This window comes from Ictidomys tridecemlineatus, chromosome 7, assembly GCF_052094955.1.
Source record: "Ictidomys tridecemlineatus isolate mIctTri1 chromosome 7, mIctTri1.hap1, whole genome shotgun sequence".
Taxonomy (NCBI): domain Eukaryota; kingdom Metazoa; phylum Chordata; class Mammalia; order Rodentia; family Sciuridae; genus Ictidomys; species Ictidomys tridecemlineatus.
In genome coordinates this window covers 142,121,092-142,265,270 of record NC_135483.1, presented here as the reverse complement: position 1 = coordinate 142,265,270, position 144,179 = coordinate 142,121,092, and the positions used below count along the sequence as shown (strand labels likewise).

The 144,179-nt window shown below is 39.0% G+C and overlaps 1 protein-coding gene and 1 long non-coding RNA gene across 4 annotated transcripts; both read left to right on the top strand.

Moving 5' to 3' along the window:
* Positions 1 to 37,215: 37,215 nt before the first annotated feature.
* On the top strand, positions 37,216 to 90,001 carry Sp3 (Sp3 transcription factor). 2 transcript variants are annotated; one of them, XM_078017619.1, is made up of 7 exons: positions 37,216 to 37,914; positions 38,529 to 38,668; positions 39,098 to 39,223; positions 48,186 to 49,545; positions 78,527 to 78,719; positions 84,550 to 84,746; positions 88,235 to 90,001. In XM_078017619.1, the coding sequence occupies exons 1-7, from the start codon at positions 37,908 to 37,910 to the stop codon at positions 88,549 to 88,551; spliced, it is 2,340 nt and encodes a 779-aa protein (XP_077873745.1). In that variant the 5' UTR covers positions 37,216 to 37,907; the 3' UTR covers positions 88,552 to 90,001. The 2 variants fall into 2 exon arrangements, with proteins under 2 accessions (XP_077873745.1, XP_077873746.1); XM_078017620.1 differs by lacking the exon at positions 39,098 to 39,223.
* A 1,492-nt stretch (positions 90,002 to 91,493) lies between these two features.
* Positions 91,494 to 123,958, top strand: LOC120892777 (uncharacterized). 2 transcript variants are annotated; one of them, XR_013424149.1, is made up of 9 exons: positions 91,494 to 95,676; positions 114,202 to 114,488; positions 114,587 to 116,508; positions 117,624 to 117,725; positions 117,834 to 117,903; positions 120,728 to 120,900; positions 121,027 to 121,141; positions 121,858 to 121,984; positions 122,611 to 123,958. It is a non-coding gene; the product is annotated as an uncharacterized LOC120892777 (long non-coding RNA). The 2 variants fall into 2 exon arrangements; XR_013424148.1 differs by lacking the exon at positions 120,728 to 120,900 and having other exon boundaries at positions 91,498 to 95,676; positions 114,587 to 117,725.
* The last annotated feature ends 20,221 nt before the right edge of the window (positions 123,959 to 144,179 follow it).

Genomic DNA, 144,179 nt, shown 5'->3' with positions numbered 1-144,179 from the left:
CTCCATATCTTCACCAGCATTTAATGTATTAGTGCTTTGGATTTGGGCCATTTAAATAAATGTGTAGTAGTATCTCTATTTGAATTTGCATTTCCCTTATGACATATGTGAAACACCTTTTCGTATGTTTATTTTCTATCTGCATATTTTCTTTGGTAGATGTCAAGGTCTTTGGCTGATTTTTAGAAGGGGTTGTTTGTTTTCTTATTGTTAAGCTTCAAGAGTTCTTTGTATATTTTGGTTAAGAGTCTTTTACTAGTTGTCTTTTGCAAATATTTCCTCCCAATCTGTGGCTTATTTTCTCATTCTCTGGACAGTCTTTTGCAGAGCAGACATTTTAAATTTTAGTGAAATACAATTTATCAATTCTTTCAATCATGGAACATGCCTATGGTGTTAAATCTTAAAAAAAAAAAAAAATCACTAACCCAAAGCCCATCCGGGTTTTCTCCTTCCAAAAATTGTATAGTTTTACATTTTACATTTAGGTCTGTGGTCCATATTGAGTTAATTTGGGGGAAGGGTGCAAGATCTGTGTCTAGATTTTTTTTTTTTTTGCAGGTGGATGTCCAGTTGTTCCATATACACCTGAAAAAATTATTCATAGTTTCACCAAAGCTGGTCTTCAGACTTCAGGGACAGTTGTCCCAAAACATCCTTTTTCATGCTTCTCCGATCTCATTGAATTGGTCTTGCAAATTGTGAATTCCTTACAGCACTGTCAAAAGCAGGGCCAGACCTACTCAGTGTGGCAGAAAGCCTGCAATTACTAGTACAACATCCGCCACTTAATAGGTAGTTTACTACCTGTGTTCTGCAAAGTAGAGAGCAGATATTAAGGGACTTACCCAGGATCAGAAAGTCTCTATAAGATTAGTACGTCTGGTGAACTGATTATAATACACCTGTCACATAGAAGCAAGTAGAGCATTTCAGGAGGAGACCATCTGGCTGGCTGCTTTACTGATTGGTAATATATTGGTATAGATAAAAGAGTTCTGAACTTTAGCTTTATGGATCCAATAAATTCAAGGTGATCAAGCCAAGAAAGATCAGTTCATCCTGGTCAAACCTGTAAGAGACAGATATGTAAAACAGCTTGTCAGATTATTTATAATTGAAGGTGTTTCTCACAGTTGAGAACCTGTAGACTCTTTTTTTGGGGGGATACTGAGGATTGAATGAACCCAGGGGGCTTAACCATGAAGCTGCACCCCAGCCCTTTTTATTTTTTTGAGAAAGGGTCTTGCTAAGTTGCTTAGGGTCTCACTAAGTTGCTGAGGCTGGCTTTGAACTCAAGATCTTCCTGCCTCAACCTTCCGAGTCGCTGGGATTACAGGTGTAATCTGCACCTGGCTTAGACTCTTGAATATATCCCAGTTTGAGACACATTTCATTCAACCTTGCATTATGAGGCGATCCCTTGACCAAAACAGTCATAAATACAAATCCAGTCTGGCCATTGATACTACATAACTGTACTCTGCAAAAAAGTGTGGAGGCAGGTGATGCTCATGTTAAAATTTTTAAATTATCTTTAAAGTGAAAACAATTTAAAAAAATTAGTTTCTCCTAAAGAATTCATGGACTTCTGAGAATATGATTTAAAACTCCTATCTGAAAAACAATGTAATAGGAGGAGGGCTTTGTTTGAAAACTCGGGCTGTTATGTACACAGGATGCTCTAAAGCAAGTTCACTCAGGAAACTGGTTTGCAGATTAGAAGGCAGATTGGTGAGTGTAGAAAAAGAACGGAGGGAGGTGGCTGTTCTCAGGGAATATGTATTACCTAAGAGTAGTTATCCTGTCTGCATTTTTGCTGCACAAATATTTCTGTTTAAGTCTCTACCTATCATGGAGAATTGAGCTAGGTAGAGAAGCACTGCACACGAACTAACTTCCCTTTTCCTAGACGTCATATTGAATCCACAAATCCTCATTGCCAGTGAAATCACTTTAGGTAAATAGAAATTTACCTAGATTCCTAAAATAGGAATTACCTAAAATAGGATTTTACCATTCCTGTTTAGGTAAAGTGCTTTCTTCTTAAAGGAAGAGACTTGACTCAGGTCAGAGGAACTCCACAGCCCACATCTTTCTATGTTGCTAGTTTCCATCCTTGAACTCAACTTACGAGGGGCCCCTTCTGTACTACTGGGAGCAGTAAAAGCAACTTTTAAACTCCCGATTTTGTCTCCCACTGAGTAAGCCTCACTCTTGCTCTCAGATCTTTCCCACTTCCAGACTCAACTGAGTCCGCACTGGGAAGCGGGGACACCCACAGCCCATTGCCTGATACTCCCTCCTCGCTCGGGAGCCAGATTGGACTAAAGCCAGGCTGGGCCTGGGCTGCCTCCCAGCAGCTGAGAGAACCCCTGCTGCGCCCAGGCAGAGATGGGGGGGGGCAGGGCGTGCGGGTATTCAATCCTCCTATTCCTCCCCGCCCCTCAGATCCCAGAAAGGGCATGTCATTCTTGGTAAATGCCTCCGTGCTCTTTAGGAAGGTTAGAACTGGGAAAGAGGGTGCCTGGACTTTCTTAGAAATGAGAGGGTCCCCACGAGCAGGTCTTGAACAGCGATGATCGCCAACCCCTCCTTTACCTGTCGACCCCCTCCACACACACACACACCAGGTGCTGTTGCCTGCGCATGCGCCCCAGGGACCTCAAACGCCCTTCAGGCCACCCCTGAGGCTAGCTAGCATTCCCTACCTCTGCCTCTCACTCCTGTCCGCGGTTCCTCACCAGATCTTCGGCACCCCCCACCCCTTCAATAACCAGCTGGAGAGAGCTCCCCAGGAAGCTTCTAGGATTTACCTTAGAATAAAATAGGGTTTACAATCCTTTTATAAGAAAGGATGGCATTTTTTTTCCCCCAAAAGCCATACCCATTTTCCTGAACTCATCTTCAAACAAAACTTTCTGGTTTCTATTAGAGCTATTGATGTACATTTCTTATTGATTCTACCAGAAAATTGTTGAAAGGGCTGGGATTGTGGCTCAGTGGCAGAGTGCTTGCCTAGCACGTGTGAGGCACCAGGTTCAAGCCTCAGCACCACATAACAAATAAAGGTATTCTGTCCATCTACAACTACAAAAAAAAAAAAAAAATTAAAAAAAGAAAATTGTTGAGACATAAGGACAAACCTGATTAAATTGGGGATGGGATTGTGGCTCAGAGGGACAGCGCTTGCCTTGCACGTGTGAGGCACTGGGTTGGATCCTCAGCACCACATAAAAATAGAGCAAAGATATTGTGTCCACCTATAACTAAAAAATAAATATTTTTAAAAAAATCTGATTAATTTTGTTTTTCCCATAAGGTTCCATATATTGGAGGTACTTAGGTTGTGGAGTAAATAGTAAATCAGAGGTGTTGTACACGTGATACACACAGAAGAGTGGACCTTTCACAGGCTTCCCTCCATAAGCTGCCTCTAAGGAGAGCTTCCCTGGGATGCCTCTGTCCCCTCCACTCATCTGGAGCTGAGGTGCCATGTTTCCGAGAAGGAGCCTCCAGGTCCTCGAATCTGCTGTAATCCAGTTCTGATTGGTCAGTGCTTAGACCAAAGCAATCAAACGTCTTTAATGTCAACCCTGCATGGAAGCAGTCAGGATGACAGAGAAGAGACCCTGGACAATACTTGTTGTAGCAGTAAGTCACCTGCCCAGGTTACACAGGTGAGTTAAATGCTAGGTATGTTGAATGAGAGAAGTTGGGGAAGCCAGGTATTGTTAGAAACTGAAAAAAGAGGGGCGATCTATTCACCTTTCATTAATTACTTGTGTAACGTGGGCAAAGAGCTGTAGCTTGGAGTCAAGGGACCTGAATTCTAGTTCTAGTCTGGACGCCTGCCCTTGGAACAGGGCAAATCAGTTCATCTTGTAACAGTTAATTCATCTTCACAGTAAGAGGGCATGGTTGAGGCTTTAGTGAGATATTGTAGATGTAGAAAGTCATGAATGAAGCCTGAGAGTGAAGGGGTCAAAGAGAAAATGTTTATATGTTGAATCTTTCTGTGGAAGAAAGCTTCCATTTTCTTCCTGTGTTTTTAACAGGATATGTTGATTCTAGATTAAACCTTGGGATTGAGCATCAGACAAAAGATGGGAAAAAATAATTAGGAGTGTGCAATGTTAACATGGTATTGCAATGCCTGATGTGCACAGTTGTATTTTTACTTTAACAGAAGTGTTTCTTGTTAGTTAGATCACGATTGAATCATGCTTCTTTTTCTTTATAAAGACAGTTTGGTTTCATTTCTTCCAAAGGGACTCACAACACATTGCCAGTAGGTTATCTCAAAGTTTGGCAGTTTAATTTATCATCCTTGTTTCTGTGATTTGGTTTTAAAAATCGCTTGCTTATGTTTTTCTGTGCAAATAGAATTACTTAATAGGAGAAAAGGAAATAAGGCAACGGTTAGAAAATAACCCAAAAGCAGAAGTTGTGTTCCTTTCACATGAGTTTTCAAGTGTGTGAGCCACACTTTCAGGTGTTGGCAGCTCATGGTTGGAAAAGGCCAGAGCTCTGTTGGGCAAAGTTTGAAGAGAAGATTTATGAGGAGCCTGGGAAATGCAGGGGAGACAGACTTGTGAAGGGGGTGCTGGGGATACAACTTTGAGGAGAGCCCCTTAGTAGCAATGAACATCACTCACAAAACCAGTTATCATCTATGTAACAGAAATATGTTGTGGACTTTCTAACTTCTCAGACATGTGCTATATTTTAGGAATCTCGAAAGCTCCCCATGGGAACTTTCTCTAAACTGGTTCTGTTTAAGATCAAACCCCTGACCCACTGACCAGTAAGATAATTTTCTACATTTCATAGACATTTGGGATTTGAAAGTTTTGAAAATAAGTATAATAGCTTGGAATTTGGAACAGAGATTTATAATTTTCACAATATGTACTTAAACTTGAATTGCTATCATTGGTTAGATATCAGATTTGTCCAACTCATAATTCCCTCTCTTTTTTTCCAGATAAAGGCCATAAATATAGTACCAGGCAGAAAATAAAAGCTGATGGGTAGCATGGAACAGCTGGTTGTTTTACTGGCAAAGGGAGTTTTCATAACTCATTCATATACTAATTATTATTATTATTGTTATTATTATTATTATTATTTTGGTACTGGGGTTTTAACCCAGGGATGCTTTACTACTAAGCACATCCCAGATCTTTTCATTTTTTTTATTTTGATAGGGTCTCAATAAATTGTTTAGAACCTCACTAACTTGTTAAGGCTGGCTTTGAACTCATGATCCTCCTGCCTCAGCCTCCCTACTGCTGGAATTACAGGTGTGCGCCACTGTGCCTGACAATTTTTTTAATTTAAAAGAATGAGGGCTGGGGATGTGGCTCAAGCGGCAGCGCGCTCGCCTGGCATGCGTGCAGCCCTGGTTCGATCCTCAGCACCACATACAAAGATGTTGTGTCTGCCGAAAGCTAAAAAATAAATATTAAAAAATTTAAAAAATAAGTAAATAAATAAGAAATTTAAAAATGAGCTTTTAAAAAAATTTTTCATGTGAGTATCAAACCTCGTCATGTAGGAGGTGCAATGCTAAGCAAGTGCTCTTAAGCTACGCCCCCAGCCCTTCCCTTCTATTCCCTACTGAATTAATGCCAAGACTTGCTTTTGGCTGTTAATAATTCACTATGAATGTTTGGTTTCTGCTTTTAATCTTGATAAGACAGCACTGATTATTGTAGTTTTCAGAGAAAGAATGGTACCTGGGAAAGTAACTCCAACAAGAGTTTTAAGGAGGGATCTTTGTTATACAAAAAAGGATGTTATTGTTGTTTTAACACATTTTGCATTGGAAAAAATTGTTTTATAATTGCTTTTGTTGTTAAAAACAAAGTAAAATTCAAATGTATAAAATCTGTCTGACTAGTTTTGTGATGAGACAGCACATTCCCAATTCTATTTGTACCAAGTATAAGGTGATGAATTATTTTTACCTTAAGTTTTATGTTTTAAGAAATACTTTATTTTTTTATTTTTTATTTTATTTTTTTAAAATTTTTAATTGGTACATTATGATCATACATAATAGTGGGATTCATTGTAACATATATACATGAACATAACATAATTTTGTCAATTTCATTCCCAGTACCTCCTCTCCCAATCTCCCTTTACATGTTCCCTTTCCTCTACTCTACTAGATCTCCCTTCTAATTTCATGAGATAACCCTATGAGAATATAAGAATCATATACAAAGTAACTGAGGTAAAGATGGTGGACGAGGGGGCAAAATGAATAGAAATAAATTAACTTTATTTATTTTTTTTTTATTGTTGGTTGTTCAAAACATTACATAGTTCTTGACATATCATATTTCACACTTTGATTCAAGTGGGTTATGAACTCCCGTTTTTACCCCGTATACAGATTGCAGAATCACATCAGTTACACTTCCATTGATTTACATATTGCCATACTAGTGTCTGTTGTATTTAAGAAAGACTTTAAATGTAAGTACTACAACTAAGGGGCAGCACCGAAGATTATCTCCTTGAGCTCTCTGATTAGTGTCACCATCTCAACAAGGCCTATTTTGACTACCTTATTTAAAATTGTGATACTGCCCTTCCCACACTTGATCGCATTTTCAACAGCACATACCATTTTAAGACCTACTAGCTTACTTATTATTATGTTTATTATCTTTCTTCTTCTCCTAGAAGGAAGCCACAGGGGGGCAAGATTGTTGTGTTGCAATTTTTAGTGCTAAGAACATGGTCTGGTTCATAGTAGGCACATTAGTAAATATTTGTTGAATGGACTAGATGTCTATGTGTCTGCCCTTTTTTTTTTTTTTTTTTTAGTTGTAGGTGGACGCCATGTGTCTGCACTTTCAAATCCTTTTCTGTTCATAGAATAACACCAAGCTCTAAGAACCCTAAAGTGCATTTCTTAAAAGCAGCCCTCCCCAGATGTAAATAATCAAAGTATTGTCACAGTACTAATTTTGAGTCAGAAATGTTTAGAGTTCCAAGTGCCAACTTTTTACAGGTCATAATGTGAAAGCTCTCTGGGTTTCTAGGTCAAGTCAATGTATATTTATGATGCATTCATGTCCGTGTACTTGGTACTGAACCCTCCATGGGATGCCCTAAAAAGGAAAAGGCCCTGCTATTGTTCTCACCAAGTTTGCCATCTGACTGGGAAAGTTAGTGATGGCTACCTGCTGGATCATGACTGTTAGTGAAAAGAGGACCCACCTATGTCTGAAAAAGATCTGCTCTGAGTTTTAGGCCAATGAATATCATTAAAAGCACTTGCAGCTACTTGCTCAGACCAGTAGCCAATCCCTTTGGCCAGATGACCAAAGATTTTTAGAGATTATTTGTGCAGTGACACTGAGTTGAATGTTTTCAAAGCATCTCCATATTTGAGCAGTCTTGAGAGGATGACAGAGGAACCTGCTGTCCTCTGCTTGCTTTGTGTGGTTCAGTCCTGAGAGGATGCCCAACTCTCTGGTCTCTTTAGCCAAGGCCCAAGTCTATGCTGGAGCTAGCTTCCCAGTCAGAGCCACCAGGCCCTCCCTAGCAAGTTCCTCTGGGTTTTCATCTGATTTCTACAGAACTGTCTTCTCATTTTCTGGTCCTTCCACCAGTTACCCCTCCTACACATCAAAAACAGATTCATGTCTCTCTATCATAGCTTTTTGTCTTATCAGATCCTTCTTTAAGAATCAGCTTTATAATAGTTTATAGAACTGAATTCAAACTCCTCATCCTAGAATTTTAAGCCCTCCATCAAATGATTTCCTCTGGTTTAGAAGACCTTGGCTCCTACTTGACCAGATGAGCATTGTGCTGCTGGCTGGCTGGTCCAGGGTGCTCATCTGGGTACTCATCCCATGCCTCCATTTAAGCTGTTTATTATCCATCCACCTATCTATCCACTCATTGAAAAGATACTGAGCTTCTACCATATGTTAGGCAGTGTTTTGGCCCCTGGGGATATGAATTTGGCAATATGAATGACATTCTCCCCTCTCTTCCTCAATCCAAGGCAATAGGAATAAACCAATTCAGACCCCACTTTCTCAAAGGTTTCCAGACTCTGAGAATCAGATGAGTATAATGGATAAGAGCAAACAGGAATCATGTAAATCTAGGTTGGAAATTTGCTCTGCCACTAAACCCACGGTGGGAGGTTGGGGCTGTAGCTCAGTGATAGAGCACTTGCCTAGCATGTGTGAGGCACTGGGTTCAATCTCCAGCATCACATAAAACTAAATAAACAAAGGTATTATGTCCACATACAGCTAAAAATATTTAAAATAAATTAATAATACTCTAGGATACTGAGCAGGTTACCCAATCTTCCTATGCCTCCTTGTCTATAAAATGGGAAGCATAGGTACACATGGGTTTGTTGTGAGAATAGAGATAATAGTTAATAGTGATGTTGTCTTTCCTTTGTCTGAAAACATACAGCAGAATAAATGGTAAATATACATAAGTAAATTTATTTATATATAAGTATAATGATGCCCAGTCATTTAAGAATGAGTGACTATTGCTTGTAATATTTTTATAATATCTTTATTTTTATTTATTTATTTTTATGGGGTGCTGAGGATCAAACCGAGTGCCTCATGCTTGCGAGGCAAATGCTCTACCACTGAGCTACAACCCCAGCCCACTTGTAATATTTTTTATTTTTATTTTTTATGTGTTTTTTATTGGTGCATTAGAGTTGTCCATAATGGTGGGATTTGTTGTTATGCATTTGCATGCAATAGAACAATATATTTGGCCAATATCATTCCCCAGTTTTTCCCCTTCCTCTCCCCTCTCCCGTCCCAGGTCCCTTTCTCTACTATACTCATCTTCCTTTCATTTTTATGAGCCATACCCCACCTCTTCTTTTTCCTCTCTAGCTTCCACATATGAGAGAAAACATGTGACCATTGACCTTCTGAGTTTGGCTTTTTCATTTACCATAAAGTTCCATCCACCTTCCTGTACATGACATAATGCTGCATAAGGTTTTTATGTGTCATAAAACGCCCTCTTCGATCAGCTGTCCTTAACAAATGCATGATGGCAAGCTTGGTGGTGCACACCTTAATCCCAGTGGCTCTTGAGGCTGAGGCAGGAAGATCGCGAGTTCAAAGCCAGCCTCAGCAACTCAGTGAGACCCTGTCTAAATAAAAAATTTAAAAAGGGCTAGGGATGTAGGTCAGTGGTAAAGTGTCCCTAGGTTCAATCCCTGGTACCCGCCTCCCCCCAAAAAAAGTATGGTGAATACAGGTACAGTAAGAGGAGACTTGGCCATCTCATCTCTCTCCTGTTGGATCCCCAGTTCCTCAGGGACACTAGCTTCTGCCTGTCCTGTCTATACCCTCTCCTAGTAACAAGGAACCTTTTCCGTGGGCTGAAAGCCATCAGGATTGAAATGGAGCTGCCTCTCTCTGATCCGAGGCTAATGGGATAGGGAAACTTTTACAAACTGGAGGGTGCCTGAATTTCCAGCTAGTGTTAAGTGGCCATGGCAAAGCATAACCCATGGCTTCAATTTGGTCTGTCAAAGATGGAATTAAAAGTAAATTTGAAGTTTCACAACATAGTTCTCTCTATTACCGGTGCTGCTGTGCATTAAAATGGTCTGTGAGGCTCATTGGGATGGGCAGAGATTCAATCACTGCTAATGGCTTAAGGAAATGGGGTGGTGAGAATTAGGGTCATCCATCCCAATTGGGGCAAGGAGGAGAACCAGGAAAAAGTGTTTTTCAGTCTTGACATCCTGCCAGCTGGAGCTGGAGGGAAATGTTTTTCTGAACTCATTGAGCAGCCTACTCACAAATCATAGAGATAGCTGCGTTCAGTGAGAATAGACATAATTTTTATGTATTCTACTTAAAGACTTGTACCACCCACTCAGAGTTGTGCAGAGCACCCCCTAGGGACGCTTTAAATCTACCATATCGCTAGGTAGAAGTGCACTTTAGCAAATGCCATGATAACTGGTTTTATATAATGAGGCTATTTATATATCCCCAGTAGCAATTTGGAATATTACATGACAAATATGATTTGGCAGATAAATTCATCAAATCTTGCATATTTAATCATTAATAGATAATTAAGATACTCTCTACTAGTTATAATATTTAAGTGTGGTATCTGTTTTGGAATACTTATTTGGTGTTAAGTAGTCTCAATAAGAATGAAGACTCTAGGCCAGGTGAAGTGGCACATGTTTGTAAACCCAGTGGCATGGGAGGCTGAGGCAGGAGGATCATGACTTCAAAGCCAGCCTCAGCAAAACTGAGGTGCTAAGCAACTCAGTGAGACCTTGTTTCTAAATAAAATACAAAATAGGACTGGGGATGTAGCTCAGTGGTCAAGTGCCCCTGAATTCAATCCCCAGTACCAAAAAAATTTTTAAAAAAGAATGGAGAGTCTAATTAGACTACAGCTCAACTTTACATTTTCAAAAAAAACACCCCCGTTTTGTAGGTTCTCATCTGGTTCTTAGACATGACTGAGCCAAGGGCAGAGTTCACAATGATCATCATTTTATAGCTGAAGAAAGAAAGAGAGGGGTTAAATGACTTGCCAAAGTCACAAGTCTGTAAATAGCAGAAGTAAAATAAGAATCCTAGCGGCCATTATTATCATCATGATGATTATTACATTGGCTCTTGGCATACATCTCTGATTTGTCTGGTGTGCTGTGCTACACAAAAGGTCTTCAGGAATGCACATGTCCCAGAGCTGCCTCAGTCCACCCAGAACTGGGCAGAAGGCTCCTTGACTTTCACTGGACAGGTCAGGCCTGGAAGCCTGGCTCACCCTCCTGGCCCATTTCCTGGTTTTCTGGGGCCCAGCCTGGGTGGGATGGTTAGAACTGGAGCCTTTTTTACATTACATGTTTTTCTGGTTTCTAAAAATGAGCATGACTAGAAACCCCTGCAGCAGGAGCATTTGTTCCAGGCAGGGTGTTTCCTGCCTGTTCCTCCAGTGGGAGGATTTGCCTTTAGGGTATTCTTACTCCCAACCACAGCATGTGATCACTCTGACAAGTTTTAAAGCTGTACCACACTCAACGTGTATCTTGGTGTGACTATTGGATCAGAATGCAGATACAATAGATTGCACGGATGCATTTCATTTAATGGCTATTCTTAAAGTTGGGAGGTGCACACATTTGCTTCTAGGGAGTTGCATTATTGGCTTGAGAGCAGGTGACCATCAGGTCCAGACCGGTTTGGGTGCTGCAGATTCATTATCTGATATCACTCTCTCCCATTGGGGTCTTTGCTTGAATTTCTTTGGGGGAAAGAGAGAGAGAGAGAGGAAGAGAGAAAAGGAGAAGAAGGGAGGAGGAGGGGGAAAGGGAGAAAGAAGGAAAGAGGAAAGGAAAGGAGAGGAGGAGAAGGGGGAGGGAGAAACATCCAAAATTCTAGCTAATGGAATTTCATTAAGTTGGAGGCACTGAGGTTGTGTGAATGGGGAGGATTTCCATTGCTTAAGAAAATGTAATCCCCATCCATATCACACAAGAGTGCATTCATCCTCCTGTGGATGGTTGTTCTGAGGGCAAGAAGCTGAGTTTTGGATACTCATGAACCAGAACAGTGCCAGGGGAAACCCAGAACCATTTAGTTACTCTACCCAGAGAATGCAAACCAGTTACACTGTCCTGTTCAAGCCTTTTCACACACTGCCTAGACATGGCGGACTCCCAAGGCTGCGGGGGAAGGCCTGACTTTGAAAAACTCTAATAGGCTGTAAGAACATGCTTTCCCACATAAACTCAGACATCTGGGGAGAGAGACTGCTAACTGGGTGGAGGCAGGGAGACCTCTGTATAGAATAAGCCAAGAGCGCAACAGCAGCATAAACGTGCCAAAGGAAGGCAGGCAGATGGCCAAGAAGCTCTGAGCAAAAGCTCAGCAGCAGGGCAGGCCCCCTCCTAGCAGAGCCACTGGCCTAGAAGTGTCACAGGGGGTCCACCAGTTGCCTAAGCAACCTGGGGGGTGTCTATATCCCAGGAAGGTGGAGAGAAGGGTTCTTCTGAGCTCTGGGCTGCAAATAAGGAGTTTGCTTAGGAAAGACTAATTGTGTGCTGAATAGTCAGAGGATCTGAAAGGACCCTAGTGGTTTGGGGAGCATGTGTGTGCGTGTCACACACACACACACACACACACACCCCACACACACCCTCCAGCAGAGTCCCTGGCCTTCCTGTGACTAGGGATGGACTGTGTCATGTGCGCCAGCAGCTGTGTGCCTCTCAAGCTCCCTTGCATGTAAAATCATATTTGTTATTGTATCCTACCCCTTTCAGCATAGATGTGACTTAATTTTAAAATTGTCTTTCCCTGGCTGGGGATCGTGTTCTCCCTTGAGTCTCTACATTGTAGTCCCTGAGCCTCCAGGGTTCTCCAGTTCTTGTTTTCCCTTCTCCCAGCCCAGCAGGAAAGAAACCCAGCATGGGGGACACTTAAAGTATCTTATCCCCCCCAGTCCTAGGAGGGTCAGGCTCTTGGGAGAGGAAGCGGCCTTCTGTCCACCAGCTGCATGCAGCACACATCCAGAGAGAGGGGAGGGGGAGCCATGAGCAGAGCATCCGCCCATCCTGGTACCACCTTCCTTTCCAACCCTCTTCCTTTCTAAGCCTAACAGTGTTCCCTAGGCTGCCTGACTTTATTTCCTGGCTCCCAGAAATCTTTGGTGTGAGAACAGGCAGAGGAATCTCCTGGGGTGTATTTGGAAGGAAGGGAGAGTAAGCTTGGGGTTGGATCACTTCCATGAGCGGAATCTACATCGTGGTTCTTAACCCTGCTGCACAATAGAATCATCTGGGAGCTGTTAAAAAAAAAAAAATTGCACCGCCCAGGCGCAGGCCCAGAGATTCAGTTCAACAGTCCTGAACAAAGGTTTTTTTGTTTTTGTTTGAAAACAGTTCTTTTTTGACAAAGGTATTTTTTTTTTTTAAAAAACAATTCCCAGGTGACTCTGAGATGAGAACCACTGACCTCTAGGTGAGTAGCTTGGGCACAAGCACAGAAAAGGCCCCTGGGTCTGAGCGTTGTTTATCTGCAAGAAGCTTCTCAGTTTGGGCCAGGCAAGCAGCTGTGCTTGTTGGTGGAGACTGCTCTCTTCCTCTACCAGATGTCCCCTGTAACTTGCTCTCAACTTGGGGAAGGTGGTCCTGGGGAACAAGAACCTAGATCTTCAGGTCTTGGCAACCTCATAGGAAGGGAGCTTTTGGGCAAGTCAGCAGGGCAGCATTCAGGGACCTGGGGAGAGGGGGCTGGTTGACTTTTCTGCACACTTAAAACCCAGAGGAGGGGTGGAGCAGAGACAAAAGGAGGGGAGAAACGGAAGTGAAACAGCAGATAGAATTGTAAACGAAAATGAAAACGAGAGGATCCACAAAGATTGGAAAAAAAAAAAAAGCCCAAAGCCCCGCCCCACACCTGTTCTTTGAACATCTTAGAAGGTTGGGCTTTTGACTCAATTAGAATTACAAGTGGCCTTCCTTGGAAATTTGTCCCCAATCTCTGAATAGCTATGGCTCTGGCAGCTGCTTTGGGACTGTTATTTCAGTGTCCCAGAGGAAAGATATTTTGGGGTTTAGTCCTTGCCAGAAATAAGAAGCTCAGGGAAAAGGAGAAACATTACAGAATTTCCAAAAATATTTTGATAGCAATGCAAAACTTTGTAGAGACTTAAAGAAAAATTAGAGTACTCTCTTATTTTAAGGAAATCAAGTGGACTGGCTCTGTATTTTGGATTGTAGATTAATTTCTCTGTGTTGTCAGATCTGTGGTAGGGCCTGTAAGTTCATACACACGATGTAGGTATAGATTGTGTGTGGATTTGTATGTATGTGTGCTTTTGTTTATAGTATGTATTTGTAGATAGTTTTATGATTTGTATATATGGATTAGATAGGTTCTATTTAGGTTTTAAAATAATAAAGAAGTAAAAAAAAAAAAAAAAGGATGGGGGGCTCAGGGTGTAGCTTAGTAGTAGAATACTTGCTTAGCAGGCACTAGGCCCTGGGTTCAATCCCCAGCATTGAAAAACAAACCTTATATATGTTGCTTTTCCCATTTGGGAAAATGAGGAAGATAATATCAGTAAGACTCATAGGAAAGTTAAACAAGGATTTCAGTTAGCAATTTCAAGTTGGGCTATACAGCTCACGAATCAGATATGACGACCATGCTCAGCTGTGGTCATCAGGACCCTACTGACTCATTACTTTACTCAGGGAACTTTTGTGGACCTGACTGGGAAGTAATTCCCTCCTACTAAAGCTTGCTGTTACCAGCGGCTCTGGAGGGTAAAGCAGGAGGATCATAAGTTTGAGGCCAGCCTCAACAACTTAGGGAGACCTGGTCTCAAAATAAAAAATAAAAAGGGCTGGGGATGTGGCTCAGTGATTAAGCGCTCCTGGGTTCAATCCCCAGCACCAAAAAAAAAAAAAAAAAAAAAAAAAAAAGCAAGCTTGCTGTTCTCCAGGCCTTCTTGCTCCTAACAATGCCTGTCTCTTTGAGTTGCTAGGAAAAATCTCTTCTTTCTAACGTGTTCCAGTGGTTAAAGAATTTTGCTGCTTCCCCGCGGTTTGGCAATAGGACTATTTTATGAGTTCTCATTTTTAATTAGCGTGAGCTATTAGTTGTTGTTCTGTAATATTTTATTTGTTATAATGTGCTCATTTTCTCTACGAACACCCAAGGGCGGTGTTGCACAGGGTGCAATTTTATAAATAAAATAAAATAATGCTAATTATGCCCTGGAGGTTGGCAGATGTGAATTTAAGAATTATTTCACTTAAGGATATCCCTTGGTCCTGTGCATATAAATAAATATCTATCCGTCAGTCAGCTTGTCTAGGCAGCTAAATCTATAGAAATGGTTTTGGATCAAAGCAACTGAAAGTGGCAAATCTTTGCTTGTCTCAGCAAAGAAGGTTTTCATGCATTTTGGGACCAAGAAATGAATGTTTCCATGGTGGAAAATTAGTTGAGGTTGTGGCTCAGTGGTACAGCGCTTGCCTAACATGCATGAGGCACTGGGTTCGATCCCAATTACCACATAAAAATAAACAAATAAAATAAAGGTACTGTATCCATGGTGGAAAATTAAAGTACAGTCTGAGTGCAGTTATGCAAATCCTGTAATTCCAGCAATGAAGGAGCCTGAGGAAGGACGATCACAAGTTCAAGGCCAGCCTCAGCAATTTAGCAAGACTCCCAATTTAATGAGACCCTGTCTCAAAAATTAAAAAGGGCTGGAGATGAAGCACAGTGGTAATGTGTCCCTGAGTTTCAATCCCTAGTACCTAATAATAATAATAATAATAATGTATAGAATCTGAAGAAATAAGATTTTCCTGGTCATCAAAGTGTGAGCCCTTTGAAGGTTGGGCAGTTGATACTGAGAAGAATTCAGATTGGAGTTCTGTTCCAGAACTCAATTGAGTAAATAGTACCTTATTCTGCTTCATGAGTGTGTAAAAAACTCATCCCAGTAGCTCATTTTGTAGCTTTCTCTGTGATAAGAAAAATAAATTCTACATTTTTTTAAAAAGAAAGAATATTTTCATTCACATGATCATGACTACAAGCCCATTGCGGTGGCACATGCCTGTAATCCCAGTATCTCGGGAGGCTGAGGCAGGAGGATCTTGAGTTCAAAGCCAGCCTCAGCAAAAGTGAGGTGATAAGCATCTCAGTGAGACCCTGTCTCTAAATAAAATACACAATAGGGATGAGGATGTGGCTCAGTGGTGGAGTGCCCCTGAGTTCAATCGCTAGTACTTGCCCACCCCCCAAGATTATAATTACAAGAATTTGTTTTCCTTGAATTCTAAAATACTGACATCAGTAACATGTAACCTGCCCCCAGCCCTGGCGAGAACAGAGTTAGAAGTTCATATTGTTACTAAATTTAAGGTTGAGTTTTATTAAGAAAGTTTTTAAGTTGAATGCTAATTGATAATGATATTTAATTTTTTACAGTACCTTACAGCTTTTTATAAACTGTAAAAATGCTTGTTCATTTAATTTTCACAACCTAGAGAAGTAGATCAGGCAGTTTATTATCTCCACTTTATGAGTGGAGAGAGCAAGGCTCAAAGAAGTTAAAGATCTTGCCCCAACTAATAAAACTGGTATGTGAAGAAATTAAATCTAACACCAAACCCTACTCTTGTTTAACTGCTAACTGATTAGTTGGTAAGGACTATTAAAAGCTAATGAATTGTGGATAGGTATCTTGAATCATGTGGTTTCTTATTAAATTTTTAAATTTTGTTAGGGTTCTTTCTTAGGAGAAAAATCTCAAATGGGAAGTGAGGGTTTCAGTTCTCTCTGTCCCATGTTTAGCAGCACTGTTGCCCAGGTGGCCAGCCTTCCTGGTCCCAATAGTGAATAAGATCTAGAAAAATTCTTTCCTCTTGGTTTAGCCCAGCCCAGCTGTGACAAACTCTGGGCCCTCTCAAGATGGCTCATCCCAGTCAACTGAGAAAACAATGATAAAATGTATAAATTGGATTCACTTGTAGAAATAGAGATTTTTAAAAATTCTAACTTAACTGTAGGCTGACCCATGGTTACTGTGGCTTTCAGGAGACCTCACCCAGTACCATAATTTGCTTCAATCCTGTTTGGGGTGATAAGGAGGATGTAATACCAAGGTGCTCAACTATATAGCCTAGGGTGGATTTCTGGTCTAACCGGAAATTCAGTCTATTGTTCTCCCCAGATGTGAGATCCCTCCTAATGGTGCCTCCCTCCCCCATACATACACCTCTAACTCTCTTGGTCCTTGAGTCCCAGAGGCTGTATCACTTGTTTTTGTGGTGGTGGTGGTAGGGGGTGTAATATGATAGAAAGGCAGGATCTTGGGAGGAAAGAGCCAAGGGTCACATCCAGGAGGTCCCCTGAGTGACACTGACAAATCCCTTTTCTTTTCTGGTCTCATCTGGGAACTAAGTGAATTTAACTGGACCCTTAAGTACTTTCCTAGCTTCTGTCTCAGAGCCTTTCCCAGTAGACAGAGATTTCCAATGGCCAGAAAAATCCTAGGAAGTGCAGGCTGAGGTCCTGAGCAAAGTGTCCTCTTTAGTAAGTCCATGTCACATGGGAGAGGCCTGAGTGGACCTGGGGCTCAGAAATGAAGAGATTCTCCAAAGAAGGGGGTGGCGGAGGTGGCTCGAAAAAACAAGTCGTTTGGGGCCTAAAGATGCAAATACCATGGGCAAGTATGATAGTAACCTCCAAGAATGAGAAGATGTAAAACTATCACCAGGATTGTCACCCAGGTGGAACTCTTTTCTGTTTTTTTGTTGGAATGTAAACTTACCAGGGTGTTGATTTTTGTTCTTTTAAATAATGGATCCCACAGACGGGCACTCAGGAAGACCTTGTGGAATGATAAATGACTACTTTAAACTTATTATAAGGTAAATGAGCAATGTGAAATTTATTTATGAATTACATTCACCCAGTTGTTATACTTGGGTCTTAGGGCTGCTTTCTGGAGCTATCCGAGTAGTCACCAAATGGCTTGGCATTAACTTTAACTGTCAGGCTCCCTGGATTGAGTCTTGCCTGTGGAGTGGTTGGTCTGACACTGGTGACTCTCCCATTATCAGTTAATCAACATCCCCAGAATAATCATTCTGTAACACAATTCAGTCATTAAGCTGAAATGGTCAGCAAGATCACACAATTGCTGGAGACTTTGATTGTATGGAACTAAGGGTGTGTTATCATGTGGGTGGATGTGTAAACAAGTAAATACAGTATTAAACAGAAAAGAAAATGAGAGAAAGAGGAGAAAGTCGCCAAGTCTCCATGGGAGCCTCTCTCTGATAATCAGGAATGTGGTCAGATCAGTTTACAAATACTCTGCTTGTGTTCTACTTTGAGAACAGACTACATAAATCAATTTCATTAACATCATTTTACATATAATAATTGCAGTCAGAAATTTTTGAACACAAGAAAAGCCTGTCACAAATATGGAACAAAACAAATAGGGTTTTTTTTAAAAAAAAAATAACTAAAAAACAAAACAAAAAAATCTGGCGGCTTTTGCATAGTCTGCATGGAGCCCTTTCCAAGGCTCTGAACTGTTGTCAAGCCACACCCATCTCTGAGCCTGGGCTGCCTTCTTGTTGCTTTATCCTTCCACAGACAGGTTCAGGCTTCTCTCTGACTTATCTCCTCTTCAGAATACAATTCCATAACCTGATGATTTGGATCTTCTGCTTGATTTCTATATCTGTAGTTGCTTCCTCACCCCACCACCATTTCTAGCAACCTCTGTTCTGTCTATATCTGCATGAAACATTTCCCCATAGTGTGTCTGTGCTGTGAAACACATACTGGACACTGGACATGTTGGCTATCTCTGTGTGTTCTTCCCGAGAGGCATGTCGGTTTACATAGTTTGGATTTATATGCAATCCTTACCCTCCAGGCAGATCACAACCAAGTAAACAGATAAGACAGGCAAACACTGAATGGTAACTAAATAGGCAAATCAATTGCCTAGGACAATATAAGTTATAAGGAATATATTTAAAATGCATAATGCACAAGGAAATAGGGTTAGTTGTTTTTAGTTGAAAGAATCAAAAGGCCTGGCTGATATAAAGGATTTATGATTTGTTCATTCACCCAATGATAACTAAGTCAATGTGCTGTGTGGGATATCCTAAGATAGGAAGATGATGGATGAGGCATGATTCTTACTCCCAAAGGTCATAGTTTATAGAAGAGATGTGATGTGTCCATTCATATCTAAAATACTCAGCAAAAAGTTAGGCGTTACAAAAGAGGTACATGAGGCTCAGGCAAGGGAGCTGAAAGTCTTTGCTGGGAAAGAGTGGAAGCATTTAAAGTAGACTCGAAACATGGGTGGGATTTCATATTTTTCACATCCTCAGTGTTTTGCCAGGATACTGATGCCTTGAGGTCAAAATAAGTCCTATTTAACTAAAAAAAAAAAAAAAAAAAGGCCAATATTTCCCTTGTAGTATTTTCAGATCTTACAAAATCTGCACACCCCAGTATTTTTTTGGCAGTTGCCAGGGCAGTAGCTCTTAACCTTTTGAAGATCACATCCTCTTTTGAGAATCTGATGAAACTTTCACAAAACCGTTTTTCAGAGAAATAATCACATCCACTTAGTAAATTGTGGCAGTTTTCAGGAGTCTGTTGACTCTTGCACCTATTCCTGCTTTCCCAGGGGTCCATGGGCTCCAGGTTAAGAATTCCTGATGCAGGCAGTCCCGGAAGTAATGAAGCAATTGGTGTTCACCCTGTCAGAGCTCTGGGAACTCTCTGTGGCAGGTACAGAAGCCACATTGTTTTCTCTGAAGCCTTTAGCACCACTGGTGTGGGCTGATCTGCATAATTCTAGGGGCCAACTTTGGTACTAAAGTAGTGCTCCTGGCTATGTGCACGTCATAAACACACACAAACACACACATAGCCAGAATAAAGGATGCATTTGTACAGGGAATCCATATTTTGAAAAGTTTGTCTGGTGATTCTGATACCTTTGATGTGTCCCCCGCACCCATTGCCTTAGGATGTTATTTTCTGTGAGCCTCCTCAACCCCTTGTGCAGAGACTCCTGGCAAGCCCATTAGACATGCCCAGACGAAACTGTATCATGGCCTGGAGCCCAGCTTCAGCTCAGGCTAGGACAGCCCTCCCACTCCCCTTCCATGCTGCATTAATATGAAAGCTGGATGGCAAAATAAGGTCACCAACAAGGAAACTCTAGAAAGCAGGCAATTTACTAGTGCTAAGGAAAACATTTCTATACCACAGCTTCATTGAGCGGGAGCTCCACTGGAATTTTTTGGAATCAGGGGTGTGACATGACCTGGGTTGCTGGCTGAATATTGAGTTGTTTGGATTCGCAGATTTAGAATTAGGCCAGCTTTTTTTTTTTTTTTTTGGTACGGGGACTTGAACTCAGGAACACTCGACCACTGAGCCACATCCCCAGACCTATTTTGTATTTTATTTAGATACAGGGTCTCACTGAGTTGCTTAATGCCTCACCATTGCACAGGCTGGCTTTGAACTTGCAATTCTCCTGTCTCAGCCTCCTGAGCCTCTGGGATTACATGCGTGTACCATTGCTCCCAGCTAGATTTAGGCCAGCTTTTTTTTTTTTTTTTTTTTTTAATGGTGCTGGGGATTGAACCAGGGCCTTGTGCATGAGAGGCAAGCACTGTATCAACCGAGCTATGTCCCCAGCTCTTATGAGTAGTGACGGTTGGGGTGAAAACCATGTCTCCTTTATCATTTTTATACCATGTAACACCAGAGAGGTTTCTCCTTCAGAATCAAAGCTGGATTACCCAGTAGACAGTGGACACTTAAGGCACAGACAGAACCCCCCTCCCCTTATCTGCTCCTACCTTAATCAAGGTCATGTGGGAACTTTTCTCCATCAAGACCAGGCTCTCTAGGGCAATAGGACAGAACTGAAGGTAACCCTGTGTTTTAAGAGGTAATCTTCTTGTCTGAAGACTTGAATACAAACATCTACTTCATAGACCTCTGTACTTGCTGAGAATTATTCCACTTCTGACAGTTTCTTATAAATATCTGCCCTATCTGGGTACAGTGGCCAGGCACTTCAGAACAAACCATGAATGTTGAGTTTGTGGCAGGGAGAAATTCTGGAAAATAGGTGAGGAGGGGACCTTCCCGAGATCCCTTGATTCACTGGACAAAAGCAAATTAAGTGTTGAGGAATCTGTGAATACAGAACCCTGATCACTGTTAGTGGGAAACTAAGTTAGTACAGCTGTTATCATCAGTGTCCAGTTGGGGTCCAGGGCCTTGGTGTCCTTGGTGTCCTGAACAAAGAATTGAGCAAGACACACAGAAGTAACAGGCAAAGTACAGATTTATTGAAGGTGGAGGTGAAAACAGCTTTGGAAGGTAGAGCAGAGTGGGCGGAGCAAGGGGTTAGATGGCTGAGCTGTGAGGCATTCTCTTCCCTGTAAGGCCTGGTTTGAAGACCTTACCCGGTTTGCTCCATTGGTTACCTTATGATACTTGATCAGAATATTTTCCAATCTTTCCTCCCATTGGTTACTTTAGAAACCTAATTAGAATACTATCCACTATATCCGCATTGGTCATTTTAAAATATCGACCCTGTGGCAGAAGTTGTTATGGTGGGAATTGTCATGGTAGTGGGACTCTCTGTAAACAGGGACACGATTCATCTCCTTGTCTTGTCCTCCAGCTACTTCTTTCTTAAACCTTATCTCTGCCATCTTAGTGTCCCTAAACTCCACCCAATGTAGCCATTATGGAAAACAGTATGGAGGACCCTCAAATTTAAAAAATAGAACTACCATCTTATCTTTGTCCATTTTCTGCTGCTGTCCCAGGATACTACAGGCCAGATAACTTATGAACAAACAAACAAACAAAATTTGTTGGGCTCACAGTTCCGTCTGGGAAGTTCAAGAGCTACAAGAAATTGGACTAAACTCATTTGGACTAAACTCATTATCTTTATCAAAAACTCACTTTTAGAGCTGGGCGCAGTGTCACATGCCTGTAATCCCAGTGGCTTGAGAGCTGAGGCAGGAGGATTGATAGTTCAAAGGCAGCCTCAGCAATTTAGCAAGACCCTAAGCAACTCAGTGAGTGAGACACTGTGTCTAAATAAAAATATAAAAAAGAGCTGGGGAAGTGGCTCAATGGTTAAGCACCTCTGGGTTCAATCCCTGGTGTGTGTGTGTGTATATATATCTACTTTTGCAATATTTACTTCACTCTTACAATAATAGCATGCATTCATTCATTCACAGAGTCTTCAAATCTAATCTCTCTTAAAGGTCCCACTGTGGGGTCTGGGGATGTGGCTCAAGCGGTAGCGCGCTCGCCTGGCATGCGTGCAGCCCGGGTTCGATCCTCAGCACCACATACAAACAAAGATGTTGTGTCCGCCGAAAACTAAAAAAAAAAAGAACAACTAAACTAAAAAAAAAAAAAAAAAAAGGTCCCACTGTGTGTGTGTGTGTGTGTGTGTGTGTGTGTGTGGTGTGTGTGTGTGTGTGTGTGTGTGTGGTGTGTGTGTGTGTGTGTGTGTGTGTGTGTGTCTGGGTTTTAACCTAGGGCCTTGGAGTTGCTAGGCAGGTGCTCTGCCACTGAGCCACATCCTCAGCAATGTCCCATCTCTTAATACTCTTACATGGCAATAAACTTTCAACATGAGTTTTGGAGGGGACATTCAAAACCTAGCACATGTGATCCTATAATTACACTACTAGGAACATTCCCAAAGGAAATGAAATCAGCATGTTGAAGACGCATCTGCATTACCATATCCACTGCAACACTATTCACAATAGCCAAGACTTGAAATCAAGTATCCATCAACAGATAAATGAAAAAAGAAAATATGATACATATATACAATGGAATTCTATTTAGCCTTCAAAAAAGAAGGAAATCCTGTCATTTGTAACAAAATGAATGAAGCTGGAGGACATATGCTAAGTGAAATAAGCCAAGCACAGAAAGACAAATACTGTATAATCTCATTTATATGTGGAATTAAAAAAGTTGATCTCAGGAACAGAGAGAATGGAGGCTGCCAAGGGGCTGGGGCAGGAGGGAGTGAGGAGATGCAAGCCAAGAATACAAAATTTCAGTTGGAAGGAATAAATTTAAGAGATCTATTGTACAACATGATGAATATAGTTAAATGTAATTTATCATATACTTGAAAATTGCTAAAACAGTAGATGTTAAGTGTCCTTAACCAAATATATATATATATATATATGATAATACATATGTTAATTAGCTCAATTTAGCCATTCTGCGATATAGACACATTCTGAAACATCCTGTTGTACATCATAATATATACAGTTTTGGCCAATTTACAAAAAGAAGGGCTGGGATTGTGGCTCAGCAATAGCGCGCTTGCTTAGCACGGGTTGGATTCTCAGTGCCACATAAAAATAAAGGCATTGTGTTGTGTCCATCTACAAAAAAAAAAAAAAAAAAAAAAAAAAGATTCTCTCTCTCTTTAAAAAAAAAAAGAAGAAGCAAGGAGCTGAGGTTGTGGCTCAGTGGTAGAGCACTTGCCTACCACGTGTGAGGCACTGGGTTCAATCCTCAGCACCACATAAAAATAAATAAATAAAATAAAAGTACATTGACAACTAAAAAAAAAAAAAGAAGCAAACTATGTTTACCATCTATGAACTAGGGCTTCTTCTTGCCTCAAGTTTTTCCCTTTTTATTTTTTTCTTTAATGTAAAGCTTTTGTTATTTTAAAACATTTTCATTTATTAAAAAAAAAAAAAAAGATGCCTAGGGTTGTGTCTCAGAGGTAGAGCACTTGCCTAGCATGAGTGAGGCACTGGGTTCAATCCCTGGAACCACATAAAGATAAAAACAAATAAAATAAAAGCATTGTGTCCATCTACAATTAAAAAAAATTTTTTTTAAAGAGAGAGAGAGAGAGAGGGGAAGACATTTTTTGTTTGTTTGTTTTCCAGGGGTTGAACTCAAGAGCACTTGACACTGAGTCACATCCCCAGCCCTAGGATCTCACTGAGTTGCTTAGCGCCTCAGTTTTGCTGAGGCTGGCTGGCTTTGATCTCATGATCTTCTGTCTCAGCCTCCCAAGCCGCTGGGGAAGAAGACTTTTAAATATTTCTGGTTCTTTCTAATAACTTTCAGTCCTGACCCATCTCCCATCCCCCAAGATGTGGGAGCCCAGGATCCTATTCCTTGCTGGAGGGAGCCTGAGCCCAGGCGGACTTGATGGTAGGGATGCTCACAGTGGGCTAGCACTCCCTATTCTGTACCGCACTAAGCCATTAAAAGAGAGGATTTGGAGGTTTTGGAGCCAAGTTGTATTAAAAGATATATACTTTTTTAATGATGGCTATTAATATCTTTGGAATTTTTTTTCTTGGAGCTTGATGGCAAACTGAATTTGGCAGCTTTCAGGGCAGTGTGCTTTTGAACTTGTCTTCAATTCTTTTTTTTTTTTTTTTTTAATCTGCTAAAGCTTGGGACTGTGAAGACTCAGGGGTATTTCCTCATTAGAAAGAGAGGATTGTGGATCCATGATGGGATCGCAGTGCTATAGGACTTGGAAGACTCACGCAGGGCTGCTGTGAGCAGGAACATGCAGTGGTCACAGCTGAGCTCCACCAAACCAAACATGAAAACAACATTCTTAAGGCAGAAACACATGAGAACGATTCACATCCCTGAATATGAAGACGTCATTAAAAGACAAATGAAAAAGTGGGAAAAATATTTGAAACACATTGAGAGATAAAATTTAATGTCACTTCAATAAGAAAATAATGAATGCCTCAATAGAAGTCTAGATAAAGGGTACCGAAGAGTTATTCACAGTATGATACAAATGGAACTAACCATATAAAAATGTTCAGTCTTGGCTGGGGATATAGCTCAGTTAGTAGAGTGCCTAGCGTGCACAAGGCCCTGGGTTCAATCCCCAGCACCACCAAAAAAAAACAAGTCCACTCTAACTAGAAATCAAAGAAATGTAACATAAAACCAACTCAAAAACATTTTGATGGTCAAACTGGCAGACTAAAAATAAAAATAAAGTTGGTGAATAGGTGGAGAAATGAGTACTTGTATAAATTGCTTGAGTGTATTGAACTGGTGACTTTGGAAAGCAAGTTGGCAATGCATATCAGAAACCTTAAAATTAGCCAAGAAAGATGGTGTATACCTGTAATCCCAGCAACTCAGGAGGCTGAGGCAGGAGGATGGAAAGTTCCAAGACAGCCTCAGCAATACAGGGAGACCCTCTCGGAGCGCAGTAGTGCACACCTGTAATCCCAGCAGTTTGGGAGGTTGAGACAGAAGGACTGAGGGTTCAAAGTCAGCCTCAGCAACTGTGAGGGCCTAAGCAACTCAGTGAGACCCTGTCTCTAAATAAAATACAAAATAGGGCTGGGGATATGGCTCAGTGGCCTCGTGCCCCTGAGTTTAATACCAGGTGGTAATACCCCGCCCCCCAAGTATATATATTGAGATCCTACCAAAAAAAAAAAAAATTAAAAAAGTGTTGGGGCTGGGGATGTGGCTCAAGCGGTAGCGCGCTCGCCTGGCACGCGTGCGGCCCGGGTTCGAGCCTCAGCACCACATACAGACAAAGATGTTGTGTCCGCCGAAAACTAAAAAATAAATGTCAAAAAAAAAAAACCACTCTCTCTCTCTCTCAAAAAAAAAAAAAAAAAAAGATTAAAAAAAAAAAAAAGAGTTGGAAATGTCAGTGGTAAAATATCCCTGGGTTCAATCCCCAATGCCACAAAAAATTAATGAATTAAAAAAACAGAGTTATTTTATTATAATTGTGTGTCCCCTTTGATATAGCAATTCCATTTAAAGGAATTTAATCTTGAGAGATTATCATGAATCTATGCAAATATTCATCTACAAAGATGTTAAGTAATACACCTATACTATGAAATTTTTTAAAGCATTTTCTTTTTTTTAATATTTTTTTAGATGTTGATGGACATTTATTTTATACATTTATTTTATTCATTTATTTTTATGTGGGGCTGAGGATCCAACCCCGTGCCTCACATATGCTAAGTAAGTGCTCTACCACTGAGCCACAACTCCAGCCCCCATACTATGAAATTTTATACAAATATTAAAAGTGATGTCAGAGATGTTTAATTATGTGAAAGGATATCCATGATATATATTTTAAAGTTAATTAAAATGAGCACATACATTTTATAATACAACCTTTTCAAAAGAAAATATTATGGGACTGAGGCTGTGGCTCAGCAGTAGGGCGATTGCCTAGCATGTTTGAGGCCCTGGGTTTTATCTTCAGCAACACATAAAAAAAGTAAATAAATAAAATAAAAGTACTGTGTCCAACTACAAGTAAAAATTAAGTATTTTTTTTAATGTTATGTATAGAAAAAAGACTAAAGTCTCATGGCTTCAAAAGTAAATTGGAAAACAAGCTCTGTCATTTTCAAAGTTTAAATAACACTTTTTAAAACTTGAAGCAATTTTTTCCTGTCATTCCAGCTACTTGGGAGACTGAAGCAGGAGGATCATAAGTTCAAAGTTAGCCTGGCCAACTTAGTAAAAACCTGACTCAAAATAAAATAAAAAGGGCTAGGGCTGTAGTTCAGCGGTAGAGCTTCCCTAGGTTCAGTCCCCAGAACTATAAGAAAAAAAAATAATTAAAAAAAATTTGGTGCAATTTTGATTATGCCCGTTTTGGAACAGTAATGTGGAAACTGTATCTAGAATCAGAAAAAAGACATTAATGGAAAAAACTGGTAAAATCCAAAGTGTGCAGTTTAGTAGTAAAGCCCCAATGTGGATTTCTTGGTTCTGACCAATGTACCATGGTGATGTACACAGTGGAGGCAACTAACTACATGGGTTTGCCTGGTAAAGGGCTTTCTCAGGATGTGGGGCTTTGAGTGCTAAAACCAGGACGGTCTAGGCAAACTGGGACAATTGGTCAGTCTATGCTGAGGGAATCTGGGTTAGAGATACACAGACACTCTATTTCTATTACCTTTGGAATTTTTTTTAATCTAATACATTTCAAGATAAAAAGTTTATTAAAAATAAATAAATTAGGGCTGGGGCTGTGGTTCAGCAGAAGCACCTTTACCTGGCATGAGTGAGGCACTGGGTTCGATTCTCAGCATTGCATGTAAATAAATAAAATAAAGGTCTATCAACAGCTAAAAAAAATACTATAAATAAATAAAACAAGTTAGGAACAGCGACTAATAATAAGTAACAGGGCTAAAAAAGTTAAATATCCATCTATTAAAATTTATAGATTGATAAAATTCAAATTTATTGACATCCAACTATGTGAAAAATTTTCTGCTGATCCCTGCCTCATGTGAACCACCCAGATGCAAGCAAATATACGCTGCTCTTCTCTTTTCTGTTACATTTTCAGAGATATACATGCATATTTGTGGGGCACTCTCTGGTTTTGTTCATTTGACCTTTTATGCATTAGCTTTTAGCATATATTAAACAAGCTTTTTTTTTTTTTTAAAGTTTTTGCTTCTGTCCATTCCACTTCTTTACTTACTTTCAAAACATTCATTTCTAAGCCTGTTTGTATGCTTTTATCTCCTCAAAAAAGTTTCTACAAGTAAACAGCCAGTGTTAAACTTTCTGGGGAGAAAACCTGCACCCACCCTACCTAGGCTGTTCTCACAGAGCCTTTTCCTTTAAGTCCTCTACTAGGGTTTTGTTTTTTTTTTTTGTATCAGGAACTCAGGGACACTCCGTTTTTTAAAATTTTCAGATAGGATCTTGCTAAGTTGCTGAGGCTAGCTTTGAACTTGCGATCCCTCTACCTCAGCCTTCCGAGTACCTGGGATTACAGGGATTACTGATGCCAGGGATTTCCACCATCCCAGCACATGATTTAGTTTAAAAGGAGTCACACAGATTCTCATACCTATTTGACTGATGTGAAATAACTTCTGGGTCTCATAATAAGTGTCAGCTAGGGGAAGACATGAACCAATTCCTTGGGCTTTGAAATAAAATTCTATGAAAAGATATTACTCAAGCAACTAATCTAGAAGTTAGGTAAGTATGGCATAGGGATGAACTACTTAAGTCGAATAAACATTGATTTTCATATCAAAGTGTGGAATAGTTTGGAATGGATGGGTTACAAAGCTCCAGAGATCAATATTAGGACCAATTTTATTCATTTTATGTGTCAATGACTTGGAAGAAGAAACATGCGGTAAGCTTGTTGTACAAAACAAGAGGGAGGGTCAGTCAATACAAAGAAGAAATGAAATGACTTGTAGACGAGGAACATAAGCAGATAAGTGGATTATTCAGTCCAGTGTGGAGGAAATATGAAGTAGAAAGATTATCTCAGGAATGTGAAGTCAGAATGTTTAAAATAGTAAAAAAGGAAAAACTTATGAGATGAGTAAATAGTATGCTGTAAATAAAATAATTTAAATGCTATGAGTAGGGCAAAAATATTGACTATAGAATTTAAAGAAATATATCTTTGGTAAACTATACTAAGAAAACAGCTCAGAGGAATACATATATAATTAGAGCAAAAATGAAGACATGTTCTGCCAAAGATGATCAAACCCTTAAATTATGAGGAGCCTACTACTACCAGAAATCTCTTAAGTGATGGAGTCACCTAATTTATTATGTTTTGTAACTTAGATATGTATTATATTTATTTTATATATATCAAATGGTACCTAATAAGAACATTTAAACATTTCCTTATAAATTTTAAATAATTTGTTCAATTTTTTTAAATATTTATTTTTAGTTTTAGGAAGACACAATATCTTTATTTTATTTTTATGTGGTACTGAGTATGGAACCCAGTGCCTCACACATGCTAGGCAAGTGCTCTACCACTGAGCTATACTCCCAGACCAATTTGTTCAATTTTGTCACTAGATTTGTGTCCCCTTTACAATCAACAGGTCATATAGCTGTTTCTCTATTAACATAAAAAGTCTGAAACATGAGTCCTGAAAGAACAAATCCATGGCTTTTTGAAATTGATGAGTTGTTCAATAGGCTTTTGTTGATTATCTTCTATTTGCTCAACAATGTAGAAATGTTTCTTGATCTCCTTCATTAAATAATATGACTTTTTTTTTTGGGGGGGGAACAGTACTGGAATTGATCTCAGGGGCACTGGATCACTGACTGAGCCACATCCCCAGCCCTGTTTGGTATTTTTTATTTAGAGACAGGGTCTCACTGAGTCGCTTAGTGCCTCACTTTTGCTGAGGCTGGCTTTGAACTCGCAATCCTCCTGCCTCAGCCTCAGAGCCCAGAGAATTACAGGCCTTCCCCACTGTGCCCAGCTAACATGACTCTTTTGCCAAAGCATAACAAACCCATATTTTCCTTTAATGTCTGAAATTCAAGTAAGCCAAATGTCATAGCTTATATATATATATATATATAAGACTCTGAGGGACAAAGCAATTGCTGTTTTGTTTTCAAAGCATACCTCTCTCTTTCCTTGAAATTCACTTCTTAAGAATCAGAGGAGAAACAAAACAAAACACAGAAACCAAAACAACAACAAAGAGAACCACAGAAGAGTAAGGTATTTTGCTTGTGCAAAGTGCTTATCAGTCAATTGTGGTTGACATGCTAAGTCATGAATTAAGTATACCTTTGAGGGGTGTGCTGGAAGTATAAAGGGAAATTAAAGAGAAAGGAATTACTAATAGCTGAAAGCAAAGGCTTTATGGAAAGAGGCTATGACTCCAATTGAAACTTTTTTTTTTTTTTAAGAGAGAGTGAGAGAGAGAGAGAGGATTTTTAATATTTATTTTTTAGTTCTCGGCAGACACAACATCTTTGTTGGTATGTGGTGCTGAGGATCGAACCCGGGCCACACGCATGCCATGCGAGCGCGCTACCGCTTGAGCCACATCCCCAGCCCTCCAATTGAAACTTTAAGGCTCCTTACAATTTACAGGAGCGCAGGGGAGAAGGAAAGCCAATCCTGGTGGCAGACAGTGATCAACTGTGGGACAAGTGGGAGTTGCAAGAGATGTCCTTGTATTGGAATCACTAACGTTTTGAGCTAGGGAAAGGAAGGTTACTATGATGACAGATGTAGAACACAGAGGGGCAGGAAAGCCTGGAGTCCTGTCCTGCGAAAGTGTCCTCAGGGCAAAGCATGTTCTGATGCCTTCCAGGAGGAGCTGACTGATGTCAGGGATTTCTGAATTCAGAGGGCAGTGTTTTGGCAATGGATCTGATATATTTTAGACTTTGTTATTTCTCTTCTCATTATTGGAAGTTGTGAATGTTTATATTTTGTTTCTTACATAAATTGTCTGCTTTTTGAGGGTAGGACCCATGCAGTGTCTTGCAGATTGGGGTTCAGTAAGTTTTTCGGTTTAATCTGAGTGAGACTGTGCAGGAAAACTTGACGGCACCTGATAACTGGCTGTCTGTGGGAGAGGCAGGGAGAGATGTGTCAAAGGTGATTTCATGACTTGGCTTCTGAGAGAATGACGGCATCACTCTGAGACAGAGTGTCCAAAGGGAGGGCAGAGCAGGTAAGTTATGAGTTCAGCATTGAACATTGGGAGTTTGAGGCAAGGTGAGACAGTCAAGAGGAATTTATGGTGCTTAAGGGTGTGGAACAGGATCTCAGGTGACAGAAGACAACTAAAGATAAAGTTTGAGTTTATTTTATTTTTTTTTCAATACTGAGGATTTTGGTGCTCAAAGGTGTTCTATCATTGAGCTACATCGTCCATCTTTTTATACTTTTTGAGACAGGTTCTTACTAAATTGCTGAGGCTGGCCTTAAACTTGGACCCCTCCTGCCTCAGCCTTCTGAGTATCTGTGATTACAGGTGTGCACCACCACACCTGGTTTTGTAGGCTTATCTGGAAGCTCAACATTCCTGCAATTCCAGCCCGCCTCTCTAAACTCAAACCTGCAGGGACTTGAAAGGCTGAGGCAGGAAGATCGCAAGTTTGAGTCCAGCCTGGGAAATTTAGTGAGAATTTTAGCAACTCTGTAAGACCTTGTTTCAAAATAAAATAAAAGCCGGGCTTGGTGACCCACGCCTGTAATCTCAGCAGCTCAGGAGGCTGAGGCAGGAGGATCATGAGTTCAAAGCCAGCCTTAGCAAAAGCAAGGCACTTAAGCAACTCAGTGAGACCCGTCTATAAATACAAAATAGGGCTGGGATGTGGCTCAGTGACTGAGAGCCCCTGAGTTCAATCCCTAGTACCAAAAAAAAAAAAAAAAAAGGCTGGGAATGTAGATTAGTGTAAAACGCCCATGGGTTCAATCCCTAGTACTAAACAAACAAACAAACAAAAAAACAAAGCAAAAACAAAACCAGAAGATGAGCCTTCAAAGGAAAGCTTAAGGCAAGGAATCAAAAATAGCCTGGAGTCATGTTCATATTTAAGGGCTGGAAGGAGAAGAGACTAAAATGGTGGCACTGTCCAATATCATAGTCATGGCCATTTATAAATAAAATGAAAACTTCCAATTCCTTAGTCACAATAGACACATTTCAAGGGCCTGCTGGCAACATGTTGTTAGTGGCTACAGGAATGGACTAGGAAAACATAGAATATTTCCATGATAAAAGCTAGTTTTTTTTTATGGGACAACATTGCAAAGATACGAATAATACTCATCTGAGGGAAAACCAGGAAGCAGATGATATTGAAAGGAGGAGAGCATTTTAAGGAGGAAGTGTCAAATGTTGAAATTGGGTCCAGAATTAAATTAGGAAGGGCAGAGGAAGAGAGCAAGCTGTTGAGATTTTGGGGAAAGGAAAGGAAGGAAAGAAAGAAGACAGTTGCTAGAAGCAATGGTGCATCACATGGAGGTATTTAAAGATAAGAAACTTGTTCATGTTTGCAGATAAATGGACAGAGACCTGTCAAAATGGTAAGGGCTCCCAAATCTACACTTTGCTCTTGCCTTTTTTTTTTTTTCTCCACCAGATGTAAAGGTATGTCTGTGGTCTGTGGGTCATTTCATGGTTGCCCTCTTAGCACCTCCAACTCAACCTGTCTAAAACCACTCTCATGATCATCCACCGGCAGCCAGTCCCATTCATGTCATTCCTTATTTCAGTTCATCTTTCCAGTTAGTAACGCTGGAACACTTAGTCATATTGAATCATTCTCTCCCTTAGCTCTCTCTGTAGGCAATTAGATGCTTGGGAATACTTGTTTTGCTACTTCTATCATGTTCTCATTTGTTACTTTTTTTTCCCTTTAAGTTTAAAATTATTATGTAGTTTCAGGCTGAGAAAGCAGTATAGAGCAAATGATGACGATGATGATGATGAGGAGGAGGAGGAAGAGGTTATATTCACCCTGGCTTAAGTAAAACTTGCAAATACAAACTCTCTGGAAAAACCATTTAAACCACAAATCCCATTCTATTCTTCATACCAAGGGTAATCACCATTTTGAATATAGCATTTATCATTCCCTTGCAAAATATTGTAGTGTTACTACATGATTGTGTCTATATATAGTATAGGATACAATTTGGTATGTTTTAAAACTTCATGTAAGTGATATTATACTGTTTATCTTTTTTTTAACTTTACTTTTTTCACTTAATATTTTTTGTGTGATTTATCCATGAGAATTATCATCTCTCTTTCCACTTATTTTAAATTCCATCTACTGAATACATCACAATGTATTATCCATGGTAGATCACATATGTCTATATGCATATTATGTATCTGTCTTTGTGTGTATTATATGTATAGAGGAGGTGATGGAATCTTTAAGAGGCGGGGCCTAGAAGGAGTTAATTAGGTCGAGGGTGCATCACCCTTGGAAGAGATTTTTTTCCTTTGGGTGCTAGGGATTGAACCTGGAGATGCTCTACCACTGAGCTACACTCCCAGCACTTTTATTTTTTAAGACCAAGTCTCATTAGGTTGCCAAGGCTGGCCTTAAATTTATGATTCTCTTGCCTTTGCCTCCCAAATCACAGGAATATACTCCCACGCCTGGCAAGATTAATGTAGTTCTTGAGGAACTTTAGTTTCCTTAAAAGCAGATATTACAAAAAACATAGTCTGGGTCTTAAATCTGTCTTGCCATGTGACCTTTCTGCATGTAGCTGGTTCCCTTTCTTGTTCTTTGCCATGTTGTAGTTGCAGCCAGAAGACCGTCACCAGAGATTAAATAGAGGAAGCTCAATCTTGGACTCTCAGTCTCCAAAATTATGGGCTAAATAAACTTCTTTTCTTTATAGAAAAAATTTCTAGCTTCAATTGTTTTGTTACAGAAACACAAAATAGATGAAGACTACACATGCACACACATTACATTTATGGCTTATTATTGTTTTTTGTACTGGGGATTGAACCCAAGGTTGCTGTCATGGGGATGTGAACCACATCCCCAGCCCTTTATTTTTTGAGACAGAGTCTCACTAAATTGCTGAGGCTAGTCTCCAACTTTCAATCCTTTCTGCCCTAGCCTCCTGAGTTGCTGAGGTTCCAGGTGTGCGCTACCATGCACTGTACATAGTTGCACTTATATTTTACTTTAGCTCTTGGGTTGAAATGGAGTGATAATATGATGTAGCATTTCAGGCAAAGTTAAAAAAAATTCTTTTTTTCCAAGGCAGATAAAAATGGTATTCAATATTTTCTACAATTATATTCAATTTTCTACCTGCCACCTCATTCTTTATTTTACCCACTCCCTCTTACCTTTTCTAGCAAGGCTTTGGATAAGGTTGGCTTTTTTTGATATTAGTTGATGTCATGTGTCTGATTTATACAATCAATTAAAAGAAAGGAAAAAGTTCTATTATAACATAGAGATTGAATCATGAAATAAAGTACAAATACATTATGCTGAAAGATGTTGCTCATCATTTAAAAACATCACACACTTCAGTAGTGTCAGGTTATTTCTTATTACAGATGTACAACCATCAGAATTGCTAACCTTCTATATCCTTCCTTCTAAGACAGGTTATTAATGAGGTAGAAATATATAAGCCATTTTTTTTTCTTGAAATATTGGCCCAACTTAGAAATCTAATGTCAGTGGATTAAACTTCCTGGACCAACATGAAGGTGATTTCAGGAGTATTGTGGATAATTAAAAATTTTAGAATACTAAAGAATGTCAATGGCCTAAATGAAGAGAATGAGATTTCTTATATTATAAGGACATCAGTCCTTTTTGTACCATAGTAATATCCTTGGTGTGGATCTTGAATGGAAATGAGGGTCTAACTTGTATAGGGAAAGTGATCTTGAAAGAGGTGAACTGTTTATTACAGGTCAAACAAATTCATCATATGGTATTTATCAGTTAATTTTGTATTTGTCATTCAATTTTCCTACAATTGTCTTGATGATTTTCTGCTCACTATTAAACATCTACATGTCAGACGTAGGTTAAAGCATTCAAAATATATGATCCCTAATACAGCATGCTTATATTCTAAGGAAGACTTGCAGCATGTAGTGATTTTATCTACTTTATTATTTTATTTTTTGGTGCTGGGGATTAAACCCAGGGCCTCCAGCTTGTTCTCAGTATATGCTCTACCCCTGAGATATAATCCTACCCTTTATTGTATCTTATCTTTAATTTTTCAGATGATAGGTTGGTGGATTTTTAAGGTGATAACTTAAAAGACTTGATGTTGATTGGTGAGAGTTTTTCTTCCTCTGATAATGATAAATCTACAATATTTATCTTGTAGGTTTGTGAGGATTAAGTTAAAGGTGTTGAATGTTTGGCATATAGTAAATACTAAAAAAAAAAAATCACCTTTTAGTAGATTTAGAAACAAAGAGATATAGCTCTCAAGGTACACTTTTGACAGAATATGGAAGATGTGAACTAACAAAGTGTTAAGTATACAGTGAATGTAAAATTGAGTATTTCTGAAATGTGATAGTGATTATGTAAGTATGAAGAACAAATTAAGATTCTTGAAAGCCAATGTGAACAGGTTAAAGATACAGGGCAAATAAAAGTAGGGTTCCAATTATAGCACTGAAGGTTGCATTCATGAGATATTGGTTTAAGTTAAACTTCACAAAATTGCCACTGTTTTGGCTGAAACACATAGAATATGGGCAGTTACATATGGTCCACTTGTATTTTGAGAGGGAAAAAATGCAGAAGTAGGGACTGTGAAGGAAAGGGCATAATTCTTCAGGTGTGGTCCAATTAACCAGGATAATCTTATTTTTAATACAGAATGGCTAGGTTCATGCAGATGTAGATTAAGTTTAGTTGCCTCATTTCTTTGTAGGAAAAAGGACCACTTCAGTAAGTACCTAGATGCTTATGGGGACTTTTAACCTTCATCACAGTTCCAAAGAATTGAGAAAATTTATAAAAAAACAAAAAGGTGAGAATATTTTTTTAAAAAATATTTATTCTTAAGTTTTAGGTGAACACAATATCTTTATTTTATATTTACATAGTGCTGAGGATCGAATCCAGTGCCTTGTGCAAGCTAGGTGAGCACTCTACCTCTGAGCCACAATCCCAGCCCAAAGGTGAGAATATTGAGTTAAGCAGACATAAAGTGACACACAGATCAACAGTGGCTACCACAGAGCTTCCTCAAATTATTTTGGAAAGAACATATAATAGCCAGGTGCAATGGTGCACGCCTATAATCCCAGTGGCTCAGGAGGTTGAGGCAGGAGGAGTTCAAAGCCAACCTCAGCAAAATCGAGGCGCTAAGCAACTCAGTGAGATCCTGTCTCTAAATAAAATACAAAATAGGGCTAGGGATGTGGGTCGGTGGCCAAGTGCCCCAAGTACAATCCCCAGTTCCAAAAAAAGAAAAAGATCAACTATACAATATTTCAAGATTTGACTACAATACTGCAATAGTTAAGAACAGTTATTTTTCAAGAGACTGTCATTTCCAGCCATCTTAAAATACTCCCATGGCAATAAAGTCAAGTGTGGTCTGAGATTTTCTGAATATTAACTGTAGCAGTGAACAATATTTTTAATCTATGAATCTTTTAAGAGCATCATGTCAGAATGGTCTATAGACCAAAACAAATTTTTCATGTCATTTGTCAATTGGCATCAAAGAAGAATTTAATTCCTGTGGCCAAGTACTTTATTCTCTAAGGTAGCTGGACTAACCTTTTGCAAGAGATAATGCTCTTAGACTCCCCAAACATACCCTTACTTCTGGAAAAACATCTAAAAATACACAAAATTGCCCTTCCAGGGGAAAATCTACCCTCTATCCAACGTATTCAGGTAAGGAGAAAGTGATAGTACTGAGATTCCCTTTGTCCCATACTCCACTGTTTTAATCTCTGTCTTCTACAAATTACCCAGTCCTTTTTTCTATTCCCCCCATCATGTTATTCTAAACACTTTAAATTTTTAAGTGTAGGGCTGGGGTTGTGGCTCAACAGTAGAGTGCTCATCTAGCACACAAGAGGCCCTGGGTTCGATCCTCAGCACCACATAAAAATAAATAAAATCAAGGTATTGTGTCCAACTACAACTAAAAAAAGTAAATAAAAAAATAAAGGTCCATTGACAACTATTTTTTTTGAAAAGAAAACTGTATAGACATTAAAAAAACCAACAACAAACCCACCCCCCAAAAAAATTAAGTGTAAAATAGTATATCATTTGTACTATTCAAGTATTCGACGTGATTTTTTTAGTTCAATATGAAACCAAAAGAACTTAATATTAGATGAATCCTGTTCTAGGACTCAGAATTTCGAGTATTTTTTCCTGGTTGTATTTTTTAGGTCAATTCCCTGAATATTTGATTTTTGGGGGGCATAATTAGCAGCCAAGTACAAGTTTCTCATCCTATGATAGGTGGCATGTATGCATGTTTTGGAAGTGAGATGCAAACTTGGTCTCTGGCAAATGGATACAGAATTTTTTCAGTTCGTGCACACAGTTCAAGTGCTTAGACTTTACAACATCATTCCCTCAGCACAACCTCACTTATTACACAAAGTATAATAATCAAAATAATTGAAACTGATTTGACCCTGATTTCTAATAAAAGGCATATTGTGGGCACCGTTCTCACTTCTTGAATTTAACATTCTTGGCAACCAAACCTAAGGATAATAGGCAGAGATGTCTCTTAGTTGGCAGAACACACAATAAAACCTAAGTATGTTCCCCAGGGTTGATAGTAAGAATGTCAAGGAAGCCAAAGAAGGAAGGAGTGTTAACCTAATCCAAACTAATGCAATTGTTGTGTGACTTTTTCAGGAGATACCTGATTTCATGAGGAATAAGTAGCAATTTATGTGTGTGCAGCAAAATGATTGTGATTTTTTTTTAAAAGGGATTCTGTCCCACTGAACATGTACATGCTTCGTATAAAATCTACTTTGTTTTGATGCCACTGGCTAGAATTAAAGATCTCTTCCCATGTGTGAGGTGACTTGCGATTTCTTTTTGCTTTAAATGCCTGCCTCCAGGGTGGGAGACGGTTGGAAACCTGGGTCTAAGGGGGATGGGAATGGGATGGCTCCGACTGTGAATCTGAGAGCTGCAAGTGTGAGAAAAAAAATCCTCCTCCAGCCTCGGAGGGGGTGTCTCCCCCAATACCAGCTCCCTCCCCCCGGGCTCGTGGGGCGGGTCTGGTTTGTTCAGTAGCAGCAGCGGCCGCAGCAGAACCCCGGGGCTGAGCGGCAGCGGCCTCCTGGCAGCGCGGGGAAGCAGCGGCTCCAAGACCGCGAGGCCCTGGGGAGATCCCACCGAGGCTGCCGCCGGCATGGAGGAAACGTCGTGCGGAGCCAGAGCCAGCGAGGAAGGATTTCCTTCCCAGCTCAGCGCCCCTACAGGTTGGCGGGGCCTGCTCCGGGCATCAGCGAGGTGGAAGAGGCCTGCGCCGTGGGCCTGGCATCGGCAGCCGGCGAGCGAGGCGGGCACAGCGGGATAACCGGCGAGCCGTAGCCGCTCTCGGGAACCTACGCCGCCACGGCCGCTCATTGTCTCTCCCCTTCCACCCGGGGGGCAAACAGGAAGCGCGCCGCTAGGCCGAGCGACGGACGGGTACCCGGACCAATGAGCATAGCCGACAGAGAGCGTGGCAGCGAATAAGCGCGGAGAAGAGGGGCGGGACTTCCGGGCGGGCTGTCACCCTCTTCCCCCCTTTTGGGCTGGAGGCTCCACCTTTTGTGTTTCCCGCACAGTCAATCAAAATAGGAAAAAAAAATCCCCGGACCGCTCCGGCCGTGTCCGCCGCCGCTTCCCGCATCCTCTCCCGCCGCCGCCGCCTTCGCTCCTCACCATGTGTAAGGCGGCGGGGAGCCCCGCCTGAGGTGCCCTAAACACACTATGACCGGTACGTAAAGCCGAGAGAGAGCAACCCTTGCTGCCGCCGCCGCTGCCGCCGACCACAGCCAGCTCGGGGTCGCCGCCGCCGCCGGTTCCCGGCCCCGAGCGTGCGACCGAGTGTCTGTGAGAGGCAGAAAGCCGCACTCCCCTCCGCCTTCTTCCCCTCCCCGCCAGCCACTGTCCAGCCCTCAAGCCCCAGCAACGCCGTCTCCCCGTCGGACCCCTGGGCAGGCGGCCGGGTCCGCCGAGAGCGCATCCCCCTGTGTGCGGGCGCGGGCGGGCGTGTGTGAGTGACTGACGGTGCGAGAGGAGCGAGCGCGAGTGAGAGCGAGCGGCGCGAAGGGAAAGGGGAGGAGAGGAGAGGAGAGGGGGCAGGGGCAGCGCGGGGAGGAGGAGGAGGAGGGAAAGAGGAGGAGGAGGGTTACAGCCGCGGCGGGCGGGGGCAGCAGCAGGAGGGGAGGAGGGAGCCGCCGCGCCGCCGCCGCCGGGGGGCGGGTGGGGGAGGGGAAGGGGCCTCGGTCGGGGCTCGGAGTAATTTCGCCGCGGCCCGCGGGCCCCCCTCCCTCTCCTCCACCCGCCTTCCTCCCCACCCCCACCCCCCCCCCCGCGCTGTGCCTGCAGCTCCCGAAAAGCCCGTGAAACAAGAGGAAATGGCTGCCTTGGACGTGGACAGCGGCGGCAGCGGCGGCGGCGGCCACGGCGAGTATATGCAGCAGCAGCAGCACGGAAACGGCGCGGTGGCGGCGGCGGCGGCGGCCCAGGTGAGGAGCGGCTGAGCCCCGGCCCGGCTCCCCCCTCGCGCCGCTTTCTCCTCCCCTCGCCGCTCCCCTCCCTCCTCTCCCCTCCCCTCCCCCGCCCCGGGAGCTGCCCGCCCGAGGCGCCAACGCTCCGACCCCGCCCGCGCTCCCCCGCCCGCCGCCTTTTTGTGCGTGTGTGAGTGTGCGCTCCCTCCCGGGGTGGGTTCCGGGCGGAAGGTGGAGGCCCGGCGCGTAGCCCGCCGCCCGCCTGCCGCGGACGGGGCCGGTGTGCGTGCGAGCGGGAGGAGAGCCGAGGAGGAGGAGGAGAGCGCGGGCTGGCTCGCCCGGGCGCAGCCGGCGAGGACCGAGCCGCACTTCCTGTGCGAGCGGCGGCCCGGCCCTAACCGCCACCCCCTCCCTGTCTCCCTCTCTGAACCCGCCCATCGGGGGTAGGACACTCAGCCGTCACCGCTTGCTCTGTTGGCCGCTACCTGCAGCAAGATAGGGCCGCCATCGCCGGGCGACGACGAGGAGGAGGCGGCCGCCGCAGCCGGGGCCCCAGCCGCCGCCGCCGGAGCGGTAAGTCCAGCGCGCGCGGCCCGCCCCCGCCGCGGCCCTGCGCCCGCCATCCCGGGCCTGCGCCGCGCCAGCCCCAAAGGCCTCCCGGGCGCCCGCGCGGCCGCGACACGCGCGGGTCGCGGAGCCAGGGCTTCTTTCTTGCTCTGTGTATCCCTGTTTGGATCCCAAGTAAGCACAGGCTTTCTCGAAATTGTCACTGTGGTACCTTGCTGAAAATTCTCAACAAAATGAAGTCTGAGAGGGCGGGGGTAGAGGACTCCAAAATGGATGTTTGAGCAATTCATATCTCTGCTGAAAACTCCTTCGCTGAACACTACATTTTCAAACACAGCCTATCGGCCATAGATAGTATCAACTAGAAAGGCAGTGTTTAGTTTCTAGAATTTTTGAGTCTGGAGCGTTTTCTGCTGGAAGTTACTAGATCTTAAACTGATTTAAGTCGAGAAGGTTTAATTTGAACTCTGTATGCAGGAATGAACACAGTGCTTTTTTTAAGTGACCTTTCAAATGGTTGAATTTTACTTTTTGCAGACACTACAAATTTGTACTAATTTTTTCTAAGCGTGGTAAATGAAACGTCCGTTTAGCAACCGTTGAAATTTGCAGTTATTTATATAGTACTTAAGTTTTTGAAATTGAACACGAATATCAGTGTTAGAAACAAGTACAGGTGAAGAATTTTATCTTCATGTTCGTTAATGCATATCATACAGTAGAATTTGGTTGGCAAAACTTTTTTTCATTGTATTAAATGACTGCTAGTTCTATAGGATGTGGTGGGTTTCTTTTGGAAGTGTTTCTAGTGTCTGGGGAATGGGGAGGAACTGGCAGTGTTAGATGGTGTAAGACAAAATTAGTAACACATTGTGGAGTATTTTTTACGAATTTTATATTTGTTTGGATCGTTGCTGTTGCTTTAGTGTAACCTGTACATGTGTGCATTTGTTAAAATAGTTGAAACGCTTCTCAGTCTAATTTTTTGTGGATTATAAGAATTAATTTGTGGTGGTGGGTTTATTTATTTATTTTTTGGTACTGAAGATTGAATTCAGGGGGCCCTTTTACCACCAAGCAACATACACACACGCACACACACACATATATATTATATATATAAAAATTTTGAGATGGGGCCTTGTTAAATTTCTGAGGTTGACCTCGAACTTGGAATCCTCCTGCCTCAGCTTCTCTTTTGGAGGTATTGGCCACCATGTTGGCCTGAGTTGAATGGTCACTGTAAAAAGAAAAGTTTGATATTTGGTATAGTGAATATGTAGGCATTACAAGTTTAAGCTAATGCATTGTTAAGTTATATTTGGAATTTTAGTGCTTCAGATTATGCTATGGGGGATGTAAATAGATAGTCTTAATGTCTTAATTGTGCTTTTTTAAGTAGATTAAAGCATAAAAGCATAAAATCATGTTTGTGAGAAGCATTGTTATTTAAACAAATCTGTGGATTGGCAAACCAGTTTTTTAAAAGTATATTCCTCCAGACCCCAGAGTGTCAAAACACATTAACTGTTTATAAACCACTGCACAAGTAAAATTGAAAATTAGACTTCTTCTACTTTTTAAGTATTTCAAATAGGCCAAAATCTTTTTCCTAATTTGCCAGATTTACATATCACCTTATAGATGGGGGAAGGGAGAAGTGAAGAATGAAGAAGGAAGTTATGGGTGAAAATGTTATGTGTTAGTCTCAAGCCTAGGATTAGAATACTGTCTCCAGTTGTTTCCATGTCTCTTTAGATCTTCTCTGAATTATCACATAAGCACTGACAACACATTTACCACCCCATCTTAAATAGAATCATTCTGAGATAACTGAGATTTATCAGACACCTCATAATTTGGCAACCACAATAAAATGAAAATTAGTTTTTTTTCAAAATAGAATTTTGTACATTGAAAATTAGTTTTGCCGGCAAACCCTTAGGACATGTATGTTTGGCACATCTGCATAATATTTTTCACTTTGAGTAAAGTTGATAAGTCTGGCTTAGATGTTTGCCTTAGCAATAATAAAGATTTTTTTCCAGTTCATGCCCCCCCCCCATTAAAAGTGAACTTAGATGCAGGGGCATTTGTGCAGTCCTATAATCCCAGTGGCTTGGAAGGCTGAGGCAGGAAGATTGCAAGTTGAAAGCCCAGCCTCATTAATTTACCAAGTCTCTGAGCAATTTAGTGAGTCCCTGTCTCAAAATAAAAAGGGTTGGATATGGGGCTCAGTGGTTAAGCCCCCCCCTGGGTTTAATCCCTGGTACAAAAAAAAAACAACAAAAAAAAACCGGACATAGATAATAACCTCATTTTAGTTACTTAAATTTCTGGGAATCATGAGAAATCAGAGAGTGTTTTTGTAGTTGTGTTTTTAAAAATTTGTGGAATAATTTTAGATTTACAGGAAAGTTGAAAATAGAGAACTGAAAATTACCTTGTACCCTTCACCCAGCTTCTCCTCATGTTAACATAATTGTGGTACATTTATCAAAATTAGGAAATTAACATTGGTATAGTAATAACTAAAGTAATTACAGGATTTATTTGGATTTTGTCAGGTTTTCCACGAATGTTCATTTTCAGCTCTATAGGATCTGTCTTGCAGTAACCACATTGCATATAGTGGAAATATACATATACAGTTCAACATTATGCCAGTTTAGCTTGATATTTCAAGATTTCAAAGGGCCTTGAAAGGCAATCAGCTGCACTAAAGATTTGCTTTAAAGAATATGAATTTGGAATTTGTTAAAAGTGTTCTTACCTATGTATAATGTCCCAAAGCATGGATTCCCAAAGATGGAAGCTGAGCTCTTTTATACTTTATTACTAAAAATGTCTGGAAATTAAAAAAGTACACCTATATGCAAGTATTAACTTGTGCAAACTACATTTGTGTGAACTTAATGGATTATTTATATGCCTATTTCATTTGTACTGTAGTGAAATAAACTGAACAGATAAATATTATGAGTCATTGTCTGATCTTTGGTTTAAGTTGTAAATTTAGTGTTCATTAGTTTAGCACATAAATGTTGGTGAACTAAAATAAATGAATAGTAGCTTATTTCAAGAAAAGGTTATTATTCCTTTTTGTAAGACCTACAGTATCACTGTAATTAATTTATTGAAGTCTGTTTGAGTTCTATTACTTTCCCTTTAAGGTTTCAACCTGCGTATTTGCTTAAGAGTGGTTCTTAGTTTGATTCCACTTTAGCTTCACACTTGTTCTTGTTTTCAATTGTGTGTGTGTAGTGTTGCTGGGGGTTGAACCCAGGGCCTTGTACATGCAAGGCAAGCACTGTACCAACTGAACTACCGGCCCTATTTCTGGCTTTTTATATAGCCATCTGTGGGGACTGAAAAGTTAATTATCCTTTCAAAATATTAAGCAATAAATGGTATGAATTTTCTTTTCCCTTTCCACAGGTATCTTCTAAGAAGTTTCATCCTTTTTTTTTTCTTTTCTCTCAATCCCATCCCCCTCATTTTTATACACAATTGCATCCTAGTATGCCTTTGTAATGAATTTGTTATAGTAACATCACTGCTGGTACCAACCTTTGATGCCCTCCCTTCCGCCTAGGCTCCTGTAGTTTGGGGTCCTCTTCATTTTGGGCTTGTGTTTATATAGAGAGGGACACTTTCATGGCCAAATGATATTTTGTTAGTTGTCCAAAAAGAATACTAGAGTTACTAATAAAAACACTGGACTTTTCTTTAATTTGTAAGTTCATACAGGGGGTTATCTTATACCTAAACCAATATTAATTCTTGTCTTGGTTATGGGTGTTTGTTTTTAATACTGGGGTTTGAACCCAGTGGTGTTTTACCTCTGCGCTACATCCCTAACTCCATTTATCTATCTGTCTAGTGCTGGGGATCAAATCCAGGACTTGTGCAAGCTAGGCAAGTGCACTACCGCTAAGACACATCCCTAGCCCTATTTTTATTTTATTTTATTTAAAAAATATTTTTAATTGTAGATGGGCACAGTGCCTTTATTTTGTTTATTTAGTTTTGTGTGGTGCTGGGGATCTAACCCAGGGCCTCACACATGCTAGGCAAATTCTCTACCACTGAGCTAAACCCCAGCCTCTTAGCCCTATTTTTTAAAAATTTGAGAGGATCTAGCTGAATTGCTGAAGTTGCTCTTGAATTTCAATCCTCCTACCTCAGCCTCCAGAGTATCTGGAGTCACAGGTGTGTGCCACCATGTCCAGCAGAGTTGTGTTTTTATGTCTGTTTCCCTTTGATTCTCGAGCACTTCCAATAATTCAACACAACATATTATAATGTTTTTGGTGGCAGATGACTTTCTAATTTATCCCTTTCCTATTATTTATTTTACATTGTCTCTTAGTGAGATAAAGTTTCGCTGATGAAGTGTATTTTGCAAAATGAGTGGACTTAGAAAACTTTAATTTGAAATATTTGGATTTTTTTTCGTTGTGGAATTATGGAAATAACAGGTTTTAAATGAACTTACAGCCCTTTTAGAAGGTTCTAATACCTCAAAGTTGATTTTATTGATCCATTTTTATCATTCTATTTCTGTCATTTTCTTTGCAATGGTTTAAGGTAAAATACCAGTAATTATTCATTCAATAAATTATATATTGACCTTAATTTGTGCCAGCAATTGTGGTAGCTATCTAATGGAGGCTTTTTCTAAATCTTTTCTTTTAATCTTAGTAATCACCAAAACTTGGGATTTTGACGTGCTCTAAAGTTTATAAAACTTAATATTTTCTTTTTGGTTCTCTTGACCTTTCCTGCAAGATAACATTTTGCCCATTGTGAGCATGTAAGTTTTAGTTGAAATCAAAGTTGGATTTGGTGATACCCCCCGCCCCCATTCTGTTTAAAAAATCTGTTTTACAGCAGATTTTAAAAACTACATATCTGCTGCATAAAATATTTGTTTTGTTTGCCTGAAATTTTTGCTTAAGCTATTTGTTGCTGCCTCCCATCTTTGGGCTTCACAGATTTTTAAAAATATATTCCTTTTACCTTGGGCTTATTCACAGAAGTTCATAATGCTTTCTCATTTTGTCTTGGAGATTTTGCTTTCATTTAGTGACCTGTTTTGCTAGGGAAAATGATACTACAGTAATTTATTTATTTTTGTTATTAATTAAAAATTTTTTTTTGTTGTCAGTGGACCTTTATTTTATGTATTTATTTACATATGGTGCTGAGAATTGAACCCAAGCCCCCACACATGCCAGGCAAGTGCTCTACCACTGAGCTACAATCCCAGCCCTACTGTTTATTTAGTTTCTGCAAAGGGGATAACTTGGGCATATTTACTCAGATTTGTTACTTGAGTGGTTGTATTTTCAAGGAATTTCTTGACTAGAAATTGGTGGTTGAATATCTTTGTCTCAAAAAATAAAACTGTAGGTGCCATAAATTTGACATTTTTTTAAAGAAAGGAAAGTGGTCAGAATGCCAGTATTGTAAAATTGATTTATGCATGAGCTAGTATATATATTTTTTAATTTTCTTTTTGTAGTTGTAGGTAGACACAATACCTTTATTTTGTTTGTTTTATATGGTTCCTGGGATTGAACCCAGTGTCTTACACATGCTAGGCAAGCACTCTGCTACTGAGCCACAATCCTGGCCCTTCTTCCTTTTCTTCTTCTTCTTCTTCTTTTTTTTTTTTTAATATTTTTTAGTTGTAAATGGATCTTTCATTTTATTTATTTATTTATATGTGGTGCTGAACATCAAACCCAGGGTCTCCCACATGCCAGGCAAGTGCTCTTACTACTGAACCACTACTCCAGCCCAAGATAGTATATTATTTTATTTAAAAAACTTGTAAATTGGGGCTGGGGATGTGGTTCAAGTGGTAGCCCGCTTGCCTAGCATGTGTGAGGCCCTGGGTTCGATTCTTAGCACCACATAAAAAAATAAATAAAGATATTGTGTCTATCTAAAACTAAAAAATAAATATTAAAAAAAACTTGTAAATTTAATTCAGGCTAGAAATAGTTAATAGTTGATTCTCCAGATAAATAATAATCTTAAGGTAAAGATTGGATTTTAGACTTACTTTTTAGTATATAGACTTTAAATATCCTTAGTTTACTTAAAATGCCAAAAGGCTGAAGTGAAACATGAAAGATGAAATAAAATTTTAATTTTGATACCAATTGAAGTTGAATGACATGTGACTTTAATATCTGGTGCTTCATTTTCAAATTTAAAATCAAGTTTAACTATATAGTTTAATAAATATGTATTTTAAAGACAGATTATTTTAGTTCAGGCTTGGAGATTTGTACTGGGTCCACAGTTTCTCTGCCTTTAGTCTCTTCTGCCTTTCTTTTAGTCTCCTTCCTTGGACCTTAGTTTATCTTTATAAAATACAGATGTGATTGCACTTGCTTATTAAGTGTTTATAGCTGTCATTCACTATCTGCAGGACAAAGTCCAAGCCATGTAGTAGGATCTACAGGCCATTTATAGACCTTGATAAAAATGTCATTTTGTTCTCCCATTATTTTTGTCTATAAATAGGAGCCTTTTTGGATCTTGTTTTGAACTTCAAACTCAAAACTGCATATTATTCTTTTTCTATTTGTCTGTAATTATATTGTTTCTATACCTTTCTTAATGTCTCTGTTTCTGACAACAGTGAAATCTTACATATTTTAATACTTCAAATATATTGCAAGTGAAATCTCTCCAATCTTTATGTTCCCACATAATATTTTCATCAGGTGGCTAGTATATGCCACTTTTCACATTGTATTAGTTTGTGTATGCCTGCTTGGATGGAGTGTGAACCATTTGAATATAGGTTGTATTGTTTACTCATTCATCCTTATTCATTTTGGCAGCTATATTCAGTGTTTGAATTGAGTCATTAAACTATGGTTCATCCTTTATATATAAATAACTACAGAAAATTAAGGAGCTTCCTTAATTTTAGATTTTAGATCTTTTGCTATATTATTTGCATTAAACTTTATGGAATTTTATGGAATTTCTAAGTTGGGAAAACAGTATTTGTTTTAACCTTTTTTAATGGTTACAGACCCCCTTTGGGAATATGATAAAACCCTAGATTATTTTCTCCCTCCCCAACTTTGAAAAAGTTGCTATGGTCTTTTTATAGGATTTAGAAATTCCCTTGAAGCCCGGTTATATATCCTAGGTTGACAGTGCTAGGCTAGATGTGCTTTTATGTTCTTATTATCTACTGACATATGGAGTTAGAGAAAATTATAGATAGGTTTGTAAATAAGTGGAATAGAGATGGCTTGATTTTGATGGTGAGTAAATCATATAGGTTCCTATTCCCAGTGGCTTTATCCCTGTTATTAGTAGAGTCCAAGTATGGCATAGTGTTTAAGAACCTGAGTTTGGAGTTAGTTTTAGCCTAGTTTTAAATCCTGTCTTGGTCACTTGACAACAATGTGACTGTCCCTCGATTTTCTCATCTGTAAGATAGGGATGATAATAAATTCTATAAAATATAATTGTTTTAGCTGGTCAGGTGCAGTGGTGCACATCTGTAATCTCAGTGGCTTGGGAGGCTGAGGCCAGAGGATCGTGAGTTCAAAGCCAACCTCAGCAACTTAGTGAGGCCCCTAAACAATTTAGTGAGACTGTATTTCAAAATAAAATGTAAAAAAAAAAAAAAAAAGGATGGAGATGTGGCTCAGTGGTTAAGTGCCCCTGGGTTCAATCCCTGGTACCAAAAAAACCAAATGAGAGAGTCTTAAACCTTGTTACAGTATTTGGCATATAAAGAAAAGCTTAGATAATTTGCTTAAAAAAATCTACCATTTGACATTGGCATGCAGGATTTTTTTATTTTTTACTTTTTGACAGGGTCTTACCAAGTTGCTGAGGCTGTCCTTGAATTTGTAATCCCCCTGCATTTGCCTCTGAGGTCACTGGGATTACAGTGGGGCATCACTGTGCTGGGCCTGATATGGAGGGGTTTTTTTTTGCTTTCTGCTTTTTCTGCTGGCATTGTTCCAATGTTGCCTATGTGACCATATGGGTGATCCCAGAGATTTCTAGCAGGTTACAGCATACAAAACATATATGCCTGGCATTCTACTAGAATCTTAGAAAAGTAAGTAAAACCAAACCAAGTCTAAATCCTCCAGTTTTTGGATTCTAGAAAAGCTTTTCAGATGGGGCTTCTTTACTCTGTAGTCACAGGGCAATAATAACCTTTCCTTACGGAGTTTTTATAAAGTTTCTTTTTTTTAGTAGTTCATGATAAAAGTGAAGAACTTGATGGGTGGGTATGCTTATGAAATTCCACTAATCATGAGTTTATTCTGAAGTACCTTAATATATATCATAAAAGAATAGCTTTAATTATTTGATTTAAGGGTTATAGCAGTAATATACAAATTTTATTTTTCTAACTCAGATAACTTTAACACTGCACTGTTCACAATTATAGTACTCTGGATTTATTGACATTTTTAGTGGGTTGTATACTTTTTTATACTTTTTAGTGGGTTGTGCACTTTCTTAGCTCTTTAGTAGTTGTCATGTTTGATTTGAACTGTTTATAATCTATTCTAGCCACCTCCACTTAAAAAAAAACAAAAACACTATAACATTAGTGCTTATAGATGAGTAATTGGAAGAGCGTAGTCCCAGACTCATTTGCTGCACGATTTCAAGACCTGCCCAGGGCAACATAGCAAGACTCCATTTCCAAAACATTAAGAAAAAATTTGATCAGGTCATGATAAATAGAATGGGCTCTCTTCACAATAACTAAGAAAAATGTAAGGATTATTGTTGTAGTTTGTACAGTATTACTTCTGTATTTTAGTCCTATTATGTTATTAAGGGGATTTTCACTCTTAGATAGTAGGATTTATACTAGTTTAGAGTTTTTTTTTTTTTTCTTTAAGAATTGGTTTAAACATACCACAAAATATATCACAACATTTTTGTTTTCTTCATCCAGACAGGTGATTTGGCTTCTGCCCAGTTAGGAGGAGCACCAAACCGATGGGAGGTTTTGTCAGCCACACCTACAACTATAAAAGATGAAGCTGGTAATCTAGTACAGATTCCAAGTGCTGCTACTTCGAGTGGGCAGTATGTCCTTCCCCTTCAAAATTTGCAGAATCAACAAATATTTTCAGTTGCACCAGGATCAGATTCATCAAATGGTACAGTGCCCAATGTTCAATATCAAGTAATACCACAGATTCAGTCAACAGATGGTCAGCAGGTTCAGATTGGTTTCACAGGCTCTTCAGATAATGGGGGTATAAATCAAGAAAGCAGTCAAATTCAGATCATTCCTGGCTCTAATCAAACCTTACTTGCCTCTGGAACACCTCCTGCTAATATCCAGAATCTCATACCACAGACTGGTCAAGTCCAGGTTCAGGGAGTTGCAATTGGTGGTTCATCTTTTCCTGGCCAAACCCAAGTAGTTGCTAATGTGCCTCTTGGTCTGCCAGGAAATATTACCTTTGTACCAATCAATAGTGTCGATCTAGATTCTTTGGGACTCTCGGGCAGTTCTCAGACAATGACTGCAGGCATTAATGCCGATGGACATTTGATAAACACAGGACAAGCTATGGATAGTTCAGACAATTCAGAAAGGACTGGTGAGCGGGTTTCTCCTGATATTAATGAAACTAATACTGATACAGATTTATTTGTGCCAACATCCTCTTCATCACAGTTGCCTGTTACGATAGATAGTACAGGTATATTACAACAAAATACAAATAGCTTGACTACTTCTAGTGGGCAAGTTCATTCTTCAGATCTTCAGGGAAATTATATCCAGTCGCCTGTTTCCGAAGAGACACAGGCTCAGAATATTCAGGTTTCTACAGCACAGCCTGTTGTACAACATCTACAGCTTCAAGATTCTCAGCAGCCAACCAGTCAAGCCCAAATTGTGCAAGGTATTACACCACAGACAATCCATGGTGTGCAAGCCAGTGGTCAAAATATATCACAACAGGCTTTGCAAAATCTTCAGTTGCAGCTGAATCCTGGAACCTTTTTAATTCAGGCACAGACAGTGACCCCTTCTGGACAGATAACTTGGCAAACATTTCAAGTACAAGGGGTCCAGAACTTGCAGAATTTGCAAATACAGAATACTGCTGCCCAACAAATAACTTTGACGCCTGTCCAGACACTCACGCTTGGTCAAGTTGCAGCAGGTGGAGCCTTGACTTCAACTCCAGTTAGTCTAAGCACTGGTCAGTTGCCAAATCTACAGACAGTTACAGTAAACTCTCTAGATTCTACTGGTATACAGCTACATCCAGGAGAGAATGCTGACAGTCCTGCAGGTGAGTCTTAAATGATGGCCTTCCATAAAAAGTGTAGTTATAATATATGGGGAAATTTTTATTAGCATATAGCTTTCATTAAAGATGACATATCCCTATGTTTATATGAAAGTAGACATCAAAGTGTCTTCCAAATTGTTCTTTGGAAGTTTTGAAGTTAAGGTTTCATTTTTCTGTTATGCCAATTACATTTGTAGTTTCCTTTGTTTTGACATCTGGTGTTGTCAAGCATTACAGAATTTAATTTTGCAGGTAGTGTGTCTTGTTTGGCCCTGGTGTGATTTGGTTTAAACATTGTGTGCATTATATTTGGTTGATCATATTAGCATGGAGTAGAGTACTTATGTAGCTGTCACAAACTAGCTATGTGATTTTGGATAGGTTTTTTTTTTTTTTTTTCTCTTGAAAACTTGGTTTCCTCATTGTGTGAAATGGGATATTAGTAACTTCATATCTAGGATACCTTCTAGATGTAACATGTGCTCCTTACCCCCACCCTTGCAGAATTGAACCTATGGGTACTTTACCATTTAGTTATATCCCCAGTTCTTTATTTTATTTCATTTTTTTAAATTGTGAGGCAGAATCTCTCTCACTTAAGTTGGTGAGGCTGACCTCAAACTTGTGATCCTCCTGTCTCCCAAATTGGTGGGATTACAGGCATGCCCTATCATGCCAAACTCCTTTTCCTTGTTAGAAATTTGGGACATATGCTTAGAATGTTGGAATTGCCCATGAATCTCAGATCTGTATATGGAAATTCTTCAATTGTGTTTATGCCTTCTGAGTCTGGGTTTAGAGCAGCAGTTCTTGAAGTGTGGTCTGTCCCCAAGACCCATTCAGAGGTTCTTTATGTGAAAGTACTTTTTTTTCCGGTACCAGGAACTGAACTCAGAAGCATTTAAACACTGAGCCACATCCCCAGCCCTTTTTTGTATTTTATTTAGAGACAGGATCTCACTGAATTGCTTAGTGCCTCACCATTACTGAGGCTGGATTTCAACTCAAAATCCTCCTGCCTCCCTAAGCCCCTGAGATTACAGGTGTGCACCATCACGCCCAGCTGAAACTACTTTTAATAATAATACTAAGAAGTTACTTGATTTCCCCCCCCCCTCCAGTGTTCACACTGTCACTGATGGTGGACCAAACTACTAGTATTTTCCTGACTCTGCACTTGCAGTTAAAGAAAAATTTGTTTCACTGAAGAATGACATACATGAGTCAATAAAAAGTTATTTTTGCTAAATGTCAACTCTTTAGAGCTGCATATCTTTTAAAAAACAGTAGATTTATTGGATTCTAACTCACATACTATAAAATTCACCTTTTATGCAATTGAGTAGTTTTTTAAACATAGTCACAGACTTGTGTAGCCATCATCACTATCTAATTTTAGAGCATTTTCATCACCCCAAAAAGAAACCCATACCTATTAGTAGTCATTTCTCATTCCATCCCATCTCCCAACTTCTAACAACCACTGTCTTTCTGTCTCTTTGGATTTGCATATTCGTTCATAATAGTGAATTATATAACGTGTGGCCTTTTGTGTCTGGCTTCTTTCATATAGTGTGTTTTCAAGGTTCATCTATGGTATAGCATGTCAGTACTTCATTTCTCTTTATGGCCCAATATTCCATTGTATGCCAAATTTTATTTTTCTATTGATGGAAATTTGGATTGTTTCCACTTTTGGGCTATTATGAATAATGGTGCCGTGAACATTTTGTGTATAGTTTTTTGTGTGGACATGGATTTTTCTTTTGAGGAATGGGTACTAGGTTCTATGGTAATTCAGTGTTTGAGGAATTGCTAAAAAGGTTTTTCCGAAAAGAATGCACCATCTTGTATTCCCACCAGCATTATATGAGAGTTTTAGTTTCTCTAATTCTGGTCAATGCTTATTATTGATCATCATCTTATAACCACCCTATTGGGTACGAAGTGATATCTCATTATGATTTTGGTTTGCAGTTCTTACTGATGTCTATAATATTCTTTGTGAGGAAAAGGGAAGTATGCTTTAATAAAGCATTTCTGCTGCCTACCAAAATAAGATAATTGACTTTGAAAAAAAAGCACTTTTTCCTGTTGTACAATCTTGTATGTTACAAGCTGAAATATTGTTTTTACTTGAAAGAACAACTGACAAGCTATGGTTTTGAGGACTTCAGATATTAAGTGACAGATAATTAAGCAAAAGTAAATGAAGTAAGCTTGTCATTTAAACCCTACAATATTTCTTGCTAGTGATAAAACATGGACTTTCCAGTTAAAATTAGAATTTTGGCTAAAATCTACTACTGTGAGTTTGTTAGCTTCTTTATACTTAACTTTTTCTGAGGAGATGGGTGGTGCTATAAATAAATAGAATCTGTTTGATATTGTAATTATACCAACCCTTGGAAGATCTATATGAAAAAACTCAGTGAATCAGTAGCTTTTATTTTTCATTTTCATATGTATTACACATAGGTATTGGGGATTGAACCCAGGGGCCCTTTACTATTGAGTATAGGATCTCACTGCTGCTAAGCTCTTGCCTCAGCTTCACTATGTGCTTATAGGTATGTACCATCCTGCCTGGCTGTCCATAGTTTTTAGGTGATGAACTTATTATCATGGGTATTATTGAATTATTATACATGGGTAAAAGCCATTTAAAATACAAGATAGATACCGAGTGTGAAAAATTTACCAATTCGGTGTAAGATTCCATATTTCAACTGAGTTAAGAAACTGCCACTTGTCAAGTTTGGTGGTATCAAAGAAAACCCAGTTTTTTGAAAGGCTATTAAATTATTCTTCCCTTTTCCAGCTGCATATTTTTGTGAGAGTATATATCTTCAAATGCTTCAACCTAAACCACATATTGCAAGAGATTGAATGTGAAAGTGGATCTGAGACGTTTTTGACTTCTTTTAATCTGGATACTACAGAGATTTGCAAAAATGTAAAACATGGTTTCTTTTATGAAAAGTGTTTTGGCAGCTTTTTCATAAAATATTAATTCATTTTCATTTTATTTATTTATTTATGGTGCTAGGGATTGAACCCAGGGCCCTGTGCATGTGAGGCAAACACTCTACCAACTGAGCTATATCCCCAGCCCAAAGTGTTAATTTATATTAACATGTTAATGGATTTATTTATTTGATGGTGTCAAGCAAATCCAGGGTCTCATGCATGCTAGCCAAGTTCTCTACTGTATTTACTTTAAATGAATTTTAACAATTTAAAACTTCTTATTTTTAATATAGTAAATATGTCTAATATGATAAATAAATATATATATATATATATACATGCACACACATATATACATATATATGTGAATATGGATGTGAGTATACGTGTGTGTATCCTACACGAATAAAAGGTTTTTGGGGAACCTCAGAGTTTGAAATAGAGAGTCCTGGGTTGGGGGGGTGTAACTCAGTGGAGGAGTGTGTGCTTAGCATGTGTGAGACCTTGAGTTCAATCCCTAGGTCTTGAGACTAAAATGTTTGAGAATTACTGGTAAGATGACAGACTTGCAAGACAATTTGAATCATTTGAATATTCTTTCTTAAAAATATTTGAAAATAGTTTTTAACGATTACTTAAATTAATGTTATAGAGTGTTATTACATGTTAGAAACATCTCCAGAATTTGTTATTTTTGTGGATTTATGTTGATGTTGAATTTATGAGTCTCTTAAGTATTAGTAAGATGATTTCAGGTGTTATCAAATAGGAACACTGAATTAAATACAAAATGGAGGGTTGGGGTTATGGCTCATTGATAGAGCGCTTGTCTAGCATGTGTGAGGCACTGGGTTTGATTCTCAGCACCACATAAAAATAATAAAGGTTCATCCACAATATACTAACATATATATGTGTGTGCATATGTATATATGTGTATGTGTATACATACATATATACATAAAATTTAAAAATACAATTTATTTCAATATTTATTTTTTTAGTTTTCTGAGGACACAACATCTTTATTTGTGTGGTGCTGAGGATCGAACCCAGCTCTGTGTGGATGTCAGGCGAGCGTGCTACCGCTTGAGCCACATCCCTAGCCCTTAAAAATACAATTTTAAAAAATAAACATAAAATTTAAAAAAAATATAGTTTACTGAATGGTAGTCTGAAAGGGTAAAATAAAGTACTCCAGAAGGACATTATGTTTGTTCCAATTTTAAAGAATGGGGAGCTGGAAATGGTGGTGCATGCCTGCAGCTACTTAGAAGCTGAAGAAGGAGGATTGCAAGTCCACGTGGACAACTTAGTGGGACTTTGTCTCAAAAAAAGTAATAAGGACTGGGGATGTAACTCAGTGGTAGAGTACCCCTGTCCTGGGGGAAAGTTTTGTTGTTGAGAAAGTAAAGTTAAAGCAAATGAGAATTTAAAATGCTGGATAGTACAGTGGTAGAGCTTATAGGAGTTCTTACAAGTTCCCAAAAAATGAGGGATTCAGAGATAAATTATTATTTTTTCCAGCATAAGACATTTTTATCTGTGCTAGGAATAGTATACCCAGATGAAAATGCTTAATACTTTGACATATTTGGTTTGCATTTTTGATAAGTATGAAATTAATGTAGCAGGATAAGGTATCTTCTTCCTCCTAAAATCAGGGCTTTGGCATTTGTCTCTTTAAAGTTCCCATTTAATAAAAATGACCTCTATTCCAGCCTTTTTAAAGTTTTGGGCTCCTCCTCTTGTGAGATAATTTTACTATCCCTTGTCCCTTAAGAGCAGGTCCCTGAGGCAGAGTAAGCACAAGGCAAACAGAATAATATAAGCAAAAGAGGAAAGTGACTTTGGCTAGGCTAATATAAGGAACGTCTGAGGAAAGGTAGGATAAAGAGGGAATTAAGAACTCTGTTTTGGATTTGTTGAATTTGAAATTTCTATTATATATCCATAGTAAAGTGTTTTAAATAAACAGTTGAATATGTTGGATATCAGAATCTGGTGCTCAAGTTGGTTGGAGATAAAATATAGGGTGTCATTAATGTATATAGATGTGACTAGATGAAATCATTCAGGTCATATAGCTTATTAACCTTTTGTTGCATGGTAGAAACTCACAGGGAACTTCTAAAAAAAAAAAAAAATGCTAACAACTTGTGTTCACCCGCCTCTCAGTTCTAATTTAATTGCTCTGTATGAGGCCTAGGAAAAAAATCCCAAAGGGATTTTGAAGTACAGCTGGTTTCTGAATTACTTAACTTTGTGAGCAAGGAATATAATAGAGGTTGGAATAGGTATCATTTTCAGCCTGAAGTTATTTCTCCAGATTTTTCAAATGAGCTGTCTCGCACAGAATCAAAGGTAACTAGGCATATGAGATCAGACACAAATGAGAACCAGTAGGAACAATACAAATAGACCACTGGAACTCCTGATAACAAAAATTATGAAATGTGGACTGAAACACCTATTTATAGTGGTCTAGGAGATAAAAACCAACCTTCAAATTTTTAAGATTTAGAGACCATAATAAAAATGACATTACTGGTTTATGAAAAAAAAACAAATAAAAATCTATCAACTGAAGCTTAAAATATAAAATTGAGGAAAATTTTGGAGGCTTTGCCAACATTTAGAGAGAAGTAGAGAAGGATCCAGCAAAGGAAACAGAAGGAGCTTCCTGGAGAGAGTGTTATCCTGGAATCCAAACCAATCAACTACCTAAGAAAGGTAGTGGGAATAACTTTCATACATTGTAGACAGAATATGTAAAATGATAGAGAATGAGAGATAAGAGGAAGATAATGGTTGTCCCAGGCCCTTAACAAATAGATTCAGTAGAGTGCAGGAGAAGAAAACCTGGGCAGAATGACTTAATGGGGGTGTGGGGGGAGAAGATGGTAACTGGAGGGGAATTTGGTTAAAGGAGGATTTTTTTTTTTTCAGAAATGTATCAGTAAAGAGTGGGAAATTGATGCTGTAAAGAAGGTAAAATGGTTAAAAGATTTGAAGAAGGCAAGGAAGATGAAATATAGGACCATGGGTATAGTAGAGGTTGGGCAATCCAAGTCTGAGAAGGTATGAAATGGTCTGAGAAAATTTAGAAATTGAGATTTGAAACAATTGCAGTAGTATTGGGTTCCCACTTGAACAATTAGCAAAATTGTGTGTTTTTCTCCAGTTGCTGTGCTGCTGGGATGTATGTACAGCATTAATTCTTCTCCCAAGTAAAAAGTTCTGAGTACTTTTGATTTTTCTCTACCATGTTTTTGTGAACTCTTCTTTCTATCCATTCTCATTTTGTTAACCTGGCTCTAACTGGCCCCTGATCTTTTCTCTTTCCAGTCCATTTACAATTAAAAAAAAGAGTTTCATTTTTTGAATAGGCAATAGGGCATAAGGCACAACTTGAAAAGATATAAAAAGTGTAATTAATAGGTTAGTTTCTTTCCTTCCTTAATCCTTAAGTTCCTAGTAGCTTTTTTTTTTTTTTTTGGAGTGGGGGGAGAATGTTGGGTATTGAACCCCAGGGCTTTGTGCTTGCCAAGCAGATGCTGTACCACTAAATGAACCCCAGCCCTTAAATTTGTAGCTTTTACAGAAGACCCTTGACTTAGAATTATGTTTCAGAAACCAGTGTATAAACTTGAGAGGGAACATGCTAAGAGAAGCCAAAGGAATTTTAGATTGGTTTGCTTTCATATGAGGGAATTCAGTAGAATTGTGACTGGTTTCAAAGTTCTTTTAACACTACAGATTTTATGTGCTGTAAGAATAACATGTTGAAAGATTTTTAAAATGTTAAGTTCTTTTTTGTCTTTGAGTAATTCATATGAAATACTTGAATGAAATGTTATATCTGAGGTAAACAATCTGGAGGTAATTTGGCTTGTATAGATGATAGGTATATTGGGGTTTGTTAAATACTGTTTTACTTTTGTATATATTTGAGATATTATATAATAGAAAGCTTTTGAAAATGTTTGGTCCTCTCATGTTTTTGATTAGTGGAAATTTTCAATTACAAAGTTTTTTAAGAGAAACAACACACTAGTAATATTGGACTTTTGGTGCCAGAAGATCCCTGTGATGGCTTGGGTTAGTGAGCCTTGTTCATAGTTAACAGCTTGGGTAGAGTGTGAATACTTACTTGGCTCTCAAGTAGAAAGGATTTTATGGTTCTATGAAAGCCTTGAAGATAGATTTTTGATTCTAGACTGTGTTGCTGCTGCTTTTATCTCCTATAACATGAAGAAAGTAGTTGATAAATGTCAGGGTTTGACTCTTTATACACTAAACTGCAGTGAAGTGTTCTTGGTTTGCTTAAAAATGAAGGGGAAAGCCACATTTTTATAAATGCTGTTCTTATATTTTGGCTGTATGTAAAATGTAGGGGCATTTGGCCAAAGGCAGAGAAAGGCTTAAAAATTTGAGAGAAGGGAGACGGTGAACAAGCTTCTTAGAGTGAAACTGTATTCAGTCAAATAAGTAGTACTTTTTTTTTTTTAAAACTGGGTGCTTTATTTATTTATTTATTTTTTTGAAAGAGAGAGTGAGAGAGAGAGAGGAAGAGAAAGAGAGGATTTTTAATGTTTATTTTTGTTATCGGTGGACACAACATCTTTGTTTGTATGTGGTGCTGAGGATCGAACCCGGGCCGCACGCATGCCAGGCGAGCGCGCTACCGCTTGAGCCACGTCCCCAGCCCAAAACTGGGTGCTTTATAAGAGAAGTGTATACATGTTCAGTTCTTAGGAGGCTTACTGATTTGTTGGGGGTATTAATGGTAAACATATGGGGCAGTGATAATCACTATAAATCAATGCAATAAGTTAGTAAATTGGATGATGGAGATAATTGTGTAGTTCAGAGGAGATCAAAGAGTGCTCCATTTGTCAGTGGGGACTTCACAAGAAGGAAGAACTTGAATGGAGTGTATCTATGTTTGTACAGATAGAGATGAGGGGAAGATGTTTACTAACAAGGTAAAAAGCATTGTCAATGTGCTTATTCAGGAGACAGCTTAATAATGAGCATTTCCCCCAAAATGTAAGATGTTAAATAGGTATTATTAAATAAGTCATGAAAATGTTCATTAGCATATCAAAGTTTCTGAGAAATTCAGTGGATAATAAACCTGATCTTTTAAGGAAAGATCCACGCTACATCTTTGTTCTTACTTTGGATTATACATCTCTAGAGATTAGTAATATGTCATTGGGTTAATTATGAAGAACTACCGGAAATGTTAATAGCATGAATAGCAGTTGAGGCTATTTGGTGACTAGAGGCTGATAGGGCACATTTTATTTGAATAGACAGGATAAGAGTGTAGGACACAACTCTGTAGCTATGAGGATTTTACTATTTTTAGTCTCATTAAAGAGCCATTGAAAGTTGTTTTTTTTGGGGGGGTGGCTCATACTGGGATTGAGCTCAGGGGTACTCGACCACTGAGCCATATCCCCAGTCCTGTTTTGTGTTTTATTTAGAGATGGAGTCTTACTGAGTTGCTTAGTGTCTCGAAGTTGCTGAGGCTGGCTTTGAACTTCTGTCTCAGTCTGTCTCAGCCTCCCAAACTGCTGGGATTACAGTCATGGGCCACCACGTCCAACCCATTGAAAGTTTTTTAAGAGGAATAACATGAATAAATCAATGCTCAGAAGACTTATTTCAGTAATAAGTTGTAATGGGAAGAAGCAAGCACTAAAGAATGTAGAAGGCTACTTCAGTGATAACAGGGATAAACTAATGAAAGTAAGGAAGTAAGATGGTAGACATTTCAAGGAATGAATTTATACAATTAGTAACTAGTTAATGGGAATGAGAGATGTACATACTATTTTAATCAAAAAGGTAACATTAAGGTAACTGGGGGGCGGGCCTGGCCAAGTGATGTGTTTTAATTGATTTGGTTTGTGAAACTAGATTGAAAGGAGTGTTCATAGTATAAGTAGAGATGAACTCAGGATGTGAGATTGGAATTATTTAGGAGAGAAGTTATAGACTCTTGAAGTCAAAGAGTAGATAACTGAGCAAAGGAGTTAATGTAAGGTAATAAAAGGTAGATGTGTAGGGGGGCTGGGGTTGTGGCTTAGCACTAGAGCGCTCAAATAGCATGTATGAGGCCCTGGGTTTCAATCCTCAGCACCACATAAAAATAAATAAATAAAACAAAGATATTGTGTCCAACTATAACTAAAAAATAAATACTCCCCCCCTAAATGTAGATGTTTGGAGAAATTTTGAGGGTGGAGTGGGGACTGTAATAAGTACCGTGTTAATTAACATCAGTAAAATATGCAGAAATGTGTACATTTTCTGTCATTTCTAAAATTTCTTTCCTTAGGATAATAAAGTTTAGTGGGTAATATATGTCCTTGGGTTATAGGATTTCTCTTTCCCTTGACGACTGGCATTAGAAAATTTAGTTTGGAATCTGTGGATAGTTTTGAGTTTGGGTCTTGTTGTCCATCAGAAAAACACCTACATGAACTGTGTAAGTTCTAAATATTATCACCTCTGCTTATATTTAAAAGAGCTTATTTTACAGGTTGCAGTGGCATATACTTGTAATCCCAGGCTGAAACAGGATTGTAGGTTCAAGGCCCACTTTAGCATTTTAGTGAGACCTGTCTCAAAATTTAAACAATAAAAGGGTTGGAGATGTAGCTCAGTGATAGAGCACCCCTGGGTTCAATCTCCAGTACCAAAAGCAAACAAAGCCCTAAATAGCTTATTTTATCTGAAACTGATCTTTAATAAGTTAGAATGCCCAACTTTATTTTTAATACTTACTTTTTAGTTATAGTTGGACACAATACCTTTATTTTTAATTTTTTTATGTGGTGCTTAGGATTGAACCCAGGGCCCTGCATGTGCTAGGCAAGTACTCTACCACTGAGCCACAACCCCGGCCCTAGAACACCCAACTTTAAAACAAAGATTTTTATAGGAAGGAATTAACTTTTTAGCTTGTTCTGGGGATCAAATCCATTCATTGCTTGCTGCAGGCTAGGCAAGTGCTGTATGTACTATTGAGCTGTACCACCCAGTTCCCAAGACTCTTTCTTGAATGCTCAAATGAAGACGAAGTAGAATGTAAATATTCATTTTTTAGGAGAAAGGGATTTTAGCTTTAGACCTGGAAAACCAAAGCTTGTTCTATGGTTCTAGATATTGGTTCTTAACATTTTGAGTAACTAAGTAGGCAATTGATTTTTAGCGATAAATATTAGGGAGTTAATAATAAAGGCTGGAAGAGGAAATTTTCTTGAAGGTCAGTAAAAATGTCTTTAGTTTTTCTTATTTCATCTCACTTTTAAGGCGTTATTGTGGCTTTTTCTCCCCTTATTTTTTCTTGTCTGCACTTGTTTCTGCAACAGTAACCACTCAGAAAATCTTGGTGAGATAAATTTTAAAGAAGATTCAAAGTACTTGTTTGCCACACCAAAGTAATAGTATTTCAGCTTTACTTACATCTTTTCAATTGCTTTTTCCAGAATCTTCAGAAACATTGTTGAAGGGAAATTTATGTTCCATGATAAAGAAATTTTATTTGTCCTACAGTTACTATTTCATCTTGTTAGTGGTAAAAGCAATTTACTCAAATAGTATGACTCTTGACATTTCAAAATTTTATTTGTGCGCCCCCCCCCCCTCTGTTCTGTGCTGTTGGGGATTGAATCCATGTGCTTGTTAGGGTAGGTGCTTTATCATTAAGCTATGCATCCCCCCCCCCCTTCTGCCCCTTGCGGCCCCTCCCCACAGGATATCTGTGTTGCCCTCTCTGGACTCATCTAAAAGTCCTGAGTTTAAGGGTTCCCCCAGCCTACTGCCCCAGTCTCCCAAGTAGGTAGAACAATAGCAAGTACCACCATGCTGAGCTCTTTTATTGCTTTCTTTTTAAAAATCAGGTTATATTAAGGGATTAAAAAAAGGAATTCCTTGAAAACATAGTTTGAAAGTTTTTAAATTGTGATTTGAAAAATGAGTATGGTAATCACCAGTGCTGTCTACTTTTTGGTTCTCTTTCTGGTAACACCTGAGTTCGGTGTAGCTATATGTAGCTTGCTTTAGTCAAGAGAAATTGGCTACTGCTCCATTATCATTGATCTGTAAGTAAGGAAAGCTTGCTTTCCCTGAGCTGACTTGTGATGGAGGTGAATTAAAAAAAATAAGTTTTTTTTTTTTTTAAGCCACTGTGATTTCAGGGGCTATTAAAATAGTTTTGGCCAGATGTGGTGGCGCAAGCCTGTGATCCTAGCTGCTTGGGAGGCTGAGGCAGAAGGATGGTGAGTTCAAAGCCACCCTCTGCAAAAAGTGAGGCGCTAAACAATTCAGTGAGAACCTGTCTCAAAATACAAAATAGGGCTGGGGATATGGCTTAATCCCTGAGGCTTGGGAGACTGAGGCAGGGTGATCAAGAGTTCAAAGCCAGCCTCAGCAGTTTAGCGAGACCCTGTCTCTAAATAAAATATTAAAAAGCGCTGGGGGACAGGGGCTGGGATTGTGGCTCAGTGGTAGTGTGTTTGCCTAGCATTCATGAGGCACTTGTTTTGATCCTCAGCACCACATAAAAATAAAATATTGTGTCCACCTAAAACTAAAAAATATATATATTTTTTTTAAAAAGGGCTGGGGATGTGGCTTAGTGGTAAAGCACCCCAGGTTCAATCCCATGTACAAAAAAAAAAAAAAAAGGAATTTTGAAGATTTAGGATAAAAAATAGAATGTAAAAATATCTCATTAATGTTTGTATTGAATATGGATTTAAATGTAATTATTTTGGTTAAATGAAACAGTATTAAAATTAATTTTACTGTTTATTTTTACCTTTTATGTGGCTATTAGAAAATTTGGAATTACTTATGTGACTTGCATTATATTTCTATTGGGCAGTGCCTATGTAATAGCCTGTTCTGACTAAAATAAAATTTGATACAAGGAGTAGTGTATTCTAACAAAAGAATTCAACTCTAGCATTGGCTTAGGGGTCAAATGTCAGGGAAACTGATTTTAGAGCCTGGGAAGATGGGATACAGAGGAGAAGTATTTGGTATAATATGCAATAAGGCATGTAATGTGCCCAGTGTATTTGTAGGTTGAGGGAATGAACTTGGAAAACAAATGGTATTTTAGCTGACATTGGCTCCATTCAGTGAGTTATTATAAGAAAGAGATGAGGGGCTGGGATTGTGGCTCAGCGGTAGAGTGCTCACCTAGCACGGGCGGGACCCGAGTTTGATCCTCAGCACTACATAAAAATAAAGGCATTGTGTTGTGTCCATCTACACCTAAAAAATAAATATAAAAAAAAAAAATAAGAGATGAGCTAGAAAATGATTGGCTGTTTTTCTCTTTCCTCCCTCCCTCCCTCCCTCCCTCCCTCCTTCCTTCCTTCCTTCCTTCCTTCCTCCCTCCCTCCCTCCCTCCCTCCCTCCTTCCCTCCCTCCTTCCCTCCCTCCTTCCCTCCCTCCTTCCCTCCCTTCCTTCCTTCCTTCCCACATCACCCATAGATTCTGGAATTCCAACTTGATACTGTGACTAGATGGGGTATTTGGGTTATCTTCTGTAGGAGTCTTCTGATAGATACATTTTGCCTGTGGAAAGACGAGTAAAGTGAATATTGGACCAGCAGAGGAACTTGAGAGTCAAGATTGTTCTTAGACACTCTAGTTCTCTTCTAAGCACATGATAGGGAGAGTGCCCTTTTCTGTAATTTTTCAAGTTAGGCATGGCCTTGTGCCTTTTTGTGACCAGTGGAAATGTAAGTGAAAGTTTGACTAGGATATGATTTGCCACAAACTTTTAACCTTCCTTGGTAAGGTAATCTTGAAAGCATTCTCAAGTGGAACCTAGGTTCGTGAGGGATTGTTCAGGGAAAATCTCATCTGCCAGCCCGAATTGGACATGTACAGGTAGTGAGAGAGAAACTTTTGTTGTGTCAAGCCATTGAGATTTTGGGATTGTTTGTTAACTATAGCATAACTTCACCAATCTTGATTGATGTGTTTGGATATAATTTGGGTGCTTGGTAAATGTTTGAATTGAATAATAAATTTGAGGGCAAAAGAAAATTGTACAAATTCTAAAATTGCCAAGATTGAGCTTTTTGCTTTATATTTCTTGTAATAGCCAGCCTACACATTGACTAGGAACCCTCTTATATAGGTAATATGGCAAACTGATTACATAGGCAGAAGACACAGGAGGGAAAAAAGGTGAAGCTTGTAATATAACTAGAAGTAACTAGTCAAAGCAATGTGTATGATATGGTATAGTGCTTTATTTTTTTAATATTTTTGTTTTTTTAGTTGTAGGTGGACACGATACCTTTATTTTATTTATCATTATGTGGTGCTGAGGATTGAACCCAGGGTCTCACATATGCGAGAGGAGCGCTGTACCACTGAGCCACAACCCCAGCCCCTGTAGTGCATTATTTAAAGCGTTGTTTTCTATTTCTGTTGATATCAACCCACATTAGTCTTGTTTTTTTTTTTTTTTAAAGAGAAAGAGAGAGAGAGTTTTGATGTTTATTTCTTAGTTTTTGACAGACACAACATCTTTGTTTGTATATGGTGCTGAGGATCGAACCCGGGCCGCACGCATGCCAGGCGAGCGCGCTGCCACTTGAGCCACATCCCCAACCCCTAGTCTTGTTTTTAATTAGGGAAAATAATATGCCTTTTTTAACACAGTTTTGAGGAAGGGAAATGTTTTGTTTGCTTAAAGACAGTTGTGGGGTTGGTTAGTTTTTTGGGTTTTTTTTTTTTTTTTTTTTTAAGATGGGGGAAAGATCCCAGATGGTGACTTCCCCGACCCTGGCCATAGCAACAAATGGCAGCAGCATAATTTTAGTCCAGATGAACCCTTCCCTTAAACAAAATTTCTGGTAAATCTCCAGTGTATAAAACTGATCATAATGGGGCTGCTCAGATTTATATGATGACCTGGAACCCTATATGTTCATCTTCATTTTTGGCATAATGTCATTTAAGGAAACAGTTTGAAAGTCTGCCGAAGTAGGTGTTAGCTACTGTAGCCCTCTTCATTTGGTGTGTGTGCGTGGTGCATAGTTTAGGTTTCTTTTTTTTTTTATATTAATTTTTTAGTTTTCGGCAGACACAACATCTTTGTATGTGGTGCTGAGGATCGAACCCGGGACGCACGCATGCCAGGAGAGCGCGCTACCGCTTGAGCCACATCCCCCAGCCCAAGGTTTAGGTTTCTTAAGGAGTAATCTCAGATCACTTTTAACAGTGTTGGCTGGTTACAAAATGTAGAACTGATTTGGAAGATGTCAATTAGAAAAGGTAATGGGTATGGTGATCCAGAGATCCATGGAGAGAGGAAAGATACCACTGGAGTTTGGGATAAGATAGAAAAGTAAGGGCTGGGGTTGTGGCTCAGTGGTAGAGTGCTCACCTAGCATATGTGAGTTACTGGGTTTGATCCTTAGCACTATATTAAAATAAATAAATAAAGGTATTGTGTCCATCTACAACTATATATATGTGTATATATATACATATATGTGTGTGTGTATATATATATATTTAAAAGTAAATATAAAGTAAATTTAAAATGTAGAATTTTAGACACTTAAAAAGTGCAGTGTTCTAAGCCAGGTATGGTGTAGTATATGCCTGAAACCTCAGATAAGGCTGAGATAGGTGGATTGCAAGTTTGAGGGTAACTTGGGTACCTTAGTGAGATCCTGTCTTCAAAAAAGGGGCATGGATTGACTGGGATTATGGTTCAGTGGTAGAGCGCTTGCCTGACACATGTGAGGCCTGGGTTTGATCCTCAGCACCACATATAAATAAACAAAATAAAAAACTTTAAAAAAAAGAAAAAGAAAAAGAAAAATGGGGCTGTGGATGTAACCAATGGTAGAGTGCTTCTTTAGCAGTGCAAGGCCCTTGCTAGTAGTCTTCAGGATCACCAAAAATATTTTTTAACAGTGTGGTGTTCTAGGCCTTGTCTATACCAGCTTACTTTTAATAATGAATTGAAGTTAACAGATGAAGATTAAATAATATCCTGGGCTTCCTGATAAGGAAAATAGATAAATTAATTCTAGAGATATTTCTGTTTAGAATATGGTAACTTGTAACTATCCTAAGTAACTTATGCTATTCTAAATAATTGGTGTCCTAAAGCCTTTTTTTAATATTTATTTTTAAAGGTGGACTCAATATCTTTATTTCATGTGGTGCTGCTAGCACTCTACCTCTGAGCCACAACCCCAGCCCCTAAAGGCTTTTAATTTTAGAAGTTTTCAGTGAATTTTGAAGTGATATACAAATAATTAAACATCAAAATATTAAATACTCTTTTCCAAAGTTTAATTTGAAAATCCAGGGTGTTTAAATTTGAGAAAATGGATTAATACTGTTATATGCCATTATCATTGTATTTTAAATTATAAGAATAATGTATAGTTTCTAAAAAGCATACCTATAATCTGTCATGGTTATGTTTTTAGACTTTTTTTGGGGGGTTGGGGGGAGACTAGGGATTGAACCCAGAGCCACTGAGCTAAATCCCCAGCACTTTTTTGTATTTTATTTAGAGATAGGGTCTCACCAAGTTGGTTAGGGCTTCTTTGTCGAGGCTGGCTTTGAACTTTAGATTTTCCTGCTTCAGCCTCCTAAGCTGCTGGGATTATGGGTGTGTGCCCGCAGCTCCTGCCCTTTTGGAATATTAAGAGATAACTACATCCAGGGCTGGGATTGTGACTCGGTGGTAGAACCTTGCCTGGAGTGTGTAAGGCACTGGGTTCAATCCTCAGCACCACATAAAAATAAATTAATAAAATAAAAGCATTGTGTCCATCTACAACTGAAAAAAAAATTCAATTAAAATAAATTAGTAAGAAAATTCATGTGGAAGCCATTTTTGCATTTTTAGTGACTAATATAAACATACATATATGAACCTATAGGATATAATGTTCATTGGGTAGAAACTATGAAAACTTGAGAATAAGGCTATGAGAGATGAGGTTACAAAATCTCATATAACGTTACCTATATCTATATATTTCAACCCACAGTCTTAAAACAGGAGGCAGTATAAAACAACTGTATATTTTGTCTTTAAGACAATTGCATATTCTAGTGATAAAAATTTTCAAAGATCAGGCAATTCGGGAGTGGGATGGGAAGTAAACTCTTATTAGGATTTAGTTCTAGTCCTGGTTTGTTTTGAAACAAAAGCAATATTGTATTTCCTAGTTTGAACACTTAACTTTACTCATAGTGTAGCTTCAAATCCTCTTTAGTTATCTCTAAAATTGAATCTACACTTAAGGTAAATATTGGTACTGTTAGGATTTGAATAGTGAGAGTTGTGAGTTGTGATGGATGCTTGAAGCAAATCACTTTCTTCATGTTTCTAGGATAGCAATTAGAAATTATTGAGAGCTGTCATTCTTTTCATATTATTTTAACTTGGAGGAACAACTTTTTTTTTAAAAAAAGAAATCTTCAAAGTAGCATTAATCTTCTTCCTCCTCCTTCATCATCTGAAGGAGAAAGAAAAATTAGCCCCTAAAGGTTGTGGGGAATGGGAGGGAACCTTAGGAAAGAATACTGTTTGCAGTAACTTACAATATTGATGTCAATAGTTACTCTCAATTTCATAGTTGTGGCATTGAACATTTGTTCTGTGGGGTTCCTAAAATTAAAGTCCTCTGAAGTAGGCATCAGGGCAGATAGCTTCGGGTTTTTTTAACTTAATAAATAAAAATTATTTTAATTTTTAATTAATTATCTTAATTTAAAAGTTAATAAAATTTAAATTTGTCATTTTAATGATTTTTTAAAAAGTGTTCAGTTCAGTAATGTTAAGTATGTTCACACTGTTCTACAATAGATTTCTAGAACTTTTCTTTATTTGGTACTAGGGATTGAACCCAGAGCGATTTAGTACCATGCTCTATTCTCAGCCCTTTTTATTTTTAATTTCAAAACAGGATTTTTGTTAAGTTTCCTGAGGCTGGCCTCAGACTTGGCAATACACCTGCCCCTGCCTTCTGAGTAGTTGGGATTATAGGCCCTGTACAGCTGTGCTCGACTTCTAGAAAATTTTCATCTTGCAAAACTGATATTCTATATCTCTTCAATACCCATTCCCCTGTGCTCTTTTCCTTAGCAGTTGGCCACTTTCTGCTATGTTTTTCTATGATTTTCACTATTTTAGATGTTTCATGTTCATGAAGTCACAGAGCATTTGTCATTTGTGACTGACTTATCTCATATTTCTGGTAAGACCATAGAATGAGAATTTAAAAAAAAATATTTTTTAGTTTTCAATGGATCTTTTATTTTGTTTTTTTATTTATATGCAGTGCTGTGGATCCAACCCAGGGTCTCACGCACGCCAGGCAAGCGCTCTCTACCACTGAGCCACAACTCCAGCCCTAGAATGAGATTTTTAATGTCATTAAGATTCATCCATATTGTAGCATGTGAAATAGCATATTCTTTTTTTAAGGCTGCATAATATTCTATCATAGTTATATACTAAAATTTGTTTTTCTTTCCCAGATTTTAGAGTCACTAATACTATTTGATCAAACTATAGTTAAAAATCATATGTATTTATATGTAGGGGAAGGTAACTTAATGCTGCTTATTCTTGTGACCAGGCCCCTGGTAAGTAACTGATCTTTAATAATAATATACAATATGGTTATGTATAATTTTTTATTGTTGTTCTTATGTTTTAGTTTCATCCATTGAACTGTGTGACTTTAGGCGACTATATAACCTTTTTATCTTCTGGGAAAAAATTAACTCAGGGGCATTCAAAGCCAGGCAAGCAACTTAGCAAGGCCCTAAGCAACTTAGCAACTCAGCATGGTTGGGTGCATGTAATGAGATATTAATAACATATTAATATATATGTTAAATGTTACAAGAATGCCTGAGAAGTAGTAAATCTTACTTTTATTTTATTTTTTTTAAAGAGAGAATATTGTTCCCTTAATAGATTATCTAGTACTTCAGATTAAAAAAGGTGAATCTAGGGGCTGAGGTCATAGCTCAGTGGTAGAGTGCTTGTCTTGCACATGTGAGGCACTGGGTTCAATCCTTAGCACCATAAAAAAATAAACAAAAGTACTCTGTTCATCTACAACTAAAAATATTTTTTTATAGTGGTGAAGCTAATATTTCACTATATACAGTGTATTAATTACAGGCCACCTTTTTCTCATATATTTTTGGTAAGACTATAGAATAAGATTTTTCTTCTGTAAGGCATATTAGAATATCAGTTATTTCCTGGTATGCTCATTTATGTGTGTATATACTATAGAAGATTGTATTTTCTAGATTTATGATCTCTGAATGGATAGAAAAACTTAGAAGATTAATTTTAATTGAGGAAAAAGCAGCAGTCATAGAAGAGTTATGATCTAAATCTAAGGAGATGGGGTTTGAGAAAAGAGCTTGCTTAATGTGATAATATAGTTATGTGTTTTATTATATATACCTTTTTTTTTAACTAAGAGAAAGAACTAGAATTCAAGCATGGAGAATAGAATTAGAACGTGTTGTCCTAGTAAATATATTTTTTGATAACATTTGGTAAGGAAATAAGTCTAATTTTAAAATCTGCCCATAAGCGGCTGGGGTTGTGGCTAGGGGTAAAACTCTAGCCTAGCATGCGTGAGGCACTGGGTTGATCCTCAGCACCACATAAAATAAAATAAAATTAAGTATTGTGTCCACCTACAACTAAAAAATAAATGTTTAAAAAAAAAGTCTGCCCATAAGGTGTTAACTTTAGATTAGATATGAAAGTGAGTTTTGTATAACTTACCCTCTTAAGAGAAAATTCGAAAAAAACCCTTTTAAGTAGTTCTGAAGCATTCATAGGAATCTAAATAGTTAATGAAATCTAACTAAACAATATATGAAATTGTATAGGACTCTCCATAATTCTATTTGGGTGATTTTTTTTGCAGTAAAACTAACTAAAGAGAAATTTAAATGAAATAAACTTCACAAATTAAAATGTAATTTCATCAGTGCTTTAAAAAATCGAAGGCAGAGAATATGAAAGACTTTGATAACAACAACAAAATCCTAATGATACACTATTGATAAAGGAGAATGCCTCATTTTATCAACAGTTCTTTAATTCATATTTATCTAGTGTTAGCTATTTAAATCAAGAATGCATCTTCCAGACTTGATAAACTAGTTAAGAATTTATATTAAATATCCTATTAGCCTCTGTTTATAAGTAATTACCAACTAGTTTTAGGTAGAGATATTTAGGATGTTTTTCTGATATTTTTAAAAGAAATCTAGGCATGTTTTGAGTTATTAATGCTTAACTAATATTGAAAATTAATCTTTTCTTGGTAACTATATTGTATGCCTCTCTGTGTATTTCATCATTTAAAATGCTTCCCCTTTATTTCAGCTCTTATCCAGGTGTGCAGGATTTTTTCCCCTCTTACCTATATCCCTTTCATAAGCTTGGTTTTTCATAAGCTTGTTTTATATATGGGTAGGCCTTGAAAACAACCATAGTCACGGGACAGAGATACTGTTAGTGCTATACCAGGCCAGATGAAAAGGAAATGTAAACATTTTGGGATAGAAAATATTCATAACTGGACATGGTGGTCCATGCCTGTAATCCTCAGCTACAAAAGAGACTGAAGCAGCTCAAAGCCAGCCTGAGCAAGACCCAGTCTCTAAATAAAATACAGAAAGGGCAGGGGATGTGGCTCAGTGGCTCACTGCCAGGGGATGTGGCTCAGTGGCTCACTGCCTCTGGGTTCAATCTATAGTATCCCCCAGATACACACACACACACACACACACACACACACACACACACACACACACACACACAGTAAAACACCAGACTTGTTAATTTATAAATTCTAAAATGTGTTATGCAGATATCCTTGAATTTCTATCAGTTAACAATTTTGTACTTTAAAGCCTGTTTTTCCTGAAATACCCAAAGTCAAATTTAAACCAGCACATGCATTTTCTATACTGCTAGTGTATATATTAAAGGCATTGCTATTTGATATAAAGGCTAGTTTACAGTATTTTAGGTATTCTACTGCACTAAACCTACTCGTGTAGTGTAAATCTACTTTTGTGGGCTAACCTAGGAAATTTTGTGACATTTTACAATGCTTGTTGTATTAGTCAACTTTCAGTCACTGTAACAGACCTGAGATAATCAACTTATAAAGAGAGGTTTTAGTTTGGCCTACAATTTTGGAGTTTGGGGTTCTGTGATCAGTTCACTTCATGGCTGGGATTTGAAAAAAGAGGAATGAGGGTCCCATAATCCTCTTCAAAGATACCCCCAATGATCTTAAGACCTCTCAGTAAACCCTGCTTCTTATCCTCTGGATAGGCAATCCTGGAGAACAAGTTTTTACTATTTGGACCTTTGGGGGACACTTACGATCCAAACTCCATAGCACTTGATGTTACCACAAAACTATTTAGAGTCGGCTATAGTTTACTTTTCATTTTCTTGAATCTACTTTAGGCAGGGTTTTGTCCTTATTTCACTGGAACAGTTTTTGTGAAGATTGCTAGTGATTAACATGTTGTTATATCCAAGGATTATTTCTTGGTTCTCATTTTACTTTTCAAGTATTTGACATAGGTTAGGTTCTTTTTTTAAAATATTTTTTATTAGTTGATGAATTTTTAAATTTTATTTATTTATTGGTACGTGGTGCTGAGAATTGAGCCCAGGTTAAGTTCTTGAAATGATTGTTTTCATTTGACTTCTGGGCACCAGTTTCCTCCCTCACTTCCACTATGAATTTTCTGTACTTTTTTTTTGGTTGGGGGGGAGAGAATGGGTAACTGGGGATTGAACACAGGAGTGCTTTATCACTGCTACATCCCCAGTCCTTTTTATTTTGAGACAGATGCTCACTAAAATCCTGAGTCTTGCTAAGTTGCTAAGGCTGGCCTTGAATTTGGCAGTCCTCCCACCACAGCCTACAGTGTCATTGGGGTTACAGGTGAACACCACCACATCTGGCTTTCTGCTTAATTTTGAATTGCCTTCTATCTACATTGTGTTTTATGTGACTCTTAATACCAACTATATGTGCTTATGATACCCAAATTAATATTGGCAGGTCAGTTTGCTACTTGAACTCCATGCCCATCAACTGCCTGATTATTGTCTTTATTTGGGTATTTAATAGGCATTTCAAAATGTTCATACCCCAAAATAATCCTCTAGTTGGCTCACTTCCTTACAACTTTCTACCTACATTCTGTCCTATTTCAGTTAACAGCAACTCCCTATTTTTAGTTATTCAGGACAAAAACCTTTAAGTATCTTTTTAACTTCTTTCTCCCCACCTCATAAAATAACTTATTACCAAATCTGTTAGCAGATATCTTTGACTATAGTTATTTCCTGACTCATTCTAATACCTCCTCATCAGCACCCTAGTTTTCGACCATCATTATCTTGTGCTTTAATAACTACAGCAACCTCCTGATTTAATCAGTATTTTAAAAATTTTTATTTCATTTTTTATTTTAATCCCTCTTCATGCCAAGTAGCAGGGATTATAGGTGTTGCGCCCCAACACTCAGCTTCTTGAACTAGTATCCTTGTTTTTGCCTTTGCCTCCCATAGTCTCCATGATTCTGGATTTATTTTAGTAAAATTTAGTTCAAATTATATCACTCCTCAATCCCTCCTTGGCTTTCCTTAGGATAAAATGTAAAGTCCTTATAATGATCCCGAAAGTAATTCACATTGGCTTGTAACATGATGTTATGATCTGTGATCTTATGCTTCTATACTTATATATTCAGGCCATTTTAGCTAGCCATACAACCTGCTTCACTTTTCTCTGAATACACCAAACTTAAGACAACTTGCTTTTCTTTCTGCTAACCACATTTGGTCTATTACCTTCTTTAGGTCAGATGTCACCACATTAGTCCCCTCTATTTAAAATAGCCAATACTGACTGGGTGCAGTGGTGCCTGCTTGTAATTCCTGTGGCTCTGAAGGGAAGCAGGCTGAGGCAGGAGGATTGCGAGTTCAAAACCAGCCTTGGAGAGACGCTAAGCAACTCAGTGAAACCCTGTCTCTAAATAAAATACAAAATAGGGCTGGGGATGTGGTTTAGGGGTTGAGTGCCCCTGAGTTCAAACCCTGGTACCCCCAAAATAAAAAACAGCCACTACTGTCTGGGCACAGTGATAATTTACTGCAGGGGTTGAGTTGATAGGAATATGAATTTGAGGTTAGTTTGTGTAACATAGTGAGACCTTGTCTAAAAAATGAAAAAATAAAAAGAATGACAACTACCACTTTCCTTCCATTTCCTATTCTTTCTTGTCCAAAAACACTTTTTCCCCCAAAACAATTAATCATTGCCCAAGTACTGTGTATTTGTTTATTCTGTCTTCTTTTTTAGCAAGCTGACTTGCTAAAGTCATGAACTTATTAACTGCTTTCTCCTTAGAATGTAGAACTGTGAGTGGGGTTGCTCATAGATTTGTTGAGAATAATATTATATTCTAAACTTCAAACTGAACTTCATTTTGGCAGCATGATCATTTTTAAATTTTTAGTGTTCATACTTCAACAAAAGAAATTGTATCTTGGGGGCTGGGGATGTGGCTCAAGTGGTAGCGCGCTCGCCTAGCATGCGTGCGGCCAGGGTTCGATCCTCACCAGCACCACATACCAACAAAGATGTTGTGTCCTCCGAGAACTAAGAAAATAAATAAATGTTAAAATTCTCTCTCTCTCTCTGTCCCCCCCTCTCTCTCACTCTCTCTTTAAAAAAAAAAAAAAAAAAAGAAATTGTATCTTAACAATTCCTAAGTTACCTATATTTTAATATAAAATGTTTTATTTAGGATAGTCTTCATATTGAAGCATATATCCAGAAAATCTATAGTTCATTTTGTATAATTTGATGATTTTACAGAAGAACACACAGATCAGAAAGTTGATTCCAGATCATGAAATGTATATTACCAACCAACAAATATTTCTTTTCAGTATCTCTCTCAGAAGTAGGAAGTCACCACTCTTCTAACCACAAAGTCCTCTATTCCCTCTCAGAAAAAGTTAACCTTTTTATAATTTCTCAATAGAATTGAAAGGAAGGTACAGATATATCACATATATCCCCTACTCCCACACATGCATAGCTTCCTCAATTATCAACATCTTCCATTAGAGTGGTATGTTATACTTGATAACCTACAATGACGCGTCATTATTACCCAAAGCTCATACTCTGCATACTCTTGGTGTTTTACAGTCTGTGGTTTTTGGTAAATAAATAACATTTACTGTTATAGTATCATATTGAGTATTATCACTCCCCTAAAGTTCCTTTTGCCCAACCTATTTGTCCTTCCCTATCCCCTGGCAAACACTGATTTTTATTTTGTTTTTTATTTTATTTTACTGTCTTCAGAGCTTTTGCATTTTCACAGCATTTTAGTTGGAGCCATTGCCTGTTCTGAGTTTTCAATTAGTTATAGTTGGACACAATCCTTTTTATATAGATGGAATTCCTAATTTACAAAAGTCATGTGATCTTATTGTATAGGGGGAAATATACATGTATTTTTTAATGTGTATATATTTAAATAGAGTATGTATATAGATTTGACATTCTTTGTTCAAAATTAGAGTCACTCTTATCATTGCATGTTAAATTGTTAATTTTCATTATTTTAGCATGTTGCATTATACAGATGAATACATCATGTTTTTTTTTCATTTCAATACTAGTGGATATAATCTGATTACAGATAATGATGTGATTTTTATACATTCTTTGGTGTCATATGCATTTCTGTTGGATATATCCTTAGGAGTGAAAGTATTTGGACCATAATTGTATAGATAGATTCAGTGTTATAAGATATGGATTATGGATGAAAGAGTTTCCAGTGTGGTTCTGCTAATTTACATAACTACCAGCAGTGTAGGATCCTAGTGTCATTGGCTTTACTTCTTTTCCAACAGTTAAAAGTTATCTCTTTAGAAGTTTTTAGTCATTTTGGTATAATGTAGTAATATTTAATATCTCATTGTGACTTACATTTTTATTTCCCTAGTAACTGATGATGTTCAGTCCTTTTCATACTTTTATGGGCCATTTTGATGCATTATTATTTTCCTTTCTCCTTATCCAGCAGATCTCAGAATAATTAAGTACCATTGAGGACACTAATACAGCACAGTTAGAAAATGATTTCTTCTAATCTACATAAAGAAATTGAAGAAGATGTAAACTTGATTGACTAATACTGAAAACTTAAGGTTCAGGTTGAGTATCCCTTACCAAAATATTTGAGACCAGAAATGTTTCAGATTTGGGAGTTTTTTGGATCTCTTTATATTTGCATAGGTGTTACCACTTGAGCATCCTAAATCTAAAATCCTCCAAATCTGAAACTTTTTGGATTTTGGAGCACTAAAGATTTTTACAGTTTAGATAGGGATGTTCATCCTGTATTTGTCTTAAATTGGCATGCATTTGACAAAGGGGAAGTATTAAGGCCATTAATTTATGATTAGAATTTTTAAATAAAGCCAAAATGCATATGAGTAAATACAGTGATTGGAAATTGTTGGTAATACTTGATGGGCAATAATTTATTGTCTTTAGTGAGCACTTTGTGGTCCTGTTTATAGGAGTTGATTCTTAATTTTTTTATGTTTATTTATTTATTGGTACCAGCGATAAAACCCAGGGGCACCTAACCACTGAACCACATCCCCAGCCCTTTTTTATATTTTATTTAGAGAGGAGAGGGTCTCTCTACTTTGCTTTAGGGTTTTGCTAAGTTGATGAGTCTGGCTTTGAACTTTTTTTTTTAACATTTATTTTTTAGTTAGACACAATATTTGGGCATAAAGAAGTAGACACAAAGTTTTCCTATGTATATCATTATCAGTATTTGAAATTCTTCCTTAAAGAAGGTTAGTTCATTTTAGTCAGATTGTGTTTTCTGAGCATTATTGAGCAAAGCATTTGTTATGTAAGGAGATATAGGGACAAATAAATGTAATTAATTCTACCATAAACATGTATAAAGGGAAATGACTTTTGATCTGTCTTGAAGGAGAGATAGAGGCTACTTAAATGAAGAGCAAAAAAACTGGAGAGCAGTGTAGTCAGAAGGAATAATTCATATAAGGGTGTGACATTGAAAAATCATGTTCTAAAAAATGCTGAGAATTGCAGTTTTTTAATATTTGAAGTTGGAAGAGCAGTTTGGAGCCAGATTGAATACCGAGTTAATGAGATTGGACTTGATCCTGTTGAAACTAGAGGAATAGTGCAAGTGTTCAATTAGGAAAGTAATGCAATAAGATTCTTATTTAGAAGAAAATTTGGGAAGCTGAGTAGAAGGGGGATTGAAGATGAGAGCCTAGGGATGGACTAATAGGGCTTACTTGAAGTTGATAGTTTGAGTAGGTAGGTTGATACAGGGAGATATTTTTAAATTGGTGCATATTAATTATACAGAATAGTGGGTTTCATTGTGGCATATTTGTACATGTACATTAACATACTTTGCTCAGTTTTATTGTTCAGTTCTTCCCCTTGCTTTTTCCTACCCACCACTTCACCTCACCCTGCTATTCTCCCTTCTATTTTCATAAGATTCCTGTTCCAAAGATTTTTTTTGGGTGGAGAAGATTGTTCAGTTTGGACTTAAGTTCTTTTTGCCTATGGTTTATCCAGATGCAGTAAGAAAGAAAACTTAAGTTTGAGTATTCATTTCTATGACTCATTCTTCAAACATGTTCTTTGTAGGTTTCTGTAATAACAAGAATGTCCTAAAATATCTTCATCTCCTCAGTGAGGTTGCATTTCATTCTTTCCCACTCTCATCAATTGCTCTTTTATTCCCTATGCTTTTCTTTAATTCTTCTTATATAGGTCCTGTCTGGATTTCTTCATCCATTCTTTTCTTTAGTGGGCAGGAGGCTGGGGATTGAACCCAGGGTGCTTTATTTTTTATTTTGAGACAAGGTCTCACTGAATTGTTCAGGGCCTGCCTAAGTTATTGACTGACTTAACTTTGAACCCAGGGATTTTTAACCACTGAGCTACATACTCAGCCCTTTTTTATTTTGAGATGGGGTCTTGCTAAATTGCTTAGGACCTCACTGAAGTTTGCGAGTGTCATTTTTTCACCCCCACCCCCACCATGCTGAGCTCTTTATCCATTCTTTTTTTGATGGGTGGGGGTACCAGGGATTGAACTCAGGAGCACTCAACACTGAGCCATATCTCCTAGCCCTATTTGTGTTTTATTTAGAGTCAGGGTATCACTGAATTGCTTAGTGCCTTATTTTTGTTGAGGCTGGCTTTGAACTACTATCCTCTTGCCTCAGCCTCCTGCCTCAGTTTCCTGAGCCACTGGGATTATAGACATGCGCCACTGCGCCGGCGTCTTTATATCCATTTTTGTTATTATTTTGCCTCCCCTTTCCCTACCATCTTATCACAAATGATGTTAAATAAAAAGAAGATTGTAAAAAAAAAAACTAAAATGAGTAGCTTTTAAAATATTTGGAAGATTTCTCATTTTATGGACTTAAATATCCAGAACTTTATATGTGATAACCTGTGTTCATCTTGTAAAGGCTAGTACTGGACAATATTTGTGCAGTCTTTTGTTATAATAATACTATTGAGTACCTGATTATAAAGTAACATAGGTTAAGGTTTACTTACATAGTATATGGAAGGACTTTTGTTCATATCTGATTCCCACTTACTTCTTTCACTGGGAACATAGAAACCGCAGATTAGAGCTATTCAATTGCACCTTAATTCCTAGCCATCAAATAAAATTCATTCTATATCTGGGCACATAGTAGATAATTATATCTATTAGATGAATGAATGTGCTCTTATCTTTTGGTCCCTCATCCAGCAAAGGAAAAGATGACTGCTCCATCAGCTAAACCTGTAAGTGCTCTGGATTATCATGTCCTCCTGGCTGGAAATTCATTCTCCCTCTCTAGTGAATCTTTCTCATAAGCATTTTAAAGGTTTGTCTTTCCTATTTTTAAAACCAAACACCTTTTGTCTTATGTCCCCTTCTAGCTTCCACTGCTGTGTTTCTCTTTTTTTCCTCAAACTTCATGAAAAGTTTAGGTCTATAGTTGTTGTTATTACTCTGTCACTTCTTGCTCACTAGTCATTTTCTTTATTGACTTATCTGCAGCATCTGATGTTGTGTATTTCCTGTCTTTCTTGAAACACATTCTTTCCTTTTTATTTACCATATTTTCTTGGCTGCTTCCTTCTCATCCCTTAAATGTTTGTGTTCCTTATAGCTCACCTTCTATCCTCATTCTCATAGTGCCTGAGTGATATAAACTACTGTGGATGAACTCAGTAGCATAGTGAGAATTTCCAACTATATATCTCTAAGCATATATCTCTTTCTGTGCTCTAAACCTGTAGGACTAGTTTCTTTACTTCTGTATATCTCAAATAGTTAAAACTCAATAATCGAATTAACAACTGTCCCTCTCCACCTGGACCTTATCTAGTAGTAGTTCCTGTTTTACCATCTATTTAGTTGCCTAAGCCAAAATTCCCCCCTTGATTTTTGGAGTCTTTATTTTGGTTTTTTGAAAAAAATAGTTTAAACCTGTTTGATGCAGTTTTTTTTTATTGTTGATTATATGTTCTAATTTTTATTAATGTAAAGTCAGAAGTTATTTGACAGGGTTTTTTTTTGGTGGGTGGGGGAATGGTGCTGGAGTTTGAACCCAGGTCCTTAAATGCACTAAGCACATGATCTTCTATTGAGCTACATTAAAAATGTGCAGGAATTTGTTTTATCAAAGGAGGTTAATTCAGTGTTCTAAATCGTTTTTTTTAAAAATCAGTTTTCTGAGATGAAAAAAAAACTTGATTAGTTCTCTTACTTTCACTTACAAAATGATGTTGTATTATTACAGCATTATGTATAATAGTCATTTCTGCTGAGAAAGCAACACAGCTTCCTGCCATATCTATTCTTCAATTATTGTATGCTCATTTTGTTCCCTAGGATGGTAAAACTTCTCAAATAGAAACTGTCTCTTATTGCTATATGTCCTTCTTATAGTAATGTTGTGGGCATTATAGATCATTTTAGTAATGGTTGACTTTTTTTTTTTTTTTTTTTTTTGGTACCAGGGATTGAACGCAGGGACTCTCAACCACTGAGCCACACCCCCAGCCCCTTTTTTTTTTTTTTTTTAAAAGACAGAGTCTCACTGAGTTGCTTAGCGCCTCACTTTTGCTAAGGCTGGCTGGCTTTGAACTCGAAATCATCCTGCCTCAGCCTCCTGAGCTGCTGGGATTACAGGTGTGTGCCACTGCGCCTGGTAGTAATGGTTGACTTTTTTTTTTTTTTTTATATTTTTTTAGTTGTAGATAACACACACAGTATCTTTATCTTTATGTGATGCTGAGGATTGAACCCAGTGCCTCACACGTGCCAGGCAGGCGCTTGACCAATAAGCTACAGCCTCAGCCCTTAATGGTTGACTTTTAAAGCTTAAGTTTGTAAGCAACAGTTTCAAGTGAATGCTGCCTTTTGCATCCCATATATTACCTACAGATAGGCAGAATAGATATAAACTGTGAGATTATAGATGTAAATTATGAGAGATTAAAGGCATTAGAATTTGTTTCAGTTTACATTGATCACTGGATTTATTGACCAATATTCTCTTAACTGAAATTTCACTCTTATTGAATTCTTTAAAAAGTAAGCTGTCCTGCTGGCTTTATTCCCATTTTTGGTTTATCTTTGCTATTTAGAATAAAATAGTTTTGAAAACAATAAGCCAGGAGGAACAAAGACTTACTTTTTTGTTTTGTTTAGTTTTTACCTAATATTCAGTTAGAGAAGTTTAGCTCTCATGCTTTCTTTCAGGGCCAGTGGGCTGCTTCTCATTTGCATTTGTTTTTTTCTTTAGATATTAGGATCAAGGAAGAAGAACCTGATCCTGAAGAGTGGCAGCTCAGTGGTGATTCTACATTGAATACCAATGATCTAACACACTTAAGAGTACAGGTGGTAGATGAAGAAGGGGACCAACAACATCAAGAAGGAAAAAGACTTCGGAGGGTAGCTTGCACCTGTCCCAACTGTAAAGAAGGCGGTGGGAGGTATGCATACATGATCCATACTCCTTATGTTTTTGTTTTTGTTTGTTTGTTTTTAAGAGTACTAATATCACCACCCCAAATTTTTAAAATATCGCATGCCATGTCACTTAATTTGGAAAATTATTCATTACATGATCATTTTTGGGTGTGTGACTGTAAAAGAGTGTGATAAATTAGAAAATAAAAATATATGAAATTGAATTTTCAGATATGAATGCCTTTAAAACTAAAATTATGTAGTTTTTTAAAAACAGTGTAACAGATGTAATTTTATTGGCCCATATTAGAAATAATACTGTTAGCAAACTAGCAATGGGTTTTGCTTAAATACAGATTAAAAAAATTCTTGAGTATTGCAGTTACATAAAAATATTGTTTTTATTAGAAAATTCAGAAATATCTGATAGCACAAACATTTCCATTTTCAACAGAAATGGGAATAAATGGCCTTAATAGGGGGAATTTTTTTTTTTAGTATTTCAAGTCAGTTTTTTTTTTTTTAAAAACTAAATACTAAGACAATAACATGACAGGAATAAACTCAAACCATTAGTATTTGTGTCAAATGTTAAGCTTATTGACTAAGACTGTGACTCATTTTTAAACAACACCTCAAATAATTGATGTAGCAATGTTGACGATGATGCATAAATTATGCATCAAGCCAATGTTTGAGAAAGAGAAAACTTATATAGCAGTATTGTTATCAGGCAAGATGGGATTAAGGTTTAAAGTTCAAGTCGACAGACATGCATATCTTTCTTGTTAATAATATGAAGTTTCCATCAAACATTTAATATTCATAGTACTTTTTTCTATAGCTTTGAAATACATGAGCAAAAACTGGTAGAACTGTAAAGCTATACTGAACAATTTCTTGGTCATAGTGAAAGGTCTTAACACACTACTGTTAAGTACTGTTTAAGTGACAAAATATACTATAAAATAGAAGGGTGTATATAAATATATGCAGTTTATCTGACAAGATCAACTTTCTCTGCCTTTTTGGATTGGTCTTATTAGCTGATTTGTACACTGGCCAGCCCATTTGCAATATTACTACTACTGCTGTTATTACTACTACTACTAATAGCTAATATCTGCTAACATTGTGAACTTAATATATTCCAGTATATTCTTATATGTGAGCTATAGAGAAGTGGAATGACTCAAGAACAAACATAAATACTTACTCCAAAGATTTTGCCATTATACTACTATCTATAGAGTGAATCTGCTTTTGCATTACATTCTTAGGTGTTTGCATTTATTGTAATCAGTTGTTTTAAATTTATTTGTTCAAAAAAATTCTTGTTAGACAATAACTTTTGAAATTCTCATTTTAGAGGAACTTATGAAAATCAAATCTAATTGTAGACCTAGGCCTGGCCGGTTTCATTTGTTGTTTAAAGTAAAAATCTTTTAATTAATTTCTATGTGCTAAACTAACATATTCCTAAAAATTCAGCAATATAGAATAATATTTTAAAACACCAAAATCCTAACCTACTTTAATATTAACCACTATAGCACTTTGTTATGTATCCTTTCAGATATCACATGTATTTTAAAGTAGAATCATTATCTCCTCACTGTTTTAGTTGTCTCTTCTTATTTTGAAAACTTATTTTCAAGTCTAGTTTGTATCATTTTTATGTCTGAAGTATTCTATTGCATGATGTGTAATAATTTAGTATCTTCTTTTGTTGGGGCTTGTCATAATCCTCACATAGGTCTTTGCACATTTGTCTGATTATCTCATTAGTATAAATTGGCAGAACTAGAATTGCTGGGTCAAAGAATTTTCTGCTAGAAAGGCTGAATCAATTTCAACTCCCACCAGCGCTGTATTAGAATATCTGCATTTTCACATCCTGACCAACACTGGATTTTGTTATTAAATATATATATATATAATTGTAGATGGACACAATGCCTTTATTTTATTTGTTTGTTTATATGTGGTGCTGAGGATCAAATCCAGGGCCTTGTGCAAGCAAGGCAATCGCTCTACCACTAGCCACAACCCCAGTCCCAAACACTGGATTTTAATCATATTTTTTAACCTTTTAAAGCTGACATGTGAAAATAATATCAGTATTTGTTTTACTTGGCGAGGTTGAACATTTTTTTGGTTGTTACTTTGCCATTTTAAAATTTCTTGTGAATTGTTTGTCTTTTGTGAATCTGTTAATTTGTGTATTAACTGTCATGTGCAAATATTTTTTGCCAGTTTTATATTGCCTTCAGCTTTATGTCGATAGTTTGCAGAATGCATTGTTATTTAAGTAGTTCCATCATATGGTTGACAGACTTTTTTTTAAACACAAAATTTAAATTGGTCAGTGTTTTATTAGATTCCTTGTTATCATGTGATAAAAGCCTGAGAATTATAAAAATATTAACACTTACTTTTTTCTAGGACATTTTTTACTTGGTTTTAAAAAATAGCTTCCTATAAGTAATAAAAATCAAGGTTCTTAAGAAGAAAACTATATTGTCTATTAAAACTCTTTTGAACAATATACAACTAGTGTGTGTATATGTGTGTGTGTATGAGATAGGAACACTTGTATAAATTGCAATTGTTGCATCTAATTAGTAGAAGCACTAACATAGTAAGTCCAAAATATTTCATAACATTCTGCAACGAAGAGAAGTGGCATGTAAGATTTTTTAAAAAATAGTATTTTGGCCCTTTTTTCCCCAATCATTTTCTTAAATTTTTTTTAAAAGAATACGAGCAAGATGGCATTTTTTGAGAGTTAATTTCATTAATCTTTAGAGAACTGCATTTTGTTTCCCTTTTTGAGCAAGGTGTAAAAATAATAAAAACATTCATTTAGCCAATATTTATTGAGCAGAACCAACCTTGAGAAACACTAGTGGAGGAGACATCTTGATTGTAATAAAGTAAAATAGAATTCTAAAGACATTATTGTGTAGGTTTTGTATGCATTAAAGCCTTGATCCGTATTTTTTAAATTAATTTGTAAAATCTGTTTTGTCAGCATTTAGTTTGTCTTGTTTTCTCCCACCTTAACCAAGAGAAATTAGATTTATACAACTTAAAATTTTGCATTATTTATTCTGTGTCTCTATCTTGTGGTCATTAAATCACTATGCACTTACGAATAGAAACTTAAAAATTGTTAGTTTTTTAGGTTATCTAATAGGTGCTAGTGGCTATATAATAGGTATTAGTGGTATCTAATTATGTGTCAGTCAAGAAGAATTATTGTAAACTGGGCGCAATGGCACACACCTGTAATCCCAGTGGCTCAGGAGGCGGAAATAGGAGGATCATGAGTTCAAAGCCAGCCTCAGCAACTGCGAGGCTGCTAAGCAATCAGTGAGACCCTGTCTCTAAATAAAATAGAAAATAGGGCTGGGGATGTGGTTCAATGGTCAAGTGCTCCTGAGTTTAGTCACCCTCCCTCGCAAAAAGATGTGTGAATCTTTGTTGAGAAATTCACTTCAGTCCCTTTCCCTTCTGTCATAGGACATGGCAAAAATTCATATCTAGCATATTTAGATCTTAATCTTGAATCAGATACCCCCACCTTTTCTTTTTGTGGTGCTTGGGATTGAACTCAGCACTTCATACATGTCAGTCAAGTGCTCTACTGCCGAGCTACAGCCCTAGCCTCAAATTTTCTTTTGAAGTGGAAACTTGGACTTGAATGTTGAACATTTCCCTTAAATTATAGTATTTATGTATGACTGTGCTCCATTTTTTTCTTTTTTTAAAATGTGTTTTAATAGTTTTCAGTTTTCGGTGGACACAACATCTTTATTTTATTTTATGTGGTGCTGAGGATCGAACCCAGCGCCCCGTGCATGCCAGGCAAGCGCGTTACCGCTTGAGCCACATCTCCAGCCCTCATTTTTTTCTTTCATAGATAGATACTGATCTCATTTTAAACAGTGAATATTTCTCTTATGATTCAATTGAAAAGTCTTTCCCTACTGATTTTTTGGTTTTTTGAGAACCCAAATTTGTTGTGTTGAGTTGTTAGATTCTTAGGCTTTGTTAGTGCTCCCGGGATAAATTTTGCTGAGTTTGTGAAATAACACTTTTGAGTTTATAAAAAGCACATTGATTCACCTAAGTGGTAATCTTAGAGGAGAGGCAAGAGGTCATGAATATACAAGTGAACTGAATTGGGTTGTCTGTGAAATTGCTATGGTGAACACAATACGTAAAATTGGTTTGTACACTACAAGCCACAAACATTGCTGTTTTTCTTAAGGCTATTAAGGATAAAGCAAATTTTTAAGAAGCTGAATGAAATGGAAACAATCAAACTTTGACATTGCAAGTGAGCCAGAGAAACCTTTCACTCAAGAAACCCAGCTCTTTGAAGAGAGTTGTAGAAAATGGGGGTGGACTGGAGCAGGAACTAGAATTGTGTTAGATTATGACATCCTTGCCCTTGAGACAACAGCATGACTCCTCCTTGTCTTTACTTATGCTATTCCTCTGCCTGGAATGCCTTCCCTTCTTTCTATCTAAATCCTACCCACCTCCTCCACGAAGTCTTCTCTAACTACTGGAGCCCACATTGATGTCTCCCTGTTCAGAACACCTATGGCACCTAACAGCCAGCACTGCACCGTTTAGCACTGTTTGTCCTATGGCAATTTCACATGCTACTGAGTGTGAGTACATTAAAATATAAATGTGGGGAAATATGCATTTTTCCAGTAAAATTTGAGAAACACTAGGTGTATTGTATACAGGAGGATTTATAGGATATGGAAAGTTTATAGGCTACACCTAGACTGTGAGATTGGGGGAGGAGGGCAGATGGGGGATTAAATATACTGTTAAATCTCAGAGAAACATTGCAAAGTTTATACAGTGTGATTTTGGTAATTGTTGTGTCCAAAACGTCATGTTAAAAAAAAACTACAATTTTAATAACAGCCTGATTTTTGTTGTAGTCTTTAATACTGTCCCTATAATAGTTCTAGAATCAAAAAAGTTTAGATGCCTCTGTTCACTCATCAAAGCACGTGTCTTCCAAACTCTGTTGTTGGTATCAAATACTGAAATGTAATGTCAAATTATATGACATGGAAAAGATGTTATTTTGTTATATCCCTTATGTATTATTTTGGATAGCTTTGCATAATTTATGGCAGAAATAATTTAACTGTAAAAGTAATTTTGATTTCATTGAATGATGTGAGTTAAGACCATAGCTTTAGCTAAATTTAAAAAAAATCAAAAAAGCTTTGTCCAAAGTTAACATATACAAAGTGTAGCTATTCAAATATTTTAAAAATATGCTTAAATCGAGATGATTTATTTGAATAAATATGCTTAAATCATGTTAATTTATTTACAGTCTGCTTAAACTACCTATATTCTTTTTAATCGTGCTCAGTTAAATTTGTGCATTTATATTTTGGTTTAAATATTTAAAAAATTATCTGACATGACATGACTATTTTAATAACAGTTTCCCATACAGTTAATTGAATTGGGCTTATGCCTAGTATTTGAGAATTGTTTTCGACAGACTAGTAAAGAGCTTTACTGTACATTCATGTGTATTCATAATTACATAATTCTTGAGTATATTTACATTTGGAAAGCAATCATTAATTCTGAAGTAAAGTTAACATGTAAAACATGTTTAAAATATATAAATTTTTATTTAAAGAGATAAAAATAGTTTTGATTTCTGATTTCATGTTGATAATGTCTTCTTTTTGAAACACAACATGAGGATGGATATATGATATAAATGGTAATGTCCATTTGAATACTTTCATATATAAGTGTATATTATTCTGTGTGTGTGTGTGTTTTTTTTTTTAGAGGTACCAATCTTGGGAAAAAGAAGCAACACATTTGTCATATACCAGGATGTGGTAAAGTCTATGGGAAGACCTCACATCTGAGAGCGCATCTGCGTTGGCATTCTGGAGAGCGCCCTTTTATTTGTAACTGGATGTTCTGTGGCAAAAGATTTACTCGAAGTGATGAATTACAGAGGCACAGAAGGACACATACAGGTTAATAATATTTTATATTTGATTTTTTTTTATGCGTTTGTATGTTGGGGATTGATCCAAGGACCTTGCATATACTAAACATACACTATACCCTGAGCTTTACCCCCATTCCCTCTAATATTTGTTGAATTTAATCTTGATGACTAATTATATCACAGTTTTACCTTCAGTAACACTAATATAAAAACATTAATTCCAAAGAATAAGCCAATGTGAACTATCTTATAAAACTAAGTTTTATTTTATGAAGATTTTGGTTAGCTTTTGTTGACATTGTAGAATATCTTAAGAGCCACCTATTTTGTTCATTTTAAATTGGTTACTTTTACTCTTGATCCATCTTGTTGTTCTTTCCTCCTAACACTGTAGCAAAGAGTAAACTTTTTCTTCTATTAAATTTGGGTATTTCACCATTCCTATTAGTTATTTATCTTGAGGTAAGGGAAAGACATTCCACTGAAGAATATCCAAGGCATTGTTGAGGTTGAAACTCTCCTTTGATTTTTTAAAAATTTTCTTATCGATGTATTGTAGTTATACATAATAGTAGGATTTATTATGCCATATTTGTACATGAACGTTATTTGGTTGTTTTTACATAGCATTATGTGATTGTTACATGAGGTAGACCCCAGGACTGATCCAAGCTGAAGTCTAATGTACTAATAATTTAGAGATAGTTTCCTCCTGCTACCATGTAAAAATTACATGATCAACGTATTTATGTAAGCTGGGGCTGTAGCTCATTGACAGAGTACTTGCCTAGAACGTGTGAGGCATTGGGTTCGATCCTTAGCACCACATAAAGATAAATAAAATAAAGGCATGCTGGTCATCTAAAACTTAAAAAAATTTTTTAAAGCATTCATTCATCAGTCTATGATCAACATTAAAGAATTGGAAAATAGATAATGTTATACAATTTTTAGAGAGTTTAGAAGAAAAAAGCATGGTGAAATGAAGAGCAATGTTGGATTAAGTCTGCAACATCTGGATTCCAATCTAAATTCTCTAGTAGATAAGCAAATAAACTGTCCCTGTTTCTGCTTTATGCTTTTTACTTTGGCTTTAAATACTGTATAAAACAATCAGTGAAGTATAAAGCATTACACATATTAGATATTCTACTTCTATATCTTTCATTAGGTACTAGTCAGATAAGATTAACTTGCAACAAACAGTATATGCAAATAGAAGCCAGGCCTGGTGACACACGCTTGTAATCCCAGTTTCTTTTGAGAGTGAGACAGGAGGATTTTGAGTTCACAGCCAGCCTCAGCAATTTAGTGAGACCCTGTCTCTAAATAAAATACCAAAAAGGGGGTAGGAGTAGCTGGGAATTCCCTGGTACCCCTCTGCCCAAAAAAAGGTAGATAGTGAAAAGATTTTACATTATAGTTTGTGCTATTGGATATTCTCAGAAGGAAAGATAATTATTGCTTGATATAAAGGCATCCTTGGGTAGTGAACCTTAAAACTTTTCTTTTGTGCAATTTGTTCAGTAAGTTTTAAAAGGAAATAATATAAATGGAGGGAAAAGTCTGTGATCAAATAAGTGGGTTAAAGAGGATACAAATACCTACAAGGGAGTACTTCTTAGAATTTTTAAATTGAAAGCTAAATGAACATCATATGTCTTTATGTATAAGTTTTCCCAACCTCATTTGATCATTGTGCTATTTGTTGTGGAACATCTCTAATGACCTTCAAAAAAAATATTGGGAAGTATCTTTCTAAAAAAAATGGTGGTGTGTTGATAGAAGTAAGAGCACGAGTGAAGTTTAAAGTTTTTACATAAACTATTTCTGTTATGTAGGATTGAGGCATGTTGTAGAAGGACCTGTAAAGGCAATGGAGCATCTGAACTGTTGGGTTATCTTGAAGTTACCCTTGCATTCCATATCATTTAGTACAAAGATGAAGTTTTATAGTGTAATATTTGGGAAAATGAGTCTGATGTTTTATTGGCTTGGAGAAGGTAAGACTAGGAGGTTATTGTGTTGTGTTTAATGCATTAGGGCTAATATGGACTTACCTAGAGTAAAGGTACAGAAATGAAATCTAGGTAAACCTTGTTGGGGGTGGGGGTGTACTAGAGATTGAACTCAGATGTGCTTTATCACTGAGCCACATTCCCATCCCTTTTCTTTTTTTTTTTTAAATTTTAATTTTTTAGTTGTAGTTGGACACAATACCTTTATTTTATTTATTTTTATGTGGTGCTGAGGATCAAACCCAGCATCTCACAAGTGCTAGCGAGGGCTCTACCTCTGAGCCACAATCCTAGCCCTCATTTTTTAAAAATTTTTTATTTTGAGATAGGGTCTCACTAAGTTGCTTAGGGCTTCCCTAAATGCTAAGGCCAGCCTTCAACTTGCAATCCTCTTGCCTCAGTCTCCCAAACTGCTGGGATTGCATGGTGCTGAGGATCAAACCCAGGTTCTCGTACCTGCAAGGCGAGTGCTCTGCTGCTGAGCCACAGCACTCAGCCCCACTAAAACATTTTTATTTATTTATTTTTATGTGGTGCTGAGAATCAAACCCAGGGCCTTGCATGTGCAAGGGGAGCGCTCTACCGCTGAGCCATAATCCCAAACCCCCCACTAAAACATTTTTGAAGAAAGAAATTAAGAAACTGTTTACTAGATTTATTGATTGATTTCACTCTTGATTCCTTTTAGGTTCGCCTTTATCTTCTCTTTCAAAACCCTCTTATGCGATAGATTATTGATATAGTAGAAATTCAATCTGTCTTTTGTATTAAGTATTCTTGCTAGAAAGTAAATTTAGGCATCATTTATTAACACCTTTAAAATCTTAGTATATCAAGCTGATATTGGTTATTCCAACTGAAACCATGTCAGGTAGCCATCTCCATTATTCTTGATACTACTCAGTCTTTCTGAGCCTCAAGCTTACACATCTTTGTTTTACTTTGGAAGTGCTCAGTGTTGTTACTTGAGTTCATATTTAAGAGTTGAAAGTTTAGTATTGTGGATATGAAAAGAAGTGTGTTACATATAGATGATTGTGTTTATTAGCTGGTTTCTATTTCTTTCACCTTGATGGTTTCCAAGTTTCCAAACAAATGTTAAATAGTATTGAACCCAGGACCTTGTGCACTCTACCACTGAGTTAAGTTAAATTGCCCAGGCTGGCTTGAACTTGTGGTCTTCCTGACTCAACCTCTAACGTCACAGGGACTACAGGCTTTAACAGAGGTGTTTCAAATCAAAATATTATTATAGTTTATTAGTCTCTCATACAATATGTTTGAGGATTGCTTTTCATCCAGAAGTAAAGATGGAATTAATTTTGGAGAGATATTCAATAAGAGGAATCTTGAGGAAGCAGCTCATGAAACGAATACAATTTTAGTAGATCCCTGCTTTTCACTCTCAACTATCAGTTTTGGCTTTAAGAGAGAAGATCTGACTATTTGAGATTGAATTTTTAAAACTAAGTAACAATTTTTTTTCCCTTAACAGGTGAGAAGAAATTTGTTTGTCCAGAATGTTCAAAACGTTTTATGAGAAGTGACCACCTTGCCAAACATATTAAAACACATCAAAACAAAAAAGTTATCCACTCTAGCAGTACAGTGCTGGCCTCTGTGGAAGCTGGGCGAGATGATACTTTGATAACTGCAGGAGGAACAACACTTATCCTTGCAAATATTCAACAAGGTTCTGTTTCAGGGATAGGAACTGTTAATACTTCTGCCACCAGCAATCAGGATATCCTTACCAACACTGAAATACCTTTACAGCTTGTGACAGTTTCTGGAAATGAGACAATGGAGTAAATATTACACAAATACTTATTCATTGTGGTTATTTTTATACAGTAGTGAGAAGAATATTGTTCCTAAGTTCTTAGATATCTTTTTATTGATGTGCAAAAATTTTTGGATTGACAGTAACTTGGTTATACATGACACTGAAATGCCTTACTTTGTATGATATTCCATAGTATATTAAAAATGGTAAAATTGCATGGGTTTTGTAGGTACTTTTGGAATCTAGAAGAAATGAAATTTTACCAAGTTATATAAAGAGAAAATTGAATTTAACAATGCGAATGGTAGTCTAACCAAATGCATCAATCCTGTGTGGTTTAGTGTAAAAATGAGAACATGTTGGTATTTATCTATTGTAAGATAAAAAAAAAAAAAGTTGGTGGGTGAAAGAAATCATGTTATGATAAAAATTTTTGTAATTTTCTTGATGACTGGAATTTTTATTATGCATAACTGACAAATCAAGTTTCCAAGCAAATGTTACATAGTGTAGGCTTTACTTAGCTTATCAATTTGTCATTTTGAAGCTAATTATTTTAATTAGGTTAACTATGTACAATATTTTAAGCATTACTCTTGTAAGATTTTGAAAACTACATTTTAACATGGAACTCTAGGGATAGTCACCTTTTAAATCCTGTTGAAAAGCCATGTTTAAGATTTAATTTGCCAAAATAATGTCTTGTTAATATTCTTTCAATAACGAAGTTGGGCAATATAACCAATGTTTAAAAAAAGTTTAAAATGTATAGGTTGAGGCATTTGGGTGGTAAGAAAATGTTATAGTGAATTAGCCCTTTTCTTGAATATTGGAGGACCAAAAAAAAAAAAAGAAAGAAAAATAAATAAGGTGTATTGCGTCTTAGCGGTGATTTTTATCCAATCTTGTTTCCAAAAACCATGTCTGCCAGGGCCTTAAAAGCCATCATGTAAATTACCAATAAAGTATAACATATGCAAACATAACAAAATCACTTCCATAGTGACAATACTCCAACCATATGGATATTAGTCATAGAAAACTAGACGTTTTATGATATTTTTTTAAGTTTTTTTTTTTGTTTTATTTTTTTGTCTAGGTAGTCAGTCTGCACTTAAATATCAACCATTTTCCTTTTTTTTGCTTCTTCCCTTAAAATTTATATGTATCCAATACATTTAATTGAGAAACGTATGTTTTTTATTATGCTGTATTTTCTTTTTATTTTTTAATTATTGTTTATATTTTCAATTAAAAATGTACAAAATAAAGTTACATTGCTGGTCTTGTAAGAGCTATACAATTTTCCTAAATGTATACCTATAACTGCAGCAGTTCACCTATTTCAGAAATTTGGAATTCTGTTCATTTGTTATCTTTAAGACCACCTCAGATTTAAAGGCTACCTTATTGTACGTTTCAAGTGTATTATAACAGTGTGGTAGTTAATAAAACACTATTTTTTTTTTCTTTTGAGTTTGTTGTATTCCTATGCATTTAAAATATTGTAGTGGTACAGGATAAGAAAATTTGTGTCTTATTTTTTAACTTAGCAATTTTCAGATGCTTGATTTTAGACACTGAAATTGTAAACAGGTATATTTATTTAAGAAGCGTTGTATAGAAAATTAAATTGGCAATTTAATTTTTCACCTAAGAATGACTTTGTTAAATACAGCTTTTGGGGGAAAAAAGTCTTATTAACCCTTAGCCTATGTGAATTCATATTAGTTTTATCAATTCCATTTGCAACCTCTCTTTTGTTTCCCCTTTAAAGCAGTACATTTTTTTAAAGAAGCACTGAACATAATTCAACTGTAATCCAGGTTTAGACACAGTTTAATTATAGTTCATTTCCAAAATAAAAGCTATCATAAGTGACGCCATGAAATTTCCTAACACTTGATTTTAATACATTGCACTAATTTTCTAAAACAACTCTTGAGTAACCAATATTTACAATAGATGGAATATTTATGAAAAATCTGCCATCAGGTATATTTTTGTGTGTACATATTTGTATATATAGAACCCAGGCAAATTATATGAACGAGGAAATAAGAGTCTGTATGTCATGTCTTAACACCAGAACTAGAGTGCAGAGTGTGAAACGTTTCCAAAGTATGGGGTCTGGAAAAGGAGCAGACATCTTGTTTCAAAAGCCAAAAGCTTTCTCAGGACTGAAGTAAAAATCTTAACTGCCATAGAGAAAGGGAAGCTTTTCTGGCTTTAATTGTTCATCTAGGTCAGAAAGTGCAGAATCCCTGAGATAGGAAGGGAATGATAGGTTTTCCCAAAGGAAGATTGTTAAAGCAGTGCATTTAAAACAACAACAATAACAAAAACTTATTTTTAGTTGTAGTTGAACACAATACCTTTATTTCATTTGTTTATCTTTATGTGGCACTGAGGATCAAACCCAGGGCCTTGTACATGCTAGGCTAGCGCTCTACCACAACCCAGGCCTATTTTGTATTTTACTTAGAGACAGAGTCTCCCTGAGATGCTTCGGCCTCACTTCGGGCCTCACTTTTTCTGTGGCTGGCTTTAGAGTCTTTTATTTTAATATTTATTTTTAGTTGTAGGAGGACACAATACCTTTATTTTATTTCTATGTGGTGCTGAGGATCAAACCCAGTGCGTCATGCATGCTAGATGAGTGTTCTACCAGATAGAACCCAGCCCATAGGGTCATTTTTTAATATTTAAGATTGTATGAAGACGATTATTCACTTTAACTGTCCCTTGAGTCAGGAGATTAAACCTTTTTAGAATGACAGTACAGTTGTTTCTAAATAATAATGGAATTTTATATTATTTATAGAGCATGTGATCCAAGAATTTCCAAACATAATTTAGAGACTAAATGCAACAAAAAAAAAATACTCTTGAAAAATTATTTAGTTTTTAGGTTTTGTTAGTATCCTTTAATATATTATTGATTTTAGATTTTTTTCCTAACAAAGTAGTTTAGTCTTAAGTGATTTTAAATATTTTTCTATTTTTAAAAATTGAATATCTTCTAGATATGTAATATTTGAAGAATTATTCTAAGGTTATTTTTTTTCTATTAAAAAAGTGTTTAGTGTATATGAGTATTTAACAACTTGTAATAGTTCACTAGTGGACTATTCCTCTATGAACCAAGAGAAAATACCACTTAAGAGCATCTCATTTTCTGTAGATTGGTGTTTAAGAACTTTGAAAAGTGACTCAGTTAACAAAAAATACACAAAATCTTTCAGCGAGATACACTTGTAAATAACTTTGGCCTTTGAAACAGTGAAAATGTTGAAAAATATTTTAAAACATTCAGATAAGCTGAAGCCATGTCATAGAAATAGTTCTTAACCAGTATTGTTCAAACATCAGGAAATACTGGAGAGCTTTGTCTGTAAATTCAAATGTTTGGCCTCTTTTTTTTTTTTTTTTTTTTTTAAAGAGAGTGAGGGAGAGAGAGAATTTCAATATTTATTTTTTATTTTTTGGCGGACACAACATCTTTGTTTGTATGGGGTGCTGAGGATCGAACCCGGGGCCACACGCATGCCAGGCGAGCGCACTACTGCTTGAGCCACATCCCCAGCCCTGGCCTCATTTTTATAAAAATTCTTTTTAGATATTCATGGCAGTAAAGTCTACTGACATACTAAGTGGAGTATGACTTACTATAATTAGGGTCACATTCTTGTTGTAGATGATGTAGTTTCACTGGTGGTGTATTCGTATATGAACATAGGAAAGTTATGTTCAATTCATTCCACTGTCATCTGTTCCCATCTCCCCTCTCTTCCCTTCATTCTCCTTTGTCTAATCAATGAACTTACACTCTCCCACCCCCCGATATTGTTAGCATTTTATGAGTAATATTCTTTAGTGTACATACACCTCATTTTTTTTTTATCCATTCATCTGTTAAAGGGCACGTAGGTTGGTTCCATAGCTTAGCTATTGTGAATTGAGCTGCTGTAAACATTGACGTGGCTGCATCACCGTAGTATGCTGATTTTAAGTCCTTTGGGTATTTGCTGAGGAATGGGATAACTGGGTCAGATGGACATTCCAGGGGCTGTTTGATCCTCAGTACCACATAAAAATAAATAAAGATATTGTGTCCATGTATAACTAAAAAAAAAAATTAAATTTCATTCCAAATTTTCTGAGGAAATCTCTTGCTTTCCATAGTGGTTGTACTAATTTTTAGCATGCAATCCTACCAGCAATGTATGAATGTGCCTTTCCCTCCCACATCCTTGCCAACATTTATTGTTACTTGTATTCTTGATAATTGCCATTCTGACCAGAGTGAGATGGAATCTCAGTGTAGTTTTAATTTGCATTTCTCCTAATTGCTAGAGATGTTGAACATTTTTCACATATTTGTTGACCATTTGTATTTCTTCTGTGAAGTTCCTGTACAGTTTCTTTGCCCATTTTTTGATTGGGTTATTTGCTTTTTTGGTGTTAGGTTCTTTGAGTTCTTTATATATCTTGGAGATTATATATTCTGCTCTATCTGAGGTGTAGGTGGCACAGATTTTCCCCCATTCTGTAGACTCTGTCCATATTCTTGACTGTTTCATTTGCTTTGAAGAACCTTTTTAGTTTGATACCATACTATTCTTTTTTGGGGGGTAGGGGCCGCCAGGGATTGAACTCGGGGACACTTAACCACTAAGCCACATCCCGAGCCCTTTTTTGTGTTTAAATAAAACACAAGGTCTCAATGAGTTGCTTAGGGCCTAAGTTCCTGAACTCATGATCATTCTGCCTCAGCCTCCTAAGCCACTAGGATTACAGGCGTATGCCACCATGCATGGCCACTTATTAATTCTTTATTTTACTGCTTGCACTTTTGCAGTCTTGTTGAGGAAGTCGGTTCCTAAGTCGGCATGACAGAAGGTTGGCTGGCCTCATTCTTGACCTGCTGTTGGGGTGTTGTGTATATATATTTTGAAACATTTCCTCAAGTTGCTCTGGTAAAAACTCCTATGTTAGAATCACTTAAAATTGAGCAAGCATCTCTTTGGGATCTTAATTGTAATTTATTCATAATTCTGCTTCCTCAGGATATTTAAATTTTTTTATTGTATTGAGCATTGTTTGAAATTTGAGATTGTTACATAAATGATTTTGGAATAACATTTGGTTTTTAAATTAAGATGACATGTTAGTCATGCTACTTGTAGACAATTTATTTTTCAGTTTAAAGTATATGAAGTTGGTAATAATTGTTTTCAGTGTAAAAGAGTTATTTCAGTATGCAGTATGTTTACAACTTAATGCCATGAATGAGTATTAAATCTTTAATTGACGAAGTATGAGACATTAGTTGGTAGCTTAGGAACAGAATTTGATATTTTAGTTAACTCACTTTTATTTAGTGTTTTAGAGACACAAAGATTCAGAAATTGGCTTCTTGCTTTGTTCTGCTAAAGTTGCATATAACCAAATATATTGTAAATATATATAATGGGCTGTAGAAAACTAAAAGGGAGAATCCTGCATGGAGAAGTCTGGGAAATGCAGGCAGAGTCACAGTTGCATGATAGGGGAATTTATGAGGGATGGGATGAAGTTGGGAGAGGGACTGTCATTGCAAGGAGTTGAGAATGTAGTATTTATATCAATTGTAAATTTTTTTGGTAGGGGGACGGGTAGGGGGAGAGCTTTTGTAGAAGAATTGAAGTCCAGAGTTTTCAAACACCATGGAATCTAGCTGAGCTAAGGACTAAACCTTCACACTGAAGGAACTGTTAAGAGAGAAGCACTCAGGGAGACCATAGTATGTATCAAGGTTGTGCTGAACATCAAGTGCAATAAAGTTAAGTTGATGAAGAGCAAGAGAAGACTGCTGGTTTAGGCAACGAAGAATTGCCTATTAATCTTTGTAAGCAGCTGAGTGGATAAAAGATTAGTTGATGACATGGTTGGAAAAAGTCTATATAGAGACAGCAGAGAACAGTATTGGTGAGAATATGGATAGGTGACTGGCCAGATCAGGAATGAGGAAAACATTTTTTTTGACAGTTGTATACTGATGAATATAGGGGAAATAAGTATAAAAATTAGAATGACAGTCCACCTAGAGGTAACTATTGTCTTTTTTCCTTTAAGTGTAGTAGTTGAACTTAAAATCCATGTTTATTTGTTGTTGTAAAATAAAAACCTTTATTGTATGTATTAAAACAGTATTTAAAAACTGTAGCACCTGTAATCCCAGTGGATTGGGAGGCTGAGGCAGGAGGATCACAAGTTCAAAGCCAGCCTCAGCAACTTAGTGAGACCCTTTGTCAAAATAAAAAAATATAAGGGGCTAGGGTTATGGCTCAGTGGCAGATCACTTGCCTGGCATATGTGAGGCACTGGGTTTGGTCCTCAGCACCACATAAAAATAAATAAAGGCATTGTGTCCATCTATAACTAGAAAATTTTTTTTTAAATAAAAGGGCTGGGGATGTGCCTCAGTGATTAAGCACCCCTGGGTTCAATCTCTTTACAAAAAAAAAAAAAAAAAGTAGGGTTTTTCACTGTTTGAACTACTATTCATTCATTGATTTTCTCCTTCAAAATGAAAGGCAATCTTAATGATTGCAATGTGAAAAGGACATTTAGAATCTAAATTGATAGTGATGTCTCTGAAGTGACTGCCTCATCAGGAAGGATGGAGAAAAAAGAAAAAAAAAAGAAAAGCACATAAAAGTGTCTTGAAGAAATTATGTCCTAATGCTAATTTAGCAGTTCTGAGAACCATCTAAAGCCCCTGCTTTAATTTTGATTGAAAGGTAAAATTTAGCATTTAATGGTTTAAGGTTGGAAAACATTAAGCTGGTGCAGCTTATTTCTCTAATGCCTAAGACTCCAATTAATACACAACAAATACAGAAAGTGTATTTAGAATACCTGTCCAATTTATGTTCCTTTTCTGAATATTATTTCCTGCTACCTTCAAGGAGGAACTTTTCAGATTGAACAAGGTGGATGGACATTGGTCAAAGTTGAGCCAATTAGATGATTTCTCCTAAGAATGTGGAATTGGGAAACAATATCTTGAGGGGTCCCATTTGGAACATGCAAGTGAGGCGGAAAGAATAAAGCAAAGACAACTTAATCCTACCTCAGAAGAAAAAGAATGACTGCTTTGATTTCTGGTAACTGCATTTTTTAGTTCCAATTTTTGTGCCTGTCTGCATTTTGTGCTCTGAGGTAATAAGAAAGCTTTGAAATTTACTGTAAGACTCCTCCACTTCATTTTTTCCTAAAAAAAACTTAGGAGGCTATATAATGCCAAGTAAACAACATCTGAAATGGTTCATTCCCATATAAAACACAATAGTTTGAAATAGTTGGTCACTTGGTCCATAGAAAATACCAAAAAGAAGCTGGGCACAATGGCACATTCCTATAATCCCAGAGGCTGAGGCAGGAAGATTTCGAGTTCAAAGTGAGACTCTGGCAAATTAGTGAGGCTCGAAATAACTTAGCAAGATAGAAAAAATAGCAAAATAGAAAAAAGGGCTGGCAAAGTCGCCCAGATCTTAAGTGCCCCTGGGTTCAATTCTTGGTACCAAAAAAGAAAATACCAAAAAGAAAAGCAAGTCATGGTTAGTGCCAGATGAGTCAGCTTTAAATGAGAGAATTTAGTACAGAGCTTAGATGAATCAGAAAGGGTAAGCCTTACAGGACCAATAGAATGAAGAAAACTGATAAGGCGAGGGGCTGGGAATGGGGCTCAGTGGCAGAGCTCTAGGTGGATTTTTTTTTTTTAATATTTATTTTTTAGTTCTCGGTGGACACAACATCTTTGTTGGTATGTGGTGCTGAGGATCGAACCCGGGCCGCACGCATGCCAGGCGAGCGCGCTACCGCTTGAGCCACATCCCCAGCCCTCTAGGTGGATTTCATTCTCAGTACCACATATAAATAAATACAATAAAAAGATCCATTGACAGCTAAAAAATTTTTAAAAAGCCAATACGATTTAGAGGTCCCTCTATAGTCTTTACACCCTCTTATCAGATGGCTATATCTGTGTTTGGTCTTAAGGAATATTGACCTTCTGGCAACATTATTCTTATTATCACACTACTACCTGTACATTTTGGACTTGGAATTGGCTTGTGCCTTCCTTTCCCCCCACCCCCCACTTTTGGGTACCAGGAAATGAACACAGGGGCACTCCACCACTGAGCCACATCCCCAGCCCTCTTGTATTTTATTTAGATACAGGGTCTCACTGAGTTGCTTAGTACTTCACTGTTGCTGAGGCTGGCTTTGAACTCTCAATCCTCCTGTCTCAGCTTCCGTAGCTGCTAGGCTTACAAGTGTACACCCCTGTGCCCGGCCTATGTCTTACTTTTGATTGTGTATAACCAATTACTTAGTCCTTCCATACCTGATCATTTAAAAATTCTTAGTTTATTAATTGCATCTTCCTCATTTTTAATTCTTGATAACTTTCTATAACTTTTTTATTTTGATTTATTTAGTAAAGGTAAAGGCTTTCACAGGATAACAATGATTAAGTACACAGGATTAGGATTTATACACATTTGGACTTGTATACTGCTTACTAGCTATGTGAAAGTGGGCTCTATCTTTCCACTCTGAACCTTGGTTTTCTACTGTATAAAATAGGGATGAGGGGCTGGGGATGTGGCTCAAGTGGTAGGGCGCTCGCCTGGCATGTGTGTGGCCCGGGTTCGATCCTCAGCACCACATACAAAGATGTTGTGTCCGCCGAAAACTAAAAAATAAATAATTAGAATTCTCTCTCTTTCAAAAAAATAAATAAAATAGGGATGATATAGGGCTGGAGTTGTGACTCAGTGGTAGAGTGGTTGCCCCTCATGCATGAGGCCCTGGGTTTGATTCTCAGCACCACATATAAATAAATAAAGATCCATCAGTAACTAATAAAAATATTATTTTTTAAAATTGATTATCAGGGACTGGGGCTATAGCTCAGTGGTAAAGCACTTACCTATGTGTGAGGCCCTGGGTTCAGTCCACATCAAAACAAAATGGGTAAGCAAAATCAATAAAAATAATAAAGTGATATCAATAGGCATAATTAAACATTAATTAAAGCAGAAACATACATGTTTTTCTCACTAGTTTCATCTTTTAATTCATTTAACCCTTGCCCTGGTATAGTGCTCTCTGTCCTGACTTCTAGGGTCTCCCCACACAGTTGGTGACCGTTTTGGATTGAATATTGTGGAGAAGGCTTAAGCCCAGCTAGTTATTGCCCATGATGTCAATTTCGTCTAAGGGCTAGGTATACAGGTTAATGCACATGGTGGGTTGGTAGGTGTGAAATAGTGATTTAAATTCTTATTTCCCTGTATTCTGGTGAGGTTGAGCATGGTTTCCTAAGTCCATAACCCATGTTTCCTCTGAAGTGAATTGCCTATCCTTTGCCTTTTTGCTTGTTTGGGTTATCTGCACTTTTGCATTGATTTTTAAACATTATAAATCAGTTCTTCACATGTTATTTTAGAAGTGTATGTTCTAGTAAAGTTTTTTCCCAGTCTGAGGTTATCTTAACTTTTTTGTTTTTTTGGTTTTTTTTTTTTTTTTTTTTGGTACCAAGGATTGAACTCAGGAGCACTCAACCACTAAGCCACATCCCCAGCCCATTTTGTATTTTATTTAGAAATGATCTCACTGAGTTGCTGAGTGTCTCGCTATTGCTGAGGCCGGCTTTGAACCTGAGATCCTTCTATCTCAGCCTCATGAGCCTCTGGGATTACAGGCATGTGCCACCATGCCTGGTGAGAGACCATATTCTTAACATGATGGCTGTAAGTTCTTACTTGGTAAGAAAATCTCTGATGCCCTTGCTTCTTTAGAATGGTTTAATGGTTTTGACTGTTCTTTAGTCCTGGCTCTTTCTGTGAACTTTAAGTTATTAAGCTCCATTAAGTAATCATGTTAAGATTTTTATTGTAATTATGTTGAATTTGTAGATTAATTTGGAGGAAAAATGTCATCTTCCTATTTGTGGACCTTCTGCATCTCTTCATTTAGTCAAGTCTTCTCAACTGTTGTTGTGTTTTTTAATATTTATTTTTTAGTTTTAGGTGGACACAATATCTTTATTTTACATTTATGTGGTTCGGAGGATTGAACCCAGTGCCTCATGCATGCTAGGTGAGCACTCTACCACTGAGCCATAATCCCAGCACCTCAACTGTTGTTTTTATAAATTATTACAATCTCTTTGAAAGATCTTACATCTCCTTTCTTACATTTATTCCTATGTAACTGTTTTCATTATTGCTAGGGGGAATAGGCTTTTTAAAAATTAAATGTTTAAGTTAGTCAATGCTGGGGAATTGAATGCTATTGATTTTTGTTAACTGATTTTGTCTAGCAATCTTTTTTTTTTTTTTTTTACACTGGGGATTGAACCCAGGGATGCTCTACCACTGAATTGCATTCCAGTCCTTTTTATTTTATTTTTTATTTTGAGACAGGGTCTCACTAATTTGCCAAGGATGACCTCAAACTTGGGATCCTCCTGCCTCAGCATACTGAGTTGCTAGGATGACAGGTGTGCACCACAGTGTCTGGCTTGTCTAGCAATCTCATTTCTTTACTAGATTCTAACAGTTTGTCTGTAGATTCTATAAGATTTTCAATGGAGACAGTCATATCATTAGATAAGAAAAGGTCTGTCAGCCAGGCGTGGCGGCGCACGACTGTATAATCCTAACAGCTTGGGAGGCTGAGGCAGGAGGATCACGAATTCAAAGCCAGTCTCAGCACTTAGTGAGGCACTTAGCAACTCAGGAGACCCTGTCTCTAAATACAAAATAGGGCTGGGGATGTGGCTCAGTTGGTTGAGTACCCCTGGGTTCAATCCTCAGTACCATTTAAAAAAAAAAAAGGTTTCTTCCAATTTTTGTACCTCCACTTATGAAATAACTGATTACATCAGCAGCTTAATGTTAAATAGACTTGGAGTTGAGAGGTCTGAATCTTCATTCTGTTTCTGACCTCCTGTTACTTGTCTTTTCTATATGTAACCTTATTTGGTCCTTATAACATATGGAGATAGGTGGAATAGACATTGTCTCCATTTATATAGTTCAGGCTTGGGCAAAATATTACTCAAAGCCACATAGATGGTTTGTGTGGATGCCAGATTTTCTGACTTCAAGTCCTGTCTGATTATTCCAAGTCTTCATAGAATTTATAGGATTAATGGCATTTATTCCTTCCTTCAACAAACATTTGAGTGCATGTTATATACTAGGCACTTGGGATAAAATGATGATCATGTCATCATTTTTGTCCTGAAGGTTTATAGTTAGAGGAACTGATGGCATTATGACTACAATTACCTTTCTGACTTGAAAAAAATTCAGTCTGGTTTCTCTCATTTCATGTACTTTTCCTATTATAGCAACATATTCCCTTTATTTAAAAGTTAGGAAAAGACTAGTTCCCCCCCGACCCCACCCCTTAAACATGATCCTCTAAAAGCTGCAGCATAACCCTGCTAAATGTCAACAGATGTGACATCTGGAACATCACACCCCCAAGAATGCACCAGCCTAAGTATAGGCCCTCTGGCTGCTTGGCACAGTTATATTCATGGGGGCACCTAATAAATGTTTTATGAGATTCAAAGAAAGAATATAGAGCCTTACTTGCTTGGGCACTGGTGTTGAATGTGAGGCTTGCTTGATAGGCCAAGTAAGGGAAAAAAAAAAAAAAAAGTAGGAACAGTTGCTCATGGGGCTTATCTTTCTAGCCAAAGTCTCCTTAAGTCTACTCTAACACTAGAGACAGAGTCAACCCTGTAATAGAAGCTATAGGATATTTCTCACATCCTAGAACTTAAACTGAGGACAAGGAACAGAGGCTGAAAGAGTGAGTCATGAGGAGACCAGCTGTGTGGGGCAGTGGGGGTGGGCCTGCCAAGCTGGCTGCACACCTTTTAGGGGTTTTGTGGTACTGGTCATTAAATCACATCTACCACTGAGCTACATCCATGACCCTTTTATTTATTTATTTATTTCTTATTTTTGAGGCAAGGTTTTGCCAAGTTGCCCAGACTGCCCTTGAACTTGGGATCCTCCTACCTTAGCCTCCTGAGTTACTGGGGTTACAGGTGTACATCACCATGCCCCCAGTCATCCTCTTTTAACCTCATGAAGAATTGCCAAAGGAATTTAAAGGAGGCAGGTTTTTGCTGCTGAGTAAAGTCTTCCCCGCCCCCGGGGTACCAGGGATTGAACTTGAGGCACTTGACCACTGAGCTACATCCCCCAGCCCTATTGTGTATTTCATTTAGAGACTGGGTCTCACTGAGTTGCTTAGTGTCTTGCTTTTGTTGAGGCTGGCTTTGAAATCAATCCTCCTGCCTCAGCCTCCCGAGCTGCTGGAATCATAGGTGTGCGCCACCAGGCCTGAGTAAAGTTTTAACATTATTTGAAGCTGGCTTTTTGGGCTCCGACCCATGGTGATCACACCTTCTTTGTTCTCCAGGCTTTCCCCCACAACTTTGAGAATTACTAGAGAGCAAGCTGCAAGGTTGAAATCCTCTCTTGTTTTGTTCTAAAAGGGCAGAGAAAAACTGCCTTCTGTCAAGTTGCTAGACGGTCTGGTATCCAATGGCAGAAGGACCTGGGTTTGCTCATCATGGATATCTGAGAATTAGTGGTACCCGGTTGCTATTCCTATGCTCCATGCACAGGAGGGAAGGGGAGTGAAGCCGAGCTTTGGCTTGTCTTACTCTTGCCTACTCCTTACCTTCACAGTCAGCTTCTGGAAAGAGTTGCCAGGAGCTTTGGAGTTCCTCTTCCACTGTCTTCTCAATTTATTTCCATCTGGTTTCTGTCCCATTGCTCCACTGAAAATGTTTCTCAAAAAAGGTCAACACCAGCCTCCTTAGATCATGTACCATGTAACCCAAGGTGTTCAGGGCAGGTGGCTGGTGGCCCCTTCTTCAAACAGTCCCTGCTCTTTTTTTTTTTTTTAATTTAAAAATACATTTTTTAGTTGTAGATGGACACAATATCTGTATTTTTTTTATTTATTTATTTTTATGTGGTGCTAAGGATCGAACCCAGTACATTGTGCATGCCAGGCAAGTGCTCTACCACTGAGCTATAGCTACAGCCCCAGGCCCAGCTCTTGACATCCAGGGTCCACTTGGGTTTCCTTCCTCTACCCTCTCTTTTGCTAGTTTTTTTTTTTTTTTTTTGGTACTAGGGACTAAACCCCAGGACCACTTAACCATTGAGCCACATCCCCAGCCCTTTTTACATTTTATTTTGAGACAGGATCTTGCCAAGTTGCTCAGGATCTCGCTAAGTTGCTAAGGCTGGCTTTGAACTCTTGATCCTCCTGCCTCAGCCTCCTGAGCCGTTGGGATTACAGGTGTGCCTTTGCTAGTTTTTCTTGGGCCTGATACTTCAATGCTGGCGTTTTCAACTTGCTCTTTCTTGCTTGCTCTTCTCTTTCTGCTCTTTCACTGGATGATCTCTTTCATTTGGAAGATTTCCCTTCACTTCAAATTTGGAGTGTTTCAAGTTTCCCATCGCCATTCCTCTTCTCCTATGAATTGCGGACAAGATATTGAATTACATATTTGGACCCTCAATTGGAAGTTGCATTAGTACTTCAAATTTTGTGTTCAAATCTCAATTTCTGCAAGTCTGTCTCTAAGCTTGGGCCTTCAGAATTGATCTCAGTGAAGAGCATCATCTTACCGATCTCAATGCCAGTGCCAGAAATGTAAAAGTTACCAGTCACATTCCCTCCTTCCTGTCCCTCATAGTGAGCCTGTCAATAGTCCAAAGGGCTTCCTTTGCCAGTGTCTAAGCCAGCAGCCATCACATTTTGCCTGGATCACAATAATACTTTCTGATATGATCACCCTATAACACTCTTCTTGACCCCAGTACTCTATTTTCCAAATAGCGGCCTAGAGTTATCTTTAAATATATCAGACTTGAGGTGGAGCTGTAGCTCAACAGCAGAGCACTTGCCCAGTATGTGTGAGGCACTGGGTTTAGTCCTTAGCCCCATATATAAATAAATAAATAAATAAATAAAACAAAGGTATTGTATTATATACAACTAAAATTTAAAAAAAAATTAAAATTAAAATATAGATATTGTGTCCAACTACAACTAAAAAATAAATATTAAAATAAAAAAAATCTGTACACAGACACTCCCTGTTAAGCCTCATTCCAGCCCCTAAGAATCACTAATCTATTTTATTTTCCAATGGATTTACCCGTTTTGGATGTTCCAAACTTCTCTAACTTCTCTTACTTAACATAATGTTTTTGAGATTCACCTGAATTATAGCATATATAAGTATTTCATTTTCATGGCTGAATAATATATCATTTTATTCCTTCTGCCTGAACTGCATCTATTACATCTTTGCCACCAGGAGAGGGGCAGCCCCAGCCAGAAAAATGTTGATTGGAGAGATCTACTGTGTCTTGTAGAGTAGGTGAGCCCCACTGATTGGACAGAAAATGGATCTATTCTTAATTCCCATCCCAAGGAGAAATATGAATTGATTGGAATAGCCAGTCTGAGCTCAAAGCAAAGAACTGTTCTGCACCCCTGCAGAATCCTCACTCTCCACTCTCTAAACTGGTTGGGAATCCATCCCATGTCCTGGGGGCCTGGCTGGTTTGTGAGCAGCCAGACTCTATTGGTTCTCATTTGCCTTCCATCTCCTCAGCTGCCTCCCTACAGGGAGCCTGACCTTAAAGACAGAAAAATAACTGGTCCCTTTAGTCTTAAGTACAGTGCCAGTGGTGTTAGATAGTTAAATACAAGCAAGTTATGCTGACCTAGTTAATTTTTTTTTCAAGACCTTAGGATTATATTCTTGTGTTAACTGGAAAGTCTCAAGTAAATTTTGAACTTTATGAAGAAAGAAATTCCAAGTAGAATAAATTATAGTAAAGGGCATGGAGATTTCCCTAGTGCTCTATCATATAACTCCTCTTACATTTTTACAGAAACTCAAATGGTAGAGGAAAAGAGAACCATTTTTCTTTCTTTCTATCTTTTTTTTTTTTCTTTCTTTTTTTTTAATGTTTGCAGTACTGGGGATTGAACTCAGGACTTTTCACAGGCTAGGCAAGTGCTGTATTACAAAGCTACCTCTTTAGCCCTTTTAATTGTTTGGTTTTTTTGTTTATTTTATTTTATTTTGAGACAGGGGTCTTGCTAAATTGCCCAGGGTGGCTCAAATTTGCTATCCTCCCGCCTCAGTCTGCTGAATAGCTGGGGTTCCAGAACTGCGTCCTTGTGCCCAACTAAGACTGATGTTTTGTTTCTAAATGTTAATACCAAGTTTCTTTTCTTTTTTTCCCTTCTCTTTTTTTCTGTTACTTGCATGTTAATTTAGTGAAGAGACTAAAAGGAGACTAGTACAGGGTTTTATCCAATGGGATGAAGTATCTAAATTTATCAGTCTCATGTTCTAGACTTATCTCTTTCTTATTACTTGTCTGCATATCAGGTGTTTAAAAGGAAGGGTTTGGACAAGTCTGTCATCTATTCATGTTCTTTTCATCAATACCCTATGCTGACATTTGTAATAAGAGAAGGTTATAGTTAGAAAAAGTTTTTACCCACTTTTTTTTTTTTTTTTTAGTGAAACCCACAATATTTTCCATTCCCCCTTTTAATTACATTTTCTCTGTGGTTTGGGTAAGCAGACCACGTTGCTTGCTGTCTAAATTATTTTCCAACTACCAAATTGCTATGTTCCTGACAATGTCCCCAAATCATCTCCTTCAGGTTTTCAGGCAAGCTATCTTTAAGGACAGTCTTTATTATGATATATCATTACAGCATCAATGTCTATACACCTTTTGTTACAAATATATGCTAATTATTTTTCCTGCTTCAAGATTATTAAAGCAGTTCTTAAGTATTAAGAGATAGTATCAAGCAGGGCTTGGTAGTGCCTGCCTTTAATTCCAGCTACAGGTAGGCTGAGGCAGGAAAATTGCAATTTGAACCAGCTTGGGCAATTTAGAGAGACCCTGTCTCAAAATAAAAATAAAAAGCATTGGGGATGAAGCACAGTATTAGAGTATCCCTGGGTTCAATTGCCAGTATTACACACACACACACAAAAAAAAAAAAAAAAAAAAGAAAAAAGAAAAAGTAAAAAGGTGCTATCAACAGAGCATTCAGGTAAATGTCCGAGAAATCAATTTCCACAGATCAACAGATTAACTTCACATTTGCCCTGATGCCTCTTGATATATTTTAAATAGTTAATAATTTGTCAGTTTCCTTACCTTCCTTTGAATTATTTTGTGAAATCAAATGGGTACTTTATGAAGCCTAGATATTCAGTAATCTTATTTTATCTTGAAAATATTAGCTCCATTTGGAGGGGTGCAGATGGTATTTGTTATTACTTAGCAAATGTTTCACTGTCCTGGAAGATTGCCCTTCTGCTTTTGTAAAAAGCTCAAGATGATAAATACCATGATAATACAGAATGGCTAATGGATCTGGGAAATCTGAGATCAAAGGTCAAGACTGTCAGCGTTTAAGAGAGAGAGAGAAAGAGAGTGAGAAAGAGGAACAGGAAAATGTAAAAAAAGGCTTTCTGAGTCTAAGATGTAGTGATTTTCCCCATGTCTTCTTATTTTATGAGAGAAACTAAACATGAAAGGGTTTTCTTAACCTCTTTGATAATTTTTCTGCCTTCTAGTTTCACTTTTGCTTTACATCTTTCACTATGTTTTATAGGTCTGGTTTTAATTTCAAAATTTGAACATGGATTTGGACTGTTAACAGTTTTCACTCTCAATGAGAGCATCTGTTTGCTCAAATCCTTCTATCTGGTGCCCCAGAAATGTACAGGGAGATAGAAGAAGCCACATAGTGAAACTCAGTCGAATCCGGGCTATGTAGGCTTGATGGCAGAAGAATCTAGGTCCTCACCCATCAACACAGGACGCTGGGTGAAGAAGGCGTGTGTCTGGGAGGAAGGGTTAGTGATCTACCTAATTAATATGGTAAAGCAGCCTATCAAAGCTTTGCTGGAGTTAATTAGCTTTCCCCATTATCTGCTGTTTCATTACCTTCTAAAGTTTCTTGTGGAAAGTCTCGCAAGAGGTGTTTTATGAACAAGTTGTAACTATTTTTATGGATTTTAGTGATTTAGATCAGATTCATGACCCACAACCGCACTTATCATTATCAGTGATATAGACTCAATTTTCCCCAGATTTTGTGCATTGAATATCAATTGCTCCCTCCTTTGAGTAGTGCTTAAGATTGATGCTTTAAGCATGACTTTATGTTTATGAAATGAAAATGACAGGAGATTTGGAGATAGGCAAACTAGCATTTGCCCCCTGTGAAGTCCCTGGATGTAGGAGTTCCCCTTGGATGTAGGAGTTCACAGGAGAATGCAAGAGAGACTCTTTAAACTAAGGTTGGGACTTCTTGGAGGAGTGGCCAAGCTGGGGATGAAAAAGAGTCAAACAGAGAAGAATGCTAAATTGGTCAGGAAGCTCCTCACATCTATTTCCTCAGGCGTGGTAGAGGAACTGTGTAGATAGAGAAGGCTAAGAAACGTGCTTGCACTGGACCGATTGGAGACTCAGGGTACTTTGACCCAAAGCAAATATTTTAGACAGCAACATACTATAGTGCTCAAGGGCAGATGGTACCTTAAGTCAAAAATCCCCTAAGTGGGGGTTTCCTTTTCTCTTTTCACCACCTACATTGTGTCCTTGGTTAGGAATATGGAAGAGATAGATGCTTGTGATGAGCCTCTGAGCTTCCTTTACAAATGGGCTGGTGCTCATTTGGTTCCACTAAGGGTGTGTGGTGCTCTATCAAGGTAGCCACAGTCCTGGGGAGATACTTCATGATCATTGGCCCAAAGTGAGCCTCAGTTATAGCTACTAGCAAAGAAGAAGCTGCAGAAAAGAGCTTGGGCAAAACCCAAAATGCATGTGTGCTTGTTATCTTCATCAGGTAATATTCTCTGAGGCCTGATGGGATTTTAATCTGAGTCTCTGTGTAAGTAAAATAGCAGGTAGGAATAAATATGTCCTTACTGCTCTACAGAGAAAATATGTTAACTTACTACTTCCTCCTGGTCAAAATATGTTAGAAACAGTCTTTCAAATTACCACTGTCCTGAAAGTAGTGGTGATCAAGGTGATTTCCCTAACTTTGACTCTAGTCATTTTTTTTTTTTTGCAGTAAATAGCTTATTTTATTATTATTTTTTTTAGAAATACTACTCTTTTTAATTTTTTTTTATTTTTTAGTTTTAGGTGACACAATATCTTTATTTTATTTTTATGTGGTGCTAAGGATCGAACCCAGCACCCCGCACTTGCCAGGCAAGCTCGCTACCACTTGACTACATCCCCAGGACTCTTTTCTCCATTGTCATTCACCTCTAACTACTTCCACTGCTATATCAATATGCACAAAAAGTTTCCAGTAGACAGTTGGCTGCACTGAAAAGAATGTGATGTTGCAAAACTCTTTCCTGAGCTACAGTCACCCCGCCTCTGCCTTATGCCAATTCCAAATGTCAGGAGAGTGATAGGGGTGATGGCAGCCTGGATACACAGTTGAGGTGGAAGGCAATGAAGTTCCTTGTCACATTCCTCAAAGAGGTAGAGGATTATGCAACCAGGAAATAGCAACACCCTCTTGTCCCTCCCTAGGCAAAAAGCCTTGAAATTATTTTGATGTAGGGTGTTACTGCAAAAGTTTTGGATCATCTAAAGAAAGGCATTGCTCTGGGAAGACACAGTTCCTTCCAGGACTCAGGACTTGGCAAGGGGAGCTTGATTTCAGTTGCTGTGTGCACCCTTGTCCAATAATAGCCTGCATAACTGCATGGTGGCCCAGATCTGAGGTGCCCCTGATATTGTTACTGGAAGTTGTGGCTGGGGACAGCAGTCTTTAGTAGGTTTGCCCTTGGCACTGTGCCCTTCTTTCCCTCTTCCTTTCTTCTCTGTCTATTCTTCCTTCTACCAGAAATTTTTGAACTGGACCCCAAAGTCAATACACTATCCAGTCCTCTCCCTTTAGACTTAAACCCTTCCTTCCTCCTAGTTCTTCATTAAAAATTACCTCATGCCCTATTCCTCCAAGACCCTACCATGGGGCAGAAATTAACCTAGTTAAGAAATCGGTGCTAAGTTGCTAATGATTAATAATAAATTGATAATGTGTTACTCCTGCAGATAGAACCAGGGTAAAAATAGAGATCTTCAAAGGAGATGGACACTGTGAACGTTATGTTCTGTAGCATTCAATGCAAAGATATTTTAAGGCTGAGTTTTCTTGCCTTTCTCAGGCACATATTTAGGCAGGTAGTCTCCTTATGAAAAAGGTAAATTCATTTGATAATCAAAAGTATTGGACCAAAAAAAAAAAATTGGAAAGGCATACATACAAACATTTCAGTTTTATTATTATTTTTTAAATCTCTGACTTCTTTCTGACATTTTGTAGAGTGCAATGCTTATATTTTCTTTGTTGAACCCTTTGCCTCATCTTTACTCTCAGTAGCTTGTGAATTTATTGGTCTAAATTTAGTGTATTGGTAGGTACTGTACATTTATTTGTACACTCATCTAGGAACAACTGGGTGAACACTGTGTCATCTCACTAGGCCTTGGCCTCCCTTTCTCCCTGCGCCCAGCCCCAGGAGTTTAACCACTGCCCTTTTTATTTTTTATTTGGAGACAGGGTCTCTCTTTAATTTTCTTTTTTTTTTTTTAAAGAGAGAAAGAGAGAGAGAGAGAGAGAGAGAGAGAGAGAGAGAGAGAGAGAGAGAAAGAAAGAGAGAGAATTTTTTAATATTTATTTTTTAGTTTTCAGCGGATACAACATCTTTGTTTGTATGTGGTGCTGAGGATCGAACCCGGGCCGCACGCATGCCAGGCGAGCGCACCACCGCTTGAGCCACATCCTCAGACCTCTCTTTAATTTTCAATAACGCTCTATATTCACTCTCTATATTAAAAATATAAAACTGTTTTGAGGGGCTGGGGATGTGGCTCAAGCGGTAGCGCGCTCGCCTGGCATGCGTGCGGCCCGGGTTCGATCCTCAGCACCACATACAAACAAAGATGTTGTGTCTGCCGAGAGCTTAAATAAATAAATGTTAAAATTCTCTCTCTCTCTGTCCCCCTCTCTCTCTCACTCTCTCTTAAGTGTATAGATTCAGTTGCACAGTGGTACAAATAGCTCTTGTAGATCCTTTGCCCAGCTTCCTCTAACATCTTAAATGACAATGATACATGGTCAAACTGAGAAATTAGAGCTTGAGGTTTTAGCTCAGTGGCAGAGTGCTTATCTGGCATGTGCAAGACCCTGAGTTCAGTCCTCAGCCCTGGGGGGGGGGGCGTGACTAAGAAATCAATGCTGGTAAAATATGACTAGACCAGGGCCATCTGAACTGCACCAGTGTTTCCACTAAATCGTGCTCAAGCGTCAATCCAGGGGCTCCATTCACAGTAGTTGTTGTGTCTCCGTGGCCTCCCTTTTGAGGAATGATATTAGCTAAATTATATTGCTATATTGTGTGCATATATGAATATGTAACAACAGATGTCATCATTATGGACAACTATAATGTATCAATAAAAAACATGGAAAAAAAAAGAAATGTCCCTTCTATAAATAAATTTATTTATTTGTTCAATTACTTATGGAATATATGAAATGTATTGATATCATCAATATTTATTCTATATGGATTGTAATCCAATACTATTTTGTTGCTCAGATGGTTCCAGTTTTGGCTACTGGGAGTTCTTTTAGGCCCTTACATAGGCTTTTATTCTTTTTTTTTTTTTTGTACCAAAGATTGAACCCAGAGCTCTCTTTCTTTCTTTCTTTTTTTGTGGGAGGGGGTACTAGGAATTGAACTCAGGGGCACTCAACCATTGAGCCACATCCCCAGCCCTATTTATTTAGAGATAGGGTCTCACTGAGTTGCTTAGCATCTCACAGTTGCTGAGGCTGGCTTTGAACCTGTGATCCTCCTGTCTCAGCCTCCCAAACTGCTGGGATTACAAGAGTGTACCACTGTGCCCAGCCCCTGGGGCTTTTAACCACTGCCTTTTTATTTTTTATTTGGAGTCAGGGTCTCTCTAAATTACTAAGACAGGGTCTCTAATCCTGAGTTGCTGGGATTACAGGTATGTGTCATTGCACCCTGCTCTATTCCTTTTTTAACATTTCCACAAGATACTACACACAGAATGATATTTTTTCCCCCTGGAATCTTTCCCTTCTCCAATGAGCTCCGGTTCCTTTTGTTAGAACCCAAGATCTGGGTGCAAGGGTGCTCACTGCTACTGAGGTGTCATTGCATCAAAGCTTTCTTGGTAGACAAGGTTGGGAAATATATGTAGTCTACCCCATGCATATATACCCAACTATATTTATTTCCTCATTATCTATATGGATATGTATTAAAAAAAAATGAATTCCCATAGAACCTCCAATTCTAATCCCCAAGTCTCAAATTTCATCTTAGCTTTTGTCTTGCCATATTCTTAATTTCTTTCTCTGAAAGTGAGAAACTTGGCTCTCTTACAGTTTGTTTACCTGTTTGTTCAATTGCAGAATAAATATACAGTTACTGAATTGCTGGCCTCAGCCTCTCTCCCCTGACTCTACTTTGTCCCTTATAAGCCTCTCCTGGTCATGCTGTCTGTACGTGGTGGCCCAGCATCTCCAACCTTACATCCTCCCTACCTAACAGCCCTTGCAGAAAGAGTGTTTCTTTTCTCTTTCCTGGGAGTTCCAGAAAAAGTTCTAAGATGGGTTCTTATCCAATTGATTGGGTTCTATGCTTGTCCCTGATCTATGTACAGGGGCCTGGGCCTAAAATAACCTGATTGGTTAGACCTAAGGTATGTGCTCATCCTAGAGTCTGGGAGGCAGTGACTGTCCCACCTAAGCTGTGGAGAAGGGTATAGCTGAAAGCTCATTATCTAAAGAAAAATGATAGTTCCAGTATCAGGAGAAAGGGAAATGATTCTGTGCAGGGCAGGGTCATGCATGTGCACTGTTCCATCCGGGGGTCCCGTGGTGTAGCAGCGCTAATTGGTCGTGGAGCCTGATTGTGGGGCATCTGGGGTGGGGAGCAGGAGAAGAGAAGGCAATGTTGCCTAGATGCAGCTAGATTAAAAAATGTATGTACAGTTGATATGAAGAAGAATGCTGCTTCAGTTTCACAAGAATTATTGCCAGGCTTGTTAGCTGGAATTAATTTAAGAGGAAATAAAAAGATGCTCCATATCTTGACTGCTTTACATTCACTTGCATTCTGAAACTCTATGACATGACCTCTGGACTCTGTTTAGTTCCAACAGGTCACTCTACCCAAGATTTGGGTAGCTGCCACCTTGTGGCCAGCATTGTCCCGTGGGAGAGGAGGGGCCAGTTGGGCCTTCCCAAGTTGTTGCTGGAAGATGTCCAAAGTAATCTTTTCCCATTATTAATAAAATGACTATAGCTTAAAGTTTCCATATAGTAGAAAAAGTTAGAATTTCAATCTGTTTTTTCAAGATTTGGAAGGCATAGAGAAGGGGCGGGGTGCAGTGGTACACACCTGTAGTCCCAGCTGTTTGAGAGTCTGAGGCAGGAGGATGGGCTGAGCCCGGGTGTTTGAGACCAGTCTGGACAACATAGCAAGACCCTGTCAGCTGGGCATGGTGGCGTGCCGCTGTAATGCCAGCAGCTTGGGAGGCTGAGGCAGGAGGATCCTGAATTCAACCCTATCCAGTTTCAACAACTTAGCAACTCATTGAGACCCTTTCTCTAATAAAAAAAAAAAAAAAAAAAGAGGGGGGGGGGAGATGGGATGTAGCTTAGTGATTGAGCACCACCCCTGGGTTAAACCCACAGTACAAAAAAAAAAAAAAAAAAAGACTCTGACTCTGTCAAACAAAAAAACCGTAGAGGAACATTTTTAAGTAAGTTTTTTTTTTTTTTTTTTTTTTTTGGTGGTGCCAGGGTTCAATCCTAGGGCCTCACATATTGGCAATAGTCTATTACTGAACCACATCTCTAGTCCCTGACATATAGTTCTTTAGTTTGGGGCTGTGATTTTTTTCTAACTCTTTCCTTCATGCCAAAATTTTTTAGGGATTTTACTTGCTCTCGTCTCTAGTCCCAAAAAGAAACCAGGTGTTTCCTTTAGTTAGCCACCTGTCCCAAATTCTTGAGAGTTCCAGGGGAAAACCTGGGTCTCTGTTAGCCTCATTCTGGGTAGGAATAGTATTTTCCTTGGCATGTTTTGTAGCCTTGCTACCTGCCGGCTGTCACTCCCACCTAATTAATAAGTTATTTACATAGAAAAAAATTTCTTTAAACATTACATTTCATTAATCGAATCTTCTGCTAAAGATCGTATTTCAACAAGACTTTGTTACTCCCAGCCTTTTCAAAAAGTCATCTGTATCTTTAAAGGGGGCTGGCCCTTTTTCCCTTCTGAGATATTAGAGTGTATCTATAATAGAATACAACAGTTTTTTATGCAGCTACCCAGTGGTTTAATCACAATGCAGAAACAACATTGCTAATCTGAACAATCTACATGGATGACAACTCATTGAAATAACTATCAATTAACAACATAATTGTCAGTTATAAATTGCCAACGTTAAAATAGGCAATTGAAACTTCTGTGAGGCTTTTGTGCTCCACCACCCCTCTTTCTTCTTTAAAGGGTGTAGATATAGGGCAGGGGCCTGTGTTGAAAAGTTTAAACTGATGACCAAGTTAATTGTTATTTTAATTACTGGGTCATCTTTCTTATGGATCATTCTGAAGTGAAAACAGTGGTGCTAGTCATAAAATTCCACTCCAGGTTTGGCAGGTCAACCTTGCAATTGCAATCCCAGGTCTACATTCTCTTTAATCAGGGCCATTGTAGACAGAGCATGACACTGAGTTCTCTCCTATTTTGTTTGGTCAAGATCATGTCAAAGAAAACCCAGACTCTGGATGAAAGCATAGTCCATTTTGTAAAGCAACTAAAAAAAAAAAAAAAAAAACAAAAAAACCAACTTAGCTGAATTTTGTCAGGATAATGGTCTCAGTGTCTCTTCACTATTTCAAAAAACAAAAACAAAAACAAAAAAACAAAAAACAAAACCACCCTGACCTCAGGCCTAGTGAGTAAGAGAGCACAAAGAGCAGAAAGAAAAGAAGAAAAGAATTAGTATTCAGTGATAGAAAGAAAAGCATCTTGAAAATAAAAAATGCAATCATCACCTTTGCAATTACATGTCTCTCACTTGGCTGCCAGGTGTCAAGGTGGAACCAGGCTGCTGGGGATGCAGGATCACCTGCAGGGGGAATTTTTTAAAACTAGGACTTCAGTTTATACTTGGGCACTAAATTTCACTGTGCAAAATTTGGCGCTACCAGCCAAGATCCAAGCCAACTAAAATAGGAATTATGATGCAAACTCAGCCTATTCTTTTGCATCATCATTGAACTGCATAGTACCAGGTATTACTTCTCCATTTGAAGAGAAAGTTTGACTCAGAACTTAAAACAAATAACTACCTCCTTCCTTGGGGGCATTGGAATGGAATGGAAAGACAATAGACTTTTTCACTAGACCTTGGGAAAGGAAAGAGCAGTGCTGCGAGTATGGGAATGTGGCTTCCTTTGTTGGATCTGTAACTTCTTTAACTACCTTTAAAAGGAGAGCAGGGAACTGGGAGTTGTGGTGATTCCAGCTACTTAAGAGGTTGAGGTGGGAGCATTGCAAATTGGAGGTCAGCCTCAGACTCTTAGATATTATGAATTGAATTTAAAGAGATAATTTCATTGGCCTAAAAATATATTTTTTTAAAGATAGAGAGAGAGAGAGGAGAATTTTTTAATATTTATTTTTTAGTTCTCAGTGGACACAACATCTTTGTATGTGGTGCTGAGGATCAAACCTGGGCCGCACGCATGCCAGGCGAGCGCGCTACCATTTGAGCCACATCCCCAGCCCCATAAAAAAAAAATATATATATATATATATTTTTTAAGTTAATGAAATGGTTCTGCTTTTTTGATCTTAATAAAGGGGAATTTAAATTTTAAAAAATGTTAAGTCATCAATTAGTGTTTACACTTTAAAATTCACTTTAAATTCGGTGGACTGTATTGTTACTATGCATAATAACTTTCTTAACCATAAACTGCTGAATACAGCTTTTCTAAGCAACTGGGTCAGTGCTGTTTATAATTTAATAAGTTTTGCAAATCAAGTGTAACATATACAGGTGGCATTTAATAACAGTATAGCAAATATCCTTTGTCTTTCCCGCATGGTATGGTTACTTCATTTGACTGTGTGTAGTATAGTCAGCACTCCAAAGAGCACAAGAAACCGCTATTATCTTTTTTTTTAATTATTTTTTTAGTTGTAGTTGGACTCAATACCTTTATTTTATTTATTTATTTTTATGTGGTGCTGAGGATTAAACCTAGGGCCTTGAACATGCTATGTGAGTGCTCTACCATTGAGCCACAAACCCAGCCCCTCTATTATCTTAATTTAAATAGTCATATCATACTTGGAGGTTTTTCTGCTCATTGGTTTAAGGTGGGTGGGTAGGGTGCCAAATGACAATTATCTAATGTTGTGCATATTTTCCTTCAAGTGCTTCCCTGAGCCACATGACTTGCTTGTGGGGTTTACCTTGGAGCGTCTAGACATCTATCTATATGCTCCTCCAGCCGTGTGGGCGATGCTCTTCACCTTGTGGCTTTGGCCCTTCAAAGGTTACATTTGCTGCATGGAAGAGCAGTTGGCTTTGCCGATAGGGAATGTCTCATTGCACCCCTTTTCCACGCCATCTGTCTGACCTGGATCCATTCCAAACACCACGGCTTTGCTGGCAGAATGGTCTTCCTGCTACAGAAGTTTTGTAATCTGCTAATTGACAGGGTAAGGAAAATTTATATTTGGGTTACAGCTGAAAAGTTGGATGTTTCTTTGATGGGGCTTTAAATACTGACATATGCTGCACTGGTTTTTGATTCTAGGAATCCGTGTTTGTGCTTGGTCACGCGCTCTCCCCTGTGTTCTCTGCCTCATTGAGAGTATGGCATCCTTTGGAGAAGAACATCAATATGATCTACCAGGGAATTATCCTCTACTTAGTTTACTCATTAAGCAATGATTTTATTATTATTATCTCTTCATAGTACGAGACAGATGGCAAAGAAGGAGTTTGCTTTATTGAACAAGATGTGGTATTAGGCATGGCAAATCTCACCCAATGGTTATTACCTTCAGTAGTTGTCAGTCTAATAGGCCTTTGTACAGGGCTTGGTTCTATATTTAGCTCTTAAGTTAAGGGCAAAGCTGTTATCAATTCTTTTTTTTTTTCCTTCTTCTTCTTCTCTCTCCTGCATATAGGTGGAGGGCAGAAGAATTCTAGAGAAGCAAGTTTCATTAAAATCATGCTGTTTAAGATAACATTTATGGTTGTCCTCATCTTGAAATCATGCTTTAAAGCTTAGTAGGAGCAATCCCCATTTAAGTGAGTGTGGTCCTGCCTAGGGATTTGTATCCATGTCCCTAAGGTGAGGTCTTCTGCCCAGGAACCACATGTACATGTTACAAGTGGTGCATGAGTGTGGTGTGATATTGTGCCTCTGGACTCCACCAGCCCCTCTCTCAGTTGCAGCCCCTCAACCTGCCCTCGAACAACAATTGGCAGAAGGAAAGATGAGAATGAAAGAGAATTTCTTCCATCTTCCATACCTTTGAAAACTTCAAAGTTGTTCCCAATCTGGTTCTGATGATCCATGTCTCAGTGCAAAGCATACATAAAGGTCTGAAATCTGCACACTGATCAGAAATAGTTTTGGAAAGTCAGATTTAATCCCATGAGCCAAATGATCACTACCAACAGCCATCAGGGAAAACCAAAGTCCACAGCAAATTTTAATTTGGCAAATGCATAAAAGGTTCAAAAGAGCAGAGGTCTCATTTACATTCCTCCCTCTTATATGGGATTTTCTTCTATATTAGTAATTAAAGGGTGCAGGCTGGAGAGCGCAACTATATCGCATAATAGCCATCGGGAACACACTAACAACTTCCTTGAAGTAACGCACACTAGGGTGTTTATGGTTCAATGTCACATAGACTCTCTTTGATCTAAATTAGGATTCATTGGCAAACTCACAATAGGCTCCACATGTACCCCTCTCAACCTCTTTCTTTTAATCATGGAAATTAGAGATGGAAAATATCCATTAAGTCACTTAGTCCATTTCCCTGCCAGGGTGAAATTGTTGCCTGTGATATGTGGGTAGTGCTTGGTCCAGCTTAAATGTAAATGTCTCAGGGGACATGCAGGCTCCTGACTTTATAATTTTCTTCTCTTCCCTTAAAATTCAGAGGGGGAAGAAATAGAAACCAGAGGTAGAAGTTTCCTCCCTTTCTATGACTATGACTTGGAGGTAATGGTGGTGGGGTGGGCAAATGTGCCCACCAGGGTATCAGTGCTCTGGAAACCACACCTTTCCCTTGGGCAATTCCATTACTCAAAAAGTGCAGAGAGAAATGCAACCAGTGTCCCCAACCCTATTCCTCTTCAGCTCAGTGGAATGATCGATCTGGATTCCTGAATGTTTCCTGTCAACTTGAGTGAGTAAGCACTCCAGGTTTGGTGAGGATGAGGCCCACAAGGGGAGAAACTGCCTCTTTAGGTTCCCTGTTGACTAGCCACAAACTGCACAGGCCTCCTGATTGGAGGATGAAGTCACTGATGTAGTGTGAGCTCACGATTGGACCATTGCCTATCTTATTCTGAGTGGCCCAATATTTTTAGACTTTGAGCATTTGGCATTGAAAGAAATGTGTGTCATTGCACAATGAATGCTCTCCCTGACACATGTTCAGCAACAGAAGGAAGCCTCTCGCTCAGCATCTGCCTACATCTGCAGCTGTGGAGGTTAGTTCTGTGGAAAAGTTGCAAAACCCACTGACCGTCTCTCTAGTGGGATCTTTATAGCAGTGGATGAGATGAGATTTCAAAAGGGAAATAATGACCCATTATGAGATTTGCATTTTGAGTTTGTTTTAGAAGTTTTCTTTGAGTCTGCTAAAATCACCTGCAAGTTGATTTTAGGACAATCTGATAAGTGAACCTTTCAAATTCTGATCCAGATGTATAGAGTGTGATTATTCACATTATAAGATGGAAGTCTTCCCTCCAAAATTCACTGTGGGTTTCATTAAATAGCTTCCCACAAGCATTTGAAGGAGGATCAGGTTTGCAAAAGCTGATGTACTTATTGAGGAAGATATTTATTGTATAAAGCCTTGCCAGGTTTCCATTAGACAGAAAAAGTTCTTCGTTCAGTAAATCTAAACACGTGGCTAAAATTAACTGTGTATTCACAGAGGTATTTTTTAGGGCTTCTGTAATATACAATGTATACCCCATATAATACTTAATTTAAATACCCCCAAGTGATGAGAGATAATGGGTCTTTAAAACTAATCCCGTCCCCCCCAAAAAAATGAGTCAGTAAAAACTTTAAACTTGATCGATGGTCTAGAATTAGAATCTACCAAATGCATGTCTAATATCGGATCCTGTACTTTGCTAATGAAAATCTCAATTTGTAAAGCAATGTGGCAGATCCTGCCTGCTGTTCTCCCAGTAACCATTCTCCCTGATTTTTGATGTCTGTATTTCTGCCCATGCTTATGTGGGGACACTGTATTCTTGTCAGTGAGATGTAGAGGAAGTGGTATGGAACATTTCTTGGTGTGTCCTTTAGGATACCATCCCTTCCCTTTCCTCCCCTTGTGGGCAGCCTGGAAAGTTTTATGGTGGTAATAACTCTGGATGCTGTCTTAGGATCACACCTGAGGAGGAGAGACTGGAAGGTACCTGCATCCAGGTATTTTCATGGAACTTTCAGAATAAAATGAATTTTCTTCTGGCCTTTTTTTTTTATTCCCCCTGTAAAAATTAAACTTGGTGAGTTAAAGTTACTGTTCTGAGAATTTCTGTCACCAAACCTAATTAGTCTCTTTTTCTTTCTTTTTCCTTTCGAGATGGAGGTCTCACTATGTTGCCTAGGCTGGTCTTGAACTCCTGGACTCAAGCAATTCTCCTGCCTGGGTGTCCTGGTAGCTGGACAACTGGAAAGTACCATGGTGCCCGGTTTCTTTCTTTCTTTTTTTTTTTTTTAAGAGAGAGTGAGAGAGAGGGGGACAGAGAGAGAGAGAGAGAGAGAATTTTAACATTTATTTATTTTTTCTTAGTTCTCCGTGGACACAACATCTTCGTTTGTATGTGGTGCTGAGGATCGAACCCGGGCCGCACGCATGCCAGGTGAGCGCGCTACCGCTTGAGCCACATCCCAGCCCCTGGTGCCCGGTTTCTGTTACCTATCTTCTTCTTCGTCTTCTTTTTTTTTTTTTTTTTTAAGTTTTCTTTCTTTTTTTAATCTTTATTATTTTGTTTGCTTATTTTTATGTGGTGCTGAGGATTGAACCCAGTACTTCACATGTGTAAGGCAAGCGCTCTGCCACTGAACTACAACCGCAGCCCCTCTGTTACCCATCATAATCTTGATTTGGTAGATACTTAATGTCTTGTTAAAGACTTACTATTTCAGTTTCTGTTCACAACGTGATCTTGAAATGTTTGGAGAGATAGGTGCCTGGAAGGACCCCAGGTCTATAGATTCCTAAATATATGTCTTCACTAAGATAACAAGATGGCCATTGAGCTGGGTGTAGTGGTGCATGCCTGTAATCCTAGCAGCTCAGAAGGCTGAGGCAGGAGGATTGCAAGTTCAAAGCCAGCCTCAGTAGAAGCAAGGTGCTAAGCAACTCAGTGAGATGTGTCTCTAAATATAATACATAAAAGGGCTGGGGATGTGGCTCAGGGGTTGAGTGCCCCTGAGTTCAATCCCCAATACCCCCCTAAAAATAAAATAAAAATAAAAAAGGGCTGGGGATGTGGCTCAATGGTTAAGCACCCCTGATATCAAAAACAAAATCCTTGGTACCAAAAAACAACAAAAACCAAGATGGCCATAGAGAAGAAAAGGGTTCTTTCAGTTTCTTGTATCCATTCTGTTTGCAGCATGTTGAAATGTGTACTCTTGTACCACAAAGGGTTTACTAAGAACCCAGGCAAAAAGTAATGGTTAGCATAAATAAAAATAAAAAGTGCTGGATCCCATGGTGCATGCCTGTAATCCCAGCAATTTGGGAGGCTGAGGCAGGAGAATCATAAATTGGAGGCCAGCTTCAGCAACTTAGCAAGACCCTGTCTCAAATAAAATACGTACTGGGGATGTAGCTCAGTGGCAAAGCAGCCCTGGATTCAATCCCCAGTCCCACAGGGAGGAAAAATGAGAGTAGGGAAAATATGTAAATCAACACTAGAAAAATGTAAAAATGGATAGAGGCACAGAGAGATGTATTCAGAAGTAGTGTATGCATGTGAAATCAGTTGCATGGGAAGAAAATGAGTGTTTATACTAGAACTTTAGTTATGTTTAGTTAGAGTCATTTTTCCTCCTAAAGTGAGAGGCATCAGGATTTAGTAATATTTAGCATATGGATTGTCATGCATTCCATGCTGCTGGCCTATGACATTTACAGAAGCACAGGGCCCTGAGGCCCACAGGGCAGACCTTCCACACCACTGAGGCCCACAGAGCCACCTAGCTAGTTTGGTTGCTTTCTGCAGGCTGAGGCATCTTGTAGTACATGTGTGTCCAGTTACGTGGATTTCTGGTTTATATCATCCATATTTAAGTACATCCTCAGGAAGGGAGGGTAGTAGCTGAAAAGCATTCCTGCCAAGAAACTGCCTGTTTAGCTTGTCAAAAGAGTATTATCTTCAGGCAGCTAAGAAGATGGCCAGGGCCTGGGGGTGTAGTTCTGTGACAGAGCCCTTGCCCCAGCATGTGCAAGGCCCTGGGTTCAGTCTCTAGCTTGTGAGTGCGTGCACACACACACACACACACACACACACACACACACACACAGTAAATAAATGACGATGTGATCTAGTTGTGTCTGAAAAAAAGCTAAAACGATTCTGAAATTATTAGAAGACTCTTTGAAAGATGGATTTTTTTTCCTCCCTGAGATTCCTAACAGCTTTAAAAATTGAAAAGGGAGATAGAGAAAGAGAGATGGACTATCATGCTCAGGAATGAAAAAAAAAATTGTTTCCTCAAGAGAAAGAAAGCTTTTCTTAGCTTAAAAAAAAAAGTAAAAAGAAAGAAGCAGTTATTTATGGGGCCTGTCCTAAGTTGAGGCAATGTCCTCGACATTTTCCTGCAGTAGAAGGTGAGGGAGTTTCATTCCACCGCTTCACGAAGGATCTTTGAGCATTTCATGGACTTGAGCTGTCATTACTAAAAATGTTGTATCGATAATTTTGATCTTGACAGTGCTGATCTTTCGCTTTTAGGTGAATTTTACATCTGAACAGTTGAATTTTCATTGTTACCCTGTAGCTACTGACAGACAAGAGTGCTGTCATTGGATGCTGTTTTCTTGCTCTCTGCTTTCCTTAAATCTCAACAATTGCCATAGTCTTGCATGACAAACTACATCAGTCCATCTTTCCCCTTATCACTTTTTATCCCACCCTTTGACTTACATCACTCAAGTGGGGAAACTCACGATTTGTTTTTGCTGTTTTCTCCTTAGACTCTTCAGTTTGTCCCATCCCTTCCCTCAGGTCAACTCTCTCCAGGCTTGGCGACCTTTGCTCTCAGTTAACGAGAAACAAAGATTATCTTGCCTAGCAATGACGTGCCCCTGAGTGTGTTTTCCTCAGCTCAAACGGGAAATTTGAGATAAATGTGTGCAATGTCTTAGAAATCCTCTCCCCTGCCCTCCACACTCAGGTTCTTCCCGTGTGACAATCCTTTACTCCAGCTTCCACACAGAGTCCCAGGATGGACCTTCTGGGGAGGGGGTGTGGGGGAGGGGACTGTGTCTTCAGGAATGCAGTTAGATATGCTGTGCTTGTGGCCCAGTGGAGACATCTGGGACCTCATTAAGGATGAGTTAAGGAAGAAGACAAAGGGCTTTTAAAATTTTGAAATCTCCTAAGCCACAAAAATCCTTGCGCTCTCCATCCGCACCAGGTCAAAACGGGGCTGGTATTTTGTTGCTACACACAGATGCTGTGGCACAGCTGTTTGAATGTGGAAATCCACCCAGTATATTGGTACGTGGCTGCTGCCCTGACCCCTTACTGCGCACTCTCCTTTACTCCTGCTCTAGTCACCAGAGGAACCCCCGTTCCTTTCCCATGATCCAAATCCAGAATATGACACCTGGATTCATCTAGATGGTAAGGATCAATTTTGAGCTGTCTCACCCTCGTTCAGTGTCTCACCTCTCAGAGTCTCTTTCCTGCCCTCTGGCATCCATCCAGAGCCTTAAAATTTGAACTGGTGAATGCTTTTGTCGCTTACAGATGTGACCTGGGGCCAGTTGACCTCCCCTGGCCTCAGATGGCTCACTGCAAAATGGAGTCTTGTTAAACAAGAACATGACTGAAGCCCCAGGTTGGCATATGGGAACCTCTTAAGGTTAGCTCTCCCCCTCCTCCCCTTTTTCCTCCTAGTCTCCTACCCCTCCCCACTTCCTTACCCCCATTTTCCTGTCACTCTGCACCCAGAGCCCTGGGACTCAGACCTGCTCTCAGTCACTGTATGCCAGACCCCTTCAGGGAGGCCGATGTTAATTAAAGTGCTAATAGTGCTCAAGTGGGTTCAGAAAGGGTCAAGAGGAGGAGGGGAGAATGTCTATCCTTCCCGCTCTGATTGATCCACTTCTTGAATCTTGGGGAACCCTCAAGAGGGTGAGCGTGTTTCAAACTCTCCAGTGACTTCTAGAAAACATTCCTGCATGTCTTTACTCCTAGACATTTCTTGTAACCCTGGATAAATGAGAAAGCTCCCTGCCAGCCTGTACCTTTTCTGGCAGGTCTGGTCTCTGGGATTTAGGTGCTGAGATAGTGGTTCTCACATGCCTCCATACCTTGGAGTCACCTGATTGTCTTAAACAAATGCTGATCTGTGGCCTCACCCTCAAAGCTACCTGGGTTGCTGGAAATTTACAAGCTCTCCGGGTAACTCTAATCTGCTGCAAAGCCTGAGAATCTCTGCCCCAGCTATCAGTATGGGGCACAGTGATGATGGGTAGGTTCTTTTTTTTTTTTTTTTTTTTTTTGGTCCTGGGGATTGAACTCAGAGGCACTAGACCACTGAGCCATATCCCCAGCACCCTTTTGTATTTTATTTAGACACAGGGTCTCACTGAGTTGCTTAGCGCCTCGTCATCGCTAAGACTGGCTTTGAACTCCCAACCCTCCAGCCTCAGCCTCCCTAGCCGCTGGAATTATAGTCATGGGCTATTGCGACTGGCTCTGGGTAGGTTCTTGCTGATTTTGAGGGTGTGGGTGGCTGTGGATTGGTGAGTGGCATTTAGGTACGCTAAGAAATTTTGTTCACTGCCTGCTTATCATTTCCTGAAGGCGCTGGTCCATAGACTTAAATGTGCAACAGAATCTCCTATAAGGCTTGTTAAAACCCATACCACTGGGCCCCAGCCACCAGTTTTTGATTCAGCACTTCTAGGGTGGATGGAACCTGAGAATCTGCATTTGTAAAAAAATTCCCTGGTGTTGTCCTAGCTACTGGTTCCAGGACCACACATTGAGAACCACTGCCTTAAAGGATGTGTTTCCTAGCTTTGCCCCTCCCAACCTCCCACACGTGTTAAAAAAAACAGATTCCTGGGTCCCACCCTCATCTATTGAATAAGTCTTTCCTGGGACTGGGAGGAGCCAGAACTTGGTTTTATCAAGGGGCATCTCTTGGTTCTCACCGTCAGTGACATTTGGAAGCATTGTCTGTAATGCCAAGTGAGCAGGGCATGGTGGCACATGCCTGTAATCTCAGCTGCTTGGGAGGCTGAGGCAGGGGGTACTGAAAGTTTGAGGACAGTCTAAGCAATTTTGTGAGACCATGTTTTTTTTTTTGTTTGTTTTTGGTAGCAGGGATTGAACCCAGGACGGTCACCGTTGCAGGAAGCCAGCTAGACAAGCAGCAGCAAGTGGCACTCGGAAAGACGGAGAACTCATGCTTCATTTTACTCCAGCCGGCACAGAGGAGAACAAACTCTAAATTCTGCGCGCTGGCCCATAGTTTCTCATAACATTTATAGGCAATTTTGTGCCAAAAAATTCCTAGCCTACATGACAGGAGCCTTGTGCCGGGTTTCTAGTGGGAAGTGTGTTTACAGAAGCAAAAAAGCGATAGGAGGAACTGGCTCTTTGCACAGGCATAAATAAATCCTTGGCCTTGTGTCTGAAGCCTGGTCCAGGGGTGTTTACGTTTCAAAAGAGAGTAGTCAGATTCCTAGAGACAGTTATTTACAATCCAAATGGTAGGGACCTATGGTTAATTAGGCTTCCTGAAGAAAGGCTGACAGAAGGATGGTGGTGGTGGTGGAGGGAACTCTGACCCTTTCCCAGGCGTGTTTCTTTCTCATGATAACATTCTTGTGATTTCATTTTACAACCAGGTCTGGTTTTGCTATCTCATAACCACTGAGCTACATCCCCAGCCCTTTTTATTTTATTTTGAGACAGACTCTTCCTAAATTCCCTAGGGCCTCACTAAATTTTTTGAGGCTTGTTTTGAACTTGCAATCCTCCTGCCTCAGCCTCCTGAACCGTTGGAATTCAGGCACGTGCTACCACGTCCAGCTATGAGACCCTGTTTCAAAATAAAAAAAAAAAAATAAAGGGCTGGGGATGTAGCTCAGTTGTACAGCATGCCTGGGCTCAATCCCCAATGATGTAAGAAACAGTGAAAAGTCAGACCCACAAGCTTATGTTAGAATAACAAATATTTGGGTTTAGAGTTTTGGAGTCACTAATGGTTGAGCTGGTAACTACAAACAACAATAGCAAAATAATATAATTAGTAAAGAAAAATTGAAATACTTGGGCTGGGGATATAGCTCAGTTGGTAGAGTGCTTTCCCTGAATACACAAGGCTGTGAGTTCAAAAAAAAAAAGTGCAAGACTGTTTCCTCTTTCTTTTTCAAACTCAGCCTTAGACATTAGTACTGGCTCTTCTAGTAAATAATGTGAAAGTTTAAACATCTTAATTGGCTTTATTCAGTATTCTAGTATTTACCAACACTTCATTCCTCAAAGCAAAATGAGATTGAGCTGGGTTGAACAAAGCAGAAATTCAGAACAAAAAGTAGATTGGGGGTGCTGGGGTTGTGGCTCAGTGGTAGAGAGCTTGCCTAGCATGTGTGAGGCCCTGGGCTGGATCCTGAGCACCACGTAAAAATAAATGAAGGTTTAAATAAAATAAAATTAAAAAGTAGATTGGTCATTTCAAAGTTATTTTCTTTGTAACATTGGGATTGGGAGAGAGAACAATAGAAGAGTAACTGGTTAATATTGGGTTAGTTCAGGTTACTTTTTTGGAAAGGATTACAACTCTCATGCAAATAAAAACTGGTCTGTTTGGGAAATTTAGCTGTTATCTGTCTCCTGATTTCTCAGAGGGCCAGGTAACAACTAAGTTTAGGTTTGATGAGGTGGAACCTCAGCATGAGTGACCCCCTTTTGATTTTTAGTCTAGTCTGTTGGAGCCTAGTATACAGCTCAGTTCAAAACAGTGGCCTCTGGTAATTTTTATTTAACAAATCAATATTGTAGAGATTTCTCTTTTATAAAGTATAACTGATCTCAATTTATTAACTTAACCATTGAGCTCCATCCAATAGATAATCTGAGAACTGGGGAAGAATTTAAATTTGAAAGCTAAAGACAGATACCTCAGTGTTTTCTGGTTTAAAACAGTTGGTGCAGGCTCTTATTGGTCAATACTTAATCTTTGAAAGTTTCTCTTTTCCCCTTCGTCCAGTCATGCTGGTTTCTGGTGTAGGGATGCTGGGGTGTCCAGTGTGCCAATGGAGAGGGGACAGCTGGTCCCCAATTCTAAGGGTTACCTGTTTTTTTTTTTTTTTTTTTTCTGGGGGTGGTACCAGGGATTGAACTCAGGTGCACTTGACCACTGGGCCTCATCCTCAATCCTATTTTGTATTTTATTTAGAGACAGAGTCTCACTGAGTTGTTTGGTGCCTTGATTTTACTGAAGATCCTCCTTGAGATCTTTGTACTGGAGATCCTCCTGCCCCAGCCCCCAGAGCCGCTGGGATTACAGGAGTGCACCACACACCTGGCACCTCTTCTGATCTTGATGCCCTGCCCACTGTGGCCCTCGGGATTGTAAGCAATTTTTCTCTTAAGGTGTCAGGTTTGTGCCAGGTTGACTATGATTCTGTTAGTTAGAACTTCAAATAGATGCTTCTGAGTCCTGCAGGAGTGTGTTCTGCTGATGAAGAGGTAGGAACCTGTATGTATATTGGTAAATTATATGAATTTTCTTGGGATGAGAAAGATAAAATGACCTAGCCGACTGTAATCACAGCAAGTTGGGAGGCTGAGGTGGGAGGATTACAGGGTTGAGGTCATCCTGGGCAACATAACAAGACCCTATGCCTGTCTCAAAATAAAAAGGGTTGGGGAAGTAGAGTGACCTTGTGTTCAATCCCCAGTACTGGGGTTTGGGGTTGGGGTGGGGGGAGTTGATATGACTTGCTTCAGAAGGTAGAAGCTGTTTTTTGTTTTTTTGGTACCTCGGATTGAACCCAGGGGCACATAATCACAGAGCAACATCCCCAGCCCTTTTTAATATTTTATTTAGAGACAGGGTCTTAGTAAGTTGCTTTAGGGCCTTGCTAAATTGCTGAGGCTGGCTTTGAATTCTGGATCCTTCAGACTCAGCCTCCCCAGTTGCTGGGATTACAGACCAGTGCTACGGTGCCTGACTTGTTTGTTTTGTGATTGATCATGGACACAAGGCAGATCACTCAGTTCTTGGACCAGGATCTGGACCATCTTCTTGTCTCTGTCCCCATCTTATGCAGGGCTACAGCTAAATACATCTTGTGATGGCACCCTGTTTCATTCTATGTCCTCATGTCGTGCTTAGCGTCTCCAGTCCATCAGGCAATTTGATATAAAAGTAACTGACAGGGTTGAGTCACAATCTGCTGTTTTTAGACACAAGCCTGCCACAGACCTTAGTGCCCAGAGACTGAAATGCCAGCCTGGGTGGAAGGACATTCAACACACTCCGCACTCACGCATGCATTTTACAGAGCTTCCACGGTGCATGGTGCAAGGCGTTGTATTGGGTGCTGCCCAAATATACAGACATATGCATGTAAAATTAAATTGCAGCACTAGGCAGGCTTTGAGGAAGATCGAAGTACCGATGCTATAAGAAAAAAAAGGAGAACATGACTGTGTGCTGGAATTGGAGCTTCGTGGAGCTGGGAGGTTTTGGAGCCAGGGTCTGGGCTGAGTCAAAGTTGCAGGGACAGACTGAACCTGACAAGTCTCGAGCTCAACTGTATAAGATTCCGCACACCACGGGTGACAGAGAGTGTGACGCTTGCTATGGGAAACCCATGCGTGTTTAAGAAAATGAAAAGCTGGTTTCTCGAACAGGTGAATTCTAGCGCATTGTTAGATTTTATGGTCATTTAAAAACCGGAGGACTGGATGCTGTAGGGAATACCAAAGAAAAGGACAAGGAACAAGGAGAGAGGGTAGAGAGGGTAGAATTTGATTCTGGGCCACCATTAAGATATTACATTTCATATTATTTTATCAAGAACAGATGTTGGTGTGAGTCAAATTGGTAAAAACACCAAGTCTTAGATGCACTAAACTCTTAAAGGTTTGGGGAAACTGGAAATTTTACCATCTTGGGTTTTGTGCTCCACGGGTATAGTAATCTTACCTAGAAATATAAAATATGAAGTCTGTTTTTCCTCTCATAAAACTCAAGGGTGAAATGTATGAGGGAAGACAACATAGGGAACATTTTTGCAGAAGTCGTAGTAAATTCAAGTTATCCAGCTGCACAGCTGGGGATGTTCATTGGCCTGACTCCAAAACGTTATAAAGGGAATAGGAGCAAATGCAGCTTTGGCTTCTCAGGCTTCATCAAACCCCGAATCTTTTACAATTCTTTTTATATTGGCCCTAAAATGTTATTTGACTGAAATAATCTTCCCCTCGATAGCAAAGAATGTCTCACAAGCTGCAGATTAACTGGTCAACTTGACATTCCAGGTTCCCAATAGCTGATGCTAGCCCCCTCTTTTTCTAGAACACAGATCTTGTGCGTGATTTAGGGGTGGGAATGATTTAAGGCTCAATTACCCTCTTTTTAACAACTCCTGTAGTGCCTCTTACTCTGAATTGTATAGCATTTCCCATCCGATTCCCTGCTCTTCAAGTAATTTTCCTCTCCATTTTAACATACTGACTTCTTCTTTGACTTTAAGACTCACCTTGGAAGAAAAATGAACATTTATTGATGCTTCATATAGAGCAGACACTATAGCAGCCTTTGGCATTGGTTGTCTATGTAAAACGATCAACAGCACTTTTTTTTTTTTTTTTTTTTAGAGAATGAGAGGGGGACAGAGAGAGAATTTTAACATTTATCTTATTTTTTCTTAGTTCTCGGCGGACACATCATCTTCGTTTGTATGTGGTGCTGAGGATCGAACCCGGGCCGCACGCACGCTAGGCGAGCGCGCTACCGCTTGAGCCACATCCCCAGCCTGACCAACAGCTCTTTGAAGAAGGCATTACTTTTGCCCTTCCCACTAGCTTTTTCATTTTTCTTTTTCACAACTCCGAGAAGTTAAGGCACTTGCCCATTGTCCCATGTATCGATGTGAATTAGGGTGACTGTAAGGGCCTCAGTGGTTGCCCCTCAACACCCAGGAGTAGGTACTTGACTTTCATGAGGTCAACTGAATCACTGCTTGGGGGATTTGTCCCTGGAATCGGGTAGAGAGAGCTAATCCTTCTCTTATGATTAAGTTGAGGAATGAAGATAAACTCTAGTTCACTAAATAGATAAAACCTGTCTGGAGAAGATAAAGCCAGTCACAGAGAGGTAGAGAAATGCAGGGGGAAGAAGAAGAAGAAGGAGAAGGAGAAGGAGAAGGAGAAGGAGAAGGAGGAGAAGGAGAAGGAAAGGAGGAGGAGAAGGGGGAGGGGAAGAAAGAAAGAGAGAGGGAGAGAGAGAGAAGTCTCCAGTGTCTGCTTGGTCCTCCCCAGCCGATGTCAGCAGCAGCCCTGTTCTTCCCAGACAGGCATGCGAGCCTTCCAGTAAGCCTCCTTTGGTCATGCTAGTTCAGGTTGGGTTTCTCTTTTGTAATCAGGGAGTTCTAATTTTCCTAGTTAGTGGGACAAAGCTTCCAGAATGTATGCTTTGTCTGTCCACCAAATGACAGGAGTTGAACTCCTCAGGAGCTTTCTGGCTTAGGCTAGTAAATCATCTCTAATCAACTCCTGCTTCATGAGGCCTTCTTCTTATATTCGCGAGAACAAGGAAGAGAAGAGTTTGACAGTACAACGTGGAGTTCCCTGCTATCACCACAGTGAGGGCCACATTCCATTCACAGTACAGGTTCCCCAGGAGCAGAGACCAGGGCCTTGGAGTTGTTATAGGATTGAGGAACACGTGAATTATAAACATTTAATAATGTGACTTTGAAAACTAAATCTAAGCGCAATCTTGTAAGAAAATCTAGAATTAGACTGTCTTTGAATTAACAAACAGGCAAGCAAACTGTCCAAGCTCAGAGTATGCTTAAGGCTAACTGTGGTTGAGAGAAAGAAAAACAAACAGAAAGTGGCTGGGAAGGAGGTAAAAGGCATTAAGACTGTATGGAAGAACGAGTGAAGCCCAGTGTTAACATGGGTGTCTGTTGGTATATGCCCCACCTCCTCATTCCTGAGGGATTGAGGGACAGAACATACCAGGCAAAGGTCGCTCACCTGAAGAGCTCTCAGCTTATTTGAACATTAAGGCAGCTGAGAAGCTGGATTCAGCAGACAGGCTCGGCATTTGGAAGGTGGGACTAGAGAGACTTCACTAGGCTGAACCATCTCTGCCATCCTTTTGACTTCCCCTGGCCCTGGGCATCTCCCTGCTCATGTGAAGACAGTTATGGACGGAGCTCCAGCTCTGAACTACTATTGTTCTGTGAGGGTGAATGGTGAGGCAAGAGTAGCACATTGCAATTTTTTAGTGGATCCTGAAGATGTCCTGGATGGTACATGTCTTCTAGAAAAGGCAGGGGAGCCTTGGTCAGCATTGCTGTTCTGCTGAGTTGTGGCTGATAGAGGAAACGCTCCGATGGGAGCCAGATATGGCTTGGCTCCTATAATTTTCCATGACTGAGCTGTCTTTGTCATCTGCTTTTAATTAAAAAAAAATTTTTTCTTCTGTTCTTACCCAAACTCACCACTTCTGGCCTTTTATAAGGAGTAAAATCAAATCTAAAAATAACAGGAGGAGCGGGGTGCCGTGGTGCACGCCTGTAATCCCAGCAGCTTGGGAGGCTGAGGCAGGAGGATTGGGAGTTCAAAGCCAGTCTCAGCAATTTAGCGAGGACCTAAGCAACTCAGTGAGATCCTGTCTCTAAATAAAATATAAAAAAAAAGGGCTGGGGATGTGGCTCAGTGGTTAAGCGCATCTGGGTTCAATTCCCAGGACCAATATATATATATATAAAGAAAATAAAAATAACAGGAGGGGGCAGGCTTAAACTGGGGATGAGAAACTCTGGAAAATCCAAATAGGAGGCATGTGAGAGTTTTGTCTGGAGGCACCTGCTTGGTAATTGATGATATCATCTATGAGATCATCCTGTAACCTCAGGGGTGAATTTCAAATTTCAGTTTTGGGCTCTCGGTGGAAAGAATCTGATTTCTTTAGTGGTTGAGGAGAGAGAAAAATGTAGAAATGTGCTTGTCTATGAACAGTGGGAAACCAAGCAGCAATGGATTTTTGAAAAAAATGGGCAGAAGTGAATTCAGCAGGGGTCTAGAGAGGAGGCAGGGTCTGCAACCAAGGACAGGATAGTGTCCCCAGGAAGGTGGTGTCTGGGCCTGAGCTTCCTGCCAGGAGGGTCCAGGCTGCACAGGGCTTGCCAGCGGTGTCTTCCCAGAGTGCCCATGAGCGTGTCTGGAAGGAACCAGAGAGGAGTGCTGAGGGGCCAATGGGGATCTTGCATGGGTAGACATCTCCCAGGGGAGTCCTGGTCTCTGCCAGTAAATCTGTATCCTTCTCCAGGGTCTGGAAGTAAGCTTGCTTGAGAATAGGCAAAACATTTTGGGGAAAATACCTGGCCCAGATGGCTCAGAAGCAACGCCAGCTAAAGTCACTGGATTCCTCAGGGAACTGCAGACACAAACCACCCCCGGGCTCAGAGGTTTTACACAGCCTCCTTCACGTCTGGCTCCTGCTACACAGCCACTCAAGCTGGCTGGGCGCCACTCCATGAAGTCATGCAGAAACCTACCTCAGCAGTGGCCCGGGCATCTTGGCTGCACCACCTGGAGTGTGTTGTCTCCTTATGGTCCTGGACCATCTCTGTGGGCTTCTCTATGCTTCCGTACCTTCCCTTCACAGCCCACAGGCCAGGACAAGTCATGTGACCCTGCCCAACTGCAAGGGGCTAGGATTTGAAGTTTTTTGTGTGCCCAGTCAATAAATATTGAGGACTCACAGGTCAGGGGCCATTGGTCACTGGGCAGTGCTGGAAAGGGACGTTTACTATGACCTCTGGCAATACAGAAGAGATGGGGGGATGGGTAAGTAACACAGAAATGTGTACTTAAAAATGCAGTATCGTCATCTCAAAAGTGCATTGAAAAACACCAAACTGGTTATCTCGCAGGTAGGATATATCAGTTGTGTGTGTGTGTGTGTGTGTGTGTCAAAGGGGCAGAAGTCCTGGCTGGCATAATCCATGCTACTATTTTAGTGAATATTCTTGAAAACGTACCACAGTTAATTTGCAGGGTATTGGAGCACTTGTGTGTGTGTGTGTGTGTGTGTGTGTGTGTGTGTGTGTGTGCATGAGCGCGCATGCTTATTCAGAGTAGGAAAAGTAGTAAAGGCTTTTTTTTTTTTTAATGAAGAACATATTGCTTGAATTATTTGGGGTTAATATTGATTGTGTATGACACACTGTATACCCTTCACCTCCAAACAAGGAGAGGAAGAACCTTAAATATGAGAGCAGAGATGAAACTTTCTACAAAATAACTATTTAGAGAAATTAAATTAAGTACTCTGCATACAGTTGAAATCCCAGAGAGTTTAAAGTATACTTTAGGTAAACCCATCTAATTTACAGTTGCTCTTTCTGAGATACAGGACTTTGCCAATGTTCCAAATGTTGTAGTCATTTCAGCGTATTTACTTCCTCGGTGGATGAAGAAATAAGGCATTGTTGGGAAGGTTTGACCATTTTTTTGCTTGAGTTATTCTGTGGCTTATTAAGCACATATTCTATACATGACATCACACGATTCTGACAATAATGCATTGATGGTGCTTGCTGGATTTAGTCTAAGTGAATCTTTTTTTTTTTTTTTTGGTATTAGAGACTGAACCTAGGGATGCTCAACCACTGAGCCACATCCCCAACCCTTTGTATTTTTTATTTTGAGACAGGGTCTCACTAAGTTGCTTAGGGCCTGGCTAAGTTGCTAGGGCTGTCTTTGCACTTGCGATCCACCTGCCTCAGCCTCCCGAGTTGCTGGGATTACAGGTGTGAGCCACCACCCTCAACTCAGTGAATCCATTTGTAAAAAAGATAAACATTTAATAAATATTTGATGTTTTGTTTTGATGAATGAACCCAGTACTTTTTTTTTTAAAGCTATTTAGAAAATTCCTCTGTGGCATGCAATTAAAACTGACAGTGACCATGATCACTTCTTGTCACGAGGCTTGACACATTCTTTTTTTAGAGTGCTGAAGATGAAGCTCAGGGTCTCCTGCATGCTAAGCAAATGTTTTACCACTGAGTTACTCCCTCAGCCCTCAACATGAGTTTATTGAACCTATCTATGCCAGGCTGACCCACATCTTATTCCTAAACTTTAAAAAATTGGATCTAGAAAACTTAAAAATGGAGTCAGAAAAGAAAGACTTTAATAAACAATACAAATATCTCAGAACTCTGGCCCAACTTTAGCGATTTAGCAAGTCAGTTCACAGATGTAAAGTTTCTACCTTTTGCACCCAACCTGAGTGCTCCCGGTCACTGGGAGGCTGAAGCCCCAGGAGGGTGTGTTCTCTTTTCTTCCACAGAGAACACTCTGGGCTCTTAGACAGTCACTTGGGGCATTTTTACTTTGGCATTAAAACATCTTGGTTCCAAGATGATTCTCAGCCAAGTTTTCTAAGAAGCATGAAGAGTCACTGGGGCTTGAAGGGCTGGAAGATAGAGGGGAGACACAGCACTGGTATATTTTAAGTAGAAAGTACTAGAAAATGTAATGGAAAGTTCCATAGCCCTTCTCACATCGTGGCACAGTCAAGAAGCACTATATTTGGGTAGCACAAAGTGGAGAGGGGCTGTGAAGCGTGGCCATGCTAGGGCAGGCCTGGAGGGCAGAAGCTGTACTTAAGTCTCACAGGTCATAGGGCTTAACTAGGAATTTAGGCTATTTCTAGAGAGGGTCATACAAATCTTGATCAAAGCTGGGTGCGGTGGTGCATGCCTGTAATCTCAGCAGCTCGGGAGGCTGAGACAGGAGGATCACGAGTTCAAAGCCAGCCTCTGCAACAGCAAGGCACTAAGCAACTCAAGACCCTGTCTCTAATAAAATACAAAATAGGGCTGGAGATGTGGCTCAGTGGTTGAGTGCCCCTGAGTTCAATCCCTGGTACCCAGAAAAAAAATCTTGATCAAATATAATTTTGGCTGTCTATATTTCAAAAATTTCAGTTATATGCACAGGAGGACTGTTGCTGCGAGTAGATAAGGGGCCTCAAATCTTTCTAAAAGCGGGAGGACTGTCCCATCTTCTGGCATACTTGAACCAGAGTCGTGGCCCTCAGGGGTTACCCAACATGGATCTGGACTCTTCACTGTGATGAGGGTTGGGAGGTGGGGGCCTTTGTTTTGGCCCTGTCTCTGATTAGCTGTCTAACTCCAGTCAATCTACAGACTCTTTTTCACCACCTGTAACGTCATTAAATTGATGATTTTTAAGATCCCAGCACTGCAACTGCATGACATAAGAAAATGGTCTTCAGAAGTCTGTGCAGAAATGTATCATTTTTAAAAAAGAGAACAGGCAGATTTTACCTTCAGGTGGTCTTGTCATAGTTCTTGTGGATTTTTGCAAAAGTTAACATCTTAGTCTATTTTCTGTTGCTATAACAAAATACTAGAGGCAGGGTGATTTACAAAGAATAGATTTCTTTCTAACTACCGTTAACATATGAACTTGGGGGCTGGAGATATAACTCAGTTGAGAGAGTGCTTGCTTTGCAGGTAGGTACAAGGCCCTGGGTTTGATCCCCAGCACCACAAAACATAATCCAAAAACCAAAAACATATGAACTTGGGGAGTCAGTTTTCAACATGTGAAATTTAGGGGATAAATAAAGGGATCTCAAATGAAGACAATGAGATCTTTCCCCAGCTGCCAATCAAGCTTGGCCATGTTGTACACTGGGCAGGTTTTCTCCTTGTTGTAGGGACAAACGAGGCAAGGCACTGAAGATAGCAGGAAACAGTTTTATTTGGCTGCAGCCAGGTTCAGAGGGCACAGCTTTTGCTGTAATCAATTAATCCCCTGAACCCCAAGTTCAGGGAGTTTCAGAATTTTATACCCAGCATGTAAGGGGAGGGGCTCAGAAGTTCACAGTCTGCAGAAGTTCACATAAAAGCAGCTTTTTCTTTCACTGTTAACTCTTCAAGGACAACACCTGAGAAGGGGAGAGCTTCTTCTCCCCTTTCTTTCCTCCCCCTGCCAGGTGTTACTATGGAGCCCAAATGGTAACTTATCTTAAAAATGTAGACAGCTCTGGGAAGCCCAGCTCAAGGCCAGAGGCCTTGTTTGAACATTTCTACAAAGTACTATCCTGATATGTTTGTGAGAAACTAGCAAGGGGTTGTCCAGCACCTGGAGTGCTGGTATCTTCCCAGCCAGTGGCCAAGTATAGAACAGGGCAACATGAAAATAGAAAGTTTATCTACAATGGACTCTTTTGCTGCCAGTCCTAAAATCAGCCATGGTGAAGAGGGCTTTTCTGTGGAGAAAGCGGGTGCCACTTCTTCCTGGCCATGGTGGTGACAATGTAGGCAAGAAAAAGCTCTTCCTGGCTGTGACTGAAGAAGCCAAGCACCAATTGGCATTAATTAAAGGTTCACTCTGAAAGAACCAGGACAGAGGAACAGTCCCAGAGAGCAGCAAGACTGAGGGTGGGCACAAAGTCCCATGGTAGACCCGGCTCTCAGGCTCCATCCCAGTCAGCTGGGCCTTAGCTCCGTGTCTGTGTTCAGGGTGATGTACTTGCTCAGACGCATGTGGTGCCAGCTCACGGTTGCCATCTGGCATGGATACATGGTACCCGACAGTTTAGCTTATTCTTTTAAGTAGGGGAGGAGGGAACACCTAACTGCTTTTTCCAACTAAAATGAAAAACCAGTTGCTCCCAGAACATACGAAATGAAAACACGACCCATATTTTTCCTTGAGGGCTTTGCAACATCCTTTCTTGCTCCAGATTGTTTGGCCTGCCCTGCCCACGGTTTTCCCCATCACAGATGGTGGCAGCTCCATCTTTCCAGTTACTCAGGCCAGAAATCCTGGAGTCATCCCACATTCAAGTGGCCAGGAAATCCTTTTGGCTCTTCCTCCATGCTAGAATCCAGCCCCTCCTCATCACCTCCGCTGTTCTCACCCTCTCCAAGTTCCCACTGTCTTTTGGCCAAAAAGCCTCCTAACTGCCCTTCCTCACACTCTGCCTGCCTTTGCCAGAGCAGCAATTCCACATAAGCCAGGCCATGTCACTCTTGCTCATCATCTCATCTGTGGAAAAAGCAAAAATTTTTTTTTTTTTTTTTTTTTTTTTGGCACCAGAGATTGAGCCCAGGGGCGCTTAACCACTGAGCCACATCCCCAGCTCTTTTTTTTATTTTATTTAGAGACAGGGTCTCGCCGAGTTGCTTAAGGCCTTGCTAAGTTGCTGGGGCTGACTTTGAACTCACTATCCTCCTGCCTCAGTCTTGCCAGATGCTGGGATTACAGATGCGCCTGGCAATTTTATTTATTTACTTTCTTCATTAGAACATAAGCAGAATCTTTGCTTTCTTTGTTCACTGTGGTATCCAGCTAGGAGAGCATCTGGCACTGGAAGGTGGTCAGTTATGACTAGATGGTGGTAGGAGTGCCACCCCCACTCCTCGAGGCTTCACACTTGTCCCTCATCCTTTCCCTTTCAAAGAACATGAAGCAGTTGTGCCAACCACTGTTAGTCTACAACTTGATAGGCAGATTATGGCTAGGATTTGTGACCCAGTGCTGGGCATGTTGGTGCACATCTGTAATCCCAGCAGCTTGGAAGGCTGAGACAGGAGGCTCGTAAGCCAGCCTCAGCAACTTAGTGAGGCCCTGTCTCAAAAGAAAAAAAAAAAAAAAAAAGGCTAGGGATGTGGCTCAGTGGTTAAGTTTCACTGGGTTCAATCCCTGGTATTTATTAAATAAATGAATGAATGAATGAATGAATGAATGAAGAATTCATGACTCAAGCTTGAAGACTTTCTTCTCCAGAGGTTGTGGCTTGAAGAGGATCATAGTAAAGTGACTCTAGAGCCCCAGGTGGGATGAAGAGCAACTTAGGGTTGGAGCCTTCTCTGGCCCTCTCCTGTGCAGAGCAATCGCCTGGGCATCTCGTTAAGGGGCAGGTTCTAATTACGCCCCAGTGGGCCTGGGATTCTGCATTTCTAACAACCTCCTGGGTGCTGCCGAGCTGAGGTCATGTTATACACAGCAAATCCTGGCACACACTTTCCCTCAGGCGACCGTGGAATGGGGCCCAGCAGTATGCAGATTCTATCGTCCTGGGTCCCCCAACTCAGCATTGGACAGGGCCAGAGCCCTGGGGCGCTGACTTGATGAGCAGCACCCATCCCTGGCCTTTCTCCCAACCTTTTGGGGACCCAGCTCCCCTCAGCCTTATGCTTCCCCATAATCACTGGACCTCCAACTCTTCCCAGAAACCAGACCTCAACTTCTTTCTTCTCTGCTAGAGTTTGGACCTGGAGTGTCTCCCGAAGACCCCTTTGTGAAAGGCTGGGCTGCCAGACTGTGGTGCTACTGGGAAGTGTGAGACACTCAAGTGGATGGAGGTTAGGTGTGGGGAGTGTGCCCTTGAAGGGATATTAGGGCCTCTCTTTTTGCTTCCTGAGCACTCAGGTGAGGAGCCTTGTCTACTGCACGTTTCCTGCCATGTTTCTGTGTGACAGGGTCAGCGGACCATGGACTGAAATCTCTGAAACTGAGAGCCAAAATAAACCTTTCTTCCTTTAAGTTGATTTTTCTCAGGTGTTTTGTCACAGTAACAAAAGCTAATACTCACCCCCAACTCCAAATTTGTTTTTCCTTCCCCGTGTTCCCACTGGTCTCCGAGGAAGAGTCTGGCTCCTGTGTTCAGGCTAGTCTTTGGTCCCTCCTGCCCCTAGGTGTCAAGGTAGTAGAGGAGAGTGGTTTGCTGAGGTCTGAGTTCAGACAGCCCAGGTCTTACCAGCCGGATACCTTGAGCAGATTGCTCACCATCTCTAAGCTCATCTCTTCCTCATCTATAAAATGGGGACAGTGACAGTATCTACTCCACTAAAGGAAGAATACAGGAAAATGTTCAGATGAAGACTTGACCTCCGGTCAGTGAGTTCAAAGTTGTGTTGTTGTTGTTCAGTGATTTCTTCCCTCAGATCTTAAGTCTCAGGTGGAAAGAACAATGAGAAATACTGAATGCTGCCCCAGGACCTTGAGAGCTTGGGGGGAGCCTACTGTTCTATTTATTTATTTATTTATTTATTTATTTACTTTGTAAGGGGAGAGGTTCTGCAGTCTTTTCTTGGGAGGTATCCTTAAGGTCACTCTAGGGGACGGCCAAAGGTGTTTGTGCACAGGTTTCTTCCTGTCTTTTAAGCCACATGGACCCCTCAGGGCCACCGGCTCCCCTGGGCTTCTCAGCCCTGGGACTAGCTGCAGTTTTCCGGATTTTTTCCTCCTCTCTGAAAACCATGTTCCTGGCCTCCTCCTCAGTCCCTGCATCTTTGGAAGCTTCCTGTTTTTTTTTTTTTTTTCCTATTTCTGCCTCTGTGCCAGGCCTTTAACCTTGAGGTCAGATTTTGGCTTCTGTAGCTTTTCCTGTTGGTACCCAAAGCACACCCATTCCCTTGCTTTCCGGGTCTTTCTGCTCCTGGTCACCCTGGGTTCTCTCACCCACTGAGCCCCATCTCACAGGACCTTATATTAACGTAGGGCGGAGTCAACTTTCCTTCCTGTGCCCTCAGAGCTACTGGACAGTGGTTCATGATCATAAAAATGATGGTGATTGATATTCCTTAAGCACTTTCTGCTGTCTTGAGTCCTTTAAATGGATTGTTGCGTTTTGATTTTATTGCAGATCTGTGAAGTTGTATTCTCATTTGGGAGGTAAGGGAAGTAAGGTGGAGTGAGGTTAAACTCAAAACTGCATGCATATATGAAAGGGGATGAGAATATTCCACACCAAAATATGTCACTTTGGCATAAGGATTACTTTGAACTGAACGCAATTGAGAATCTGGAGATGCAGGAAATTCTCTGCCCTCCCCCTTATTTGCCTAAAAGCACGGCATAGATTTGCTTCTGTGAAGGTGCCTCCCCTTCTCTGCCCTTGTACTACGAAGGAAAGAGTGATTCTTATCATTGAAAATGAGGAGTCAACACTGATATGATTTTTGCATAAACAGATCCTTAAATAACATTTATCTTTCATTAATTTATTTCCTCACACTTTAATTTCCCTAGTCACTTCCTTATAACTTACGTCCCTTGAAACCCCAATCCTCTTTCCTTTATTAAAATGGCATATAATCCCCAAGTCTGTTTCTTCAAATTCAACTTATTTTCTGTGAACTTCTGTGCATATGAAGATGACAAAAATTGCATGCATTTTCTCCTGTTAATTTTGTCACTTTAATTCATAGGCCCTTAAGAATTGAACCCAAGAGGGTAGCTGAAAACTTGTTCCTATCCAATGTGGTAAATGTGTAATTCAGTTCATAGGCCCCAGGATACCTTCTCTTGAGAGGGGACCTGTCCTCTTTCCCTGCTCATCAACCTGTTCAATTTGTGCAGGGGCTTCTCCATGGCTCTGTGCCTCTGCCCTCAGGTGTTCTTCCCTTGATCCACCCCGCTGCGCTGCTGCCAGGGACCTTTCCAGAAGGCAGGTCTGAGCATGCGCAGTTCCCATGTGAAGCCTTCAGTAGCTTTCCCTGCTGACAGAAAGTCTCAGTCTCACTTCTCAATGCTACCCCACACTGTCCCACTCGTCCTTTCTGGGCACATCCTGGGCTCTTTGGGTACATGTCTTCTCCTGTGCCCAGATTTTCTGCCCTCACCCTTGGCACCTGCCCAGGTGATCTTTCCAGGCCCGTCTCGAATAGCATCTCCTCTGTTAGGTAATCACCAGGGAAAGTCTGTCACCTCCTCCCTGGGCTCTGTGTCTGCGGCTCTCTTGGAACTCTTTCAGACCCTGCATTCTAACGACCTGTCTCCAGGCCTGTCTCCCCCTCCACACACCAGGCTACAGTCTGACAAAGACTGCAACGTACTCATCCTGAATCCCAGAGGGTGGTAAGGGGCCCCGTAATAAAATGAAAGACTGACAACTGGCTTTAGGTAATAAAACAAATGGCTCTTTTATGTCCCAGTTATGCTGTTATTTTATGCTAGAATTACATTTTTAAAACTTTAAACCTTGAGGTTCATCTGTTTCAATCCTGTCATTTTCATAGGCCAGACAATGATGGCTCGGAGGGCAACCTTGGCTAGCCTCAGCTCCTCTGTGGTCAATTGGTTGTGATACTGCCATGGTTTGAACATGGTTTGAGTCACTATAAGGATCCTTGTGTTGTGGAAAAATGAGGATTCATAGCCCATTTGAGTCAAATGTATGATATGTCAAGATCATTGTATTGTCTCGAGCAGCTAATAAAAAATATTAAAAAAAAAAAAAAGGATCCATGTGTTAATGGTTTGGTCACCAAGATACAAATACTTGCTCCTACAAGCATTTCTTGCTTCAATGTGACGCTATCTGCCATTCTTACCAGAGGCCCTCTAGGAGGTCACCTGATCTTGAACTTTGAAGATCCCAAACTGAGTTAAGTAAATCTTTTTCTTCCTAAGTATGCTGTGTCAGGTATTTCACTGTAGTAATGCAAAGCTGGCTAATACAGGTGCCCAACAACACCAAGCAGAAAAGATACTTTTGTACTGATTCTAGTATTGCACAGTTACGTATGTGTGATACAAGAAATAACAATCTTCACTAATGACACATGTTTATGGTACTTTCATTGAGCTTCTTAGGCACTGCTGACATTGCTGAAATAGAATAATTCTAGAGCATTTAGTTTTGTGTGGAAAGATCATTAGTGGCACTTGAAAATTACTAGTGTAGCCTATTACAAGTCACAGGGGGGAAAAATTCTCAATGTTTTGTTTTGCTTCCAAAAAGACCTACTAGAATATCAGAGAATGCTACAAATGGGGGAAAAATAGTGTTCACCTAATGTCACTATTGAATTATTCCTTTTCATGTAGCATCATTGTTAATGACTCATACAATTATAATTTTATTTTTAGGAAACAGGACTTTTGATATAAAGTAATTTAAGTTGTTCTCTAGTGTCTGAACTGCCAAACCAGGGCAAAAGCTTACCTGGTAAATACTATAGAGTTATGATTGTCACATAAATGGGGTGAACATTTGTTATTTTGTTTGTTAAACACTCTCCCTTCTGATTTCAACTTCCTGGCATTGTGTTTGTCCCTAGACAGGACAGTGGCATTATCTGGACCAGTCATAGTACTATATTCCTGGTAATGATGCGTTTAGTCTAAGAATGAGCATGTAAGAGCTGGGATTGTGGCTCAGTAGCAGAGCACTTGTCTAGAATGTGTGAGGCACTGGGTTCAATTCTCAGCACTGCATATAAATAAATAAAATAAAGGTCCATTGACAACTAAAAAAAAAAAAAAGAAGAATGAACATGTAGCTCAACAACTTATTGAGGCTCTAAGCAACTCAGCAAGACCCTTCTCAAAATACAATATAAATAAGGGTTGGTGATGTGGTTCAGTGGTTAAGCGCCCCTGAGTTCAATCTCTGGTACCCCAAACAAAAAACCCAACAAAAACAGAAGAGAATGAGAGATTTTCTGTTGAGTTCTGCATAGCCAAGGGCAAACCTGTAGTTAGTTCCCGCAGCTCTACTACTCCAAACTTTGTTTGGAAAGAAATTGATGTTTAAAAGGTTTATACATATTTGAAAGTAATTTGGAATGAAGATATATCACTGAATTTAAAGCCCATTTTTGCACCTTCCCTAGCCACAGAATTGGTGGTTGGCAGGTCTATGTGAAGTCACCAAGGTAACTGTTTGGCTAGTAACTCATGACTTAAGTTTAATTGCTTTGGCAAAGTCAATATGGTACTCTTTTTAGGAACAGAAACAATGAGGAGATTGGGGTTGATGCTGTTTCTGATTTTTTAAAAGCAGCTGCTGTAGAGTTTTTTGGTATTAAATAAATACAAAGGAGATCAGAACCCAGAAAAGGAAGACTTGGGGTAATGACATTCACTGCTTAACTAAAGGTATTAAAAATGGAAGTCCCCCAGGAAAAGAAACCCAATGCCCTGGCAAACAATCTTGTAATAAGAGGAAATGACAACCTTTTGGATAATGGTTTCATTTGTGGTTATTAAAAATACTTTGTAACAGCAAATTGTGTTGTGAGTGGAAACCTGTAATTTTCTTGATAATGATTCCTATTGGTGTGTATGTGTGGGATGTTCGTGGTGACCCTGACTTAAGTAACAATATTTTTCAATTATCTGCAACCTGGCTGAGAACCAGAAAGTGAGAAAAAATGGCTGAGCGAGGTGCCCTCAAGTCTATTAGGTAAAGCCCTTGCACTTGATCCAGAGATGTTCTTGGTCTTTGTCTAGTGTTTTCCCTCTTGAGTCAAGCCTCCACTGCCCATTCACTCACACAAACCAGACCCCTGGGAACTATTGCAGGCACTTTCCTCCCCTCACCCAGGCACATCCATCCTTCTCAGGTCAGGCTACTCTGATCTCCTCCTAATTGGCTCTCAAACCTTCCATTCCTCTTCACCTTCAGAAGTTCTTAGCCATTTTTTTTTTTTTTTTTGCAAGCAAACCCTTTGGTGAAGACTATAAGCTCTTTTTCAGAATAAGGTTTTGAAGTGCATTAAATAAAATACATAGGATTACAAAGGAAGCCAATTATGTTAAAATGCAGCTATCAAAATATTACTAATGTTGAGTTATTATACTCCTTATGCTTCTTTATTAGTGCATTATGTAATATGATCTAGCGGCAAGTCTACCAACCACAGTAATTTTCAAATAGTGATGAGTGTAAATGATATCTTGGTGGATCTGTAATAACCACAGTGTGATCTGAAAACACCTGTGCTTTCTTAGCAAAAAGGTCACAGGTGCTGTCAATGCTACTGTGGTTTGATGTCTTTGTTCCTAATGGAAGGAGATACGAAATTTCAATTATTTTTGGTAAAAATAGAATGTCCTTATTTTTCCACCTGAGTTCACAGAATACTGTAAAGCTTGGATTGAGATTACCTGCCTCAGTGGAGGCCGCCATGGTTTCTCATTGGACATACTGCCACTGAGTCCTATTGGCTGCATAGACTTTGTCAAATCGTTCTCTAATCTATAGCCAAGATGCAAATTTCTTGTTACCCATCCCTCACCCGCTCCTCAATGTCTTCCATGGTTCCTAGAATAGGGACAACAGGGTCTCAGCCTTAGGGTCCTCTTCCTATGTCATGAATTCTCTGTGCTCATTCCCACAGGGCTTTTGCATATGTGTTTTCCTCTGGTGGGAATGCACTTTGTACCCTTTCTCACCAGTTAACTCTTCAGGAGATCAACTCAACCATTACTTCCTTAGGAAGTCTTCTCTGACCTTCGTGATTGGTTCTAGGTTCTGTATTGCTCCACAGCCCTCTTCCACTACTCTTCCATTGCTATTATGTCTGTGTGGTCCTTTGACCAATGTCTATCCACTTACCAGATATTATTTCTACAAGAAAGTGTTCCATTGCTATCCTCAAGACAGTGCCTGGCTTATAGTCAACATTCATTATGCAGAATAAAGAAATGAATGGATAAATGAGTAGTTCTAACCAGCATTTTAGAAAAAGAAAATCCAATGATGTGGTAGGGATTAAAGTGAGGGGAAAGAAGGGGCTGTGATGGTTGGTTCTGGTTGACAACTTGACGAGATTGAGGGAATGCGTAGAGAATTGGTAAAGTACACTTCTGGGTATGTCTCTGAGGATGTTTCCAGAGACTATTGGCATATTGGTCAGCAAACCGTGGCGAAGACCCGCTCTGAATCTGGGCAACCCTGTCCAATAGGCTGGAGACCTGGATATAATATAAAAGTGGAAGAAGTGGGAAGCTTGAGCTCCAGCTTGATCTTGTGTTTTTTAGCAGCCATCACCCATGGACATCAGCCTACAGATTCCTCAGCCTTTGAATGTGAACATGCCCCAGCAGCTGTCCATGGAGCTTCTAGGCCTTTGGCCTTAGACTGGATGCTGCCTCATCTGTCCCTCTTGTTCTGAGGCTTCTGGTTTCTTGGACCGAGCAGCTTATCCGTTTCCCTAGCTCTTCAGCCTGCAGGTGAGACTTTTCAGTTCTTGCTCTTGAGGGCCAGTCCAATAAATCCCCTCGTATTGTGTTGGATCCTGTTGGTTCTGTTTCTCTGGAGACCCGTGACTCCATACAAAGGCTGGCCCATGATAGTGGGGAGAAGTGATCATCTCTCATTTAGGGAGGAGACAGAAGTGCTCAAACAAGCAAAGAAGTAACCAGAAACCTTCCCCTTGAACTGAAGTCTCTCAGTATAAATTTTTAAAAAAGGGAGTTCTATGTACATTAATAGGCCCCAAGAGTACCACTATGTTATAGGAGAGAATGTTAAATTACATTTCTAAGGTCAACCCTAAATATTAAGAAAAGGTTAAGTTACACTATTGGTGTTCACATATTAAAAAAAGAAATGTCGGAAAATGATGAAAATCAAGTGTTCCACTTGAAAAGAAAAGGTTATTTGGAAAATAATATATGAGATCAGATGACTGTACTTTGTACATATGTGTACAGGTATTTTCATATACATACATAATTATTTCCTGAAAATATATTCTTTGACGTTAACACATAAACATTTAATTTTATCATTAGACATAAGGCATACTCTTTCAACAATATAACTGACAAGTGGGATTTTTGGAGGGTTGATATCATGGGTAGAGAATGGTATTTAATGAGGCCAAATTATGGGTAGTTTTCTCACAGTCAGGTAATGAAGTTGTCTTCTGTGATTTCAATTTCACTCCCATTTCCAGCTAGACAATGTGCAAAGGCAGGACAAGGAGACTGGATGAAAGTGCATGGATGGAGCTGTGTGTAGAAGTGCACGTCTGTAATCTCAGTGGCTTGGGAGGCTGAGGCAGGAGGAGTGTGAGTTCAAAGCCAGCCTCAGCAATTTAGAAAGGCCCTAAGCAACTTAGTAATACCCTCTCTCTAAATAAAATATAAAAAAAGGGCTGGGGATGTGACTCAGTGGTTAAGCATCCCTGGGTTCAATCCCTAGTCCCCCCCACCAAAATGTACCTAGATGGGTAGTGCAAATTTACCCTTAATAGTTAAAAAGTACCCCAAGGTTGACTTGTATAACATTATTTTGGTAGTTAGAATGTTTACAGTTTGGTGGTAGGTATTGGTCATATGGCAACCCATCCTTGGGGTTATAGCAAGGGATCTGTTTTCCTCCATCAATGGCTCCTTATTACTTGAGTTGGACTTATTGGGACTCCTTTTTGTGGGAAAAATATACACATACTAGTCCTGGGCTGGCATAAGATGGAATGCTTTTATTCCTAATCCCCATAGGAAAAGTTGAATTATTAGACATTCACCCTACATATCTTTGATCCACGAGGCAAAAACTCAGAGCAACAAGTCCCTGGAGGCCCCTCCCCCAGCTGTTGTAGCCTATTTGTTTGGTGAGCCCCTTGGAAACGTTACCCAGGGTTTTCACTCAATCATCAAGTGAACCGATTGGCTTCTTTCCACATGGGTTTCTTATCATCTGCTTAAAGCAAAACCACATAAAATCCTCCCTCCTGTGGGTCAAGTTGGCAAACCCAATCTGGAAAAGTGATCAGCTGCGCCAGCTGGGGTGAAGGGCCTGGGTCACAGCCATCAGTGACTCATTGGGACATTTTCATTTGCTCTTTTCCACCGGGCTTGGACCCAGCCACCTGAATCTATGCCTATGAAGCTGTCACACTCTGTTG

What these genes read in the sequence shown, in the direction of transcription:
- Sp3 (XM_078017619.1), top strand. An exon ending in CAGCCGCCGCCGCCGGAGCG is followed by an intron (nt 39,224 to 48,185) that starts GTAAGTCCAGCG and finishes TTCTTCATCCAG; the next exon opens with ACAGGTGATTTGGCTTCTGC. An exon ending in GAATGCTGACAGTCCTGCAG is followed by an intron (nt 49,546 to 78,526) that starts GTGAGTCTTAAA and finishes TTTTTTCTTTAG; the next exon opens with ATATTAGGATCAAGGAAGAA.